Below are 111,218 nucleotides of genomic sequence, written 5' to 3' on the forward strand. Positions count from 1 at the left end.
GGAACAATCAGCAACTCAGGGATCAGGAACAATCAGCACTGAGAGCAGGGATGGATCAGGAAAATCAGCACTCAGGGCAGGGATGGATCAGGAACAATCAGCACTCAGGATCAGGAAACAATCAGCACTGAGGCAGGATGGATCAGGAACAATCAGCACTCAGGCAGGATGGATCAGAACAATCACACTCCATGGATCAGGATATCAATCAGCACTGGGCAGGATGGATCAGAACAATCAGCACTAGGGCAGATATCAGAACAATCACACTGAGAAGATCAGGAACAACAGCACTCAGGGATTCAGAACAATCAGCACTGAGGGCAAGCGGATGGATCAGGAAAATCACACTAGGGCAGGGATGATCAGGAACAATCAGCACTCAGGGATCAGGAACAATCAGCACTAGGGCAGGGCACTGGTCAGGAGGAAATCAGCACTCAGGATCAGGAACAACAGCACTGAGGGCAGGGATGGATCAGGAACAATCAGCACAGGCAGGATGGCACAGAATACCAGGGGATCAGGACATCATGCACTAGGGCAGCACTGGAGTGGATCAGGAACAATCAGCCCATGGCAGGGATGGTCAGGAACATCAGCACTCAGGATAAACAAGCACTGGCAGGAGATCAGGAACACTCATGTCAGGCACTCAGGTCAGGAACACACCTGAGCAGGGATGGATCAGAACAATCAGCACTGAGGGCAGGTGGATGGACATCCACTGGACGATCAGACAAATCAGCACTCAGGTGTCAGGAACATCACACTAGGGCAGGGATGGATCAGGAACAATCAGCACTGAGGGATCAGGAACAATCAGCACTGAGAGCAGGGATGGATCAGGAACAATCAGCACTCAGGATCAGGAACAATCAGCACTGGCTAGAGAGCAGGGATGGATCAGGAACAATCAGCACTCAGGATCAGAACAATCAGCACGAGAGCAGGGATGGATCAGGAAAATCAGCACTCAGGGCAGAGGATCAGAACATCACCTCAGGGATCAGGAACAACACACTGCATCTCGCACAGGGCAGGGATGGATTCAGGAACAATCAGCACTGACAGGGATCAGGAACAACAACTCAGCAACTGCAGGGCAGGGATGGATCAGGAACAATCAGCATCAGGGATCAGAACAATCAGCACTGAGAGCAGGATGGATCAGGAACAATCAGCACTCAGGATCAGGAACAATCAGCACTCAGGGATCAGGAACAACAGCACTGAGGGCAGGGATGGATCAGAACAATCAGCACTCAGCAGGATGATCGGAACAATCAGCACTAGGATCAGGACAATCAGCACTAGGCAGGATGATCAGGAACAATCAGCACTGAGGCAGGGATGATCAGGAACAATCAGCACTGGCAGGATACAGGAACAATCAGCACTCAGGGATCAGGAACAATCAGCACTGCAGGGATCAGGAACAACAGCACTGAGGCAGGGATGGATCAGGAACAATCAGCACTAGGATCAGGAACAACAGCACTGAGAGCAGGGATGGATCAGGAACAATCAGCACTAGGGCAGGGATGGATCAGAACAATCACACTCAGGGATCAGAACAATCAGCACTGAGAGCAGGTGGATCAGGAACAATCAGCACTAGGGAACAGGGATGGATCAGGAACAATCAGCACTCAGGGGGATGATCAGGAACAATCAGCACTGAGGCAGGATGGATCAGGAACAATCAGCACTGAGGGCAGGGATGGATCAGGAACAATCAGCACTCAGGGATCAGGAACAATCAGCACTGAGAGCAGGGATGGATCAGGAACAATCAGCAAGGGCAGGATGGATCAGGAACAATCAGCACTAGGATCAGGAACAATCAGCACTGAGCAGGGATGGATCAGGAACAATCTGCACTGAGGGATCAGGAACAATCAGCACTGAGGGCAGGGATGGATCAGGAACAATCAGCACTCAGGGATCAGGAACAATCAGCACTGAGGGATCAGGAACAATCAGCACTGAGGGATCAGGAACAATCAGCACTGAGGCAGGGATGGATCAGGAACAATCAGCACTGAGGGCAGGGATGGATCAGGAACAATCAGCACTCAGGCAGGAGGATCAGGAACAATCAGCACTGAGCGGATGGATCAGGAAGAATCAGCACTCAGGGCAGGGATGGATCAGGAACAATCAGCACTCAGGGATCAGGAACAACCAGCACTTAGGGCAGGGATGGATCAGGAACAATCAGCACTGAGGGCAGGGATGGATCAGGAACAATCAGCACTGAGGGATCAGGAACAATCAGCACTGAGAGCAGGGATGGATCAGGAACAATCAGCACTGAGGGCAGGGATGGATCAGGAACAATCAGCACTCAGGGATCAGGAACAATCAGCACTGAGGGATCAGGAACAATCAGCACTGAGAGCAGGGATGGATCAGGAACAATCAGCACTGAGGGATCAGGAACAATCAGCACTGAGAGCAGGGATGGATCAGGAACAATCAGCACTGAGGGCAGGGATGGATCAGGAACAATCAGCACTCAGGGATCAGGAACAATCAGCACTGAGGGCAGGGATGGATCAGGAACAATCAGCACTCAGGGCAGGGATGGATCAGGAACAATCAGCACTGAGGGTAGGGATGGATCAGGAACAACCAGCACTGAGGCAGGGATGGATCAGGAACAACCAGCACTGAGAGCAGGGAGGGATCAGGAACAATCAGCACTGAGGGATCAGGAACAATCAGCACTGAGAGCAGGGATGGATCAGGAACAATCAGCACTCAGGGATCAGGAACAACCAGCACTGAGGGCAGGGATGGATCAGGAAGAATCAGCACTCAGGGCAGGGATGGATCAGGAACAATCAGCACTCAGGGATCAGGAACAATCAGCACTGAGAGCAGGGATGGATCAGGAACAATCAGCACTCAGGGCAGGGATGGATCAGGAACAATCAGCACTCAGGGATCAGGAACAACCAGCACTGAGGGCAGGGATGGATCAGGAACAATCAGCACTCAGGGCAGGGATGGATCAGGAACAATCAGCACTGAGAGATCAGGAACAATCAGCACTGAGAGCAGGGATGGATCAGGAACAATCAGCACTGAGGGCAGGGATGGATCAGGAACAATCAGCACTCAGGGCAGGGATGGATCAGGAACAATCAGCACTGAGGGATCAGGAACAAACAGCACTGAGAGCAGGGATGGATCAGGAACAATCAGCACTCAGGGATCAGGAACAATCAGCACTGAGAGCAGGGATGGATCAGGAACAATCAGCACTGAGGGCAGGGATGGATGAAGAACAATCAGCACTCAGGGATCAGGAACAATCAGCACTGCAGGCAGGGATGGATCAAGAACAATCAGCACTCAGGGATCAGGAACAATCAGCACTGAGGGCAGGGATGGATCAGGAACAATCAGCACTGAGGGATCAGGAACAATCAGCACTGAGAGCAGGGATGGATCAGGAACAATCAGCACTCAGGGATCAGGAACAACCAGCACTGAGGGCAGGGATGGATCAGGAAGAATCAGCACTCAGGGCAGGGATGGATCAGGAACAATCAGCACTCAGGGATCAGGAACAATCAGCACTGAGAGCAGGGATGGATCAGGAACAATCAGCACTCAGGGCAGGGATGGATCAGGAACAATCAGCACTCAGGGATCAGGAACAACCAGCACTGAGGGCAGGGATGGATCAGGAACAATCAGCACTGAGGGCAGGGATGGATCAGGAACAATCAGCACTGAGAGATCAGGAACAATCAGCACTGAGAGCAGGGATGGATCAGGAACAATCAGCACTGAGGGCAGGGATGGATCAGGAACAATCAGCACTGAGAGATCAGGAACAATCAGCACTGAGAGCAGGATGGATCAGGAACAATCAGCACTGAGGGCAGGGATGGATCAGGAACAATCAGCACTCAGGGCAGGGATGGATCAGGAACAATCAGCACTGAGGGATCAGGAACAAACAGCACTGAGAGCAGGGATGGATCAGGAACAATCAGCACTCAGGGATCAGGAACAATCAGCACTGAGAGCAGGGATGGATCAGGAACAATCAGCACTGAGGGCAGGGATGGATCAGGAACAATCAGCACTCAGGGATCAGGAACAATCAGCACTGAGAGCAGGGATGGATCAGGAAGAATCAGCACTCAGGGCAGGGATGGATCAGGAACAATCAGCACTCAGGGATCAGGAACAACCAGCACTGAGGGCAGGGATGGATCAGGAACAATCAGCACTCAGGGCAGGGATGGATCAGGAACAATCAGCACTGAGGGATCAGGAACAATCAGCACTGAGAGCAGGGATGGATCAGGAACAATCAGCACTGAGGGCAGGGATGGATCAGGAACAATCAGCACTCAGGGCAGGGATGGATCAGGAACAATCAGCACTGAGGGATCAGGAACAATCAGCACTGAGAGCAGGGATGGATCAGGAACAATCAGCACTGAGGGATCAGGAACAATCAGCACTGAGAGCAGGGATGGATCAGGAACAATCAGCACTGAGGGCAGGGATGGATCAGGAACAATCAGCACTCAGGGATCAGGAACAATCAGCACTGAGAGCAGGGATGGATCAGGAAGAATCAGCACTCAGGGCAGGGATGGATCAGGAACAATCAGCACTGAGGGTAGGGATGGATCAGGAACAACCAGCACTGAGGGCAGGGATGGATCAGGAACAACCAGCACTGAGAGCAGGGATGGATCAGGAACAATCAGCACTGAGGGATCAGGAACAACCAGCACTGAGAGCAGCCATGGATCAGGAACAACCAGCACTGAGGGATGAGGAACAACCAGCACTGAGGGCAGGGATGGATCAGGAACAATCAGCATTCAGGGCAGCCATAGATCAGGAACAATCAGCACTGAGGGTAGGGATGGATCAGGAACAATCAGCACTGAGGGATCAGGAACAATCAGCACTGATGGATCAGGAACAATCAGCACTCAGGGCAGGCATGGATCCTGCAATGCTGGGCACTGCAGGAGTGGGCACTGCATTGCTCAGAGCAGGCTGAGCCCCAGTCTCACTGCTGGAAACTCTACCTCCACACAAACACAAAGGTTTGGGCTGAAAACACAAAGGTTTGGGTTCAAAGCCCTCTCTCTCCCCACTCAGCTCTGCTCAGGAAACACTGGCAGGCTCAGAAACTCCAGTCAGAGCAGGGAAGCTCCTCAGTTTTTAGGACAAGTTTGGTCAAACCTTCCAGGCAAATAGCTGGGAGCAGTTTTGTCAGAGCTGGTTTACACACAGATGTTATAAGCAGGAAAAAAACAGCCAAAATTTTCCTTGGCTTCATCATCTGTAGGGCAAATTAATTTCAGCTCATCCACACTATGTCCTAAACTAGCCAGGAAAATGAAATAAATTACCTTACACATCACAGCCAGCTCAATTTCCTATGATTTTATCATAAACTTCCACATTACCAGCCAGAAAAGTGACCTGATCTCCTTTACCTTCCAGGGATTTATGGAAGCAGCATTCCCCAGAACCAGGCTGGAGAGTGTGTAATTATAGCCAGGAACAGAAGTCATCTCTCTGTCTCATGAATTTCATTTCAAACACCCTCCCTCCAATATTTATATTTGTTTCACCACGGGTTTGCAGAGACAACAGAGTGAAGAGAGCTTCCAGAGCACATTCCCAAAGACCTGGTGATTATGGAGTCATCTTGTGAGAGGAGCAGCCTCTTACTCAGAGGATAATTACATGTTTGTCATTATCATAAATCTGCATCTCATTTGCTCCACCACTCCCAGCTATTAGTGCCCTGAAGGTGCTGCACAGGGCACAGCCACATCAGGAGAAACCTGGGCAGCCACACAGGAAAGAAAGGAGGGAAGGCATGAGAGGCTCTGGAGGTGAGGAAGACATCAGGAATTCAGAACTGAGGCCTCAGAAACTGGAGCAAGGTAAAAAAGCAGAGTGAGAAAATCACAGGAAAAAAGGAATTTCATTTCCAAGGAGCTGTGTTGGGTTTGCTGCCCCTGCAGAGCTGGGGAAGGTTCAGCTCTCCTCACTGAGCACGTGAGCCTGAACCTCATGTTTGGACATGAGGTTCTTTGAGAGAGCCACCAACCCTCCCTTCTCTCTCCTCCTGCTCCCCTGGTGTGGGATTAAGCCTCTTCTGCCCAAAGATGGGTAAATGAGAGGGGTTTTCAAAACTGTTATTCCATTTTCAGTCTCACCAGAAGGGTGGGACAATACAGATGTTAGAATTCACACCATCACAACCAGAATCCAACTATTTCCTAATTACAATACACTATCAGTGTTTCTTGGTCTATCAGCTTTAGCCACACCATGCTGTACATGTCTTAAAGACAATAATACAAAATTACCCCTCATGGGTCCTACTACAATACACCTTTCACAGTTCTATTTCTCCAAACTATCCAATCTTATTTGCAAAGCCATCCTTTAAAACTTGTTTCTGGCTCCATTTCTCTCTCAGCAATGTCTGCTTTATTCCATGGCATTTCTAAAACAGCATTTCTTGTCTCAAAGTTTGCACACTTTGAGAATTCCCTACAAATCCATTTCCCACACCCTGATACTCACCTACCCTGAGAAAGACAAGAGGCCTTTCCCATATCCAACCCTGTCTTTATCCATGTTAAATAGTACTAAAAGTTATTTCCCACCTCTATTTAAGATTAGCTGAACCTGTATCATGGATGAAATTCACTGTGGCACAACCCTGTGTAAAACCATTTGTTTTGGCTTGTACTGATTAGATCCTCTCCTAAAAGAGCAGTGGGGGGGAATGGAAAAGTGAAAAACAAATGGAGAACTCTGAAAAACAAATGGAAAAAAACATATAACTGAAAAAAAAATGGGTAACTCTGGGAAAATAAATGGTTAACCTGGGGGGAAAAAATGGATAACTCTGGAAGCAGAGTTTGAATTAGAGCCAAACTTACCGGGATTCTTTCTTCAATATTCAGCTCTTCCTTCTTGGGAGTCTCCAGGGCTGCTCCAGAGGGGATGGGGCTGCTCCCTCCTGCAGTGGGGCAGGGCCTGGGCACCACCAGGGCCCCCTGAGGCTCCTCAGGACCAACAGGAAAAGTCAGACTCTCCAAGGGAATGACTCCAAAGCTGTCCATGATGTGACCAGTGGGGATACTGAGGTTGGGGGACTGATTTCCCTTCTCCTCACAGTCCTGGTGCTCCTCAGCTGGGGAGCTCCCATCCTTTTGAGGGAGCTGAGCAGCACTGGGCACGAACAAATCTGGAGCTGAGCTTCGCCTGGTGGTGCTGTGCCCATCTTCAGCAGGGGATCCAGGCAGCCCCTTCTGTGGGGTGGGGCTGTCAGAGCACCCCAGAGCAGCACTCTGCTCCCCCTGTGCTGCAGGGCTCAGGGCAGGCAGGGCTGTGCTCCTGCTGGAGATGTTCATGGTGCTGTCAGACTGGGACCTGCTCAGAGGGAGGGCAGGCAGCAGCTCAGTCTGGGGGAAATGCACATTTCCCAGGGAACCTGTGCCCCTGTAGGCACGAGCAGCACTGCCCTTGGGGTTCCCCAGGCTTTCCTGCACTGCTGAAACACAGCCTGAATGCCTGGGAGGTGCACTGGAGGCTTTCCTTGCAGGAGGAGATGCACTTGGCACACAGGTGGCAGCAGGACCCTGCAGGTGCCAGGCTCCCACCTTCTCCAGGAAGCTCAGTGAGGGGAAGGACTGCATCCTGCCAGGGCAGGGAGATTCCAGCTTCAGGGACTCCAAACGCCCACAGGTCTCTGCCACAGCACTCTGGGGAGGGGGCTGCTCCTCCCCAGGGACAGGGAACATCCCTGGGGCTTCTTCACTGGGACACCAAGGAGAGGCCTGAAGGTCTGAGAGCATCACCAGGCCTTCACCAGGTCCTTCTGCCTTCCCAGCTCTCTTGAGGAACACCCCTGGCGTGGACTGGAAGTTGGGATGAGGCAGGAGCAGGGAGAAGGAGCCCTCAGCCCCCAGGCTGAAGGAAGGGGAGATCTCTGTGGCTTTGTGTCCCCTCTGTATGGAGCAGTCAGAGGCAGTCAGCTCATCCCTGCTCCCTGCAGGCTCTGGGGAGTGCCCAGGGCAGGGGGCAGCGTCCTGGGGCTGGGTCAGGCTGGGTGTCCCAGCAGGGAGCAGCCCCTCTGTCCCCAGCCTCCCTGCTGGCTGCTGCTGGCCCCAGAGAGCTGCCTGCAGCCCCTCAGGAGCAGCCATGGAGCCCAGCCCCAGCTCCTGGGAACCCCTGAGCCCCCCAGAGCCCCTGGGCTGCACCCCAGGCTCCTGCAGCCCTCCTCTGCCTGCCCCAGAGGCTGCTGCACAAAGAACATCTTCGGCAGCCGAGTTCTTGGCATGGCTTTTCCTCAGGCCATCAGAGAAGTTACGGGACAAACCAAGCCCAGGCATCTTCCTTCCCTTCTCCAGCTTCTCCAGGGCTCCTGCCCCACTGCCAGCCACCTTCACCTGCTGCACGCCCCTCTCGCTTTTCTCTGAGAATTTGGTCAGGGCAGTTCTGTAGGAAGAGTTTCCTGAGGAGGAGGAGGAGGAAGATTCCTCCTGCCCCGGGGACTCCTTGTTCCCCTCTGAGAGTTCAGGGGCAGCAGCTGGGCCATCACTGTCCTGGGAGGAGTGACCAGAGCAGTGTCTATCCCTCCCAGCTGTGCCCCGGGGCTGCCCCAGCCCCTTTCCCAGCCCCTGCTCTGGAGCTGGCTGTGCTGGATCCCCCCTGCCTCGGGGGATTGTTGCCTCCTGCTCATTGTCCCCACTGTCCCCATTGTCCCCCTGGCTGCCCAGGGGCTGCCCAGGCTGGGGAGCAGCTCCAGGATCCTCCTGTGCCACGGGCTGGGAGTGCTGGGGTGGGCTGGGAAGGGCTGGGCCCCTCAGGGATGCAGTGCCATGGACGTGGGCAGGCTCTGAACGCTCCAGGGATGCTCCAGAAACATCTGGGACTCCTCTGCAAGAAAAGGGAATTCCTGAGCATTTATTTTATTCCAACATCTCTGGTTTAAATCAGAGGCAAAAGAACTTCAGTGACAACTGGGGGTTAGCAGTATTCACACAAATACCCATAAATGCAAGCCCTAAAGGGGCAAAACCCAAAGGAATGCAAAGAAATATCAAAAATCTCCTATAAAACAAAGGTTCAAAAATAATATAATAATAACATCAATTTTTACTTAGTATGGCAATATTGCTCCACCTGTTTAGGACTGAAACATTTCTTACTGACAGGCTGTTATTAGTTACATAAATAAATAAAATTAGCTAAGTAAAATATGCAACATGTACTTACACATATCTCAGCTTGCCTGTGATTTTTTAATACAAATTAATAATGTTGCATATTTTACAAGTACAAGCTATTTCAGTTCATTATATTAATTATTTCTTTAAAGGATATTAAAGCAGCCCAGTCTCAGATAAGCAACAAATTCCTATAAATTTCTAATTCTCATATGGGGGATTGTTTAATTAATAGTTCCTTTATATTAAACATATCATCAAAGTCTAATAAATATTATTCCATGCAAGCAGAGCACCTCAGAATGAAGGTGGCAAAGCTTTTTACTGAAAAAGCTCTTTCTTTATGCATTTAACCCCAAATTTGTACTGTAAATTACACATTTGGCTCCAGCATTTACAAACCACTACCCAGTCCATGTATGTTTTACTCCTGTAAATACAGAAACCTGATCTTTGTCCCCAAAATTTCATGGAGTTTATTCTGGAGTCTAAGAAGGCTCCAGAGATGTTGAAGAGGGTAGAGTTCCTCATTTTCCCCAGGAACCTCAGCATGACAAGCTCAGAGGAGCCTGCTCCTGATTTTCCCTTGCTCAAGCTCTCCTGAAGGCAGAACCCAGAGGTGCCTCCTCTCCACACACCCCCAAATCCCATTTCTGAGCCCAGACCCTGCCATTGTCCATCACCCAAGTGCAGACCCAGCCCCAGGAGCCCCATCCCACCTGAGGGGAAGGAAATCCATCTGGGATCCCTGCAGGAACGTCTCACCCCGGGCTGGGCTCAGCAGCAGGGGCAGGCAGGGGGAGAATCTGCTCTCCTGGACATCTGGGGGAGAGAAAACACCAGCAGGGCACTGAGAGCTGGCAGCAAGCACCACAGTCCCAAAGATACCCAAAGATCCCAGCCCCACATCCCTAAGGACCCCAGCTGCACATCCCCCAAAGATCCCAGCCTCACAGTCCCAAAGAAACCCAAAGACCCCAGCTGCACATCCCCAAAGATCCCCAAGGACCCCAGCCCCACATCCCCAAAGAACCCCAAAGATCCCAGCTGCACATCCCCAAAGATACTCAAACATCCCAGCCCCCATCCCCAATGACCCCAGCCCCACACCCCCAAAGATCCCCAAAAATCCCAGCCCCACATTCCCAAAGATACCCAAAGATCTCAGCCTCACATCCCCAAATATTCCAGCCCCACATCCTCAAGGACCCAGCCCCACATCCCCAAAGATCCTCAAAGACCCCAGCTGCACATTCCCAAAGATACCCAAAGATCTCAGGCCCACATCCCCAACAGTACTCAAAAATCCCAGCCCCACATCCCCAAAGATACCCAAAAATCCCAGCCCCACATCCCCAAAGATCCCGGCCCCCACCCCCAGGCCCCCATCCCCAGTGACCCCAGCTCCCCATCCCTAAAGACCCCCAAATATCCCAGCCCCCCCCCCCAGAGACCCCAGGTGCAGGGAAGGGGAGGGGGTCCCCCCTGGAGCCCCCTCCCTCCAGGACTAAACTCACCTGTACCAACCCCAGGTGTGCAGCACTCACCCTGGCACTGCCACCCCAAACGTGTCCCAAACCTCCTCCTGTGCCACCCCACCCTGCCCAGCCCAGCCAGCACCCCGGGCTGATGGCCAGGGGGCTCACACAGGGATTGGATCCCATCACCTTCCACTTTCCAGCCCCAGGATCCCACAGCTCCTTCAGAAACTCTGATTCCAGCCCAGGCTGTGCCATTGTTTTCCTGAGGGATTCAAGTTCAGGTAATAAACCCAGCAGGCAGAGATGATTGCTGCAGCAATTTTAGTTTCTATCCTGCATCTCTTTGCTCTTTGGGGTACTTGGGGTTTTTTCCAGTTCATTGCTTACAAAAACAAATGGAAATTGCTCCTACCACAAGAATAAAACAACTCTAATACACATAGAATTATCTGTGGGATTTATATGTATGCTTGGGGGGGTTTCTCCTTTTCTTAACTCTGACTTGGTGTCTGAGAAGTGTAAATAACCACAGACAGGTCTGAGGAGTGCAAAACAATACTCCCAGTATTCTAAGCAAGCTTTGATTTTTAAAGGGAAAGAGCTATTTGTGGTCAAGGGAGTGACTTCCTAACCCAGAAATGCCATTTATTTAATTTAGGCTCATTAGTTTCCAACCTCTCAGACAAACCACAGTCTGCAGCACTCAGAGGAGCACAATCATACCAGAAAAATGATCATTACACACAAAAATCTCCAGTTTTCATTCCATCAGCTCCAGCTCAAGGCTTCTCCACCCACACTGCATCACCTGACCAGGGGCAGCCAACCACAAGGCAATCTTGCTCATTAATTTTTAATTTAACACTTCCAATTAACTTTTTTTTAATTACTTTAGAACTCTAGGTAGTGAGAGGATAATTAGCCAGATAGAATAACCGAATTTGCAACACCAAATATGATTCAAATGCTTTTTTGGAAGCTTGGAAAAAGGAAATGAGATGTAGCTTCAAAACCTAGGTGTAAACAGCTATTCCTGAGCAGTGTGACAGCAGGAGGAGCTCCAGAGGGCTCAGTCCAGAGCTGGATGGTAAAATGAATCCTGACACACATGCAGGGGTGACAAAGGAGAGGAGCAAAGGGCAGCACAGAGGGAGCAGAGCCAAGGGAGGAATGCAGGACCAAGGACTCACAGAATCACAGAATGATGAGGCTGGAAGAGACCTCTAAGATCATTGAATCCAACCTGTGCCCTAACACTTCAACTATAGCACCACATGCCATGTCCAATCTTTTTTTAAACACGTCCAGAGATGGTGATTCTACCCCCTCCCTGGGCAGAGCATTCCAGTACTTTGTTATTCTTTTGGTAAAATATTTCTTCCTAACATCCAACCTATCCCTTCCCTAGCTTGAGACTGTGTCCTCTGATTCTGTCAGAGACCAACCCCACCAACCCCACAAGCTCCCTTCAGGAAAGTGTAGAGAGCAATAAGGTCACCTCTGAGCCTCATCTTCTCCAGGCTGAGCACCCCCAGTTCCTTCAAACGTTCCTCAAAACTCGTTTGGAACACAGCAGCTCTCAGGGCTCTGTTCCACCAACAGCTCACCCCAAAGAGGGGGAGATGGGGCAGCCCCTGGGGAACAGTGGGACTGGGGCTGGGATGGGACTGGGGCAGGGATGAGATTGGGATGAGGCAGGGAGGGGATTGGGATTGGGGCAGGGAGGGGACTGGAGGATTGAGGTAGTGAAGGATTGGGGCAGGGATGGCACTGGGGCAGGGATGGGATTGGGACTGGGGCAGGGACTGGGATTGGGGCAGAGAGGGGATTGGGGCAGCGAGGGGACTGGGGGATTGAGGTGAAGGACTGAGGCAGGGATGGGACTGGGGCAGGGATGGGACTGGAATTGGGGCAGGGATGGGACTGGGATTGGGGCAGGGATGGGATTGGGGCAGTGAGGGGACTAGGATGGGATTTGGGCAGAGATGGGACTGGGGCAGGGATGGGACTGGGGCAGGGATGGGACTGGGATTGGAGCAGTGAGGGATTGGGGGATTGGGGCAGGGATGGGATTGGGATTGGGGCAGAGAGGGGACTAGGATGGGATTAGGATTAGGGCAGGGATGGCATTGGGGCAGTGTCAGGATGAAGAGATTGGAGCAGGGGTGGGATTGAGGCAGTGACAGGATTTAATCACTCAGAACCCTGATTTCAGATCAGGAACAGGGGACTGAGCTGATTCCCTGGGATGTCCCTCACGTTCCCCCAAACACCCAGAGATCAGAGGGGTGGCTCAGGGCTGGCACTGACACAGCCTGGTTTACACTCCCAACTCCCAGCAATGAACTGGGAGCACACACAGCATTTCCAGGGCACTTGGCCCACTCAGCACAGCTCACTCAGGAATATTTCACTGCTGCACTTGGGAATACTGAGCACATTAATCTGCATACAGAATTGCATTAAGCATGCAAACCAGTGTTTTTTAAGAACATTAAGCAAGCTGGAATCTGAACTCTCTCAGCTCTGTTAGATGGACTTTTCCCCCTCCCAAATCTTGTTTTCTATTTAACATGGCACTAGTGAACAAATAATATTAATTGCAGTTACCAAATCAGACTTGTCAGCTCCCATCATGACACACTTCATGTGGCAGAACTGGCACCTTATTTTTAGTCATGCAAGAGAGGAGGAAAACAAGCTCTTCTGATTTCAGCTGAACTTCTCCACTTTGAATGAAAATGTATTCTCAAGCTAAATTCAAAAGCAGGAGTGATTAAAGAAAAGGTTTTTCCACACAGAAAAATCTGGGTGTGCTTTGGAAATGAAGAAACAAAGAGGACTAAGGGAGGGAGCAGAAAATAATTGGGAAACAAAAGCTGTCAAAAGCAGATGTTGCTAATCTTTGTGTACACAGATTAATAAAGCAAATGTGCACATACAGACACATACACACTCCATAAATCACAACATTTGCTGATAAATGAGTGCTTTCAGGCTCTATTATACCAACAAACACCTAAGTGCCACTCCACATTTGTTTTGAGAAGCTCAAAGAGTGAAAAAGTGACTGAACATTCACAGGGAACTCCAGAAATCCCAAATCCCTCCAGAGAAGCTCAAGGATCAGGCAGGTGTTTGCCAGCAACAAAATCCTCAGTGCACAGACCTTCAACAGGGGGCAGGGGAGGGAGGGCACGGTTGGGATGCTCAGGGATCCTGGGGCACATTTGGGATGCTCAGGAGGGATCTGGGGCACATTTGGGATGCTCAGGGATCTGGGGCACATTTGGGATGCTCAGGGTAGATCTGGGGCACATTTGGGATGCTCAGGGGAGATCCAGCGGCACATTTGGGATGCTCAGGAGGGATCCTGGGACACATTTGGGATGCTCAGGGTAGATCTGGGGCACATTTGGGATGCTCAGGAGAGTTCCAGCGGCACATTTGGGATGCTCAGGAGGGATCCTGGGACACATTTGGGATGCTCAGGGTAGATCTGGGGCACATTTGGGATGCTCAGGGATCCTGGGGCACATTTGGGATGCTCAGGGTAGATCTGGGGCACATTTGGGATGCTCAGGAGAGTTCCAGCGGCACATTTGGGATGCTCAGGAGGGATCCTGGGACACATTTGGGATGCTCAGGAGGGATCCTGGGGCACATTTGGGATGCTCAGGGATCCTGGGGCACATTTGGGATGCTCAGAATGGACCCTGGGGAACATTTGGGATGCTCAGGGATTCTGGGGCACATTTGGGATGCCCAGGACAGCTCCAGGGGCACATTTGGGATACTCAGGGTAGACCCTGGGTCATGTTTGGGATGCTCAGGCATCTTGGGGCACATTTGGGATGCCCAGGAGGGACCCTGGGGAAGGCACATTTGGGATGCCCAGGACAGTTCCTGAGGCACATTTGGGATGCTCAGGAGGCTCAGGGGGCTGTGCTCAGCCAGGGCCAGGCCTGGAGCCGCAGCCTGGGCTGGAGCAGGCAGTGATGTCAGTGCTGCTCTCCTGCTGTCAAACTGGGATTTTTCCTGCTGCCACTCTGAAGGCCAAAAGGCTCCTGAGTGCAGCTCAGCGAGCAGGCAGAGCTGGGCCTGGACTCGCTCTCCCAGCCTGCTGACAAGCCTGAATGCCACACTCAAGCTGCCATTTGGGGGATAAAAAAGGAAGGCAAAACAAAAACAAAGCCTGGGCTCTGTCAAGCTGTTCCCCAGAGCAGCAGGAGCACTTCAGTACAACTGTCACTGTCACTCCTCCCCTCCTGACACGGAATCCAAGGCACTTTGTGAGGAGGAGAAGGAGGAATAAGTGAGGATTGCAGCTCCTTCCCTCTCAGCTCTCCCCTGTAGCTGGGAATGCAGAGCACACCCAAAGCCTGCAGCCCATCTCTAGGGAGCACAGATCAAACAGCACAGAGAGGTTCTCACAGCTCTCAGCACATTGCAGAGCCTTTGCCTGCTCCTTAATTCCAGCTGCACTGCAAACATAGAGCTGCACAAATATCAAGAAGTTTTCCTTGATTAAATGGCTTCCAGTTCTACACATAACCACATGGGGAAAAGGGCTGTGAAACACCTGAACCACAGGAATCCTGCCCAGAGCATGGGCATGGACAAGGCATGGCCAGCCCTCCACCTCCTCCCACTTTGAGCCCTGTCCTGAACCTCACTGTCCTACCAAAATGGGATTTATTCACTATTCACCAACTCCCAGTGATGCACACACAGCTTGTAAGCACCACACTGCCTGCAGATCCAGCTCTGAAGCAGCCTAGGATGGCTCTCATTCCATGAGGAGAAAAACCCTTCAGAAACATCCCCAGGTGGCTGCAAATGCTCAGCAGTTCCCTGGTGCTGTGAGTGAACCCGGCCTGTGCTGTCACACAGAACAGGAACTCATCCCTCTCCCTTCTCCCCTCACTACCTGCCCTGCTTTGTGCAAAACAAACCCGTCAGGAGGTGCAAACAGGAACTTTTGGAACCAGAAGTTACCAAAAGTCCATTTAATCTATGCAGTGAGTGTTACAGGAGACAGCAGGGACAGCCACCAGGGTGACACCCACAGTGACACCCAGGGTGACACCCACAGTGACAGGGATTCAGCCTCAGAGGGTTTGGGATGAACCAGGATCCACCCAAGGTGTTCCTTCTCCTGCAGGCTCCTTCACCAAGGATGAAGCAAAATCATCCCAAAAACTGATCAAAATCACAAAGAGTGTCCCATTAAAAAAATAAAAGTTAAATTCATCAACCTATCAGGAGCTGCTGTGAGGAAATTCCCAAGGTAATTTTAACTCCATGCCCTTCAAGTGGGGTTTAACTCCCAAACAAAGCCCAAATAGCAGCTGCACACAGGCAGGCTGGCACAGGGAATACCAAACTGCACAACTCAACAGCCCAAACTGCACAGCCCAAACTGCACAGCCCAACGTGCACTCAGCTGTAAGCACAGAAGGGTTATTTAAAATACCACAATTATGTTTTCTGCCTCTCAGTAATTGTGTTTGTTTGTGAAGAACACCACTGGTGTAGGAAAAGGCACCTTCATTCACCAACTCAGTCACACCCTGGCAAGGGGAGTCACAAAGGGAATGTCCTCATGGCCAGGGCAGCTCCTGCTCTGCAAAATGAACCCCTGGGCTGAGAAACTGCACTTGAGGCTGGGTTTGACCAGGGTACTCTGGAAATGAATGGAAGCAGGGAAGCACAAAGGTGAATTGTTAAATGTTGGAGATTCTCAAGCCTGACTGACCTGCAGGGATGAGAAGGAGCAGAGACCCTGGCTGGAGTGGAGTGCCAGCACTACAAATCTCAGCAGCAGCAACAGGAACTGCACCCAAAGGCAAGGGCAACAATGAGGACTGGAACCATGGACTGCCTTGGGTGGAGGGCATTTCACAGATAGTTCACAGATATTTCACAGATATTCCATTCCTGCCCCTACCAGGGACACCTTGCACTGGCCCTGGACACTGCCAGGGGTGGCAGCTGCACCAGGCTCACCCTGAATTCCACAGGAAAACAAAGCAAAGCTTCACCTGGCACAAAAGGAACCTGTTCATCTTAGGAGATCCAGGGGAGGCACACAAACCCTGCCCCTCATCCTGAGGGGAGCTTTGGCAACAAAATCACCCCAAACACACTTTGTAAACCTCACTTCCCGCTGAAGGAAGGACAAATGCAGGCTGGGACTGAGTGAGCAGTAAAACATCCATTGTGCAGCAATCCCTTTGGACATACCCAGGGGTGAGGCAGGAACTGCAGCTCCAGAAGCTTCTGCTGAGGGCAGCAGCCCTTCCTCCAGCGTGGGCAGCTCCGACAGGTCCCTCCTGGCACAGCTCTGGCCCAGCTTGGTGTCCCAGGAGCAGCTGCTGGCCAGTTCTGCTGTCAGCCAGAACCAAGGCTCCTGTGGGGAGAAACACTGCTTATCATCATCATCAAACACTGCTCATCATCATCATCATCAAACACTGCTCATCATCATCCCTGTGAGACTGAGAGAAGCCAGCACTGATTCTGAAGGATTCCTACACAACCCCTCAGCCTGGAGTGTGGCAGGACATGGGGAGTCCTGGGAGTCCCCCAGCACTGCCCTGAGGAGCTGCTCTGCCTTTGGGGACACCCCCAGGGCTTACAGCTCCTTCCCACAGCCCTGCTGTGTGAGTCACAGCTTCTGCACAGCTGGAAATCCAGGTTTTGATTCAGATAAGGCTCAGTCTTTGGACACGGAGAGCTGAGGGAATTCTCAGAGCAATCCCACACTTGGCAGCACATCCAGCACATCCCCTGTGAGTGCAGCACAGTGCAAGGGCTGCACTCCACACACAGCACCTCCTGTTAATTGCAATCACCTAATTAACCCTCAGCCCAGGCCAGAGCAACTCAGCACACACCCTGGCAGCAGCACCTTCCTGAGGGATGGCTGATCCAGGGATACCCCTGGGATGGCTGATCCAGAGACACCCCGGTGCTCCCAGGGATGGCTGATCCAGGGACACCCCAGAGATGGCTGATCCTATGAATATCCCAGGGATGGCTGATCCAGGGACACCCCAGTGCTCCTGCACTCCTGGGTCCTGCTGCTGCAGCTCCTCCCTCCAAGCAGGGCAGGGGAAGTGCTGGCAATGGGCTAAAAGGGATCATCTGCTGGTTAAAAACAGATTATTGCTTTGCTCTGCAGTGTGTGCTCAACTGCCTCAGGGACAACGGAATACATGAAATATATTAAATATATGAAATACATAAAATACATTAAACACATTAAATACATGAAGTACTCAGGCCATCCCCAGCAGCAGAGGTTGGGCCCCAGCCCCTTGTGCTTCAGGTGTTCCTACACCCCATGCAGAGTGTCAGAGTGCACTGGAGCAGGCAGGTCCCTTCCCCACCGCAGCCCCCCAAAACCTGAGCATCACTGTGAGCACAGCAGCCAGTCCCTCCTGGGGCACACAACCTCCCCTTTCCCAAATCCATGTAAATCCAGTGTGTGCTGTCAAGAGGATCAACACCCAGCCATACCTGAGCCACTGAATCAGAACATCATGGAACCCTGGGGTCCCTGAGGCTGGAGAAGCTCTCCTGTGCCCAATCCCCCCTGTCCCCAGCCCAGAGCTCTGGGTGCCACCTCCAGGCCTTCCCTGGACACCTCCAAGGTTGGGAATTCCACCAGAACCTCCAGCAAAGCTCATCCCCTCCTGACAACCTCCCACCCAGAGGTTCTCCAGGCTCAGCTGTGCTTCCCCAAGCCCCAGGGGCACTCCCTGGATAAACCCCCCAGTTATAACCCCTCCTGGGCAGGGGAGCAGCAGCACACTCTGCTGCACTATTCCAGTTTAATCCCTGTTCCAGAGAGCACCCCTGAGGAGATAACCCAGGTAAGACATTGCCCCACGTTGGCACTGGCTGTACCAGGGCACTGAACCAGGCAGCAGCAAGCAGGAGGAAGGATTTACTAAATGAGTGTAACATCTCTGAGGGCTCCCACACCATTTAAATCAAATGAAGGAAATTTAACAACGTTTTTCCTCCTGAAGTTCAATACATTGCTGCTAAATACATAAAGAGGGGTGAAGACAGAAATAAAGCTGAATTACAGCCACCCCCACAGCACACAGTGCCATGAATTGGGGAGTTGGAGAAGCAGCTCTGAACCCATGCTGCAGTTCATGGGCAGAAATATGAACATCACTGGGTTTTGAACTACCTTCAACAGCCAGGTTAGCTCTCCTTGTGTTATTCTGCCCCACAGACCCCTGAGAATACCAAAATACAGAACAGGGGAGAAGTTAAAACCCAGGGAGAGAAGGGAGAGAGATCTCCCAGATACCTGAGGAAGCAAAAACCCAGGGAGAGAAGGGAGAGAGATCTATCTCCCCAGACACCTGATGGCAGTCAGCTGATCTGCCAGGACATCACAAACACACTCTGGTTTGTGCCAGCACCTGAGAGCAGCCCCAGCCCAGCCCTGCCAGCCCCACAGGAGCCTGCAACACCCCAGGGACTGAGGCCAGCCCTGCCTGGGCAGCCTCACAGCCCTTTTTGGGCAGGGATCTTCCCCAATACCCAACCCACAGCTCCCTGAGGCTGCTCCCTCCTGTCTTGGTGACTGTCACACGGGAGGGACACAGGACACTCTGCTCTGCACTGGGGCATTGCTCATGCTCAGACTGAATGGCAGCAATTTAATCTGGCCAATCTGCCCAGCTGGGCTGGGGCTCTCCTGTGGGCCTTGGGAAGCACAGAAGCAGTTCAGAATTCACCCATCTCTGGTGGAGGTGCCTTGGTGACAGGAGGGAATGGATGGTTGGGTCTGGAGGGCACTGCTGGCCCAGTCCTGGCTGAGAACGAGCCACAGCTCCATTAGTTTGAGGAACTGAGTTAATAATGGCACAGGTCAGAGCTGAATGGAGCTTCCCTGCCTGGCCTGGCTCCTCCCTGGCCCCCGGTGCAGTGAGAGCTCAGGGCCACTGGGAGTCAGCAGCCACTGCTGCAGGGCAGGGACAGGGACAAACAGGAACTCACCTGGAACACCAGAGATTGATCCATCTGGGAACACCAGGGACCTGTCTGCACAACCAGGGATCCACCTGGGAACCAGGGATCTGCCTGGAGCACCAGAGATTGATCCATCTGGAAACCAGGGATTGATCCACCCGGAGCACCAGGGATGGATCTAGCTGAGAAAGCAGGGATCCAGCTGGGAACCAGAGATCTACCACGGAAGACCAGGAATCCACCTGGGAATCAGGGATCTGCTGGGAATCAGGGATTGATCCACCTGGGAACCAGGGATCTGCCTGGAACACCAGGGATCCACCTTGAGCACCAGGGATGGATCCACTGCTCTCCTGCTGCAGTCTGGAGGTCCCACCCCTGAGCACCTTCAGGAACCTTCCTCTGCCTCTTCCAAGCCCTGCTGTGGCAGGGAAGCACCACTGCCTCCTCCTCCTCTTCCTCCCAGCCCAGGTTCCTGCCCTCTGTGCCCAGCCCTGCCTACCCCAGGGCTCCCCAGGCTCAGGCCACCCTGGTGGCCTGTCCCTTGTGCTGGCAGCCCCAACAGGAGGGGATCCAGCTGGGGCCAAGGAGGGAATTATTCCCTCCAGAACCCCAAACATAAGAGGATCCAGGTGAGGCCAAGGAGGGAATGGTTCCCTCAGAACCCCAAACAGGAACAGGCCCAGGTGAGGCCAAGGAGGGAATGGTTCCCTCAGAATCCCAAACAGGAACAGGCCCAGGTGAGGCCAAGGAGGGAATGGTTCCCTCAGAGAGCCCCCCCAAAGAATAGGAAGCACCTCATTCTGTGGGTTGCAGAATTCCTCCCCCTGTTACACCTCGAAGCCCAGAACACCTTTAAATTACCACAAACTGGGACATCACTCCCAGCCTCTCCTCAGCAAGCAGAAACTTGAGGGAAGTGTTGAGCAGAAGCTTTTAAAGCCATTTTGAACCCCAGTCCACTGCAGACCTGTGCTGAATTCTGCCACAAGGTGTGACACAGGACAGGTGAGCAGGGCACAGCAGCACAGGTGACTCCTGCTTTGGACACCCCTAGAAACTGCAGCCTGAAGCCCCCAAATCCCAGAGTGACTCTCTGCAGTGAGCTGAAACCATCCCAGAAGGAACAGAGGGACACAGCAGAGGTGTGAGGGCAGCAGGGCTGCTCTGGCTGCACGGCAGCCCCTGGGCTCAGCTCCAGCTGGGACTGCCAGGGCTCGCTGGGGTTGTCAGAGCAGCACTCACACCACAGCCAGGGCAACACAAACACACAGGGAGCAACAGCCACCAGGGAACAACAGCACCCAAAATGCACCACACACACTGCCCTGGGCTCAGCAGAACCAGAACAGGAGGGGAATTCACTGCTCCCCAACAGCACAGCCTGGAGCCCAGCTGGCTGGGAACTGCCTGGAACTGCACTCCCAGGAAGGACATTGCTGTTTAAATGCACAGGAGAACAAAGGGCAGCATCCAGCCCTGCTGTCCCTCCTGAGAGCACCCAGGGGAGCTCCTGCTGCTGCTGCAGGGCTGATGGAAACTGCATTAACCTCCACTGACTGCCATGTCCATCACTGTCAGCCTGGCCTTCAGCATGTCCCAGTGATTCCCAGTCTTTGCTCCATCTTTGTTATTTCTCCTGGCCTTTAGGATATCCCAGTGATTCCCATGGCTGTTCCCATCCTTTGCTCCACCTTTGTTATTTCTCCTGGTGAGAATGAGCCTGCACCAGCCTGTCCTTCCTTCAGGGAATGTTTCTAGAAGTTGCCAAGGCATCTGCCTCAGGTTTCCACGTGGCTGCTGCACCTCTGAGCACTTCCCTGGCTCTGGAGCTGTCACACCTCGGGATTTTCCCTCTGAGAACAGGGGGCAGTCACCACCAAGTGCCAGAACCAAACAAGGACCTGCCCCACACTCTCACAGGGTGCCAGCTCAGGAGGGCACTGGTTCCTGCATGGCCCTGATGGGACAGCACTGCCAGGGATCCCTTCCCAACCTGCAGCAGGGATCTGAGCACAGCTGAGGGCACAGAGCTGTGTGAGCTCTGGTGGGACACCACATCCAGGGGTCTGAGCACAGCTGAGGGCACAGAGCTGTGTGAGCCCTCCACAGAGAAAAGAAGGCTCCAGGGAGATCTCCAGCACCTCCCTGTATTAAAAGATGGCATTTAACAAAGAGGAACAACTTTTTACACTGGTAGATACTGGAAAGTGCTTTAAATGAAAAGCTGGGAGATTCAGATGGGATTTTGGGACTAAATCCTTCCCCATCAGGTGGGGAGGCCCTGGCACAGCTGTGGCTGCCCCTGCACCCCTGGCAGTGCCCCAGGCCGGGTCAGAGGGGACCTGGAGCAGCCTGGGGCAGTGGGAGGTGTCCGTGCCATGGCAGGGTGGCACTGGGTGGCTCTGAAGGTCCCTTCCACCCAAACCACGCTGTGATTGCTGAGTGCAGCCCTGTCCCCGAGTGCCCTGCAGGTCACGGCTCAGCAGCTGCACTCGCCCGTCCCCGGGGCAGAACCAGCCCCAAGGGAACAATGCATCATTATCAGCCTGTAATTAACACAATGACAGAGCGCACAGCCTGCTGCCGGGAGAGCAGGGGCGGTCCGGAGCAGGGGGACCCTTATCCCGGGAGAGAGCGGGGCACCGAGGGACACCGGGGACACCGAGGGGCAGAGAGGGACCGGGGGCCACCGGAGGGACCAGGCCGGGCTCGGGCCCTGCTGGGAGCCGGGAAGGGGCTCGGGCCAGCCGGGTCCCCCTTTCTGGGGGAAGTGACCCCTTCAGAGCCATTTCACAGGGCAGGAGGCGACACCGGCCGGCTGCCCCAGCCCCAGCAAGATAAGGACCCAGCGTGGCGCACGGACACGGGGACACACGGACGCGGGGACACACGGACACACAGGGACGGACACCGGGACACACGGACACGCATATACATATACACACACAGAGGGACACACACGGACACACACAGGGACACCCATACACGCACGGACACACAGACACACACACAACCGCTCCGGTCGGTGAGCGGCTGCTCCCGCCCGCACGACCCCGTGCTCACCTGAGCCTGCTCTTCCTCTTTCTCCTGCTGCTGCTGCTGCTGACCGTGCTCCATGGCGGCGGGCCGTGTCCGTGAGTCCCTCCCCCGTGTCCGTGTGTCCGGCTGTCCCCGTGTCCCGCCCGGTCGTCAGGGTCTCGCGCCCGCCCCGCGCGCGCACGCGCCGGGACCGCCCCCTCCCCGCGCCGCCATTGGTCAGTGCCGGGAGAGGGGCCGGGGAGCGAGCTCCGCCTCCCGCGCGGTGATTGGTGGGCGGGGAGCGGCGGGGCGGGGCTGAGGGAGCGCGCGCGCGCGGGGGTTTTGGCGGGCAGCGGAAGTGCCCGGATGGAGGCGGAGATGGAGATGGGGCCGGCAGGGACCGTGAGGGACCGTGAGGGACAGCGGGGCCGGAACGGGCCGGACTGGACCGAGCTGCCAACGGCACGGACACCTTCCGCTGCCTGGAGAGCTCCGCCCAGCCCGGCCGGGTCACTGCCCGGGACCCGGAGGCAACTGCCGCCGGTAACGTGTGTCAGGAAAGCTCCCCGAAATGTCCGGTCCAACAGGATCGCAGCGTCGCTGGGGCTGGAAAGGCCCCTCCGCACCACCCAGTCCCAGCTGTGCCCGATGTCCCCGTGTCCTCAGCCCAGAGCACCTAGTGCCACCTCCAGCCACCTCCTGGTCACTTCCCGGGATGGGCATTCCAAGCCTCCCTGGGCAGCACTACCAGTATCCAGTCACGCCTCCTGTGAATAAAACCTTCCTGGTGTTTGTCCCCTTGTCCTGACTCTGCCCTCTGGCAGTGGAAGCCATTCCCTGTGTCCTGTCCCTTGTCCCAGTCCCTCTCCAGCTCTCCCGGAGCCCCTCGGTGGTGGATGGACACTGAAATCCCACCGAAATCAGGCATTCTAAGACAGTCCTGTGTGAGCAGGAAATGAGTGGGATTGTCCTACGTGGGAATTCCATTCAACTCCCAAGCTCTCCAGTGGCAGTGGGGGTCTCTGGTGGTCTGTCAGGTTTGAAAGGACAGGCTCAAAGTCTAGACAGGTGGAGAACATGAGATGGAGACCTCCTCATGGACACCTTTAGATGTGGGTGTCAGTCCTGCATGGCTTCCTGATCCATGAAATCCTCCATTCTTCCTGATCCTTGACATCCTCCATGGCTCCCTGATACATGAAATCCTCCATACTTCCTCATCCCCAAAATCCTTTATGGCTCCCTGATCCCTGACATCTTCCATACTTCTTGATTCCTGACATCCTCCATGGCTTCCTGATCCCTGAAATTCTCCATACTTCCTGATCCATTAAATCTTCCATGGCTCCCTGATCCATGAAATCCTCCATTCTTCCTGATCCCTGCCATCCTGCATTGCTCCCTCATCCATGAAATCCTCCATGGCTTCCCATTCCCTGCCATCATGCATGGCGTGCCCTGGAGGGAGGGAGGGAGGATCTCTGCCTTCCCCTGACACAACTGCCCCCTGATCCAGTGGGATGTGTCCCTGCCCATGACAAGGGGGTTGGGGCTGGCTGGATTTTAGGGTCCCTTCCATCCCTGCCCGTGACAAGGGGGTTGGGGCTGGCTGGTTTTCCATCCCTTCCATCCCAGCCCATGCCATGACTCCCTGACACTGTGATAAGCTCTCCCTGAGGCATACAGGCACTGGTTAACGCTCCGTGTTTCAGCTGGGGCCAGCAAAGGCACAAGAAGAATTTCCTGTTAAAAGCAGGATTCTGAGTTATTTTGGCTACCCTGGAGCTGCAGAGCAGGGACAGGAGCCCCGGGCCATGCAGGTTCCAGTCCCTCTGTCCCCATCCCAGCAGTTAAACTCTCCTGCTGAGTATCAGCAGTGGACCCAGCTGTGCACACTGCCAGCTCTGTGCCCAGCCAATAAATAACTGCGCCCTCCCCGAGCAGGGAAGCTGCAGGAACTGGAAAATAAAGGTGCTTCCAGAGCATTTCCTTCTCCTGAGTTCTTTATTCTGCTCAGAGCAGCTCTGCCTGGTATCCAGCAGAACATCTCCCAAAAGGCAGCGTCTGCACGGGCTCTGCAGTGACTGGGGGGTTGTTTTTCAGCACCAGATAAATGGGAATGTTCCAATACAGCAAGGCAAACATTCCTTAAAATAATTAAGATGCTGACAAGAAAATGCAGCTTGATATTCAGAGCCATCTCCTGTTGCAAATGCAATTAAATGTGTTGGGCTCAGCCCGTCCCAGCGCTAATTTGTGCACATCCCCAAACCCCTCGGAGCAGGGAGCAGCAGCCGTGGGGTGCCTGCCTGGGGGGAGCAGAGGCAGCAGGCACACAGCAAACCCCGCTGGAAGAGCAGCAATTCCTGGTTTATTCCCCTGGCAGCCCGAGGAGGAGCAGGCTCGGCTCCAGGGCCGGCTCTCCCTCGCTGAGCGCGGTGTGGTGCTGAGAACAGCTCCGAGAGGCACCTGGGAGGGACCTGCCAGCTCTGAAGGGCTCCTCTCGTCACAGCAGCCCCAAATTCTGTCACTGCCTTTATTTTTAGCAGAGCGATTCACAGGCAGGGAGGGAGGGGAGGAGGGAGGCTTGGCTGAGTGTTTATCGCTCTCACATCACACAGGAAGCTGTTCACATTTTTATTAATTGACTAACAATATCCAGAGACTTACTCAGGCTCAGATGGAAATCTGCTCCGATCCTTTCCAGTGAAATGTCACTTGACATGAAAATGGCAGAGGAATTTTTAGAAAGGCCATCGCTGGGGGAGATTCTTGGAGAGAGAAGAACCTGCCTTCCCCCGAAACTCTGTCAGCCTCAGGGGTTTAAAAGGTGACATGTAATATATTAAAATACAGGGATTGATTAATGTGCTAATTGCAGGGGAGAATATAAAATACAATCGTGACTTCAGATACCTTGGAGAAGAGGAATGTTTGAACATCAGGCCCTGGCTGGTGCCAGTGACACGTTAATTGCCAAGTTTTCAACGTGAGGGTTTCTGTGCTCCAAGGTAGTTGGAAGCTCATCGTTACTGGGATCTGATCAACAGGATTCCTCAGCTGCTCTGGAAAACAAATCTCAGCTGCTTTAGTGCCTGTGCATTTCAGTATCTGGTACCTTAGGAACACTGACACCTGAGTGAGCCTTTCCCCTGGTTTGTGATTGCAGAAATGGATGTGGTTCCATGGCAGAGATCCAGGGAATCTCTACATCCAGCTCCCGTTAAAAATGGAGAGGAGGAGGCAAGGAGGGAGGATCAGGTGTGTCAGAGGGAGGGCAGCAGGAGCCAGCTGGCACAGCAGAGTGATGGGCAGGTGATTCCGTCAGCGAGGGGCACGGGGGTTCCCAGCAGCAGGAGGAGCTGGGCTGGCTGTGATCTGAGCCAGGGAAGCAGCTCAGATGAGGCTGCAGGACATGAAACCAGGAATTAGGAGAGGAGGCTGTGACAGGCTGAGCTCCTGCGCACAGCGCAGGCTCGGGAGAAAAAAGGAGAAAACGGGAATGGAAGCATGAATGGGGAGCTGTGCTCTGTGCTGGGACACATGAATGGGGGGCTGCTGAGAATGGTGGGACACAGGAATGGAGGGACACAGGAATGGGGAGCTGTGCTCTGTGTTGGGAGCAGGGGGACACAGGAATGGGGGGACACAGGAATGGGGAGCTGTGCTCTGTGCTGGGAGCAGTGGGACACAGGAATGGGGGGACACATCAATGGGGAGCTGTGCTCTGTGCTGGAAGCAGTGGGACACAGGAATGGTGGGACACATCAATGGGGTAACTGTGCTCCATGCTAGGAGCACTGGGACACAGCAGCACAGGGCACCCGGGGCTGGGGGAGCATTCCAGCCAAGCTGGGAGCTGATCCTGCTCCTGGCTGCCTGCAGCAGCAGCAGCAAAGTGCCCTGATCACTGCAATCCAGAGGCTGCAGGGTTTATTGGCTGATTTCAGCTCAATCAGATTGAGGGATAAACGAGATCTGGGCTTAGCCAAGGTTTCTGAGCTGAAAAAAGCAAATCAGGATTAAACCAGGAAAACAGATGAATGGGATAGACTGATGTGAGGGACCTGGGCTCAGCAGCCCTCCAGCAGGGTTCATACTGGGGTATTGAAGGGGTAATGGCAGCTGTGCCCATAGCAGGGGATACGATCATGGAAAGGTTTGGGGTGGAAAACACCTTAAAAATCACCCAGTGCCACCCCTGACATGGCAGTGACACCTCCCACTGTCCCAGGTGGATCCCAGCCCTGTCCAGCCTGGCCTTGGGCACTGCCAGGGATCCAGGGGCAGCCCCAGCTGCTCTGGGCACCTGTGCCTGTGCCCCTGTGCTATGGGGAAGGTGACTCAGGAAGGTGCAGCCTGTGAGGGGACACAGCTCCTTCCAGTGAGCCCAGAAGTGCCCAGGAAAATCCCCCACGTGCTTTAGGTACTCTAGTAAGATGCCCAAAATGAGGGTAACTACACCCAGCTCTTGGGAACCTGGATCTACAGAAAGCTTGGGATTCCTCCCTGTGAATGGTGCTGAGTTGTTTAAAATTTTTTTTTTTGTGCAGTGATGAAAGCCCTGCATTGGCAAGGGCTGGACCTGGGGGCAAAACACCCTTCAGGTGGGGCTGGGGATGAGCAGAGCCTAAGAGAGGGAGCAGGAGGGCACATCCCCAGTGAAGCTTCACCCTGAGGGGACTGAGGATGATCAGGGACCCTAAGGGAGGGCACATCCCAAATGAAGCTTCACTCTGAGGGAGCTGGGGATAAACAGAGCCTCAGAGAGGGAGCAGGAGGGCACATCCCAAATGAAGCTTCACCCTGAGGGGACTGGGGATAAACAGAGCCTCAGAGAGGGAGCAGGAGGGCACATCCCAAATGAAGCTTCACTCTGAGGGAGCTGGGATAAGCAGGAGCAGCTTCACATCCCAAATGAAGCTTCACCCTGAGAGGCTGGGGATAAACAGGGACCCTAAGAGAGGGAGCAGGAGGGCAAATCCCAAATGAAGCTTCACCCTGAGGACCAGCAGGCTCCAGGTGCAGTCTGGGCTGTGGAAGTGTCAGCTGGGATGGGAGAAGGAGCTCCAGAGACCTCCTGGGTACTGCTGAGCCCCAGTTCCAGACTAAAGGGGAGCACTGGAGCTCCTCCAGTGACCCAGCATGGGCTGGGAGCTGCTCTGAAACGTCCTGGCCTGACACCCAGCCCTGCCAGTGCCACGGGCACAGCTTCAGGACGGGTGTCTTGACTCACATCTTATGCAACCCCTCTCCTCCCCAGGAAGTGAGAAGGAACCCATTAAATCTGCCCACACAGCGTCTCTAATGCCTGAGCTGGAAGTGGTGGGAATTATGATGGATATATGGAGCCCTTCCCCAGGTTTTCAGGCAAATCAGGGGAAAGTTCCTTCAAAAAATGTACAGCTAATTATGGATTTTCCAGCTGCGCTAATGTTTGAAGGGCTAAGTCTTTAATTAAATCAGAGGTTTACAAGTGAACGTTCCTGGTAGGAGTCTGTAGGGAGTAGCCTTTGAATTGGTAAATCAGCTCCTGAATAAACCACTTGTCAAGCTGAAACGCTGCGTTCCCTGAGTTCTGTGCTAAGTTTAAACAAGAAAATAACTGAATTTCATGGAGATGAAAAATGGCAGTGCTGGGAACTGGAGATTTGCACTCACCCTCAGGTGCAGTGCAGCTCCTGCAGAACATTTGCTGTCTGTGCCACCCCATCAGCTGCTGCTGCTGCTCCAGCAGGGGAAGTGTCCATGCTCCGTCAGCCCCTGCTCTCTGTGCTGCCCCAGCTGCCCCAGACACAGCCACAGCCCCTGGCAGGGTGTGAGGCCCTGGCACAGGTGCCCAGAGCAGCTGGGGCTGCCCCTGGATCCTGGCAGTGCCCAAGGCCAGGCTGGATGGAGCTTGGAGCACCTGGGAGGTGTCCCTGCCATGGCAGGGGTGGCCCTGGATGGTGTTTGAAGTCTCTTCCAACCCAAACAATTCCATTATTCTTTAACTGTACTGGAGCATGTTAGGCACTCCAGCCCAGATGTGCCAGGACTGCCCAGGTCCTCACTCTGACCTCCCTGATCCAGCCTACAGCAGCCTCAGGGCTCTGGGCCGGGCCTGGGCAAGCCATGGCACCTGTTTTCTATCTCTTTTATAGCTCTTCTATACCTATTTTATATCTCTTTTACATCTGCTTTATACCTGTTTTATAGCTCTTTTATATCTCTTTTCTATCTTATTTATTGTTTAATGCCTGAAACACTGCCAAGTGTTAGTTTTCCAGCATGTTCTTCACTCCCAGCCTGGCAGGCTGCCTGTCCCATGTGTGCCCTGCCCTGGTGGCACTCAGGGGACAGAGGTGCTGAGCACACTTTGGGCTGTGCTCCCTGAGCTCTGGGGCTGCTCCCTGTCCATAAGGGCCCCATGGCCAGCGTGGCTCTGTGCTCAGCCATGTCCCCTCATTGGTCCCTTCTCCAGGGTCCCAGCCCAGCCCAGCCCTGGAATTCTGCTCCATGTCCCATGGCAGGGACCATGGCTGGACTGGAGCATGGAGTTATGGAAAGTTCAGCTCCCCCAGCACAGACTAATCTGAACCCAGCTGTGTGAGCTCTCTCTGTAATCTGTGGGGGAAAATCAGAGTCTTTTAGGGCATGAGTCAGCTAATCTGTTTTAGTCTCTATTTTGGGAGGAGATGAAGCATGTCCTCAAATTTGCTGTTCTTCTCTGTTGACTTCAAAGGGAGCCCAACGTGACTTGCTGGAATGGAGGTGTCTGTGCAAGGCAAGTCTATCTTTGGGCAGATGGAGCTCAATGAAGGGGAAGGGTGACTTCATCCATCATCCATGCATTCTGTTGAGGGATCCACTCAGTTCCAAGCTCTTCTACCTGGCTGTGGCACTGCTTACTCCTCGGGTCCCTTTCTTTGCTCTGCTTCCTGCCAAGGACAGGATCTCACCTACAACTCCCAAGGATTTATGGACAATGTGTGTGGTGACCCTTCCCTGCCTCTGGAGCTCACCTGCCTCCCCTCTTCTCCTGATGCAGTTTGCTGATGCTCCACCCTTCCCTCAGGTACCTCACAGTGTCTCCTTGGCTCTCCCTTCACCCTGCCCTGCCCACAGCCCATCCACGACTGAGAATTTCTGCTCACAGTCACACTTGGGTACCCTCATGGCCAACCCATCTACCCTGACCCCCACCTGGCACCCCCATTCCTGCCCCATCCCCTGCAGGTCCCTGAGCACACAGAACCATTGCTGCCCACACTGAGGAGTGCCAGGCCCTGTCAGACCCACCTGCACCAGGCTGCTCAGGACTGTTTCCATGAAGGTCTGAACACCTCCAACGATGGACATGCCAAGCCTGCCCAGGATTCTTCCAGTGCCCTTCCCTTCCAAGAGACAAGGGATGCTCATTCCAGAGTCCTTAATGAAAGTTAAATGGATAAAAGGTTAAACAGAGCTTCATCCTCACCTTCCCTGGGTCAATTCCAGAGTTTACACTGACCTTGAAGTCTTATCCTTCTCTGGAATCTTCTTTTTTCTCAAGTGCCTCCTTAGGGCAGATGCCTTCAGTGTGGGCTTTGGAGGATTTCCTCTCCCCTCCATGAGCTGGAAGAGAACTGGACCTGCCCTGGCTGTGTGTGCTGGGACCCAGAGCCCCTGCTCAGCCCTGGGCTAGTGCCAATAGCAAGGTGGGAATTGTGTCCCTGTGCCCTCCCTCAGGTGAGAGCCCACCTGCAGAGCTGCCCCAGCCCTGGGGCCAACAGCAGGAGGACGTGGAGCTGCTGCAGAGAGCCCAGAGGAGGCCCCGGAGCTGCTGCAGGGCTGGAGCCCCTCTTCTCTGGAGCCAGGCTGGAGGGCTGGGAATGTTCCCCTGGAGAAGGGAAGGCTCCAGGCAGAGCTCAGAGCCCCTGGCAGGGCCTGGAAGGGCTCCAGGAGAGCTGCAGAGGGACTGGGGACAAGGGATGGAGGGACAGGAGCCAGGGAATGGCTCCCACTGGGAAAGGGGAGATTGGGCTGGGATCTTGGCAAGGAATTGCTGGCTGGGCTGGAATTCCCAGATTTGCTGTGGCTGCCCCTGGATCCCTGGCAGTGCCCAAGGCCAGGCTGGACATTGGGGCTGAAGCAGCCTGGCATGGTGGCAGCTTGGCAGAGGGCTGGAAGGGTCCGTGGGGTCCCTTCCTTCAGCCCTTCCCCGATTCCTCAGCAGCCCCAGCTCAGTTCTGCTCCCCCCATTCCCTCGGAGCTGCTCCAGCCCCTCCTGCCCTCCCCTGTCCCTGCAGTGCTGCCTTTCCTGCAGGAGCCCTGGAGAGCAGAGCTGCTGCCCTCGCTGGCCCCTCCTGCTCCATCTGTCCAGCCCCATCTGCTCTGCTCTCGGACCTGCCTCAGACACAAACTGTGCTTTTGGTTCGGCTCCTGGACCTGCCTCAGACACAAACTGTGCTTTTGGTTCTGCTCCTGGACCTGCCTCAGACACAAACTGTGCTTTTTGCTCTGCTCTCAGACCTCTCTGATACACAAACTGTGCTTTTGGTTCTGCTCCTGCACCTGCCTCAGACACAAACTGTGCTTTTGATTCTGCTCCTGGACCTGTCTCAGATACAAACTGCTTTTTGCTCTGCTCTCAGACCACTCTGAGACACAAATTCTGCTTTTGGTTCTGGCTCTGAGCAGCCAGAGATGCAGCCTGGCCTGGCCAGGAGCTAACCGGCACCTTCATGAGGAAATAAAGGAAATAAACCTTTATTTTATAGCATTGCTACAGAAATAAGAATTCCTTTCATTGAACCCTCACCACTGACAAAAGAGAAGCCCTGAATTTGTCCAGGACCTGAATTCCCCAAATCCTCCCCAGGGTAACAAGTGACTGCCTCAGCTTTAACCATCTGATCATGCTGAAATTGCTGAAGTTATAATTATAAACCTCCAAAGTAAGAGCAATAACGTGCAACTGGAGCTCATTTTCAGACTTGGCTGAGAAAAGACTGTAACCAGACTGAGCAATTTTAATTTAGGTAAATTAAGGGTTTAAATTTAGCCTGGTAACTAAAATCCACAAATCACCAACCATCATCCTGTGTTAATTGCATGAGCATCCTCTCATTATTCCTTGCTTTCTGACCAGTCAGAAAATCCTCATCCCAGTATTAGTCATGCCCTAGGTGTCTGGGAACTTGTAATATTTTACATTGTGTTTCTTTCTTTCTCTCTTCATGGAAAGGTTTTTTATTGCTTTACTATTAAAGTACAGTACAGGGCTATTTTGGGACAGGAACCTTTAAAATTAACTGAGTTTTTATACTTTGTAAAAATGAGACCTGCCTGAGGAACTATTCAATGCTCATTCTTCAATTTAATCCTGAGTACCTGAAGCAGTGAAAGATTTTGCTCCTAATCATATTAATGAAGTTGATTATTTTAGGAGCCCAGGCTGCCAAGCAGGTTATCTATTTCAGTCTGTGACTGCATCATGAATTAACAGAGCAATTAAAGCAAACATGGAGCCAATAACAAATGTGAGAAGGGTTTCACAGCTGGGGTGCCTGGGCAGGGGCAATGCTGTGAGAGCAGCAGAGTTCCAGAAGGGATTCAGAGGCTCCACGTGTCCCATTTGGTCATTGCCAGGGCAGGAAGGAAGGAAATGGCATCTCCTGGCACAGAAGTCAGAACTGGGAGATGTTTCCTACATGGATTATTTATTTTATTTCCTATTGAAGGGGTAATGACTTTAAAATGAAAGAGGGAAGGTTTGGATGGGATCTTGGAAAGAAATTCTTCCTGTGAGATCCTGGCACAGGGTGCCCAGATTTGCTGTGGCTGCCCCTGGATCCCTGGCAGTGCCCAAGGCCAGGCTGGACACTGGGGCTGGAGCACCTGGGACAGTGGGAGGTGTCCCTGCCATGGATGGGGTGGCACTGGGTGGGCTCTGAGGTCCCTTCCACCCAAACCATTCCAGGGTTCCATATTTATGAAACATGTATCCCAGAAATGTTTTACATTTTGGATACAGATTAACTCCAGAGAAATCCAATAATAAAATCAATATTTATGTCCTGCGGCTGTAAAATCCCAGCCAGCAGCAGAGTGCTGAGCACTCTGAGGGGAGGAGGAGGGTTTGTTATCCAGTTATCCAGCAAAGCCTGGGACAAGGAGCAGTTCTGGGATGGGGACAGTCACCTCTCCAGGGGCTGTGGCTGTTCCCAAGTCCTGGGGAGTTTGGCTTCAGCACCAAAGCAACCTTTGGGAGCAGCTTCCTCTGCAATTCCACTGTGGGAGCCACTGGGAGCTCTTCCTAATTATTGCATCAGGGAATGGCCTGGCCTGGGAGGGACCTTAAATCCCCTCCAGTGCCACCCCTGCCATGGCAGGGACACCTCCCACTGTCCCAGGGGGCTCTAACCCCAATGTCCAACCTGGCCTTGGGCACTGCCAGGGATCCAGGGGCAGCCACAGCTGCTCTGGACACCTGTGCCAGGGCCTCACACCCTGCCAGGGAACAATTCCTGCCCCATATCCCATATCCCTGTCCCTGGCAGTTCACCCTCACAAATCCCAGCCCAGCTCTCCTTGCAGAGCCCCTGGGCACTGCAGGGCTCTCCTGGAGCCCAGAGCCCCGAGCAGGGAGCCTGAGCTCTGCTGCTCCTGCCCCCAGGGCAGCACCCACCAGCAGCTCCAGTGACCCCTCCAACCTCTCCAGAAGATAGGAGAGGAAACCATCCTCATCCTCCTCCAGCACAGCAGCTGTAATGATGGAATTCCTGCTAAGGAATGGGGAATACTCCCATTCCTCAGCAGGAACTGAGCTCCTCTGGAGCTCTGCAGAGCCCAGAGCCAACAGGGCAGGGGGCAATGATCTCCAGGCCTCAGTCATTGTGTTCTGAACCCTTCCTGCCCATGCCATGCCAGACCATCATGTTCTGAACCCTTCCTGCCCTTGCCAGGCTCACCCATCATGTTCTGAGCCATTCCTGCCCTTGCCAGGCTCACCCATCATGTTCTGAACCCTTCCTGCCCATGCCAGGCTCACCCATCATGTTCTGAGCCATTCCTGCCCTTGCCAGGTTCACCCATTGTGTTCTGAGCCCTCCCTGCCCATGCCAGGCTCACCCATTGTTTTCTGAGCCCTTCCTGCCCATGCCAGGCTCACCCATCGTGTTCTGAGCCCTTCCTGCCCATCTCACACCTCAGATGATCCCAGAGTTTTCCACCCCAGGCTCTGTGGAGGAGCTCAGTTACTCTCCTGTGCCACTGAGGGGTGATGAACGCTCCTGGCACTCTGTGCTGGCCTGCCAGCCTCGAGCTGGAGGGTGAGAAAAGAAAGATGAGAGGAAAGGAAATGTGAGATGATTGATAAAAATATAATTCCGCTGATAATTCCATCTGTCAGACTAATAACTGGCTGGTAATTTTTTTTTAATAATAATAACTCCTGCTTACATAACAGCTCCTGTATGTGGTTTGGAGTGGTTTGTAAGTATGAATTAGAGCCCAAAGCAGCGTGTGAGGCAATGGGAGTTCACATCCCCTGTCCCTGCACCCCCTGCTGCACCCCACAGGCAGGGAGGCCTGTGGTGAGATGCAGATTGCTGTGGGCAGAGCAGCCCCTGGGCCCCTGGCAGGGACCTGGAGAGGGGTTTAGGATCCAGGAACCAGATCCAGCAGGAGGGAGGGTTTGGGATCCAGGAACCAGATCCAGCAGGAGGGAGGGTTTGGGATCCAGGAACCAGATCCAGCAGGAGGGAGGGTTTGGGATCCCCCCTGCCAGCACAGCTCCCTGCAGGGATCAGGTCCAGCAGTCCTGGGGTCTGGGCAGGGCAGGGGTGGCACTGGATGATCCCTGTGGGTCCATCCCATCTGAGGATTTTCTATCATTTTATAACCCAAATGTTGTGAATGTCCCAAGCATGGGAAGGTTTTTGTGGAGTCTCTTCATGAGAGCCCTGGGAGGTACCAGGGATCCAATTGAGATCTGCAGCTGTGCAGGACCTCAGAGCTCCCTGGTGTCCCCAGCACTGCCCCTGCCCATCCCCACCTGCCTGGGCTGACACCCTCCCCTCTCCCAGACAATGCTTGATGTGAGGAGCTGCCCTTTCCACCCCATTTGTCACAGACATCTTTTATGGAAAATCCTTTCCTTAGGATTTTTCCTCCTGAGAAGCTGTGAGGCCTCAGGAACAAAATGTAAGCAATGATTATCTGCTGCTGTGGAATGCAACAGGCGCATCTGTGATTGGCTCATGTGGTTGTTTCTAATTAATGGCCAATCACAGTCAGCTGGCTCAGACTCTCCATCTGAGACCAAACGTTTGTTATCATTCTTTCCTTTTCTATTCTTAGCTAGCCTTCTGATGAAATCCTTTCTTCTATTCTTCTAGTATAGTTTTAATGTAATATATTTCATAAAATAATAAATCAGCCTTCTGAAACATGGAGTCAAATCCTCATCTCTTCCCTCATCCTGGGACCCCTGTGAACACCGTCACCCCCATCCCTTCTGAGCCCCTCTTTGCCCCATTGCCCTTTCTCTGTGGGTTCCATTCCCAGGATGTGCCAGCCCCACTGAGATCCTGGCAGTGCCTGCAGGGCCAGCTCTGAGTCAGCTCTGGCTCAGTACAGAGCCAGCCCCACGTCACTGCTGGGCTCAGTTACAGCAGGAGCTGCAGGAGCTGGGTCCCCCCAGGTGCCTTTGCCATGTTTGGCCGTGGGATCCCCCAGGATTTGCCTGTGGCAATCATCTCTGGGAGCTGTGGGTGTGTGGGACCTTCCAGCAACTCTGTCAGCAGGTCTGTGTGCCTTCCCTTGGCTGAGCTGTTTGTCATCCATCCTGCTGGGGTTTGAGAAGCTCCTTGGAAAATCCCTGTGACCCGAATTTGGGGTTTTCTGTAGCAGAACAAAGCTCAGGGCTGGAAGGGCCTGGAATCCCTGAACTGCCTGGCAAGGAGAAGTCCCTGCCTTTCTGCATTTGGGTCCTTTCTGCTGCACTGGACTTGAGCCAAAGGGTCACAGTGTCCAAGGCACAGGGCAGGGCAGGGAGCAGGGCACACAGGGGGTGTGCCCTTCAGAGAGCCCCAGGATGGCTGGGTGGGAAAGGACCCAAAATCCCACCCAGTGCCACCCCTGCCATGGCAGGGACACCTCTCACTGCCCCAGGTGGATCCACCCTGGCCTTGGGCACTGCCAGGGATCCAGGGGCAGCCTCAGCAAATCTGGGAATTCCAGCCCAGCCCCTGCCCACCCTCCCAGCCAGGAATTCCTTGCCAAGATCCCAGCCCAATCTCCCCTTTCCCAGTGGGAGCCATTCCCTGGCTCCTGTCCCTGCAGGCCTTGTCCCCAGTCCCTCTCCAGCTCTCCTGGAGCCCCTTCAGGCCCTGAGAAGTCCCACTCCTGCTGGTACAGAAGGGAAATGTTTCCAGTGATGTTCCCTGGATGTGAGGCTGATTTGTTGTGCCTGCTGCCAGCTACTCCTGCTCCAGCTGCTCATTAAGGCATCCTGGCTTTTCCCTTTTCCAACACTTTTCCCTTCCACCTGTTCAGAACTTTTGCCAAACTGGAATTCCTTGGACAAGTATTTTCAGGGACAAATGTTCCTCTTCACCTGAGACTTTTTGTCAATTTTCTGGTAAAACAGTTCTGGGGTTTTTCAGGAATGAAAGGAGGAAATAAACGTTGTTTTGCCAAATTAGAAAATGTTTTGGAGTGCTCTCAAATGTGGAGACACCTATGCCAGGAAAATCCACCTGAACAGCTTTGGAAAATCTGTTTATTCTCCTGTTCACCTGGTCCAGTGGCAGGTGTCCCTGGCCATGCAGGGATTAGGATGGGTTGGGCTCTAAGGTCAATTCCAGCTCAAACCAGCCCATTACTCCCCAATATTGGAGTGTGAACATTCTGTGATAATGCACACACACACAGAGGTTCTGCACTGAGCACAAAGGCTCTGAACAGTTCTGGGCGCTCACAGCCCAGCCTGGCTCCCCAGGGCAGGGTAACTCAGCACATCCAGCTCCATGAATCAGCTCCTCACTCTCAGAGGGCCCCAGGGCCTGCCCAGGCCCCATTCCGTGGAAATGGGAATGCATTCCCTGTTTTCCATGGACTGAACCATGACAAAGGGGAAGTGAAACCTGGCAGGCAGGAGCCTGACACTTGGAAAGCAGCCCAGCCCATACACAGAGAAGCTGTGGCAGACATCTTTGCGTGGAAAATCCTTTCCTTAGGATTTTTCCTCCTGAGAAGCTGAGAGACCTCAGGAACAAAATGTAAACAATGGTTATCTGCTGCTGTGGGATGCAACAGGTGCATCTGTGATTGGCCTATGTTGGCTGTTTCTAATTAATGGCCAATCACAGTCAGCTGGCTCAGACTCTATGTCCGAGCCACAAACCTTTGTTATCATTCTTTCTGATTCTATTAGCTAGCCTTCTGATGAAATCCTTTCTTCTATTCTTTTAGTATAGTTTTAATGTAATATATATGATAAAATAATAAATCAAGCCTTCTGAAACATGGAGTCAACATTCTCACCTCTTCCCTCATCCAAGAACCCCTGTGAACACCATCACAAGAAGCAGCAGACATCACCCATCGGCTCATTCCAGAGTGCAGGGAGAGCTGCAGTCACCAGCAGAAATGGTGACTGCCCTCTGATGTCACTGCTGCAAAGCCTTGCACCACGGGAAGGTCACAGCAGTGCCAGAAAATGTGACCTCATTTCATCTCCTGCACACCAGGCACGTGTCTTCCCTGGAAATCCTCGAGCTCACAGTGCTGCCTGGGCTTTACAGCTTCTACACTATCAGTGTTTGAATATGAAGTCTAAAAACAGGGGGGGGGGAAAGAAGAAAATGCCATGTGGAGGTTAAAATAGAAAATATTTAAATGTTCTGTACCAGAAGGGGTTGTTTCAGAGCTAAGAGTAAATAGTCATGAGCACATTCAGACCCTGAGGACAGAGGGATTATGCCTTGACAAAGCAGGAAATTCAGGAAATGGGTATTTCCTCAGAAATCAGCTTTATTTCTTCCAGTGGGAAAAGAGGAAAGGAGCATCCCCACCAGTCACTGAGGAGACAAAGCTGTGCACAGCACCAAATGTCTGTGTGAGTAAAGTCAGAAGCAGGACAGCATCATCCCAGGTGGTTAGGGCTGGATGGATGTTGGACTTCATCCAGCCCAGCTCCAGCCAAGTCCTTTTCACCCCCACAGTCCCTGTAAAACACTTCTCCAAGCCACTGAATTAAATCTCATTGCTCCTCTGCACCAGGGCATCATCCAGTCCACTTCCAGCCAAATCCCCATCCCCTGTGGGTGGGACATTCTCGCCCCACAGTCCCTGTAAAGCATTTCTCCACAGCATTGAATTAAATCTCACTGTTCCTCTGCACCAGGGCATCAGAAAACTCTCCTGGGTTCAGCCCAGAGCAGCTGTGGCTGCCCCTGGTTCCCTGGAGTCCCAAGGCCAGGCTGGACACTGGGGCTGGAGCACCTGGGACAGTGGGAGGTGTCCCTGCCATGGCAGGGGTGGCACTGGGTGGGATTTAGGGTCCCTCCAACCCAAACCACTCCAGGATTCCATCCCAAAGGTCTCATGGGACGTGTCTGGAGCCTCAACCAGCGGGGCTGGATAACCCAGGGCTCTGGAGCACTCACCTGATTGCATCTCCAGAGGTGGCCAGGCAGAGTGAGGATGTCCAGCCAGGTCCTTTCCCTTCTCCTGGAGTGAGGATGTTCAACCAGACGACCCCATGATATTTTCTGAAAAATCCCTTTGCCAGGATTTGTCTCCTGAGGAGCTGACAAGCCTCAGAGGAAAAGAAAAACAATGATTATCTGCTGCTGTGGGATGCAACAGGTGCATCTGTGATTGGTCTTATGGGGTTGTTGCTAATTAATGGCCAGTCACAGTCAGCTGACTCAGACTGTCTGGTCAGCCACAAGATTTTAGTATCATTCCATTCTCTTTCTATTCTTAGCTAGCCTTCTGATAAAATCCTTTCTTCTATTCTTATAGTATAGTTTTAATGTAATATATATGATAAAATAATAAATCAAGCCTTCTGAAACATGGAGTCAAGATCCTGGTCTCTTCCCTCATCCTGGGACCTCTGCAAACACCACCACAACCAGGTCCTTTCCCTTCTCCTGGAGTGAGGATGTTCCACCAGGTCCTTTCCCCCTGGAGGCCAAGGCAGGATCCCGGTGTGAGACAATCCTGATTTCAGCAGCAGAGCCCTGGGCTGGCTCCTGCCCTGCTGGGGAGGGGGACCCCAGGACCCTGGGCAGTCAGGCATGGCACTGGAGCTGCAATTCCTGCAGGAAAAGCTGCAACCCCTGCAGGAGAAGCTGCCATCCCTGCAGGAGAAGCTGCCATTGCAGGGGCCATTCCCAGTGGAATGGGACATCCAACGTGGCCCTGAGCTGGCTGGACATGCCCCAGGACCCTGGCACCCACAGCTCCCAGCCCATCCTGGTGCTCAGGGATGCAGAGCAGCACAGGGAAGGGCAGGGCCTGGCCAGGATTCCCTGGATCAGGAGCTGGGATGGAGCCAGAGCATGGGAGGGACACGAGGCAGCACTTGCAGAGGGTTTCCCAGGTAAAATGAAGCCTCTCTCTGGCACAGAGGGACTGCCTAACCCAGATTGTGGGAATCACAGCAGCCAGGGCTGAGGGTGAGCGCTGCTCCCAGACCTGAGAGCAGAAAGCATCTCAAAAACGGGAAAAAAAATTCTGTTATTTGTACGCAGACCCAGCAATATGGAAGTCACCTTTGTGTTACCTGAGCACTTTGGGTCCCCAGCTCTGGGGGGGGGGGAACCTCATTTCTGGGTATTTTCCCTGTGTATAAGGGAAGGAAATATTTGTTTTTCACAGAGAATCATTGTTTTTCACAGAGAATCATTGATTTGGTGATTTTTCCCTGGGCAGAGTTTAAAGGGCCATCACTAAAAAAGGTGAAGAAGCTTCAGAAGTGTCTCCCCTCAGGAACACCACCTTTTATTTTTATTTCTCTATTGCCCCAGAATTCCCTGAAGCAGACTCAGCTCCTTCTCCTGTTTATTTTTAGTTGTGAACTGGAGCAGGGCAGGAGAAACCAGCATGAGCTGAGCTGCATCTGCCATCCCTGGCTGTCACATCAGCCCTGTCTGTGCCCTGTGCCCTGCCTGCATCCAGCAGCACCCCCAGGGACACATCCCGCCTTCCCTGGGACAGCAGGGGCACAAGGGAGCTCAGAGAAGGAACTTTGCGCAACAACAGGCTCCAGCACTGCCCTGAAACCAGCCCCAGCTCCTCCTGACAGGGCTTTCTGCAGATACTCCCTGCTAATTCTGTTTGTTTGTGTTTGGCACAGGGCAGCGAGGCCAGGCCCTATTCTGTCCCAATGGGGTGTCCCAGGAGCCCCTGAAATCCTTTTAACCCCAAAGTCCCCCTGGAGACACCCAGAGCTCTGGGCAGAGGGACAGAAGCATTTCCTTCTCCCTCCTGGAGATTGGAGCAGGGCTTGGAGCTCCAGGTGTGCCCAGGGAGGAGAGACCTGGAGGGCACCTGGGGGCAAACCAGGTGCTGTGCCACGGTCTGGAGACCCAGCAGGGGCTGAGGGAGCTGGGAAGGGTCTGCAGAATCCCTGAGGGAGCTGGGAAGAATCACACAATTGTGGGATTCTGTGTTTGAGCACTCAGTGAAGTGGCCTGGGGTGTTGCAGAGGCTGCAGCTGATTAATCCCATGCAGTTAATGCCATGCAGTTAATTAATACCATGCAGTTAATGCCATGCAGCTGATGCCATGCAGTTAATTAATTAACTCCATGCAGTTAATTCCAGCTGCCTGCATCCCTGGGTGCTTCTCCGAGCCCTGTTCCCCTGGTGCCCATGGCCCCCTCTGATCACCAGGAGGATCACACACCCAGCCCAGCCCTGCTCTGAAATGGATTTATCCAAAGCTTTTCATTAGTGACAGTGATTTGCTTCCCTGACCAGCTCATTGCTCCTTTTCAGGAAAGCTTCCAGGAATGAGGAGAGCTCTCCAGAATCGTTAATCAGAGCAGCAGGGAGATTGATTAACTCTGCTCTCAGTGCAATAAACCCATCAGGCTCCGAGGGCAGCCCTGTGCCATCCATCCCTGCTGCTGAGCCAGGAGCTCCATCCAGGCAGCCCCGAGTGATGCTGCTGGCTGCAGGGCTGTGCTCCTGACTCAGCTCCAGGAGCCAGGAGGGAAATGAGAGCACTCCTGGTTTTCAGCGTTAATTACATTAACAAACTCCACGATATTCATGCCAAAGGTTGGGAGTGCAGGGACACTCGTGGAACTCCTCAAATGAGCTGCCTTGGAGTGTAATTAGGGAATCTCTGAGCTGGAGTGTGGGATGTGAATGAACACAAATTAAATCTGTTCTGCAGTTCAGCCACGGGAGGAGCAGAATTTCCCCTCTCACTCCTCTGGGCTGCCCAAGCATGGGAATTCTGCAGCCCCTTCCCAGCTCCATCAGGGATTCTGCAGCCCCTTCCCAGCTCCCTCAGGGATTGTGCAGCCCCTTCCCAGCTCTGTTCCTGCCCTGGCCATGCTCCAGCCCTCCAGGGCTCTCCCCAGCACTGGAGGTGCCCCAGCAGTGCCAGCCCAGGGGACAAGGGCACTGCCCTGGCACTGCCACCACCCCAGACTTGGCACAGCCCAGGGGTCTCTTGCCCACCTGGACACACCTGAGCTGGTGTCACAGCATCCCCAGGGCTCTGCCCAGCCCCAGGAGCTGCAGGGATGCTGTGCCAGCCTGCAGGGATGCTGTGCCAGCTGCAGGATTGGGCACACCCCGCTCGAGTCTCTGCAGAGCTCCGTTCCCAGGCCAGCCCAAGTTCCCAGTAATGCCCCCGGGCACTGGAACCGGGTGTGGCTGCCCGGGCAGGGAGGGGACGAAGCCACCCGGGGGAGCAAAGGGCTCCTCCCTGCCCGGCCAGCTCAGCCTCTGTGCCCTGGCCCTGCCGGGGGCTGGTCCTGATGGCTCCTGGAGGAACCGTGATCTGATTGTGGGGCTGGATTTGCACCTCATTGGGTGGGGTCCTGGCACACCTCAGTGTCCCCAACACACCTCATCGTCCCCAAACGCCTCTGCTATCCCTACACATGTCATTGTCCCCAACACACCTGGGCCATTCCAACACACCTGTGCTATCCTGACACACCTCATTGTCCCCAACACACCTGCACCATCCCCTCACACCTCATTTTCCCCAAAATGCCTGGGCCATCTCCACACACTTCATTGTTCCTAAAACACCTCTTTGTCCCCAGCACACCTCTGCCACGCCAACATCCTTCATTGTCCTCAACACACCTGGGCCATTCCGACACACCTGTGCCATCCTCACACACCTCGCTGTCCCCACACAATTCATTGTTCATAAAGCACCTCGTAGTCCCCAAAACACCTCTGTTATCCCCATGCACCTCACTGTCCTCACATACCTTTGCCATCCTGACACACCTGTGCCATCCCAGCACACCTGTGCCACCCCAACATACCTCGTTGTCCCCAAAATGCCTATGCCATCCCTGCACACCTCATTGTCCCACACACTTCATTGTCCCCAAAACACCTCTGCTATCCCCACACACCTCATTGTCCCCAGCACATCTGTGCCATCCTGACACACCTGTGCCACCCCAGCACACCTCACTGTCCCCAAAATTCCTGTGCCATCCCTGCACATCTCATTGTCCCCAGCACACCTGAGCCATCCCAGCACTTCCCACCTTCTCTCCTGGCAGCCCCAAGGGCCCCTAAGCCCCTGCCAGCCCTAAAAGCCCAGTCCCTAAAGCTCTGCCTCTAAAACCCTGCCCAGCCCTCGTGGTTTGCAACCCCCATGGGCTTTGGGGTGCCTGCAGCTAATTAAGAGCCTAACGATGCCCAGGGCTCGTTGGGGAGCTTCAGCTGAAAATTAAAAAAATCAGAGTTCAGTGTTTTGCTCCAGGCTTTTTCTAAATAAAGCAGTCCAGTGATCTGGTTTGAAACATGGTTTATTTAAAAATACGCACAATTTGTTTAGAGGTGATTAAAGCCAGTGTGATATAAATGAAGGAAAACCTATTTGGGGCTCAATGAATCATTTCATTCAACCTGAAAGACATGGGAATGTTTGCAGCTTCCCAGCCATTCTACCAAGGCACACAAGCTCTTGGGATAAAAGGTGGTTTAGGAAAGAAGTTGAGAAAATGGTCTCCTCCGATTTCTGGCTTTGCTGGAGCCAAATCCTGTTCCTGGGAGCCCTGGCCTGGCCCTGTGCTCACCCTGGGCCTGGTTAGTGCTCCTGCTGTATGCAAAACCCACTGGGGTTGGGGCAGGAGGGAACAGGAACCCTGATCCTGTCCCTCTGCTGCTGCCACAGCCGCCAGCACCAGCTGTGCCCCCAGTCTGGGGGATTGGGTTATTGGGGCAGCAGGGATCATTCCTGATAGGGGATTGGGTTATTTGGGTCAGCACAGACCATTCCTGATGGGGGATTGGGTTATTGGGGTCAGCACAGACCATTCCTGATGGGGATTGGGTTATTGGGGCAGCAGGGACCATTCCTGATGGGGATTGGGTTATTGGGGTCAGCACAGACCATTCCTGATGGGGATTGGGTTATTGGGGGGCAGCAGGGACCATTCCTGATGGGGATTGGGTTATTGGGCAGCAGACCATCTATGGGATGGTATTGGGCAGCAGGACATTCCTGATGGGGATTGGGTTATTGGGGGCAGCACAGGCCATTCCTGACTGCTGCCTGTTTTTAGGAGCTGTGCCAAGCTGCTCTGCCATGCCTGTACTCAGTGTACTCACCCCAGAGCTGCAGGCAGCTGCCACATTTCAGGGGTTTTACCCCAAAATCAGCAGCTTGGAGTGAAAAGAGGGATGCAGGAGAATGAATCAGTGACTTGGAGGGGCAGGGAGGGCTATGGTGGCCAGCAGAGCACCCAGAGGATGTGGGGATGTGCAGAACCCAAAACCAGCAGGGAGATAACCATCCACCCTGGCCTGGGCTCTGAAATTCCAGCCTCTGGCCACGAATTAAAAACAAAGAGCCCCTTTGGCAGGGTTTTACAGAGCCTCACGTGCTGCTGGATCTGCTGAGGCTGCCCTGACACAGACACAGGCCTGAGGAAGACCCTGCCTGGAGAAGGATCCCTCAAAAACCCTCCCTGGAGAAAGATGCTCTGAAAACCCTCTCTTGAGAAGGATCCCCTGGAAATCCCCCCTGGAGAAGGATTCCCCCCCTTGGAAAATCCTCCCTGGAGAAGGATCCCCCCTTAAAACCCTCCCTGGAGAAGGATCCTCCGCTTAAAATCCTCCCTGGAAAAGAATCCCTCTGAAAATCCCCTCTGGAGAAGGATCCCCTGAAAATCCTCCCAGGAGAAGGATCCCTGTGGAAAACCCTCCCTGGAGAAGGATCCCTCTGAAAATCCCCTCTGGAGAAGGATCCCCCTTGGAAAATCCTCCCTGGAGAAGGATCCCTGTGAAATCCTCTCTGGAGAAGGATCCTTTGGAAAACCCTCCCTTGAGAAGGATCCCCTGAAAACCCACCCTGGAGAAGGATCCCCAGTGAAAATTGTCTCTGGAGAAGGATCCCCCTCTAAAAACCCTCCCTGGAGAAGGATCCCCTGAAAATTATCCCTGGAAAAGGATCCCCCTTGGAAAATCCTCCCTGGAGAAGGATCCCCTGAAATCCCCCCTTCCCTTGGAGCATCCCCTGCCCTGCCCAGGGCTGGGGGCAGCAGGAGGGGGCCATGGGTCCCTGGGCAGCTCCCAGGGCGATTCCTGAGCTCTGGAGCCTCCATCCTCTGCAGCAGCAGGAGCAGAGCTGGGCCCGGGCCCGTTTCCATGGCAATGCTGAGCTCTGCCTTCTTCTGGAAGTTTTCCTGGCAGGGGAGATGGATGGAGCAGGAGAGGGAGGGCAGGGGGATGAGATCCACGCTCCAGAGGGGCAGATGGGACCTGGGGAATAAGGAATTGTTCCCTGGCAGGGGCTGGGCTGGAATTCCGGAGCATTCCCAGCTGTGGCTGCCCCTGGATCCCTGGCCAAGTTGGGCACTGGGGCTTGGATCCACCTGAGATCATGGGAGGTGTCCCTGCCCCTCTGGATGGGGTTTAATGTCCCTTCCCACCCAAACCATCCTGGATTCCCTGCCCCAGTGTCCCTGAGCTCGCTGTGCCCATCCCAGCAGGAATCACTGCTGTCCCCCTGTGCCACCCAGCCCCTGGGGATCCATGGCTGCTCCCAGAGCTTGGCACGCTGCTCCTTCCCCTCTGCACCTGAGCCCTGGCACGGGGAGCTCTGGGCTGGCCCCTCAGGGCTCTGGGGCTGCCCTTGCTGTGGCTTTGGTGGGCGTGGCACAAAGGGGACGTGGGAAGGGAATGCCAGCCTTGGGTGGCACCCACACAGCAGCTGCTGAGCCCTGGGTGCTGCAGGGCCCTCTGGGTGCCCTCCCCTGCCCCTCATGTCACAGGGGCAATCATCAGCATTTCCCTCTAAAACACCTTTAAAATCAAATTAAATTCCTTTAAAATAAAATAAAATTTCTTTAAAATAAAATAAAATAAAATTCCTTTAAAATCCTATTGGCTGCTCCACAGAGGACAAATTCCAAGGGATGGACATGCTGGCGAGGTGGGAGGTGCTGGGGCTTGAGTCTTTCCCTCAGCTTCCAGGGCCAAAATCCACTCTGGAGTTCCAGAAGCACCTTCTGGAATATTGAGGAGCAGCAGCTCAGAGCCCACAGGGCTTGTCCTGTCCATGAGAGACGGGCTCAGTGTCCAACAGGGAATTCCCAGCCCTGCCCAGCAGCACAGGGGGCTCTGGTGCCCACAGAGGGCACTGAGGACACTGAGGAAACTGAGGGCACTGAGGGCATTGAGCATCCAGCACTGGGAATTCCCAGCCCTGCCCAGAGGCACTGAGGGTTCTGGTGCCCACAGAGGGCACTGAGCACCCAGCACACACCCAGGCTCTGAACCTGCAGGGGTGGAAACACTGGGAAGGCTCCAAAGGCACAGAAACAGGGATTGATGTCTTCACAGCCAAGACTTGCATCATCCCCCAGCACAGGAAATGGAGAGGGCTCCAAGAGGAATGAGCAGGAAAATCCCCTGGGGAGGGCTGGATGTAGGGCATGGGGTGCTGCAGAGGTGCACACTCACAGCCTGGGGGACACACCTGGCGTTTGCACCTTTCCCCAGCTGCCTGAGGGCTCTGGGCACACAGCCCTGCTTTGGTGGCCATGAGCCAGCCCTCAGCCCATCCCTTTGGAAAAATGAATTCCAGCCTCACATCAGCACTGCCCATCTCTGCCCTTGCCCCTCCCTGGGGCTCCTGTTCCACAGGGAAGCTCAGTCCCATTCCCAGAGCTCCCCCAGCTCCTCTCTGACTGTGGCAGGACAGGAGGAAGAGGATGGTTGTCCTCCCTTTGGCAAGGCAAGGCAGGAGGAAGAGGATGGTTCTCCCCCTTTCCATGGCAGCTTCTGCCTCAAACAGGGCTGGGAGTCCCAGAGCACCAACCCCTGCCAACCCCTGCCAGTGATGGGGCAGGGCACACCAGGGATGAGAACCAGGGGGGAAAGCAGCCAGAGCCAGGAGCTGAGCCTGGTTTCTGTGCTCTAACCCTGGCTGGGAGCAGGGATGGGAGCAGGGAGGGAAGGAGCTGCTGGGGAGGAGCTGCCCAGACTGGGGAACTGGGACTGGGAGGGAAGGAGGCTGCTGGGCCATTGCACTGGGCTGGTGGCAGCACAAAGGTGACGCATCAGGGCCAGCAGGAGCAGCGAGGAGCTGGCCAGGAAGGAACTGGGGGTGGCAGGAGCCCAGGGTGAGGAGCTGGGGGTGAGCAGGAGCCCAGGATGAGGAGCTTGAGATGGGCAGGAGCCCAGGGCAGGAGCTGGAGGTGGCAGAAGCCCTGGGCAGGAGCCCAGGCAGGAGCCCAGGGTGAGGAACTGGGGGTGGCAGGAGCCCAGGGTGAGGAGCTGGGGGTGAGCAGGAGCCCAGGGTGGCCGGGCAGGAGCCCAAGGAGGAGCCCAGGGCAGGGAGATCCAGCCGGGTCAGATCAGGTGTCCGGACCGGAGGAGCCCTCGGAGCATTCGGGGGAGCTGGAGCCGCCCGAGCCCCCCGAGCCCCCCAGGTGCATGTGGGGCACAGCCAGCCCTGTTTTGGGGCGTTCTGCTGCTCCGAGGATGCTCCCGGCTCATGGAGGGAGCCCACATCCCCCTGCCCGGCTGGGCCTGGGCTGGGCACTGCTCTATGGGCACCGGGGAGCCTCCAGACACAAACAGCCCTTGGAAAGGCTCCTGCAGCATCTCCAGGGCCGGGGAATGACTCCAAAGAGAGCCCCGAAAGCGGGGCAGCACCGAGCAGCGGGGGCAGCAGGACACGGCTCGGATCACGGATTTCCTTCTGCTCCTGGTGACGACAGAATTCCCCCCAGGACGGCAATCCCGCCTCCTCGGCAGCCAGGAGCCCCTTCTGGCCCGCGAGATGCGGTGCCAGCACCTGAGCCAGCCTTGGCACAGCCACGGTCACGCTGCCATTACCTCATGTGTGCTGTCACCTGCACATGGCTCCATCGGGGTCACTCCACACTGCTCCGGTTTGTCACATAAAAACAGAACAGAAATAGCTTTAAAATAGCAATCTCTATTTCTATCGGGGTTAAAGGATGAAGGCATTCATCCAGGGGAGGTAGGACATGAGGCAGGACCCTGCTGCCACTCCTGCACATGTTTATAACCTATCAAACTATGAAGTTTGATTTTCTCCCCTGAACCATTGCCACTATTCCAGGAGCAGCCCTGAGGGCCAGGGCAGGTTTGTGAGACCATGGCTGTGGCAGGGAGGCTCCCGAGGCGCTGTCCCAAAGGAGGGACAGTGTTTGCCATGGGAGGGAAGGGAAGCTGCTGTGCTGGCAGCAGAGCTGTCCCGGGGTGTGCATGGCAGAGGCCCAGCCTGGAGATCCTGCACATCCTCTGGTGACACCCCTGACAGCAAAACAGGCACAGCCAAATAGCCCAGAGTGACCAAGGCCTGGTGGCCCCAGTGGTTCAGCCAGGGAGAGGTGGAGAGGAGATCCAGGGGCCCCAGGCCTGCCCCTGGTTGGATCCCGCACATCACTCACAGCAGGCTGGGCTTGTCTTCAGTGCCACAGGGGAATATTTCCAACCTGGTCACCATCCTGGTCCCTATAATGTCCTGAAGCTCCGGATTCCAGGGTCACTGAGCACTGCAGGGTGAAGTTTTGCCTTTGATTTACTGAAATCCATTGCCCTGGGCTCCCCTCATCTCCTGTGAGGGGACAAATGGGGAATATTGGGAGACAAACGGGGAATAATGGGATGCCACTGAACATTTCCACACTCTGGGCACTGCCTGCCCCTCTCCATCCCATCTTTTATTTGCAGCCCAACCTCAGGGCTCATTCCCTGAGTGCCCAGAGGGTTGTTGCCTCCTTGCCCCCGGGCTCTGGGCGTGCAGAGGCAGCAGCTGCCCCCAGTGAGGGGAGGTGCTGCCAGACACCAATGCCGGGGATCTGCCCAAGGTGAGGCTGTGACTCATCCTGGAGCCAGGAATAGCTCGGGATCGGGGCTATCACCTGCTGCTGCCAGCTGGGCACAGCCTGGCACGGCCCTGGGCATGGGCACGGCACATCTGGGACACAGCCCACAGCACATCTGGGGCACATCTGGCCTGCTGGCAGGGCTGTAAGCTCTTGAGGCAGGGAAACAGGAATTTAGGGAGTGGCCCCTCCTCTATTCCAGCCCCTTGCATGCCCAGCCTCCCTCCTGCACACCCAGCTCACCTGGGCTGCCGTGTGCTCTGTGAACAGGGGTTTGTGTGCTCTGTGAACAGGGGTTACAGCTCTATGAATATGAGTTTACACCCCTCTGTGTGCTCTACGAACAGGGGTTACAGCTCTATGAGTAGGGGTTTACACCCCTCTGTGTGCTCTATGAACAAACATGAACCCCAAATATTTGCCTGAACATCCTTTGTAGCAGATTTGGGCCCAGCAGCCAAAATACCTTGAGCAAATCTTCCCTCCCCTGCCCAGAGCATCCCTGCCTGTCCAGGATCAGCTGGAGATGATCCCTGACGATCCAGGATGAGCTGGAGATCCCTGCCTGTTCAGGATCAGCTGGAGATCCCTGACGATCCAGGATCAGCTGGAGATCCCTGCCTGGCCAGGATCAGCTGGAGATCCCTGCCTGTTCAGGATCAGCTGGAGATGATCCCTGCCTGTTCAGGGTCAGCTCCAGATCAGTGCTGGAGCTCTGGGAGCAGCCGAGCAGGGCGGGCAGCATGGCCCGGGCTGGCAGAGCCTTCGCCCTGCACGGCTGAGGATGCTCGGCGTGGAGGCGCTGCCAGGATCCCTCCGATCCCGCTGAGCCCGATCTGAAAGCTTCCCCTGGACACGGTGGGGTTTGCAGGAGGATGGCTCTGCCTTCTCCAGCGCAGCTCTGAGCCAGGGGCTGCCATGGCTGAGCTCCAGCAGGCTGTGCCTGCTCCTCCAGTCCCTGCTCCTCTGTCCCTGCTCCTCCTGTCCCTGCTCCTCCTGTCCCTGCCCCTTCTGTTCCTGTTCCTCTGTCCCTGCTCCTCGGGGCCGCTCGGATGCCGCAGGAGCAGCCGGCATCACCTCCCGTTCCCATCCAAGAGCCGCCACATCCAAAATCCGGCTGAGAATAAGAGGAGGGCAGGGGGGAGGAAGAGCAAACCCAGCACCTTTGGCGCTTCTAGAAGGAGCAAGAGCAACAAAAGGCATTCACGGGGAAAAAATAGCGCGGGGAGAAGGAGAGCCTGGGGAGATGCAAATCCGGGAGCGCAGCAGCCTGCCCACGGTGGGACGGGAGCCAAGGCTGCGGAGCAGGGGCCGGAGCCGCGGGGATGCCCCAAAGGCCGGGGCAGCGAAGGCTGCGAGCCCGGGCTCGCTCTGCACACCCGGGGCTTGCACACGCGTGTGCACACCCGCGGCCGCGGGAGGGGATGCTGGGCACACGCGCGCACCGAGCGGCAGAGATCTGTTAAAAATATCGCGATTATTAGTTAAAAAGAGAGAAGGAAGGGGGGAAAAAAATGAAAAACAGAGCGAGAGAAAAGGGGGAGGGGAGCAGGGAGGGGGGAGGGAAGGGCATCGCGTCACGGGAGAGATTTCCTTATTGGGACTCCCTAGCCTACATCCTGAGTCCATATATGGGCATTTACGTCACGGCAGCCTCACTGGGGACTCCAGAAATGGCTGCGGCGGAAGGTCGGAGCAGCCCCGCTCCCGCTATAAAGGGGGCGGCGGGGAGGGAGCTCCGGGTGTCCGCTCGGGCTGCGCCGCCGCCGCCGCCGGGCCCTGCCTGCGCCCCCCGCCCGGGCCCTGCCCCCGCAGCGCCTCCGCAGCGCCCGGGCCCCCCGCCCCAGCACCCCCCGCACCCCCCAGCATCACCCGCACGGTCCCCGGCACCTGCCCCGGGCATCTCCCGCACCGGCCCGGGCTCCCCGAGCGTGGCCCGGCTCATCCCCGAGCATCCCTGGCATCGGTGCGGGCACCCCGAGCGTTCCCAGCTCAACCCGGGCTCGCCCCGAGCATCCCCTGGCTCGCCCGCCGCACCTCCCGCCTCGCCCCCGAGCATCCAGCGGCTCTCCCCGGGCATTCCTCGGCTCATCCCGGGCTCCTCCCGGCCCTGCCCGAGCATCCCCGGCTCGTCCCAGCCCGGCCCCCCCGCTCCGGCCGCGTCTCCAGGGAAGATGCTCAACGTTATGGATTTCTCCTGCCCGGATCCGCTCTACTCCAAGTACGAGGAGAGCTGCGAGATGAAAACCGGAGACCTGCAGGGCTTGGGGCAGCCTGAGCAGCAACTTCTGGCAGAGGCCGATTTCCTTGGAGGTAAGGGCGGGCAGGGATGAGGGACCCCGCGGGGAACGCTCGCTGGATGCTCCAGGAGCCGGGAACTTGCCCCTCCTCCGCCCTCAGCCCTGCCCGGGGGTGCAGCGAGCTCGGGGCGGGGGTCCTGGGGGTCCCGCTGGGGGAGGGGGCGAGCCCAGGGCTGCCTGTGGGTTCGGGGACGGAGACCTCGCAGTGACGCAACAGCTCCCGCTGCTCCCGCATCCCGCCCCCGGCCCCGCATCCCCGCAGCCCTCTCACCGCCGTCCCCTCTGTTCCCAGGTGAGCTGCTGGGCGTCCCCGGCAGCGGCGGGGCCGTGGATTACTCGCTGCTGGGCAGCCAGCCCTCGCCTTCCCTCAGCTACACCGGCAGCTTCTTCATCAAGGCGGTCCCGGAGCACCCTCAGGACCAGGAATCCCTCTTCAACCTGATGTCGGGCATCCTGGGCATCTCCCCCTTCGCCTCCTCCGAGGGCCACCAGCGGCACCTGGACGCTCTTTACCCCTGTCCCGAGGTGGCTCCGAGCCAGCTGGACCTGTACCCGTCGTGCCAGCCCGAGATGAGCGGGTCCAGCCCGGCCCCTTTCACCGAGCCGGGCTACGGCGCCTTCCCCGCGGCCGAGGGCGCGCAGCCCCTGCCGGGAAACACCTCGCAGTGCTTCTTCCAGCCCAAGCTCCTGGACAGCAAGCAGGACATCAAGCTGTCCTCCGGCTCCCCGCCCCTGGACAAGTTCAAAGGCGCCTGTGCCCAGTGGGAGCCGCTCTCGCAGCAGCACCAGGCCTACCTGCCCGCCGCCTTCCCCTCTGCCGAGGGCTTCCCGGCCCCCGAGAGCAGCCAGGGGCTGTTCCCCGCGCTGGGCTCCAAGATGGAGAGCGTCTTGTCCGTCAGCTGCCAGCCGGAGCTCGGCAGCCTGGCCGAGGACGCCGCCTGCTTCGGAGCCCATCTGGGCTTCGGCTGCGAGCCAGAGAACTTCCCGGCCCGCGGGGACTTCGCCGACAGCAAGATCCACACCCTGCCCACGCCGTTAATGCCGGACTTCGAGGCCTCCTTGGCCCAGCCCGAGGTGCTGCCGGGCCTACTGGGCTCCGCCGAGCTGCTCCATCCCCACCCATCTCCCTCCGTGCCTCCCCCGGAGTTCCTGGGCCCAGCCCCGCCGCTGCCCTCGCTGCTGCCCGCCGGCCCCGCCGCGCTGGCCGAGCCCAAGAAGAAGGCTCGGCGCAGCAAGTGCTCCTCCAAGTGCTTCTGCCCCAAGCCCCACGAGAAGGCGTTCGCCTGCCCGGTGGAGAACTGCGTCCGCAGCTTCGCCCGCTCCGACGAGCTCAACCGGCACCTGCGCATCCACACGGGCCACAAGCCCTTCCAGTGCCGCATCTGCCTGCGCAACTTCAGCCGCAGCGACCACCTCACCACGCACATCCGCACCCACACCGGCGAGAAGCCCTTCTCGTGCGACACCTGCGGCCGCCGCTTCGCCCGCTCGGACGAGAAGAAGCGGCACAGCAAGGTGCACCTCAAGCAGAAGGCGCGGAGCGAGGAGAAGCTCAAGGGCTTGGGTTTCTTCTCGGTGGGGCTGTCCTTCGGCCCGCTCTGAGCCCCAGCGCGGCCAGCGGCGTTCCCGAGGTGCCCGAGCTCTCACCGAGAGCCGGAATGGGCTGGGCTGGGCTGGGGGTCCCTCCCGGGCGGCCCCGAGAGGCGGCAGAGCCGGGCCGGGCCCAGGGCGGATGCGGGAGGCGAGCGGAGCTCCCGGCGGGGATGGCAGCGGAGCCATCCCACAGCTCCCGCTCCGAGCAGGGGAGCGGAGAGCCCTGTACAGACAGACAGACGGACACACATCACCACCGACGGGTGGACACTCAGAGCTGGGAGCGCCCCGCTGTGATTGCCCAAGGCAGCGCTTCCCAAGATGCTCCTGCCTGGAGATTTTCCGGCCGACAGACAGACAGACGGACAGATATCACCACCGACGGGTGGACACTCGGCGCTGGGAGCGCCCCGCTGTGATTGCCCAAGGCAGCGCTTCCCAGGATCCTGGAATGGATTCCAACCCTTCCCAGGATGGTCCTGCCTGGAGATTTCCCGTCCGCCAGACAGACAGACGGACAGAGATCACCACCGACAGGTGGACACTCGGCGCTGGGAGCGCCCCGCTGTGATTGCCCAAGGCAGCGCTTCCCAGGATCCTGGCAGGGATTCCAGCGCTTCCCAGGATGGTCCTGCCTGGAGATTTTCCGGCCGGCACTGTCGGGGCTGAGGCTGCTCCCGTCCTTTCTCCCCAGGGAGAGAGACCCCGCCGGGCTCTGGCAAGCGGTGCTAACAAGCCCTTGGGAAAGGTGATTTCAGTACTATTATTATTATTATTATTATTATTATTATTATTATTATTATTATTATTATTATGTTTGTAAAAAGAAAAGGCCTCTATCAGGAATATTTCAAATTTGTGTCTATTTTTCTAATTAAAGATCTGAGCTGATCCAAGCCCTCGCTGAGGTTGCTCTCTGCCTTTCCATCTTGAATTTCCGTTGGGTTTTTGACCTCTGCTGCTGCATTTTGGGGAAAAAAAAAAAAAAAAAAAAGTGCTTCCATGATTAGCAGGGAGAAAAAGATCCATCAGTGCAGAGAGCTACTGAGCGTCCCCAGAGCCCAGGTGGGGGTCATCCCGGGAGGAGCAGGAATCCTTGCTCCCTGTTCTGGGTCTCTCTCCAGACACAGGACGTGGCTCTGGGATGCTCTGTTGGGGCTGGTCCTGCAGGACTCTGCCCCTCTCCCCTGGGGCCCCCAAAGCCCAGCCCAGAGCCCCCATTCCGGGATCCTGGCTCCCAGTGGGATGTGGATGTCCCACACTTCACCCTCAGGAAATAGGATGAGGTTCCCATTCCCATTTCCAGCCTGGCTCAGACCCAGGGCTGGAGAGATCCAGGCAGGCAGGATGGGGAGCCCTGCACAAGGAGAGGCTGTTTGTGCCTCCCTTTTGGGGTTTTAGATGGTAGAGGGATGCTGGTTCCCCAACTCCGGGAATGGCTCAGGAGACGCCGCAGCAGCCAAGAATGTCCCTCCCATGAAGCACCTCCCTCCTGTGGTGGTTAAAAATCAGTGACAATCCCGAAATCCCACAGTCCCGCCCCTCAGGGGAGGTGCTCCATGGGGCACGCCGAATTTTGGTTAATCTCGTTAACCGGGAGAAGGTGCCGGTGAGAAGGAGGCAGCAGGGCCAGGCCATTGTCATGGATGCTCAGGTGATTTAAGGGTGATGCTCCTTTGCTGGCAGAGGGAGGGGCACAGCTGCGATCTGCTCTTTCCTTTCCTGAGGGATTTTGTCCCCTCCTGCAGCCCTGGAGAGCAGGATCTGCCCCCCACCATATCATGAAGGAGACAGGGGTAACCCTGTTTTATTCCCTCATGCCCTTTGTCAACTGGGCTGCAGCATTCCGGGGCTAAACACCTGTAATCCCAGAAAATGCAAGGTCCCAGTTATCCCAGAAAATCCAGGATCCCAGGCATTCCAGAAAATGCAGTGTCCCAGGCATCCCAGAAAATGCAGTGTCCCATTAATCCCAGAAAATCCAGTGTCCCAGGTGTCCCAGAAGAACCCCGTGTCCCAGGCATCCCAGAAAATCCAGTGTCCCAGTAATCCCAGCAGAACCCAGTGTCCCAGGTGTCCCAGGTAAAATCCAGTGTCCCAGTAATCCCAGCAGAACGCAGTGTCCCAGGTGTCCCAGCAGAATCCGAGCTCCCATGGGCTGTGGAGGCCCTGTGGAGCTGGGGTAGGAAGCTGGGCAGGCCATGGGGGTTGGTAGCAGAGATGGGATGTGGGAAGGGGCCAGGAGGAAACCTGGCTGAGGGGGAAATCCCGAATTTCCCCTCAGATGTGTCCCTGAATTCTCACACCCCCTATAGCACCCAAGGGTGCTGGTGACCCTCGGGTGAGCCCTCCCAAGGTGTGGGAGCCCAGTCCTGAGCCAGGACCACTCCAAGGGGTGCAGGTGTCCCCAGGCACCTGGGACAAGCTTTTCTGGGGGTACAGCCCAGCTTTGAAGGTCAATAAGGAGCCCAGGTTTCCTTTGGGAAGGGCTGGGCTGGCCCCTCCCTGGGGATGCAGAATCCTGCTGGGCAGCAGAGCCGAGCTCTCCCTGCACCTCTGGCCATCAATGATGCACGAGGCCTTGATTAATACCCCTCAGGAGACCATCCATAATTGATGGGAGCCTGGAGCTCTGCAGAGGCACCGCTCCAGCCTTGGCCCTCTGCTCCTCTGGCAGCGCTGCCAGGGAGGTGGGAGGGATGGGGCACACCCCAGAGCCATCCCAGAGCCATTCCACAGCCATCTCACACACCCCACACACCCCAGAGCCACCCCAGAGCCCCTCCACACACCCCAGAGCCATCCCAGAACCACCTCAGAGCCACCCCACACACCCCACAGCCATCCCACAGCAACCCCAGAGCCACCCCACACACCCCAGATCCACCCCAGAGTCTCCCCACAACCAACCCACAGCCCCTATAGCCTCCCCACAGCTACCCCACAGCCACCCCACACACCCCACAGCCTCCCCACAGCCACCCCAGAGCCTCTGGGGCAGGGGCTCCAGGCTGGGCTGGCACTGGGCAGACATGCAGGAGGGACAGGAGTGGCACCCCATGTCCCAGGGGATGGGGACACCCTCCTGCCCCCGTGACAGCACCACCCTGGGTCTGGCACTGCCATCCCCTGCACCCACACCCCGTGCCCACCCCAGAGAGAGAACTCAGCAGTGCCAGATGCCTTTGGCATGGGCACCAGGCTGAGGGGCTCAGGAGCTGGATCAGGATCAAGCCAGGCTTAAACCAGAGCGCTCAGGGACCAGCTGGGGATGGAGCCAAAAGGGGATGCTCAGGACTGAGCCAGGACCAGGGCAGGGATTAACCAGGGCAGCCTTGGAGCAGGACAGGACCAAGGTAGGGGTTAACCAGGGCAGCCTTGGACCCAAGCAGGACCAAGCTGGGAACCAGCCCAGGGTACTCGGGGACTGGACCAGGACCAAGGCAGGGACAAAAGCAGGGTGCTCAGGGACACAATCAGGACCAAGGCAGGGATTAATCCAGGATGATCAGGAACCAGCGCAGGACCCAGCCAGGGACCAAGCCAGGGTGTCAAGGACTGGACCAGGACCGAGGCAGGGACCAAGCCAGGGAGCTCAGGGACACAATCAGGGCCAAGGCAGAATACTCGGGGACTCAATGGGGATCAAGCCAGGAATGAAGACAGGATGATCAGGGACTGTCCTGGGACCCAGCCATGTCCTGGCACCTGTGCTCAGCCCGGGATGGGGCAGGAGCAGTGCGGGTGCCCAGGCTGGGCCCCACACCCAGCACTGCATCCGCAGGAGATGCTCCGGGGGATCCCAGCTGGGGGCTGCCAGGGGCGGGGGCCACTGAGGGTCCGGGCCGGGGGCTGCCAGGGGCGGTGGGCACAGGGGGTCCGGGCCGGGGGCTGCCATGGCAGCCGGGCCACCCGTGTTCGTGGGGAGACAGGCAGAGGGAGCTGTGCGGGAGGAACCGGCAGCCAGCAGCCCCGGCTCCGGCTGCAGGGGAGGAGGCGCTGCCGGCGCTCGCCCTCCGCCTCCCTCCATCCCTGCATCCTCCCCTGCTCGCCGTGCTGAGCCCCCAGCGCCCCGGGGAGCCGCCATCCCCAGGGTGCCCAGAACCCTCCCAGCACCCCGCCGGGGCCTTCAGCCTCGGCTTCCTGCCTTCCTCCTCCTCCTCCGCCTCCTCCTCCTCCTCCCCCCACCCCGCAGCCACCACCCTCCCTCCCTCCCTCGCTCGCTCCCTCCCTCCTTCCCCGGGGCCTGCCTGGCATGGAGCTGCTGGCCGCGGGGAGCATCCCCGGTGCCCCGCACCCCCGAGCCCGCACCCCCCGTGCCCCGCATCCCCCGGCGCAGCCCTGAGCCGCCTCCTTTGTGCGGCGGAGCGGCTGTGCGGGCTCCGGCCCCCACCCCGCACCCCCGGCTCGGGGGCGGCCCGCGGGCGAGCGGGAGGGATGCTGCCCTGGCCGGAGGAGCCCAGCGCCGGAGCTCGGCGGCCAGAAGCAGGTACGGGGTGATAAGGGATGGGATGGAGCGGCGATGGTGCCCTGGGAGGCGGCGGCTCGTCCCCAGGATGCTCCTCACCCAGGGCCCCCGGGAGCAGCGGGACGCGGCGGGGACAAAGCCGCTGCCAGGCTGTGAGGACAGACCCGCCGCTCCCTGCTCCGGGGGCTGGGGGGGGCAAAAAAACCATCCGGATTTTCATGCCCACCTCCCCCGGCCCCTCTGTGTGCCGTCCTCGCCCACCACGGTGCTCCCACCCCGCTGGAGCGCGGGGAAGGACGGGGACCGGCGGGGCAGGCAGCATCCTCCATCTAGCCCGGCATCTCCATCCATCCATCCCGGTATCCCCCTCCAGCTCGGCATCACCCTCCATCCACCCCGGCATCCCCCCCATCCATCCCGGCATCGCTCTCCATCCATCCCGGCGTCACCCAGCCTCCATCCATCCCGGGCATCGCCCCCACCCGCAGCATCCCCACACCTCTCCTGTCCATCCCTCCCTCTCCAGCCGGGCTGGGAGCTGCCTGCGGTGATATTTCGGGGCTGGGTGGGCAGAGGAGCGTTGAACAATGCCCAGGAAGGCAGGCAGGCTCCATGATGGAGGGCAGGTAGCGGGGATGCTGCAATCCCGGCGGCGTTTCCCGGCTCCGGATGCCCGTGGGGTTTCTTAGCGTGGTAACGACTGCACGAACATCCCCTCAAATCCCGGCTGTTGCCGTGGAGATGGGAGCCAGGCGAGGTTTGCGGCCGGGGTAGGACCTGCCCAGCACCAGGAGCGCTCCCCGATCCACCTGGGCCGGGTCTGCCGTGGATTTCGGCCGGGAAATCCGGGCTGGGGCTGCTCGGGTGGCCCGGGAGAGGCGGGCAGGAACCCAGGCCCGAGGCAGCACGGCCCGATTCCCCGTCCCTGCGCTGGAAAAGCGCTTTCTCATCCCCCGGCAGCGGCTGGAGTTGCCGGCCGTGCTTTGTGCTCGCTGAGGTTCGGGCTCCGGCCGGGCCGGGCCGGTGCTGCCCGGCTGGGGCTGGTGTGGGAGGGTGTGTTTGGTAACGGCCCCAAAGCGCAGCCAAGCGGGTCACACACCCTCCCGGCTCAGCCCGGGTTTATTTCTGGCATGGATTTCTCGCCTTAGCTGATTTTTCCCTTAAAAAATGGTTTCCCAGCCTTGTGGCCTGGTTGTCCCTCCGAGGGGATGCTGAGCCACCAGGGATGCTGCCCTGGGACCAGCAGGGATGGGTGGAGGCTCCGTGCCAGCTCAGGGCTCACCAACTGGTGGCTGTGGGATGCAGGAGGGCTCTGAGGGCTTTTAGGGTGCTGGGATATATCCCCCTTTGTGAGATATTGCAGAGGGATGAGCAGGTGATACTCCCACCCACAGGTGCCCTGGGTTTTCAGGGGTAAAAGCATCACAACTTTCATGTTTCAATGATAAATGAATGAAAATTGTTGTGCCCTGAGGTGTGTTTGTGCCCTCCAGCCTGGAGGGGACCTCAGCAGCCTCCTGGGGTGGATTTTCACTGGTTTATCCCATTTCTCAGGGGTGGGGTTCTCCCCACTGATGTCGTGGAGGATTTTGTGAGTGGGGGGTGAACCAGGTCCCACAGGGACCCCCACCCACCAGGCAGGAGAGGCCACCATGTCCCCCGGGCAGCCCAGGGGTGGATGAGAGCTCTTGGGATGGATCCCATTCCAGCCTTCATAGGCTGATCCAGCAGGAGAGCGTGGATTGGCCTTCTCTTGGAGAAGGGGGATCCCAGCAGCTGCTCCTGGTGTTGGACACAGGGATGGTCCTGGCCCTTGGGGACCCCTGATGCTGCAGGGGCTCATTGAGCAGTGGTTGGGCAAGAGAGCGAAAGGGTCACCCTTGCCACCTGGATGGAGTGAGATTCCCATGGGTTGTGCCCCTTCCTGGTGGCTGTGTTCCCCCAGATGGTTGTGAACCTTCCCAAAGGCTGGGAGGCCTTCCCAGCCATTATAGATCTTTCCAAGGGTTTGTAGAACCACAGGATCATTCAGGTTGGAAAAGCCCTCTAAGATCGTTCAGTCCAGGAGCTGTGGAACTTCCCAAGGGCTGCGGAGTTCCTCCTTGGAGTTCCACAAGGGTTGTGGAACTTCTCAAAGGCTCCAGAGCTTCCCAGGGCTCTGCACATTCCCAGGGTTCTCCACATTCCCAGGGCTCTGCATCCTCTTTAGCACCATGTGCCCTCCCAGGGGATGCACGCGGGTGGGTGGAACATGGGAGGCTGCGATGGAGGCACAGAGGGCACCCAGAAGAAGGGCCAAAGTGGGATTTTCAGGGACCCCCACCCCGGTATGACTGACCCCCATCTCTTCCAGCGCCCGGCACCGCTCGATGCTGACTTCCCCTTCGGACTGCCACATCCCCCTGTCCCCAGGCCATGTCCCAGAGGAGCCCCTGTCCCTGTCCCTCTGGCAGCCCCGGGTGTCCCCGCAGCCCCAGGCCATGAGTGGGCCCCGGCGGCGGGGAGCAGAGCTGCGGGATGGCCTCGCTGGACCTGCCCTACCGCTGCCCGCGCTGCGGCGAGCACAAGCGCTTCCGCAGCCTGTCCTCGCTGCGTGCCCACCTGGAGTACAACCACACCTACGAGACCCTCTACGTGCTTTCCAAGACCAACAGCATCTGCGACGCCGCCGTCTTCCCGCTGGCCGCCGACGCGGCCCTGCTGGCCCCGGCCGCCCGCAGGGACTACTTTGAGAGCACCTCGTTCCAGGGCAAGGACCAGCGCTTCTCCTGCGACCTGGTCCCCGCCGACGAGCTGGAGCCAGCGCCGCCGTCGTCGCCGCGCTATGTGCACGAGATCGAGATCCCTCTGAGCGAGATCTTCAGCCGCGGCAAGGCCGTGGCGCCCGCGCCCGGCCCGCCCGCCGCCGCCGACGCGGCCTATGAGGAGGGCCTGGCCCGCCTCAAGATCCGCGCCTTCGAGAAGCTGGAGGTGGACAAGAGGCTGGAGAAGCTGACGGAGGAGGTGGAGCAGAAGATCGCCTCGCAGGTGGGCCGGCTGCAGGTGGAGCTGGACCGCAAGAGCTCGGAGCTGGAGAAGGCCAAGCAGGAGAGCCTGCGGCTGAGCCGGGAGAAGCAGGAGCTGGAGGACCGCGCCTCGGAGCTGTCCCGCCAGGTGGACGTCAGCGTGGAGATGCTGGCCTCCCTCAAGCAGGACCTGGTGCAGAAGGAGCAGGAGCTCACCCGGAAGCAGCAGTGAGTGCTTTGTCCCTGTCCCAGGTGTGGGGTGGGAGGAAAGGGGTGCCTGGCAGTGAGTCCTGGAGAATCTGGGCCTGCCCCATCCCTGCAGGGGTTCAAGGCCAGGTTGGACAGGGTTTGGAGCAGTGGGGAATAGTGGAAGTTGTCCTTGCCCATGGTAGGGTTGGAATGAGATGAGCTTTGAGGTCTCTTCCAATCCAAACAATTCTGTAAGTCCAGAGGAGCCCAATATCACCACCCCAGGTCCAGGGCTCAGGGACAGCCCTTTGGTGATGCCCATCAGCACCCTCCCTTATCAGGTTCTGCATCTTCTTCCACCACTCAGTGCCCACACAGACCTGGGCCCCTCCATGGCTGGGTCATGGAGAGCCACGCCCTGTCCCAGTGCCACCAGTGCTCCCAGGACATGGCCAGGCTGGGATCAGCGAGCCACAGACTGGTTTGGGTTGAGGGAACCTTAAATCCCCACCCCCTGCCATGGCCATGCCAAATTCCAGGTTTTTCTCCCAGAGGGAGCGTGGGGCAGCCCGAGCAGTGCCATGTCCATTTACTGTTCAGCCTGTGGCACTGCCATCCTCATTTCCACCCTGTATTCCCCTCCCAACACCCCCCTGCCCACCCCAAGGCCGCTCCTGAGCTTCCCTCCAGTCTAGCACTGGGTCATTCTGCCCCTTGGTGCCGTCCAAGCCAACGAGACCTCGCAAATCAGGAGCTGGAGCAAGTCTGGAGGGGCCCAAATCAGTGAGGAATTTGTGGGGGACAGGCACGGCTGTGCTGGGCTGGGAGCACTGCTGGGATTCCTGAAGGAATTGCTTTGATTCCCATCATCCTCTGCACACTTGTGAATGACTTTGACTCCAAAATAATGACCTGGCTCAGGAACAGGGCTCTCAGGATGGGGGGGATGGCCTGGGTGAGGAGCGGGGTGACCTGGGGCTGGATAAAGACACCTCCAGGTTTGGGGGCATGGTTTGTGGGACAGGCACTGAGAGGTTTGGGGGCACGGCTGTGGGACAGGCTCTGAGGGGTTTGGGGGCACGGCTGTGGGACAGGCACTGAGGGGTTTGGGGGTACGGCTGTGGGACAGGCACCGAGGGGTTTGGGGGCTGCCTCGTGGGTGCTATCCGGGGGCACCCTGGGGATGTGTGGTGAGGGAATTAAGGACACCAGTGTGGATGAGTCTGGGGCAGGGCCTGGAGACAGCAAGACAGGGTAAATAGAGGGTCAAATGTCTCTTGGTGGAACCTGGACAATGTTACCACCTAAAACTCTGGGTTTATGCCCCAAAACCACCTCCTGGACCTCCCATTCCTCAGAGAAACCCTCCTGCCCCTCACCTGTCCCCAAACTCCTCCACCCCAAGGGACAAGATTCCTTGTGAGGCTGCAGAAGAGCATGGGAAGCGCTGGTGGTGGGAGGAGGTTTTCTCCTGGACGCGAGGAAGTCATCAGAAATCATTTTAATCAGCAAAACCTTCCCTGGAAACACTGTGGGGACATTTCCCAGCTCCCAGACACCATGAAGCCAATGTCCTCCTGGGAGACCTTTGGCTCTGGGCTCCGTTTCCTCTGCCAGGAGTGTTTTTCCACCCAGTCCATGGGAATGAGAGAGACGCAGGTGATAACCATCAGCATCACCTTACAGCTGCTGCCCAGCTCCACATTTGCCTTCCAAATCCCCTGGGGCCCCTTCCAGGATCCTTCCCAGAGCACCCCTAGAGCTCCCAGGCTCTGCCTGCAAGCTGCAGGTTGGGGAGAAATTATTCGATAATTAACTGGTGATTAATTGGTAATTGATAGCCAGCAGTGGGAATTGTGTCACTAAAGAGCTGCCCCCTCCTTTCCCTTCGTGCTTCTGGGCAGATCATTGTGTCCAGGTGTCTGAGGTCAGCTGTGTGTGATCAGGTTTGGTGTCCAGGTGTGCACAGGCAGGGCTCTGGGGTCACCTCTGTGTGATCAGGTGTCCGAGGCCAGCTGTGTTGCTTGGGTTTCTGTGCTCAGGTGTGTCTAGGTGTGCCTGGTCAGGTGTATGTGCTTGGGTTTCTGTGCTCAGGTGTGTCTAGGTGTGCATGGTCAGGTGTCCGAGGCCAGCTGTGTGCTTGGGTTTCTGTGCCCAGGTGTGTCTAGGTGTGCCTGTCTGAGGTCAGGTGTGTGTGCTTGGGTTTCTGTGCTCAGGTTGTCAAACCTAGTTGTGCCTGGTCTGGTATCCGAAGTCAGGTGTGCCCCAGACAGGCGTGCAAAGCTGTGTTTGTGCCTCTTCAGGGCTTCCTGGATGCTGAGGGGGAGGTGTGAGCAGCTCTGTGGGTGTGTGTGCACAACCAGCAGTGCAGGTGTGAGCAGCTGTGCCTGGGGTGTGTTCACGAGGGTGCTCGTGGGATGGTTGGGTGGGAAGAGACCATAAACCCCACCCAGTGCCACCGCTGCCATGGCAGGGACACCTCCCACTGTCCCAGGCTGCTCCAGCCCCAGTGTCCAGCCTGGCCTTGGGCACTGCCAGGGATCCAGGGGCAGCCACAGCTGCTCTGGGCACCTGGGCTTTGCACCCTCCCCATGCTGCCTGGCTCTGTGTGTGTGTGCCATGCTGAGTGCTGGATTTGTGCTCTCCTGGGGCTGTGTGGGGCACCCAGGTGTGCAGGACAGGGCTCTGTGTGTGTGTGTGCCTATCCATGTGTCCCTGTGTCTGTGTGTGTGTGCCTGTCCCTGTGTGTGTGTGTGTTGTGTGTACCTGGTGCACACCTGGCTGTTCCTGGAGCACATCCATGTGCAGGCCACGTGTGTTTGAGCTGTGTGGCCTCACTGGTGTGCCCGTGCCCTCGTGTTCTTCCCTGGTTTTTGGGGAGCAGATGAGGACACAGGGTGTTTGTGCCTCACTGGTGTGTCTGTGCCCTCAAGTGCCCCCCTGGTGTTTGGGGAGCAGATGAGGACAGTGGGTGTTTGTGCTGGGTGGGGTCAGCTGGGGTCACAGAGCTGCTGTCACACATTTTGGGCGAAACAGCCTTGCTGCAGGCTCAGAACTCCCGAGCACCTGCTAATTAATGTGTTAATGAGGGAGCCGGGGCCCTGCAACCACCGGGCTGAGCAGGGTTTAAGGGTGTCACTGCCATCCTCCTCCCTCACCCTGTCACACCGTCATCATCCTCTTCCCTCTGCTCCATCGTGCTGAGGAGCCTGATTCCAGTCCTGGGAGTGATGGATGAGGATGGGGATGTCCTCTCACCCCTAAAACAACAACACCGCCTGCATGATGGGAGCATCCCTCCATCCCTGTCCTGCCCCAGCCCATCCCAGGGCCGGCACAGACCCGGACCAGGCTGGGGATGGAACAGCCCAGGTGTGCTCGGGTGTGTCCCAGCTGGGCACAGGGCTGAGCAGGGTTGGGATGGAACAGCCCAGGTGTGCTCAGGTGTGTTCCAGCTGCACACAGGGCTGGAGGCACTGAGAAGGGTTGGGATGGAACAGCCCAGGTGTGCCCAGGCGTGCTTAGGTGTGTCCCAGCTGGGCACAGGGCTGGAGGAGCTGAGTGGGGTGGGGATGGAACAGCCCAGGTGTGCTCAGGTGTGTCCCAGCTGCACACAGGGCTGGAGGGACTGAGCAGGGTGGGGATAGAAGAGCCCAGGTGTGCTCAGGTGTGCTCAGGTGTGTCCCAGCTGCACACAGGGCAGGAGGGACTGAGCAGGGTGGGGATGGAACAGCCCAGGTGTGCTCAGGTGTGTCTCAGCTGCACGCACGGCTGGAGGCACAGAGCGGGATGGGGATAGAACAGCCCAGGTGTGCTCAGGTGTGTTCCAGCTGCACACAGGGCTGGGGGCGCAGAGCAGGGTTGGGATAGAGCTGCCGGGACCCGTGGGCAGCCCCAGTGTCACCGATGGTCCCCGTGCCAGGGAGGTGCTGCAGATCGATCAGTTCCTGAAGGAGACGGCGGCGCGGGAGGCCAACGCCAAGGTGCGGCTGCAGCACTTCATCGAGGAGCTGCTGGACCGCGCCGACCGCGCCGAGAAGCAGCTGCAGATCATCAGCAGCAGCTGCGGCACCACCCCCAACGGCAGCCTGGGCCGCTGCGGCACCCCGGCCAGCAAGGCCATCGCCCGAGCGGGACCTCTGCGGGCACAGGCACGGCACGGCCGCGGGAGCGCGCCCGGGGCATTCGGGAATGTGTCCGAGGGGCTTCGGGAATGAGCCAAAGGGATTCGGGAATGTGTCCAGGGGGTTCAGGAATGATCATGCCCAGAGGATTCGGGAAGGAGCCCGGGGGCTTCGTGAGCGCACCCAGGGCATCGGGAAAGCACCCGGGGCATCGGGAATGCGCCCGGGATCCGGGAATGGGCCCGGGGGATTCGGGAATTCACCGTCTGCATTGGAAATTCACCCTCTGCTTCGGGAATGCACCCGGGGACTTGGGGAATTCACATGAGGTCTTCGGAAATGCACGCGGGACCTTCGGGAATTCGCCCTCTGCTTCGGGAATGTGCCCTGGGCTTCCACAAGCAACCCCGGCCTCAGGAACGTGCCGCTGGGTCTCCTGTGCCAGGGGCCAAGCAGGGCTCTGCAGGGACCCCATCCCCTTCCCGTGGGGAACGGATAATCCTGGGTGCCCCAAAGAGAAGCTGTTTCCCCGGGGGTCGGTGTTCCCGTGGAGCTGGGCGGTGCTGGAGGTGCCGCTGGGTGAGCGAAGTGCCCTCCCTCGCTGGGATGTGCCACGTTGTCCCCTCTTGTCCCCTGTCCCCGCAGAGAGAGCGGCACCCGGGCCCAGCGGTAGCCATGCACGGTCCCTACGGCGGCGTGGCCAACCAGCGCTCCTCCTCCAGCACCGGGTGAGTGCCCGGCCCTGCCCTCCGGGATTTTAATGGGATTTTAACTGGATATTAACAGGATTTTAGCGGGATTTTAACAGGATTGTGGGAAGGGGGTGCACGCCTGAAGAGCACTGTGCTGGGACATCCTCTACTGGAATAATTGCCAATATAGCCGGATGGGATGTGCCTGAGCTTGTCTGGCCATTGCTGCTTGACCAAATAGCAGCACTGTGGTGTTTTCACCCCACAGACACTTTTGGCTGGCTGGGTGTGTGGTGTTTCACCCCAGAGACACCTTTGGCTAGCTGGATGCTGCAGCTGAGTGCATGGAGAAAAGTCCAGGCCTGCAGGAGCTCAGGTTTACCTTTGGTGGAGAAGCTTTAAGGCGATGGTGAAGGAAAGGAATCGTTTCTGATGGAGGGTTTGGATCCAGAGCTCTGTTCTGGCACACAGGACTCTGAATGCAGCACCAGCTCCAACAGAACTCCCTGAGCCCGTGGTTGCTGTTCCTTTGAACCCCCGGGAGAGGGGCAGGGAAGGGGTAGGGAGCCGCCAGCCAGGTACAGGAGGGGAGGGACAAAGGACACCTCGATTGCCCAATGCCCCCCAGGGGTAGGGGATATCTTTTGAATTCTGCCAATCACTCTGGGATGCCAGGACTGACAGACAGTGCTGGGCAGGGTTCAGGGAAAGGAGAGGTGATTGACACACCTGGAGAAGGAATGTTCAGGGGGAAACCCGGGGTATCTGGGGCAAACCCCGACATCACACCACAACAATCCCATCCCCAGGGCCTCGAGCCGGGCCAAGGCGGTGTCGCAGAGCTCGGGCTGCTACGACAGCGACAGTGCAGAGCCGTGTCCCACGGACGACACGGCCGAGGGCCCCCCGTACCCGGCCCGGGAGGCGCGGGGCTCGGGGCTGCGGCGCCAGGCCATCCAGAACTGGCACCGCCGGCCCTACCGCAACAGCACCGAGGGCGAGGAGGGCGACGTGTCCGACGTGGGTTCCCGCACCACCGAGTCCGAGGCTGAGGCCTGGGAGCCCGAGGGACCGGGATCCGCCGCGGCCCGACCGCCCGGAGGCTGCCGCCTGACCGGTGAGAGAGCAGCGGGTCCTGGGGCCGGGAGGTGAAGGGGGTGAGGGCACTGAGGGTCCTGGGGCCGGGAGGTGAAGGGTGAAAGCACAGGGGGTCCTGGGGCCTGGAGGTGAAGGGGATGAGAGCACTGAGGGTTCTTGGGGCCGGGAGGTGAAGGGGGTGAGGGCACTGAGGGTCCTGGGGCCGGGAGGTGAAGGGGGTGAGAGCACTGAGGGTCTTTGGGGCTGGAAGGTGAAGGGTGAAAGCACAGGGGGTCCTGGGGCCAAGAGGTGAAGGGGATGAGAGCACTGCGAGTTCTTGGGGCCGGGAGGTGAAGGCCGGGATAGCTGGAAGCCGTGGGACGGGGATGGAGCTTCCCTCACCCAGGGATGGAGTTTCCCTCACTTAGGGATGGAGCTTCCCTCACCCAGGGATGGAGTTTTCCTCACTTGGGGATGGAGCTTCCCTCACCCGAGGATGAAGCTTCCCTCACCTGCTGTTCTCCCCAGTGGCCACGGATGCCGTGTGTCCCACGGGCAGGCCCGAGGGCGCCGGGGGCAAGGTGTGCCGGCTGGAGCGGGGCAGCCCAGGCCACTGCAGCGAGGTGATCAGCCCCGAGATCCTCAAGATGAGGGCGGCTCTCTTCTGCATCTTCACCTACCTGGACACCAAGACGCTGCTGCGCGCCGCCGAGGTGTGCAAGGACTGGAAGTTCGTGGCCCGGCACCCAGCTGTGTGGACACGGGTGCTGCTGGAGAACGCCAGGGTCTCCTCCAAGGTACTGGGGAGGGGGTGGCACCGCCTGGGGCACAGCCTTTCTTCCAGAAGGGTAGAGCTGGGTGAGCATCTCCCTGGTGGCCGGGATGGTTGTGCCATTATGGTCATGGGGGACACAGGTGGGTGCTTGCTCTGGTGCTGGAGGTGTTGCAGGTAAAAGCTGGAGGACAGGAGTTCACACCAGCACAGGTTTGCATGTGCTTTTGTGGTCACGCCCATGAGTTTGTGGTCACACTCAAGAGTTTGTGGTCACACCCATGAATTCGCGGCACATGTTCTGCCACGGCCTCGTGCGTGCACCTCCACCTGTTTCTGCCACATGTGTGCACAGCCAGGGTGGGTGGTGTGGGATGTGCTGGGGTGTCCCTGGCAGTGACTGCCACCCTGTGCCCCAGTTCCTGGCCATGCTGTCCCAGTGGTGCACCCAGATGCATTCCCTCACCCTCCAAAACCTGAAGCCACGACAGCGGGGCAAGAAGGAGAGCAAGGAGGATTATATGAAGAGCACACGGTGAGTCCCTGTGTCCCCCTGTCCCCATGTTCCCTGTCCCCGTGTCCCACTCCCACAGCCAGAGCTGCTGCTCCTTAAGGCTGCTCCCTGAGCCCCAACATTTCCACAACAAATCCGCTGTGGGATTGGGGTGTCCTGGAGCCAGGGGTGCCCGTGGGCCGTGTCCCCCTCCTGGTGTGGTCACAGGAGGGTGGGCAGGGCTCCTGATGCTGGCTCTGTGCTGGCAGGGGCTGCCTGGAAGCGGGGCTGGAGTCGCTGCTCAAGGCCACGGGCAGCAACCTGCTGATCCTGCGCATCTCGCACTGCCCCAACGTGCTGACCGACCGCTCGCTCTGGCTGGCCAGCTGCTACTGCCGCGCCCTGCAGGCCGTCACCTACCGGTGAGCATGGCCTCAGTGCCACCACAGCAAGGGACAGGGCTGGGGATACCGTAGGACAGGGCTGGGGGCACCAGGGGACAGCATTGCTACTGCCGCGCCCTGCAGGCCGTCACCTACCGGTGAGCATGGCCTCAGTGCCACCACAGCAAGGGACAGGGCTGGGGGCACCCATGGGGACAGGGCTGGGGACACCATGGGGACAGGTCTGGAGACACCCCAGGACAGGGCTGGGGATACCATGGGGATAGGGCTGGGGAACACCATGGAGACAGGGCTGGGGATACTGCGGGACAGGTCTGGGGACACCACAGGGACAGGGCTAGGGACACCATGGGGACAGAGCTGAGAGCACCCACGGGGTATGCTGGGATCACCCTGTTCCCTGGCAGAGCACAGGGACAGGGCTGGGGACACCCCAGGGTGGGATCAGCCCCCTTCCCTGGCAGAGCACAGCCCACCTGCCCAGCTGCAAAAGACCTGCCTGTCCATGGCAGCCCCAGTGTCCCCAGTGGCAGCTGTCCCTGCAGCTCCCATCCCTTTCAGGCTGCTCTCATGCAGGTGTTTTGCTTCCAGCTCCATTCCCATCACTCCATTACTGATCTCATCCTGGCTGGAGGCTTGGCAAGGAGGCACCACTTTGTGGCAGAGAAGGGTGAGGAGGAGGTGCCCAGTGAGGTCCCACCTGGTTGTCACCCCTGATGGAGGATCCCAGTGGAGAGAAGAGCTCAGGGTCCCTCTCTCCAGGGAGGGAGGAACAGCTCTGCCAAGGGAGAGCTGAGATTCAGCTTGGACACCCTGCCTGAGGTCAAGGACACAAGACATGGTGACCCCAGAGGAGGTCACAGGTCCTGGAGGGCATCACTGGCCACTCTTTGGTTTTGGCCACCTGTGGAGACAGGATTGGCCTTCCCTCCACCCTCCAGAGGCTGATCCTGGCTCTGCTGCACCTGCAGACAACCACCTCAGCCTTGGTGTCTGTTCCTCATGCAGGCAGGACAGAGAATCCTCCAGGTGGGAAAGCACATCCAGCCACTCCCCTGGCATGACCCCAGGAGCCCAGAGCCGGCTCTGACCCACACCATGAGACAGGAGAGAGCCCAGAGCTGCCAGGTTGGGCTCCAGGGCTGCTTCTTTGGCTGTTCCCAGGGCAGCAGAGCGAGCCTGAGCTCTCCTGGCACATCCTGAGCTGTGCCTGTGACTCACGCTCTGATTAACCTGCTGCTCTTGGCACCTGCTCCAGCACAGAGGTGTGAGGCACCCAAGATAACACCCAGCCTTATTTTTAGTTCTGAAGTGGGACATTGAGACTTGGGAAGCACAGCCTCGGTCCCTGGGAGGCTCCTGGTGTGGTGGCACAGCCTGGGAACTGTTTGGGCTGGTGGCATCAGGGTGGTGCTCTCTGGCACCTCTCCCCAGATCTGGGCTCCCCCCCAGCTCATGACAAACCCACACGTCCCCTGTCCTACCCAGCACCCAGGGGGCTTCTCCTGGTACCTCCAAGGACACCAAGGAGGAGCCACAGCAAACCCCTGCAGGGACATTTGGCCAAGAGCCACCCACAGCCACAGAGCAGGGACAGAGGCCGTGGAACAGCCCCTGGCTGGGGTGTCCTTCCACCCTGGCACTGTCCCCATCCTGGCCAGAAGGTGGAAAGGGACACCAAAGCAGTGTGACTGCAGGGACAGGGACAGGCTCTGTCCCCTGCACGGACACACGGCCTGGCAGCCTCAGCCAGTCACTTGTCACCTTGGCATATGGAAGGTGCACCTCCAGAACCTTCCATGTTCAACCTCCTCTTCCTCCCTGCTGCCCCTCTTCACTTCCAGAACCCTCTGCATTCAACCTCCTCTTCATCCCTCCTGCCCCCCTTCATCTCCAGAACCTTCCATGTTCAGCATCCCTTTCCTCCTCTCCCCCCCAGCCCTCTCCTGCTCTGCACCATTCCAGGTGGGAATGCTCCAGCCCTCCTGCACAGGGTCCTGCTGGGCTGGCTGCTCCAGGGGCAGCTTCTGGGCTGTAAATACTGACCAGCATGGTACCTGTGTACAGTGCTGTAAATAATGCCCAGACTGGCACCCCTGGGTGCTCCAAGGCTGTAAATAATGCCCAGACTGGTACCCCTGGCTGCTCCTGGGGGATGCAGCCCCAGCCCAGGGTGGCACTGTTGCTCCTGAGGCCATCATGTGTCCCCTGTGTTGTTTCAGGAGCTCCACGGACCCTGTGGGCCATGAGGTGATCTGGGCCTTGGGAGCAGGCTGCAGGGACATCATCTCCCTGCAGGTCGCACCTCTGCATCCCTGGTAAGGCCTGGGAACACACAATGGGCTGGGTGGGGAGGGACACACCCAGGGCCACCCCTGCCATGGCAGGGACACCTCCCACTGTCCCAGGCTGCTCCCAGCCCTGTCCAGCCTGGCCTTGGGCACTGCCAGGGGTGGAATTGGGTTTGGGGAGGCCATGCTGAGTGTGAGGGGCACCACTGAGCTGAAAGGAATTGAAAGGTTCTGCCAAGGAGGGATCTCCATGGGATAAGCAGCAGTCCTGGAGCCCAGCCCGTGGTTCAGGAGCTCAGCCCACTCCTCTCTGTGCAAACTGGGAGTGCTGGGTGTCTGCACCTCCCTGCTGAACTGGAGTATTCCAGGGAGGCTGCTGACACCCAGATGAAAGGGATCTGGGCTGGGTTTGGGAGGTGGCACTGAGCATCAAAGGCTGCTGAGCAGCAGCAAGGTGGAATCACAGAACCCTGGAATGGTTTAGGTTGGACGAAACCTTAAACATCACCCAGTGCCACCCCTGCCATGGCAGGGACACCTCCCCCTGTCCCAGGGTGCCCCAAGCCACTCCAGCCTGGCCTGGGCACTGCCAGGGCTCCAGGGGCAGCTCCAGGTGCTCTGGGCAAGGTTTGGGTGCTGGGCACACGGAGCTGCCCTGTCCCCGTGGCAGTGCCCATGCGGGGACACCCAGGGTAACCCCTGGGTGCTGGGGTGGGTGAGCTCTGGGTGCAGCCCCTCCTGGGCAGTGCCTGGGGGTGTGGGTGGCCGTGCCACCGCAGCTGTTGTCCCTGTGTCCCCAGCCAGCAGCCCACCCGCTTCAGCAACCGCTGCCTGCAGATGATCGGGCGCTGCTGGCCCCACCTGCGCGCGCTCGGCGTCGGCGGCGCCGGCTGCGGCCTGCAGGGACTGGCATCCCTAGGTAGGAATGGTGGGATTGTGGGTCACTGGGGTGGAGAGGGGCACTGGGGTCATGGGTCAGTAGGCACTGCTGCCATCATTGGTCACTGGTCTGGGGCCCTGGGGTCATCAACACACCCTGTGCCCTGTGCCCAGCCTGTCATCAGCCCAGAACTTGAGATCATGGGTCACTGGAGTGGGAAGGGGCTCTGGGGGCATCAACACACCCTGTGCCCCATGCCCAGCCTGTCCCCACACCAGCACTTGGGATCATGGGTCACACAGTGGGTCACTGGGCTTGGGGAGGATCCAATGGTCACCAACCCACCCTGTGCCCAATGTCCACCTTGCCCCAGCCCAGCACTTAGGATCATGGGTCACACAATGGGTCACTGGGCTTGGGAAAGGTCTTTGGGATTGCCAAATCCACCCTGTGCCCAATGCCCACCCTGTCACCAGCCTAGGGCACCTCCAGGCATTCCCTGGGCACCTCCAGGGGTGGGGACTCCAACCCTCCCCGGGCACCACCCCCTCCTGCTCTGAACGGACAAAGACAGGGCAGGGAGGTGCTCCTGGGGTCCCTGTGCAGAAGGTCACCCACCCTCATCTCCATGGGTTCTCCTGGTGCCCCCAGTCCCTGTCTCCGGGCTGTCCTTGTCCCCTCCCCGTGGTGCTGATGATGGCTGTGTGTGTCCCCCAGCCCGGAACTGCATGAGGCTGCAGGTGCTGGAGCTGGACCACGTGGCCGAGATCAACCAGGAGGTGGCAGCTGAGGTGTGCCGGGAGGGGCTCAAGGGGCTGGAGATGCTGGTACTCACCTCCACGCCGGTGACCCCCAAGGCCCTGCTGCACTTCAACAGTGAGTAGCACTGCCAGGGCATGGCCTGGCACCAGATCCACCCACGGCAGCTGTTGGCACTGGGACCTGCTGGGAGCTCTCTGGGTATCCGGCATCCCCCACCAGGGATGGGCCAGGGAGAGCTGATCTTGCCTTGGGCCACAGGGAGGATGGAGATGCTCCCTCCATGGCCCCAGGGCAACCAATCCTCGATGTTTGTGACACACCTGAGGCTTGTGACACACCTGAAGGCATTGGCCAGGCCAGGAGGTGCAGAGCCCCAGGAGGGCCTGTCCTGGTGGTCAGGCTTGGGTGGCCATGGCTGGGATCCCTGTGGGTGGCAGAGGCAGGGATGCCCAGGGGAGTGGGAGGACACCAGTTTGGCATGGTGTGGTGGTGTGAGGTCCTCAGGATGAGGTGAGAGATGAGAATTTGACTCCATGTTCTCAGAAGGCTGATTTATTATGATATGATATGCTATGGTATATATAATGTTATATCTTCATATATATGATTATATTATATTAATTATATTATATTATATTATATTATATTATATTATATTATATTACATTATATTATATTTACAAAAACTATACTAAAGAAATAGGATGCATCAGAAGGCTAGAAATAATAATGAATAGAATGAATGATAATAACCCATGACTGATCAGAGTCCCACACAGCTGGACTGCGATTGGTCATTAATTAAAAACAATTTGCATGGAACCAATCAAAGATGCACCTGTTGGTGAGCAACCTCTAGAGCACATTCCAAGCAATCACATAATTTTTGTTTGCATTTATTTTCTGAGGCCTCTCAGCTTCTCGGGAGAAAAATCCTGCGCAAAGAAGATTTTTCAAAAAATATCACAGTGACAGGGCAGGGCAGCCAGGGCCATCTCACAGCCCATGGTCCCCCTGCCCCGACCCTGGCCAGGCCTCCTCCATCCTCAGGGAGAGTAGTCCCCACACACAGGGGGGGATCTGGTGTCCCTGCTGGCCCAGGTGAGGAGATCCAGATGCTGTCTGTGTCCCCAGGTGTGTGCAGGAACCTGAAATCCATCGTGGTGCAGGTGGGCATTGTGGACTACTTCAAGGAGCCCCACAGCCCTGAGGCCAGGAAGATGTTTGAGGAGATGGTGAACAAACTGCAGGTAAAGGAGCCCAGTCCCAGCTCTCAGGGTGGCACCAGCCCTGTGTCCTGCCCAAGGCAGGGGCAGAAATGTCTCTCCTCTCCCTCCCTCCCCTCTTTCCTTCCCAAGGCAGGGATTCCCTTCTCCCTCCCTCACCCCATACCCTTCCCAAGGCAGGGATTTGAGGTGTTCCTCTCTCTCCTTCCCTTGTTCTGTGTCCTTCCCATGGCAGGGATTCTTCTGTTCTTCCCTTGCCCCTTTCTTCCCCATGGAAATATTGGAGAATTGGCAAATTCATGGAGAATTTGGGGCATTCTCCCTTTTCCCTCCTCACCTCGTGGCAGGATTTGGGGCATTCCCCTGTCCCTCCCTCACCCCATGGCAGGATTTGAGGTGCTCCTTTCCCCTCCCTCATCCCATGGCAGGATTTGGGCAGGATTTGGGGTGTTCCTTTCCCCTCCCCATGGATCAGTGGCTCTGTTGGCTCCCCCAACCCCTCTGTGTGCTCCTCCCGTTTCAGGCCCTGAGGAAAAGGCCTGGCTTCTCCAAGATCTTACACATCAAGGTGGAAGGAGGCTGTTAGCCCTTCAGGGAGCCCAAAGCACATTCCCTGCTCTGCCCAGAGCCCCGAGGGGCCCGACGGGGACCCCCGATTGGGCACCAGGAACCCCAAACTCCCGCAGCCTTTGGGGCCACCCCGGGTGACAAGGTGCTACTCAAGGACAAGTTTTGGCTGTCACCAGAGCCAGGGCCTGCTCTTTGCCAGGAGGAGGATGGTTTTGCAGCCCTGCAGCTGCTCCTCACCCAGGATCCGTGTTTGGGGACAGCTTTTCTGCTGAACTCTGCTTTGGGGATCCCTGACCCCATTCTGGGGCTGGGCTGGCCACTGCAGCCCCGGGTGCTGGACCTGGGCTGGGAAGGGGCTGCTCCTCCCCCAGCATTGCCCAGGGTTTCTGCTCCTTTTCCTTTGGGATTTGGCACAGGGGCACCTGAACCCAGGAAATGCTCCCAGGAACCAGCAGAGCACAAGGCCAGGAGCAGAGCTGCACCTCGGGCAGCCACAGGGCACAGGAGAGATGGGTGCTCCTCCAGAGGGCTCCAGCCTCACCTCCTCTCCTCCAAACCCTCCTGCCAAGGCAATAAACCATCTCCAGATCCTCATCCACCAGGAAACAAGGGTCACACTCCTGTCCCCACCATCCCCAGACTCCATCTGGGGTCAGGGTCCCATGTGGAGAGAGAGACTGTCACAGGACACCCACGTTTGCCTTCCCAAGCAGCCTGAAGGAGAAACCCTGGCCAGAATATCCTGAAATGACCCTGGGAAAAGCACCAACCAACAGCCCTGGCTGACCCTTATCTACAGCCGCCATTTTCTAAATCTGATTTTTCTTCTGAGTGCCCTCAGCCTGCAAGGACATCATCGTCATCCCCAGAACATCCTTTTTCCATGGGAAAAGGCTTTGGAAAGGCATCCAGCAGGGTCAGGTATCTCCATCCTCCACCCTGGGGAGAAGGTTCCAGGAGGTGGCCCTGGGGCTGGGGACACCACCAGAGCACTGCCAGCAGTGGGGACAGCCCAGCCTTACCCACAGCCCCAGCCCCTGTCCTTGGGCTGAGCAGAGGAAGAGACTGGGACAGTGGATCTGGGCTTTTCCCTCTTCTCTGGACCAGCCCTGGAGGTTTTGGTGCCTGCTGGCCAGCGTGGCTGGGAGGGGACACTCCCAGAGCCTGTCCCCTGCCCAGCCCTCACGCGGAGCATCCCCCAGGAGGGACTGGCTGCTGATCCAGCACCACATCCCTCAGCCATGGCACAAGAGCTGCTGACCTCAGCTGGGGCTGCCACACAGCCTGTGGGGATCCCCAGAGCAAGGAGAATCACCCCAAATCACCGAGGCTGGTGGGGCTGGAGGCAGCTTGAGAGCTTTCAGCTTCCCCCCATCCCACCTGTGCTCTCTGCTCTGAAGCAGGGTGGGGTTTTGTGGCCACAGCCCCGTGGGAATCAGCCCTGCTCCCCCTCCCATGCAGCTTTCCAGGAGAAGGCTGTTCCTGAATGCACAAAATGTGGGAGCCCAAAAACACCTGTGAGAAGCTCCTGCACCCCCAGGTCCCACAGATGAGCTCCTGACTCCCTGCCATGCCCACCATGGGTTTACCTCCACCCTGGGGAGCCTGGCACACTCCTAACCCCGGGGCAAGGGGTGCTCCAACCAGCAAAAACCACCCAGCAGAGCTACAACCCCCAGGGGCAGGAGCATGGCCCAGTGGAGATGGCAGCACCACAGCACAGGGACTCGTGGAATTCCCTTAAAAACAAAAACAAAACAAAGTACCTATTTATTTCTATAAAGAGAAGAAGCAAAAAAAAAAAAAAAAAAGATTTTAAAGGAAAATTATATACTCAGCATGTTTATACACTCTATGCTTAAAGACTCTTGTGGCCCAGATATGTGCCCAAGCCTGGAGGTGGCTGCTCTGGTGTGCCTGGAGCCTCTCCTGGCTCCTGGGCCATGGGGAAGGTGAGGATGAGGAGATGGAGAGAGGGGAGGTGTGAAGACTCTCAGAGAAACCTTCTGTGCCAGAAGAAGGGGTCAGTGGCTGCATGTGTGGTGACATTGGTGACCCTGTGACATCCCCATCCCTGCGCTGCCCACGGGGCTTTGGAGGCACAGCAGAACTCTCTCCTGGATTCCTGGTGCATCCATCCCCAGGAGCTCTCCTGGATTCCTGGTGCATCCATCCCGAGGAGCCTCTCCTGGATTCCTGGTGCATCCATCCCCAGGAGCCTCTCCTGGATCCTTTGTGCATCCCCAGGAGCCTCTCCTGCATTCCTGATGCATCTCCAGGAGCCTCTCCTGGATCTTTTGTGCATCCCCAGGAGCCTCTCCTGGATTCCTGGTGCATCCATCCCCAGGAGCAGATCAAACCCTCACCTCTGCTCGGGGCATTCCTGAAAAACCCAGCTCAGCAAAGCCACGTTTTTACACAAATCCTCTGATGACACAAGACCTTGAGCGGGTTCAAGGATGAGAAGATGGAAAGTGGGGGTTTCTCCCTGTTTTACTTGGGCTCGAGTGGATCCCTGCCTCCTCCTCCTCCTCGGCTGGGGATGAAGGCGGCTGGCACAGTGACAGGAGCGGTGGGAAGGAGGGCCCTCCTGATGGCCCCTAATTGCCCATCTTGTTAACGAGCTCATTAACAGCTCTGAAATGTCAGACGGATCCTGCCCCTGCTGCTTCCCCTGCCCTGTCCCGCAGGGTTCCCTGCGGGAGGCTCCGGCCACGCTGGCCCTGGTCCTGGATTCACCCTGGATTCACCCTGAATTCAGCCCTGGATTTACCCTGGATTCACCCTGGATTCACCGGAGCTTCAGCCCCATTTCCTCTGGAAGTGATTGGAAACACCCAGAAATGCCGAATTTCCTGGGAAAGCCTTCAAGGCACACAGCACGTTCAGCTCAGCCCCTGAGAAGTACCAGGGGGGCTCTGCGATGACAATCCCAGTGAAATCCAGGGATCTGGGGACAGGATTGGGGGCACAGCCATGGTCAGAGCTGGCAGGGGCTGGATGGACTGTGGTTCTGAGCCTGGCTCCTTCTGGACCAGTTCTGGGGAGATTTATTCCTTTTCTAATGGTTTTCCCAAAGTTTCCCCATGGCTGACATTGCCAGCATTCCCCTTCCCCTGAGTTTGAGTGCTGGTCAGGGATTTCAGGAGGAACAACATCACCAAAGGCAGCTCGGGGACCAAAGCCACCCCAGATCCCTGGGTTTGTGTCCCCCTGGGTTGGGTTTCACTCGTTCCCATCACTCCCAGCCCCAGGGATGCTCTGGGGACCAGGGCCCTCCCCTGCCTTGTCCCTGTGCCTTGGGGCTCCAGGTTGTCAGGGACAGGGGAAAAGGGACCCCCAGGCTGGCTCTGCCCCACCAGGGTTTTAAACCTCTCTGTCCCTGTTCCTGCCGTGTGTCCTGCTGCCACCAAGGGCATGGCCACAGCAGGGGCTGGTCTGGATCCCCCAGAAGAGCCTGGATTTAGGGAAAACAGAACAAAAACAAAACAGGAGAAGTGTTGGTAATGGCTCCTGAAGTGGTTAATAGATGTTTTCTTTCAGCTTTTAAGGGAGGCCCCAGCCCAGGAGCTGGAGCACTGCTTCAGCCTCATTTTGGGGTGAGAAACAGCAGGTTGGGGTGGAGCAAAAGCATTTGGGAATTGGTGCCAAATGAGAAAGTGCTTTAAAAGGGAAAAAATCCCAGGGAGCAGGGAGATGCTGGGAAGCAGAGATGGTTTGTTGTGAAGCATTACAGGGTATTGTGAGGCGGTGATGGACCTTCCCCAGTCAGTGGGAGGCAAAATAATCCCTGGGGAGGGTGGGAGAGCACTGAGGGAAAGCTGCTGCAGCAGCAAGGAGGGAAAACTGCCCAAAAGCAAGGAAAAAAAAGGGATTTTCTAATGCAGCCTCGGGATTGAGCCTGTGGAGGCCAAAGAGGCAGGTTGGGGCCGGGGACAAGTGGGTGCAATGGTGTGGGGCAGTTTGTGGGAAGCGAGGGGGTGATGCACAGTTGCTTCGAGATAATCAGAGGAGATAATCAGTGCAGAGAACAGAGCTATAGAAATCAGGAACTGGAATCATTCCCTACAGCCCTGGACGGCAGCGGTGTACAGCGACCTCCCCTCCCCAGAGCTTCCCCTGCCCTCCCTCCCAAGTTATTTTTTTAACTCTCTATAAATTTAGGTCTATTTTAGTCTTTCTGCAGCGATGTGCCAGTGTCTGGAGAACCAAACATCCCTTGCTGCCCCCACCCCGTGGTCCCTGGATGCTAACCCGGGCGTGGTGGGAGCTGTGCCAGGGCAGGGCAGGGCTGGGCAGCAGGGCCAGCTCCGGCCGGCAGCCCGCGGGTTTAGCACTTTGGTTGGAACTCTCACCTGTAGACGCACTTTGATGTTGTTGCTTTGAAACTTTGGCAAGTGTAAACAATGTGTATTTAAAGAATTACAGAGAAACGACCCCCAGCCAAGCGTGTAAAGAGCTATTTTATGACTCGGTGTTGAATAAAGACTCTGGAGATCGAGCTGGGTTTTCACTCTCCCGGGGCTCACGCTGGACCCACACCAGTGACACCAGTTGCAGTTTGGAGCCTACTAGAAATGTCCTCCTGACTCTCTGCAGGTCCATGGGCTGCACTGGTCTGGCATCACAGGGCACGGGGACAAAGTGGGGTAGCACAGGGGGAGCACCAAGGGGGAAAGCCCTGGCACAGGGTGCCCAGAGCAGCTGTGGCTGCCCCTCGGTTCCTCAAGTGTCCAAGGCCAGGCTGGACATCGGGGATTGGAGCACCCTGGGACAGTGGGAGGTGTCCCTGGATGATCTTCATGGTCCCTTCTAGCCCAAACCAGCCCATGATTTTGTATTTCTTTCACTGTCCTCCTTTAACACCTGTAACCCACCAGACCCAAATCTCCCAATGTTCTCCCAGCATTTTCTCTCTGAATCCCCCCCAAATGCCTGGATCCATCCTTGGAGCCCCTTGGAGCTGTCACACAGCTGAACCTCCTTCCATGAAGCAAAGTGGAAAATGGAAATGCCTCATTGAGCAGAAGCCAACTAAAATGTCACTGAGCACTATCTGAGAGCTCCAAGCACACACCGAGGTGCTCCATCCTAAAAACACTCCTGGGCTGTGCCTGGAGTGTGCCCTCTCTGCAGCACAGCACCTGCTTTGAAATGGGCCAAAACCAGCCTGAAAGGTTCATTTCTAACCCCAGCCCTGAGGCATCCCCGTGTGGAATGAAGCAGAGAAGAGGCCAAGACCAAGTGCCACTGAGACCAACTCGTTTTATTGTGGTGGAGCCTGGCTTCAAACTGCCCAGCAGAACAAAACACAAACCAGTATAAATAGGCCCCAGAGCCTGCCTGTGCTGGCTCCAGCCCGGGGGAGGGAATGCTCCTGAGGAGGGAAGGGTCCCCAGGAGTGAAGGGTCCTCAGGAGAGAAGGAGCCTGGGGAAGGAAAGGTCCTGAGGAGGGAAGGCTCCCGAGGGAATGCCCAGGCCAGTGAGGCAGCGCCAGGCAGGGCAGCTCCAGGGCTGCAGCTGCCTGTGACCGCCCCCAGCCCAGGGCTGGCAGCTCTCTGCAGGGGCAGGAGCAGCCACCGATCCCTGCACGTTTCCAGGAGCTCTCAGTGGCTGTGGGGCTGGCAGCTCTCTGCAGGGGCAGAGCAGCTGCTGATCCCCGTGGGTTTCCAGCTCTCAGTGGCTGTGGGGCTGTCACCCTTGGCCAGGGAAGGAGCAGCTGCTCAGTGCCCATGGGGCTGCCAGCCCTGGACAGGGAAGTAGCAGCTGCTCATCCCAGTGGGTTTCTAGGGGCCCTCAGTGGCTGTGGGGCCGGGCTCTCTGCAGGGGCAGAGCAGCAGCTGGTTCCCCCAGGTTTCCAGGAGCTCTCAGTGGGTGTGGGGCTGTCACCCTTGGCCAGGGAAGGAGCAGCTGCCAATCCCCGTGGGTTTCCAGGAGCTTTCAGTGGCTGTGGGGCTGCCAGCCCTGGGAAGGGGAAGGAGCAGCTGCTCAGTGCCTGTGGGTTTCCAAGAGCTCTCAGTGGCTGTGGGGCTGGCAGCTCTCTGCAGGGGCAGGAGCAGCTGCTCATCCCAGGGGGTTTCCAGGAGCTCTCACTGGCTGTGGGGCTGTCACCCTTGGCCAGGGGAAGGAGCAGCTGCTCAGTGCCCATGGGGCTGCCAGCCCTGGCCAGGGAAGGAGCAGCTGCCAATCCCTGTGGGTTTCCAGGAGCCCTCAGTGGCTGTGGGGCTGCCAGCCCTTGGCCAGGGAAGGAGCAGCTGTCGATCCCCACAGGTTTCCAGGAGCTCTCAGTGGTTGTGGGGCCGGGCGCGGGCACGGCCGCGGGCCCCGGCAGGCCCAGCAGGCTCCACGCTGGAGCGCGGGTTGCGGATGGTCTCGTCCACGGACACGATGAGGCACGCGGCCTCCGAGGCGGCCGTCAGAGCGTTGATGCGCACCACGGCCGGCTCCCACACGCACGCCTGGAAATTGTCAGCGATGTCCTCGTTGGTCACGTCCACGCCGTACCACATCCCGCCCTGGGGACAGAGGGACAGGTCAGTGCCACAGCCTGCTCTGGGGGACAGGATCAGTGCCACATCCCGCCCTGGGGACAGACAGACAGAGGGACAGGTCAGTGACAAAGGCTGCTCTGAGGGACACAAGGACGGGGATCAGTGCCACATCCCTCTCTGAGGGACAGGGATCAGTGCCACATCCTGGCCTGAGGGAAGAGGGACAGATCAGTAGCACAGCCTGCTCTGGGGACAGAGGGACAGAGATCAGTGCCACATCCTGCTCTGAGAGACAGAGGGACAGGGATCGGTGCCAGATTCCACTCTGAGGGACAGCGATCAGTGCCATATCCTGCTGAGGGACAGAGGGAACAAGGATCAGTGCCATATCCTGCCCTGAGGGACAGAGACCCATCCCACTCTGAGAGGGCAGCGGGGACAGAGGGGACAGAGGGGACAGGGACTGGTCATGGGGCTGGGTGGGACTTGGGCCAGGCAAAGGTGAAGGGAGAGGCTGGAGCCTCCCTCATGTTTCCACTGTGAGGAAAACACAAGAAATCCAAGCTGATCAGCCTTTGCTTTCAGCCACCAGTGCCAGCAGTGCCTCATGAAGAGGAGGCTCCTTCCAGTTTGGGATCACAGAGTCACCAAGGCTGGAAAAGCCCCCCCAAACCATCCAGTCCCAGCTGTGCCCCATCCTCACCCTGTCCCCAGCCCAGAGCCCTGAGTGCCACCTCCAGCCCCTCCCTGGACACCTCCAGGGATGGGGACTCCAAACCTCCCTGGGCAGCCCTGCCATGAAGCTGCAGGCCCGACTCCCCTCTGCTGCTGCCTCACTGCCTGGTTCTGCACCCTCATTTTGGGGCACCCTCCAAGCCCCACCCCAGCAGCAGGGTGAAACTGCTGGGAGTGACAGAACCCAAGGGACAACCTCCAAGCCCTGGAGCTGGGATCTCCACAAGACCTTCAGGCTGCAGCTCCTGTGTAAAATGCTCAGCTCAGCCAGCTCCTGCACTCTGCTTCCTTAAATGTTTAACACAGCAGCTCCTTCCTGACAAGTGATGAGTTTTTAAGGAGCAAATCAGAACTCCCAGCTCAGGAAGCCACCTGACAGCTGGGATCAAAGGGAAATCAGCTCCTTTCCATTTATAGCCACCTGTGCCAGGCCCACACCTGATGTGAAACAAACACGATGCTTAATCAAAGGGGACACGGCTCCAACACAGGCTCAGCTGAGCTACACCAGCTCTGACAGGCTCCAGGAGGGAACTGGGGACAAAGGAACCACACACACACACTGTCTCTGAGATGCCAGGGTGTCTGAGGCTGAAAGATGCAGCTGGTGTGTATTCTATTGCCACCTGTCAGAGGTGGGGCAGCTATCTGCTGCTCATTGGGCAATTTCCTTTATCTATTCCACAACCAACCCTCCCTCCAGGAAATAACGTCTGTTAATGGGCCATTAATTATTAATTATCTTCTGTTCATGGCCAGTGAGCGTCCCTGCAGGGCTGATCAAATTCCACCATCCCATGGGGAGATGCTCCGCCCAGGGGAGGAGCCAAGCATTCCTACCTGGATCCAATCTGAGCTTTGGGACACCCCAGCAGCCTTTGCCCACTGCATTGTCAGAGGAGCAGCTTTCTGCTGCCCTGCATTGCCAGAGGGAGCCCAGGCCCATCTGCAGCAGCCCTGGAGCTGCAGAGGAAAACTCCCCCCTTGTGCAGGATCCCTGCTGCAGCAGAGCCACAGCTGGCACTGCAGGAGGGCTGAGCCCCCATGGGATGGGGCTGGGACACCGCCCTGACACACAGGGGGCAGGTCCATTCCTGACTCTGTCAGGGTTGTTTGGTACTACTGCATTTGCATCTTTAATTTTCCTAGCAAAGAACTGTTATTCCTATTGCCATATCTTCGCCTGAGAACCACATAATTTTAAAATTATAATAATTTAGAGGGAGAGGGTTTCCATCTTGCATTCAGGGGCGGCCCCTGCCGTCCCCAGCAGCCACCTGTCTGTTCAGGCAGGCCCCAGCCGTACCTGGGCGTGCTTGGCGCGCAGCTTGTTGAGGATGTTGGTGGCGTCGAAGCCGGCGTTGTCGCACAGCTGCCGGGGGATGATCTCCAGGGCCTTGGCGTAGGCGCCGATCAGCAGCTGCTGCTTGCCCGGGATGGTGCGCGAGTAATCCCGCAGGAACTTGGAGAGCTCCATCTCGATGGCGCCGCCGCCCGCCACCACAGAGTCGTTCTGCAGGGAGGGACAGGCACAGCACAGGGCTCTGTTAGGGCTCTGCACAGCCCTGCAGGCTCCTGGCAATGCACAGCTCATGGCAGTGCACAGCCCTTCCAGCTCAGAGCAATCCACAGCCCTGCAGGCTCCCAGCAATGCACAGCCCTGCATGCTCCTGGCAATGCACAGCCCTGCTAGCCCACAGCAACGCACAGTCCTGCCAGCCCATAGCAATGCACAGCCCTGGCAGCTCCTAGCAAGGCACAGCCCTGCAGGCTCAGAGCAATGCACAGCCCATGGCAATGCACAGCCCTGCAGGCGTGGCAATCCACAGTTCCGCCAGCCCATGGCAACCCACAGCCCTGCCAGCCCACAGCAATCCATAGCTCTGACTGCCCATGGCAATGCACAGCCCTGCCAGCCCACAGCCCTGGTGCTGCTGTCCCTGAGACTGTCTGCCAGCAGCAGCAGGGACACACCAAGAACCTCCAGTGGCAGCTCCAGCAGCTCAGCCCAGCTGTGCACAGGACAAAGGGAGGTTTGGGGACACTACCCCCAAAGGGAGGGATGGCAGCTCACTCCCAACTCCCAACGTCACTTGCATTAAGTGTCCAAAACTAAAGCTATTGGCAGCAGCACCTTGCAGTTCAGTTCTGCTGTTTTTACAAGAGAAAGATCAGGACGTTCTTTCTAAAAGCAACAGCTCCAAAACTCCTGACATGCTTCTCCCCAGCCCCTCAGGACATGCAGCCTCAGAACTGCTTTTAATCAGAAACCCTTCCTACAGCAACACATTTTTTGTGTAACCCAGAAACATCCACAGCTTGGCAGTGTCACCCTCACACATCCAGAGAGGCCTTGGACTTCTCTTGGTGCCCCCAGCCTGCCCTCAGAGCCATGGGACTGTCATGCTCTCAGACTGGGCACCAAGAGAGAGGCAAGTGGGTCTATGGGCATGGACACGCATGTTCCATCAATCTGCTGTTCCATCTCCTGAAGATCCACCTAGTGCAGCCAGAAGCCTGCTCCCTTTAAGGTGGAGAATGGAGCAAGCAGGAAGCACAGCTGCCCAGAAGTGCAGGCAGAACCCAGGCGTGCCTGGAGAGCAGCTGCAAACACTGCCAGAGCCATGCTGAGCCAGCCAAGGAACTGCACTCCAGTGACTCCACGGGATGTGCTCCCTGTGCAGAGCCCTGAGCAAGCCCTGCTCTGTGTGTGTGAGGTGTGCAGGGAGGGCAGGGCAGGGACCAGGCTCACCTTGATGGCCCTCCTGACGATCATGATGGCGTCGTGCAGGGAGCGCTCGGTCTCCTCCATGAACTGCTCGGCGCCCCCGCGCAGGATGATGGTGCACGTCTTGGCCTTGGGGCAGCCCGTGAAAAAGTTGTACCTGCCACAGGGAGGGTGGGCATGGAGAAGCTGCTGCATTGTGGGACAGAGCCAGCCCCGCAGCCCTGTCCCTGTCACAGCCCCAAGGGACCAAGGAGGAGCAGGGCCAGGGAACACAGAGGTGACGTTCCAGATAATCCAGGAAAATCCGTTCTCTTCCTGCTGCCAGGAGCTCACACTGAACTGGTGCTCCCAGTTTGCTCTTGGCAGGAGCACAGAGGGCAGCAGCCAGCCCCAGACAGGACTGGAAGGACCCCAGGGTACCATCCCCAGCTTCTCCTGCACTGACAGGGAAGGGTCAAGCTGGAACATCACAGAAGTGCCACAATCAACCCCAAAATGTGGTGGTTTTCCATTACAAATGTGACAGTTACCACTGTGCTTTTTACAAGGCACTGCAGAATAAACATATGTTTTTAAAAGCTTTTACAAGAGGTAGGATCTCAATGAAATCTTGCTCCTGCCCCCTTCCCCCAGCTTTATAAAGCAGCTTCTGGCTACAATAAAATACACATTTTTTAACAACCTTGTTTTCATCTCAACAGCTTGAGAGATGTTGACACTGCTAGTGCTTTGTCCCCAACTTTCCACCTGCTATGAGAGGGCTTGCACAGCATCACAGGTTTGCAGCTGGTGTTTTTACCTCTCTCCCCCAATCTGGGTCTCCTCAAAGAGCTCACAGCGGCCCAGCACATCATCCGACAGGGCATTGACACTGGTCTGGATGGATCCCCCACAGGCCTGCAGGGAATGGGGACAAACGTGGAATTAGCACTGCTGACAGCCCACACCAACCTCCCAGCAGGCTCCACTCTTCAGGGACAGCCCAGATGCTGAGCTGGTGCAAACCCATCCTACAGATTCAGGAAAACCCTGCTCCCTCCTTCCCCTCTCATGGATCCAGGCCAACCCTCAGGAGCAAAATAAGTTTATGCAGCTTCAAGGTGCTGACTCACAGGCTCCAGAGTCCAGGAGATACACAAAGAAAGCCCAGGAAAAAAACCCACTCATGATGGAACAGGGAAAAAAACATGAAAATAAATCTCTACTGATGCACTGATCAGATGTTTATATGTAACACCAGGCTGCCAGGGTGTGAGTGTTCACCCCACAAGAACAGCCTTGTCCTTTCAAACCCCTGTGAGGAGCAGTGAGAGGAGTTTGGGAATGCCCATCCTGGGGTGCCAGAACTTTACAAAGGCTTTCCTCAGCCAGGGGAGCTCACCATCATGGTCCTCTTGAGGTCCTCCTCGGGGACACGGCCGGCACAGAACATGTCCCTGTCTGCGAAGTACTGCGTGGCCACGTCCCCAATGGCCAGCTTGGACAGCACCACCTTGGCTCCTGACTTGTGGATTTTGTCCAGTTTGTCATACAGGATGTTCCACTCTGCATCCACGATGGCCTGGTAGTCCTGGAGGAGGACAGGGGGCGGGTGTTCCAGTGCCAGGAATGCCCCACGTGCAGCCCTGGCACAGAGTCACGAGGGAGGGCCCTGTCCCATGGCACTGCCCAATGGCTGCTGCAGCCCCAGGAGCTCCTGCAGCTCTGCAGGCAAGCTGGGTCAGCTGGCCCTGCAAGGCCCAAGGCAATCACCCAGAGCTGGGGCACAGGGACAGCTCAGCAACGTGTCCTGACCCTGCTGGGCTTCCCAGCCTGCTGGACCCCGGGCAGCACAGCCCACCAGGTGTTTGCAAAGGTGAAGGATGGGCAAAGACAAACTCATTTATCATGGAATGGTTTGGGTGGGAAGGGACCTTTGAAAAGCCATCCAGTGCCACCACCTGCCATGGGCATGGACACCTTCCACTATCCCAGGTGGCTCCAAGCCCCATCTAAACTCACCCTGGACACTCCCAGTGATGGGGCAGCCACAGCTGCTCTGGGAATTCCAGCCCAGCCCCTGCCCACCCTCCCAGCCAGCAATTCCTTGCCCAGCCCAATCTCCCCTTTCCCAGTGGCAGCCATTCCCTGGCTCCTGTCCCTGCAGGCCTTGTCTCCAGTCCCTCTGCAGCTCTCCTGGAGCCCCTCCAGGGACTCTGAGGATTCCCTGGAGTTTTCCCTTCTCCAGGGGAGCATTCCCAGCTCTCCAGCCTGGCTCCAGCCCTCCCATCTCACCCCTCCCAGGGGATAAGCAGCCCCAGGTGTGACAGGAGGAGGAAGCAGGCCAGGGGAGCTCTTACCTCCACAGTGTTGACTCTGACCTCGGCGTTGTCCTTCTCAGCCTTGAGCTCCAGCTCCACGTTGAGCAGGGCGATTTTGGGGGACTGGTACTTCTTGGGCTGCATCTCAAAGCCAGCATAGGAGAAGGTTTTCTTAAAGGCAACTCCAGCCACCAGCTGTGAGTCCTGGAACACAGGGATTTGCCTCAGGCTCAGCCCCCAAGGCTTCCTGCACAGGGTTAATAACAACTCCCACAGGACACTCCCTGCTTCCAGAGGCCTCATTTACAAAGCCTTCCCTGCACTGTCTCCTTTGATTAACCCACTTTTAGAGGAAATAAGCAACAAGCATTTCTTTCAGCTCACAAAAGCAGCTTCCTCTCTAGCCCTCAAAACTCCACAGCCAAAAACTCCCCACACAACCTGAAGATCAATGAATGCAGCCATCAGTTCTCTCCCTGATCTCTTTCACATTCCTCCCCTTTGAACTTTTGGATATCTCTCATCCACAGCCCCACTGGGGGCTGGTTTTTGCTCTGGTTTGTCTTTCCAAGCTCCACCATCACCTCCTGGATTTTCTGCAGCAGGACAGCCCTGGCCAACACCATTCCCAGGCATAAGCTCTTTGATTTCCTGGGTGAAGAAATCAGGATCTGAATCTCCCTCCAAACAGGGGTTATGTACAATTCCCTACCACATATCCAAGTGCAGTCCCAGACACAACAGTTTCTCCAGCACTGAAGCATAAACCACACATCCCACCTGCCCTGCCCACCATTAAATCAGCTTCATGAGGTTTGCCTTGCATTCTTCCCATCTCAGTAATCCTACATGCAACCAGGACTTTTGGATCCAGAAGTAACAAAGACTTCCCACAAAAAAAAAAAATTATTTGTGGAGAGATAGATGGAATTTCATCAGTTACAACTTTTGCTGCAGTGAGGTGAGGAGTGTATTTAGCTCAAAAACCAGAAACGCTACCTATGGAAAAGAAACCCTGCTGAGTTTCCTTCTCACACCCGCAGCTTTGCTCCACTTTGGGAATTCCCCAGCAGCACTGTCAAGCTAGGCTGCACTTCTGCTAGAGGCAAGGCACCACCAGAGCTGGGATCTCTGTCTCCCACCCTTTCAGGAAGGCTCCAGCACTTACTTCCAGAGCTCCTCCTTGCACCTTCTTTATCCCAATCATCTTGAGCTGCAACAAGTCATCCAACATCATCACAGCATCTACAACCATCTTGGAGAAAAACTCCTTGCTCTGGGAGATGAGCTTGGAGCTCAGGGCTGTGGCTGCACACTTCTCCAGGAGACTCCTCTGCTCACTGCAGGAATGGAAGGAAAGGAAAAACAAAGGTTTAGTCACCTGCCAGACCTCTTCACAAGCCCCAAACACCGTATGTGGCTTTGTTAATCACAGCTTTAGTTGGAAAATAACTCTAAGATCATTCAGTCCAGGACAGCCAAGGCCATCACTGCTCCATGTCCCTAAGTGCCACATCCACAGGGCTTTGAAATCCCCCAGAGATGGGGACTCCAGCCCTGCCCTTTCCATGAGGAATGTCCCCAATGCCCACCCTGAGCTCCCCTGAGGCCGTTCCCTCTGCTCCTGTCCCTGTTCCCCTCCTGGCAGGAGCTGTGCAGAGCCACAAGGGCCCCCTGAGCCTCCTTTGCTCCAGGCTGAGCCCCTGCCCAGCTCCCTCAGGGATTGTGCAGCCCCTTCCCAGCTCCCTCAGGGATTCTGCAGCCCCTTCCCAGCTCTGTTCCCTGCCCTGGCCACGCTCCAGCTCATGAGGGGCTGAAAACCCTCTCTGCCAGAGGCAAAGATCAGCTCCCTCCTGTCCATGGGGAGAACGAGGCACAAATCCCAGACTGACAAATCCCAGTCTCCTAGAGCTCAAGCATCAGCCCAGCACTGACAAAGCTGACTGACTTTTATGCACCTAAAATCAGACAATAGCAGGTGCTTTCCTTCATCACAAGGCAGGAAGATGTTCCTGAAACTCTCCAAAGGCAGGGTCCACATTCCCTGAAGTACTAACTCAGGTAATACACGTGCAGCAGTAGGTGACACAGAGACACCAGGGAGATGTGGATCCAGCTGCCAGGCTCTGTTTGCCCCCCATGGGAACCACTGTATTTCCCATCACAGGACCAGATTTGGGGTTTTTTTTCCAGCATTTTTTTAGAATTTGGTTTGGATAACCCATTTTGGTTTATTCGAGATGCTTATGAAGTTGAAATACTTCCAATTGACTGCAGGTATCAGCAAGGTCAAGTGGACAAGAGCTTAAAATCCAGGGAGAAAAGGAACTCCAGTATTCTCACCTCAGCTGAAGGGATCACTGCTATGAGCTATCTGCCTTGCTGTGTGACAGCTAAAAGGGGATCTGATCCTCAGGGAATGCTGAGATTTAACACTGCCACTGACTGCAGCAAGAGCTCCAAGACTCCACAGCAGCAAAAAAGAAATCAGGCCACTTATTTTGGTGCCCAGCTTCCTCCATGAGCACTGGGAGACACTGCCCTACATCATCCCTGCAGCCAGGTGGGAGCACAGCACTGCCCCTGCAGGAGCAGGGAAATCCAGGGAAACTGGGAATAAACCCTGGTGAGGCTGCAGGTGCCAGGAGATGTCAGCCAGAGCCACAGAATGCAGGAGCACCCTCAGAGCAGTCAGAGCCCAGAGCACAACCAGGTCACCTCTAAGGAAAACTTACTCTTTATCCTCTTTCTTCACAGAGACAGCAATGTCTTTGATCTTGTTCACAGCCTGGCAAAAAGGCAACAGCTGGATTAATGATTTATGCTCCAACCTCTCTCTTTTTGTGTTTTATCTTTTGTTCTCTGCACCAACGTCACTGAAGCTCCAAGTGTTTAATTATTCCACCCCTGCCAGTACAATAATTCCAAGGAATACACCAATATCTGAGGAGGGGGAGGAGGCTCAGAGCTGCTCTGCTGCTTCTGTCTTCAGCAGAGACCCTGGGAATCAAAGGGCTATTGAGAAGTGAACCTCCAAAAATCAGCTTAATGGGACCAACAGGCTCCAGGAAACACACAGGTTACTAAGAAGCAGCAGAGAACAGGAGGAGCAGGGGAATGGGAAATGAGTTTTGACATTTATTCCTTGGGAAAAAACCCAAAGGAAGAGAGAGCACTCCAGAGGTAGGGACTGCTAACAGCAGGCCTGGCACAGCAGGGGCAGTGCTGCTGGCAGGGGGCAGCAGGACATGGCTGCTGGCACTCCCCACGCTGTCACAGACACACTTTCTGAAAAATCCTTTCCTTAGGATTTTTCCTCCTGAGAAGCTGAGAAGCCTCAAGAACAAAATGTAAACATTGATTATCTGTTGCTGTGGAATGCAACAGGTGCATCTGTGATTGGTCTCATGTGCTTGTTTCTAATTAATGGCCAATCACAGTCAGCTGGCTTGGACTCTCTGTCTGAGACACAAACCTTCGTTGTCATTCTTTCTTTTTCTTAGCTAACCTTCTGATGAAATCCTTTCTTCTATTCTTTCAGTATAGTTTTAGTATAATATATATAATAATAAATCAAGCCTTCTGAAACATGGAGTCAGATCCTCATCTCTTCCCTCATCCTGGGACCCATGGGATCGCCATCACACCCACACCCATTCCCCAGTGGGCTGTCCCTGGCAGGGTGTCCCTGTCCCTGGCAGGGTGTCCCTGGCCCTGGGGCAGGCCCTGCTGTCCCCAGGGCACCGTGTCCCTGTGCCTCACCAGCTGCGTGGCCGTGCGGAAGGCACGGATGATGATCTGGGGATGGAGCCCCTCCTCCACGTAGGGCTTCACCTGCTTCAGGAACTCAGCTGCCAGCAGGGTCACAGACGTGGTGCCATCACCCACCTGCAGGGACAGGGGACACTGTGTCACCCCCACACTGTGACATCCTCATGCTGTGCCACTTCCATGCTGTGTCACTCTCACACCGTGCCACCCCCACGCTGTGTCACCCCCTGAGAGCAGCTGCAAAACCACTCCAGAGCTTCCAGGGAAACCAGAGCTCAGGATTTTCCCTGCTCACAGATTTGTGGCTGAATTCCTCAGTGATTCAGAGTGGTCTGGGTGGTAAGGGACCTCAAAGCCCATCCAGTGCCACCACCTGCCATGGGCAGGGACACCTTCTGCCATCCCAGGTGGCTCCAAGCCCCGTTCAACCTGCCCTGGGGCACTGCCAGGGATCCAGGGGCAGCCACAGCAAATCTGGGAATTCCAGCCCAGCCCCTGCCCACCCTCCCAGCCAGCAATTCCTTGCCAAGATCCCAGCCCAATCTCCCCTTTCCCAGTGGCAGCCATTCCCTGGCTCCTGTCCCTGCAGGCCTTGTCCCCAGTCCCTCTGCAGTTCTCCTGGAGCCCCTTCAGGGACTCTGAGGATTCCCTGAATTTTTCCCTTCTCCAGGGGAGCATTCCCAGCTCTGCCAGCCTGGCTCCAGAGCAGGCAGAACAAGCCCCAGCACTCCCAGAGCAATTCCCAGAGCTGACACTGAGCCAGGGCAGCAGTGGCACTGGGGCTGCTCCCTGTTCACCCCCAGGCACAGGCAGGCTCCCCTCCCACCTCGGCATCCTGGGATTTGGCAATGTCCACCAAGGTCTTGGCGGCCGGGTGCACGACGTCCAGCAGCTTCAGGATGGTGGCCCCGTCGTTGGAGATGGTGGCTTTGCCTGGGGGTCATGGAGAAATGGAAGTTAAAGGCAGCTTTATACCAACAGGGGCAAGCCCTGTCTCTGGGGGCTCTCAGGAGATCCCAGCAGGTTCCTCTGCTCCACCAGAACTGAGTCCTGTCAGCCCATTTCTGGAGCAGGTTCAGTGAAGTCAGTCTGAGCACAGAACAACTTTCCACACCAACAAAGGTTTGGAATTCACTTCCCTTTTCTCAAAGGCCTCCCCAGACAGATAAAACCATGTTCTAGTCTGAGACTCTCATGAAAAAAGAGCCTAGAAATCATATTGGTTATCATAGGAGAAATTTAAATCAAATTATCTTTTTGAACAAGGATTTATTACAGTTCCTATCTGTAAAAACTATTTAAAGACAATACTAAGCCTTTTCACTCCACCCTTCAGCAAAAAAATAATTAATGAGTTTGGTGACTTCATACAAGTCTTTTCAGAGTGATGGCAAAGCTCATCTCTTAAATCATTCTCAAAAAAAAAAGATTAAAAATCAACCCAGGAACATCCACTGACCTCACACTCAGCCACAACTGCTGAGTAACTCCACAGGTATCATGAGCCTCATTTAAAAATAGAGATGACCAAAAATGCCTGAAGCAAGTTTCAAGCCTCTCTGCTTCTCCTGTCTGGCACAGACTTACACTGGATGCATCCAACTGATGCCTCAGGTTTAGCTTTTCTATTTTTCAGATTCTGTGCTGCTTTAGTATGTGGGTCTGAGCTCCATATTATGGGATAGTGACAAAACAATTCCTGCTCCAGCTGGGCACCAAGGACAAATGATCCAAATCTCAGGCCCAAGAGCACAAATACTGTGGGCTGGAGAGAGAAAAACAAGCAGGGTGGGACTACCTGGGCTAAAGCTGGAATGGGACAATGTAAAGATGTAAATGGAGCAGAACTGATCAAAGGGAGTAATCCTAGGAGCACTCGTGCATTTTGGGGCCATTTTGGTTCATCCTGGGTTCATTTGGGATATTTTGGTTCATCTTGGGTTCATTTTGGTTCATCTTGGGTGCAGGCCTGGCTGGGCTCTTGTGCTGCCCAGGGTGCATCCACTGAGGAGATCCTTTTAATAAATCCCTACTTTATTCTTTAACTCTGTCTGGTCTCTGTCCTAGGGCAGCCTTCACAAGGCACTAACCTCCTGACTCTGCATCTCCTCAGGGGAGCAATCAGGGAATCCTCAGGCTGGACTGGCAATCCTCCTGCCTCCTACAGGGGACACCAAGGTGTTCTAGTGACACCAAGAGTGACAGTCTCACTTGGCTGTGAGAGCCAAGCCTGGCAGGGGCTGGGGCTCCTGGGGCTGCCCCAGATGGGTTTGGGTGCCCCAGATGGTCCAGCTGGGCTCAGTGGTGCCCAGCACACACACCGTACCCACCCCTGTCATCCACGATGAGCTTGTCCATGCCGCGCGGGCCCAGCGTGGTGCGCACGGCCTCGGCGATCACCTGGCAGGCATTGATGTTGCTGACCAGCTGTGGGATGCCCTGCGAGGTGTCCGTGCCCTCCTTCAGCAGGATAACCGGTGTTGGCTGCAGGGGGAGCACAGCAAAGCTGTTAGCCTGAGCCCAGGGACCCACAGAGGACTCCTGACAGCCCACAAGACAGGAGAGTGCAGGAACAAGGCCAAAAATACAGCCTCAGTGTAATTCCTCTGCCCCACACCACCCTGCTGCTTTCCACTGCTCCCACAGCACTGGGAATTCACACAACTGCTCCATCACAGCACTGGGAATCCACAACTGCTCCACCACAGGCTCAGGGACTGTCCCAAAAACAACGGGGGTTCTTTGGGGCAGAACCACTGAGGCTGTGGCCTGGAGGAGACAGAGCGTGCAGGAACTACAGAGACACTGAGAAACCAAACAAATCTGGGCGGTGGAAGCAACAGAGCAGCTGTGGCTGCCCCTGCATCCCTGGCAGTGCCCAAGGCCAGATTGGACATTGGGGCTGGAGCAGCCTGGACAGTGGGAGGTGTCCTTGCCACGGCAGGGGTGGCACTTGATGGGATTTAAGGTCCCTTCCAACCCAAACGATCCCATGAGTGCTGCACCCATCTCACAGGCAGAGCTCAGGCAAAGCCCAAACACTGCCCAAATTTGGGATTCACTGGCACAGAACAGCTGCCGGGAGGCACAGAGCAGAAATGAACTGTGCTTGGTGCACTGAGGGGCACAGGCACAAGAAAAGGAGCTACTGCAGAGGGTTCAGTGATGGGCACAAAGAACATCCTTGGGATCTGCAGCATCCCTCCTAGGAGGAGCTGGGCCTGCTTAGGCTGCAGAAGGGAAGGCTGAGAGGGATCCCATCAACCCATAGACATCTCTCCGAGGCAGTGCCAAGAGGTTGGTGCCAGACTCTTTTTGGTGATGCCCAATATCAGGACATAAATTAAAACACAGGAAGCTCCACCTCAACACGAGGAAGAACTTCTTGCCATGGGGACAGAGCCCTAGGACAGCTGCACAGGGAGGGCCTGGAGTGTCGCCCTCAGAGACATCCCAAACCCACCTAGAGACATTCCTGTGCCACCTGCTCCAGGTGACCCTGCCTGGGCAGGGGGTAGAGCTGAGTGATATCCAGCCCTGACTATCCTGCGATCCCTGAAACCCAGAAAGATTCTGTGGAAGCAAACGCACAGCTTTCCTCCACACCCAGCAGAGCAGGAACCCCAGGGAAAAGGACCCGTTTGTCCCCGGGGAAACCAGGCTGGACACACCTCCCGCATCACCGCGGGGCTGGAGCCGGAGGGGGCTGCGGGGGCAGGACCGGGCCGGGGGGAGGCTCCGGAGCGGGATGGAGCTCGGGGCTGCCCGCTCCCGTCCCTGCAGCCAGCGCAGCCCGGCTCCGGCTCCAGCGGGCGCGGCACTGCCCGGGTACCGCCAGGCCTGCGCGCCGGGGCGGCTCCATCCGCGCGGCCCGGCCCGCCGCGGCCCCGCCACAGGCGCTCCCTGGGGCCCGGCGGGAGCGCCCCGGCCCGGGCAGAGCGGCGGGACGCAGGGACAGCGGCGGATGGCGGCGGATGGCGCGGATCACTCACCATCATCGCGGCGGCTGCTCGCTCCCGGCCCCCCACAATGCACCGCGCACGCCCAGAACCTTCCCGGGGGCGGGCCGGGGGAGGGATCACAATGTGGCAGGGAAGGAAGAGGGTGCGCAGCGTGCGGATATGGAAAGGATCACTATTTGGCAGCGAGCGCCGCGGTGACAGCGAGCTGCCCGCGCCGGCTCGCGCGTGATTGATGGCGGCGCAGACCAATAGGAAGGAGCGCGGTAAGCTCCTCCGCCAATGGGGAGCTCGAGGCGGGCCGGTGGGCGGGGCGTGGCGCAGCCATGCTGCTCTGGCTCTGGCTCTGGCTCTGCGTCTGCTGCTGGCCGGCCCGCGGTGAGTGAGGGACGGAGGGAGGCACGGAGCGGGGACAGCGCCCGGGTCGGGCTGCCACCACCCGCACCCGGACCGCGCACACACTCCGGGCATCCCGGCCCGGCCGCCTCCCCGCTCGGCGCACCGCGATCCCGGTGGATTTCCCTTCCCGGCAGCCCGGCCCCGCTGCGGTTCATCTCCCGTGTCTGTATCCCGGTGTATTTCCCCTCCCCTGTCCGTATCCCGATGTATTTCCCCTCTCGTGTCTGTATCCCGGTCTATTTCCCCTCCCGTGCCTGTATCCCGGTGTATTTTCCCTCCCGGCAGCCCAGCCCCATTGCGGTTCCTCTCCTGTACCCGTTTCGTAGTACGGGGACATGTCCCCTCGCTATGCCCCCACACCATCGCATTTCTCCTCCCACATCCCAATCTGGGTGCATTTCACCTCCTACATCCCAATCCAGATGCATTTCCCCCCCTGCATCCCCTGCAGCCTGCTGCAGTTCCCTCGGTGCAGCTCGACCTGGTTGCATTTCCCCTCCTGCACCCCAATCCGGATGCATTTCCTCTCGCTGGGGTCTGAGCCCCTTGCATTTCCCCTCTGATCCAGGTACATTTCCCATCACTGCACCCCAGCTCCGTTGCATTTCCTGCTGCATCCTAATCCAAGTGCATTTTCTCTCCCATTTGTCATCCTGGTGGGTTTCCCCTGTGTTCCCCTCGGTCTGGGTGCCTATCACCCCTGTCCCCTCCATGGTCCAGCAGCATTTTCCCCTTGAGCACCCCAGTCCCTGTGCTTTTCTCACCCCCATCCCCTCTTACCCCCTGGGAACTGCCCCATCTGCCCTTGGAACACCCCAAAACCTTTGGGCCATTTTGGGTCCTGGCCCAGCCGGGATTTGGCATTGCTGGAGGGCCTGTTCTCTCCCCCATGGTTCAGGAGTGACAACTGACAAAAGTCAGAGACTTTTCCCCTTTTTTCAGGGGTTTTGCCTCTAGTTTCCCTTGCCTCAGCTCTGTCCTTCCCCCCCCCCAGGATTACGCGTCCATGAGTATTTGTACTTCCAAGTGCTGAGCCCCGGGGACATCCGCTACATCTTCACTGCCACCCCAGCCAAGGATTTCGGTGGTGTGTTTGTAAGTATTAAAAACTGAATTTGCCATTTTGGGTCCCTCCATCCCAATACTGCTCCTGGGTGGGACTCAGTGATTTGGGGTTTTGATTAAAATGGAGCTCATTGCTCTTCTACAAGCATCCCTCAGCAGGGTTCCAGAAGCAGGGATTGGCCCCAGGGATGGCTCTGAGTGTCTCTGAATGTGGGAGCCCAGAATCCCCCCAGAGCAGCCCCCAGAGGGATGAGCAGGGTGTGGGACAGCCCAGGTGGGCAGGGTGGGGAGGGGGAGCAGCTCCATGCCCCAGCTCACCCCTCCTGTCTCCTCGGAGAACACAAGGTACGACCAGATCCACCTGGTGCCCGCGGATCCTCCGGAGGCCTGTGGAGAGCTCAACAATGGCGTCTTCATCCAGGACCAGATCGCCTTGGTGGAGAGGGGGTAGGTCTGGCATCAGGACACCGGCTGGGGGACCCTGCTGGGCAGGAGGGGAGCCCTGGCCACATCTCCCCATCACCTGCAGATTCATCCTGTGGCTTCCCCCACTTAGAGAAACCAGGAAAATGCGAGGGTGTACCTGCCCTGGAGAATTGCATCTTGTGGTTTTTAGCCTGTGACAAGGTAGAAAAAAATGCTGTCTGGGTTCAGATTGAAAAAGAGTGGGTTTAGATTAGACAGTGGCAAAGAACTCTTCTCTGTGATAGGTTGCCCAAAGACATTTTGGATGCCTCATATCCCTGGAGGTGTCCAAGGCCAGGTTGGACACTGGGGCTTGGAGTAGCCTGGGACAGTGGAAGGTGTTCCTGCCATGGCAGGGGTGGAACTGGATGAGCTTTAAGATCTCTTCCAACACAAACCATTCCATGATTTTATTTCATGTTTTTTTTAGGAATGTGGGTGGCTTGTGCTTAAAATACAGACTCAAAGGAGCAGGGTTTTGTCGCAGACATCATTTTGTGAAAATCCTTTCTTAGGATTTTTCCTGCTGAAGCTGAGAAGAATCAGCAACAAAATGTAAACAATGATTATCTGCTGCTGTGGAATGCAACAGGTCCATCTGTGATTGGCCCATCTTGGATGTTTATAATTAATGGCCAATCAAGGACCAAGCTATCTCAGACAGAGTCCGAGAGAGCTGCCTTTTGTTATCATTCTTTTCTTTTCTATTCTTAGCTAGCTTCTGAGAGGAAACCTTTCCTTCTATTTCTTTTTAGTATAGTTATAATGTAATATATATCATGAAATAATAAATCAAGCCTTCTGAACATGGAGTCAACATTCTCGTCTCTTGCCTCATCCAGAAACCCTGTGAACACTGTCACAGGGTTTGGAGGAGGTGTGGAATCAGGGAGACAATCCCTAGTTTGGCTGTCTCCAGGCCAGCTCTGGCATGTGCAGGCTCTGGAGCCACCCGTGGCCACCCCAGGTTGGTGACACCGTGGTCCCTCTGTGCCACAGGGGCTGCTCGTTCCTGTCCAAGACACGAGTGATCCAGGAGCACGGTGGGCGGGCCGTCATCATCGCCGACAACGCCTACGACAATGACAGCTTCTACATCGAGATGATCCAGGACAGCTCCCGGCGCACGGCCGACATCCCCGCGCTCTTCCTGCTGGGCAGGGACGGGTACGTGACAGGGTGGGACAGCTCTCTCTGCTGGGCAGGGACAGGTACATGCCGGGTTGGGACAGGTTCCGGGTGTGTGACAGGGTGGGACAGCTCTCCCTGCTGGGCAGGGACGGGTACATGCTGGGCTGCCTTCCCGGGATGGGAAAGCTCACCAACAGCCGAGTGACAGCCTTGTCCCTCACAGCAAGGAGCTTCAGTTCTGTTAATTTAGGGTGCTCAAGGGGAAGGGGAAAACGCAGCTGGACCATGGAGGGGAGAAGGGGTGATAGGCACCCAGACCAAGGGGAACACAGGGGAAACCCACCAGGATCACAAATAGAAGGGAAAATGCAGTTGGATTAGGATGCAGCAGGAAATGCAGTGGAGCTGGGGTGCAGTGATGGGAAATGTACCTGGATCAGAGGGGAAATGCAAGGGGCTCAGACCCCAGTGAGAGGAACTGCTGAAATTTAATGATTAATTGAGTTGGGTTCAGTCCTGGTTCCTGGGCAGAGTTGGAGCTGGGCTGTGGTTTGTGCTGGGGTCTGGCTGCACCCTCCCAGCCCTGGCAGCTTGGGAACAGCTGTCACCCCTCCATCCCCAGGTACATGATCAGGCGCTCCCTGGAGCAGCACGGGCTCCCCTGGGCCGTCATCTCCATTCCTGTCAACGTCACCAGCATTCCCACCTACGAGATGATGCAGCCCCCCTGGACCTTCTGGTAGCAGCAGAAGGCTGTGATGGATCAAGGACTTCCTGGTGCATCCCAGGGTTTTGCTCTAAGGACCAGGTTTGAGGGAAGGATCCCAACATGCTCCAGAGATCCTGCTGGACTCGGCCACAGGGAGATCTTTCTGCTGGCACCGGTGTGTGGCAAGGGCAAACACCAATGCCAGGGGGAACCTTGAGCCTGGCACCGAGCTGGGACTGTGTGGGAGGGAGGTGAGGGCCCAGAGCACTTCCCTGGAAATATTTGACCTTGTGCTGCTGATCTGGAGGGATGCAGGACTGGCAGGGATGGGGGGAGAGCGATACAGGCTTGGTCTGTACCAGCAGGGCTCACCTGATGTCTGTATATTTTTGTCTGAGCTAATGAAGTCTGAGTAAGTTTTAGAGAAAGGGACGTTTCTGTTTTATTTCCAGGATTCAGCAGATGAAGGGATAAATTTAATCTTTAGATTTTTTTCCTAGTAAAATTCTCCAAGTACCTCCTGCAGCTGGGGCAGGGCTCAGTCAGAGCCTCATGGGACAGCACAGCCTCCAGCAGGGGTGGGCTGGTCACAAATCCAGAGCCCACACTTGTACAGGTGTCTGTTCCTTCAGCCCCATGTCCCCACAGCACCAGCCCCTGGCTCACAGCCCTCTCTGCACCCAGCAATACAAAGCACAGGTCCCAGCTGTCACCAGTCTTGGTTTATTAGGAACACCGAAGGGGATGTGGCCCAGGATGGCTGGGGACAAGCAGCAGGAGGCAGGGCTGGCGGTAATGGCAGTGCCACAGGTGTGCCACCCTCAGTCCCACAGTCCAGCTGCCACGGACACGGCAGCAGGAACACAGCTCCCCAAAATCCATGGAGGGAGGAAATAACCCCGGGTGCATCCCTGACCTGCTGCCTGTCTGTCACTTGGAGCCACTGTCCCTCCAGCCACATGATCAGCACACAGGGACAACACGGTGTGGCCTTGAGGGTGGCACGTGGGATGGATGACAAGGGGACATCCAGGGGGGCCACTCTGCACTGACACATCCCCATGTGGGAGCATTGGGTGCAGGGAAGCACCCAGCACATGCTGCATCCCCGGGCACATCCTTATCCCACGGCCAAAATGTCCTCTGGGTTTGGGATGACACCCAGCCCATGTCACCTCCCGGCCGTTCTCCATCCCCACACGCTCCTGCAGTCGCTGCCCGGGGCTCTGTGTCACTCACGGGAAGGATGGGTCGAGCTGGGAAGGAAGCGTCTGCAGGGTCAGCTCTGCTCCCCCTGCTGGACTGGAGCTCTCGGCCACCCTCCGAGGCATCCCCTGTGAGATCCTGCTGCCCCTCACTGCTGGCCAAGGCATGGGATGGAGGATGTAGAAGGGCCCCAGCTCCATAGTGTGTAGATAGTGCTAATATAGACATTAAATAGTACCCTCGTGCACAGACACACGGACACACACACACACATTGCCCACATCCCTGCAGGGTGGGAAGGACAAGCTCCTGAACATCACAGCCTGCACAGACACAGCAGAGCCACCTCACAGGTGACCAGCTGGTGTCCCAGGGGCTAGCTGGACCCCACTCTCCTCCAGCCTCCCCTGCAAGCACCAGCCAACCCCACCGGGCACTGGGATGTGCTGGAGGGCCACTGGCTCACAGCTTGTCCTGGCAGGGAGGACAGGGACAGCCTGACACACACACACAGGCACAGGGACAACACGGACAGGCGGGAGCAGGGCCTGCCTCCGGCTCCCGGCCGCCCCACTCCAGCACCTGGGCACGCGGCCCCGCCCGACCCCACAACACAACCCTGTTCTAAATTAAAGCTGCTGCCTCTTGGAGGAACCTCCAGGCCCTTCCCTCCCATCCCTTCCCTCTCCTCTGGCCCGGGGCCAGGATCACACATCAGTCATCTCATCCTCCAGCTCGGCATCGTCCGTCTCTCCTTCGCCCTCCTCCTCTTCATCAGACGTCACGTCGGCATCGTCGGCTTGTGCGAGGCACTTGGGACACGAGCAGGTGAACAGGTAGTTCTCCCTGCAGGGGGCAGGCAGGAGACAGAGGCATGGTGTGCACACAGCCACACTCCCACACTGCTGCTGGCCAGGGGTGGGGGACAGAACAGCCAGGGAGGGGCTCAATGTGTCACACCCAGAGCAGTCTGGGGGTCCCATCCTGCTGGCTCGGGCAGGGTAAAGGTACCCCAGGTGGAGAGGGGGATTTCTCAGCCCCACAGGGGTGATGGGACAGTGACTCCCAGCAGGAGCCCCTACCCTTGAGGGACAGAGAAGGAAAAGGAAGGGTCTGCAGGTGTAAGCCTGCACAGAGAGGGGGGAACCCAAATCCTACAACACATTACAAGGAGCTCGAAGCACCAGAAGCACCACATGCTGCACACACCCCATGCCATGAGCTCACTGAAGTTCACAGCAGCCCAAGGCACACATAGCTCTGGGGTGGGGATGCTGCCCTGATGGATGTTTGGGGTGTCAAGGGGTGTGAGGTCCCTCCAGGTAGCCCCAGGCAGCCCCTACCTGAGTATCTTGTTGCGGCTGTGTCTGCTCCGCTCCCTCTGACAGCAGTCTAAGTAACTGATGCAGATTTCCTGGCAGCAAACAGAAATGGGCTGGGCTCAGAATTGCTCCCCATGACTCCAAAGCAGCAGGATTTGCCCCAGTCCCTCTCAGAATCAGGTAGAAACAGGGGGTCTGGCCGCCCCTACATGGGATGGGGATTGAATTCCTCTGCCAAGATTATGCAGGACACAGGAGGTTTCGGGGCTGGGTCCATGAAGGATGTAGGGGACACAGGGATGATGCCAAGGTGTGATGTCACCTCAGGGCCACCCAGGCCCTGCTGTCTCACCTCTCCTGCTTCGATGTCCTCCAGAGCAGTGAGATGCAGGAGGAAGTTGTTTTCTGGGAAGGATGTCTCAGCATTGGGGATGCAGCTGTGGTTACCTACGGGCAATACAACCTCTGCTAAATGCCTCAGTGGCTCCTGGACCCACATCACATCTGAGTGCATCCAAGGCAGGACTGGCCATTCCACAGCTGGGCAAAGTGCCAGGGAACACTGAGAGCAGTACCCATCCCACCCACCCCATCCCATCCCACAGACGGCAAGCACAAACCCCTTTCTCCCAGCCTAGCATGGGCCATTTCCCTCGCAGTCCTTGTGTTACTTACAGCAGCTCTGCAGCACGTAGAGCCCTGATCCCTCACAGTTGAGGAACTCTCCCGACTCTGCAGCACAGAGAGAGGGGTTAGAGCTCTGCATGGGCCCTTCCAGCTCTTACACACACAAGCCCAAGGAATGTCCATCAACAGGGAACACCCAGAGATCCCTGGGTGGCCTGGGCACTGCAGGGGGATCTCCCAAGAGCCTTTCCCTCCCCCAGGGAGGGGATGGAGGACAAAGATTCCTATCCTGGTGCCTGCACTGTCTCTCCCCCCCCAGAGGCTCACCCTTCTCAATGTCCTTGTAGAGCTGGTCGATGAAGGCGTCCAGCTCCTCCCGCTCCAGCATGGGCAGGTCCAGAGCATCGCATGCGTGCACCCACTGGCTCAGGGAGCTGGGGGAACAGGGGACATGGCACAGTGCCACAGGGCCTGGGGAACAGGGGACATGGCACGGTGCCACAGGGCCTGGGGAGCAGTGGGACAGTGACACAGTACCTGGGGAGCAGTGGGACAGTGCCACAGTGTCACAGTGCCTGGGGAGCAGTAGGACAGTGCCACAGTGCCACAGTGCTTAGGGAGCAATGGGGCAGTGACACAGTGCCACAGTGCCTAGGGAGCAGTGGGACACTGTCACAATCCCAGGGGAGCAGTGGGACAGTGCCACAGTGTTTGGGGAGCAGTGGGACACTGTCACAGTGCCACAGGGCTTGGGGAGCAGTGGGACACTGACACGGTGCCACAGTGCTTGGGGGAGCAGTGGGACAGTGCCACAGTGTCACAGTGCTGTCAGAGACAGCAGGACATTTCTACAGTCCCACAATGCTCTCAGCACCTGGTGGGACTTCGCAGAGGGGATCCAAGGTGGCTCAGAGCAACCAAGGTCTGGCAGAGGGATGTGAAAGGATTTGACACAGCCAAGATGAAGTTTTTTTAAGTCTGCCCCTCTCTCAAACCCAGCCACTGACATTGCACACCTGCACTGCCAGGCAAGGAGCACCCACAAAGCCCCATTACCTGGTTCCTATGCCTTGGCCATTGGTCCCAACGAGGGCAAAGAGGGATCGAAAGCCTTCTGGAGTGAACCACTGCAGGAGGGACAGACAGAGGAACTGAGGAGCCTGCAGGAGCACCTCGCTCTGCAATGCTTCAGGGAGCTTTGGGGGAAGCAAGGGAGCAGCAGAGTCCCAGGGAAGCCCTGGCCAACGCTCCTGGGCTGTCTGGGAGGCAGATCCACTCACCCTGCTGAGATATTCATCATAAAGAGCCTCAGTGAAGAGCAGGCGCAGCAGCTCCAGCTGGCCCTGGCAGGACACAGAGCACGGTCAGGGTGGGGGTGCGGTGGGTGCCAGCCCCGGGGTGAGGCTGAGCCCAGCCCAGGCCAGAGGCTCTGGAAGGATTCAGGCTCCCCAGCCTGCCCTGCATGGCTGGAGGCTGCTGGACTCACAGCCATGAAATCCACCCATCTTAGCAGCAAAAGCCACCCACTCAGCAGCTAAATATCACACTGTCCCAGCCCACAGCAGGAACATCTCCCCCACAGGAAGGAGCAGCATATCCCATGAAAGCATCACAAGGCCAAAACCCTCTAAGCAACCACTTCCTCACCGTCAGGGCCCTCCCTTTTAGCCTGGAGTTTTCAGTGTTTCCTATCCCTGCTCTAATGGGGCTTTTGCATCTGTGGCCTCACAGACACAGGCAGGAGAGGGAAGGCTCGAGGACTGAAGAGCTGCTGGGTCTTACCTTAAATTTGTCCCCCAGCAGCTTGTGCACAATCTCCTCTTCTTCATTTGCTGTCTTGTTGCAGAACTGGGAGAAGGTCTTGATCCACCACTCCTTGTCTTTAGCCTGACAAAAGAATCAAGCAGAGGCATTGCACCAACACCACTTTCCTCCCCAGCCCAGAGAGAGGGAGGATTGTCACAATAAATGCTGAGAAAGTCAGGCCAAGGAAACCTTGGGAATGACATTGACAGTGGGATAACAAAACCACCCAGTGTACCTGTTTGATGGTGGCGACCATCCTGGCCATTAGCATTATGCTGGAGGTCTCAGGGGGGTAATGCATGTTTCTGTGGGATTAAAATGGAGAACAAATGAGCAGATCAGGGCTGGCATGGGAATGAAAAGCTGGACAGAGGCAGAAACAGCTGCCATAGGTGTGGCCAGGCCTGCACTGATCCAGCACACCAAAGTGCTCAGTGCAGCATTGCTGTGTGGGGGTCCAGTGGAGAGAAACCTGCACCCACCTTCCTGTCCCACCCATACAAACAATCCTCCTCCATCCTGTTCACTCTGCTGGACATGGGACAAGATTTCAGTCAGGGATGTTGCTCATCCCCTCTGGAACCATTTCTTTTGAAAGCAGGGACAGAAACGGGCCCATGGGATGCTACAAGGAGGATCTCCCAGAGGCTGGAGATCTGCAGGAGCACCATAAACCTGCAGGAGTGAGGGATGTGCATAGCTCAGTGCTTTGTAGCTCTTTAGTGGGAGAAAGATAAGGAGTGCTCAGCTGTGTGTCCAAACCCTTGGGCTGCCAACATCACAACACCCAACCAGGAGAAAGAGCTGGGCAGCGTCCCACAGCCACCCCCACCCTCCAGCACAGCAAGGAGCCAGCCCAGGAGAGCCACCTCCCTTGCCCATGGAGCCACAGGCAGGTCAGGCCCTACCTCCATGCCTCCTGCAGCTTGTTGAGGGGGTGTGTGGGGTCGTCCCGGGACGGGCCGAGGCACAGGACCTGGTGGTACTGCTCCAGAGCTGCCTGCCTGCACTCTGCACTGCAGTACGTCACCTAGAGCGAGGGGACAGCGCTGGCATTGTGGCAGCAGGAAAGGGGCTCCTAGATCTGTGCCCCCTCCCTGACCAGCAGAGCCCTGGCTCTGGAAAGGCAGACAGCACAAGAGCCCAGCTGGATGGGAAGGACTCAAGGATCCCAAGGAGAGCACGGTCCCTCCCAGCAGAGCCGTACCTGGCAGCGGGGACACTGCTGGTGCAGGTCCTTCCTGATGCTGCACTGCTCCGGGTGAGGCAGCACCAGGGAGCTCTTCCCCAGCAGGCGCTGGGCGTTCTCCTCTGCCGTCTCCAGAGCCCGCAGGCAGTGATCACAGGCTGTGGGGACAGGAGGGATGGGTGGAGGGATGGAGGGATGGATGGATGGATGGATGGATGGATGGATGGATGGATGGATGGATGGATGGATGGATGGATGGATGGATGGATGCCACAGGAAAGCCTTTGGAAAGCAAAGGGATCAGAACCCAGGGCAAGGCAATACAACTTGTACCAGCACCAGAGAGGAACAAGGGGATGGGGCTTGGAGCAATCTGGGTTAGGGCAAGATGTCCCTGCCCATGCTAGTAGTGGAATATCATCTTTAAGGTCCTTTCCAACCCAACCATTCCAAAATTCTATGGGAGCACCTAGCACATTCCTTCAGAGTGATGGAAGTCACCATCCCTCAGACGACACCCGAACTTGTCTATAGTTTAGTTTCTGCAAAGGCAGAAAAGGCAGCAGGACCACCTTTAAAGAGGCACTACGACAAACCCAAACCCTTCCCTTGGTACCCCTGCGGTCCCGCGGTCACCCCACCGGACAGGTGCCAGGGATGGGGACACGCCACCAGCGCCTGCCGCTCACCTCGGTAGTTGTACAGGGCATTCCAGAGGAACTGCGATGACACCACCGGCTTCTCCACGAACACTGTTTCCCCTTTCCGGATGTTTCTGGTGGCGAACAAGCCCTTTCCCTGGCGAGGGACAACCGCGGGTCAGGGACGCGCCCGAAGCCGAGTCATACCCGGGAGCTGAGCTGAGGGAATCCCTCCATTCCCTCCATCCCCGCGGGATTTTACTCGCTGTGCCCCCAGGCTGGGCGGGAAGGGAAGGGAGGGACCCTCACGGAGGGCACACCGCGGGCTGCTCACCTTGGCGCTGCTGATGAACCGCGCCTCCGCCGCAGCCCCGGCGTGTGGCCCCGCCGCGGCCGCCATATTCGGGCGGCGACTTCCCCGCCCTGACCCGCCGGGCAGCGCCTCTTCCTCTTCCTCTTCCTCCTCCTCCTCCTCCTCTTCCTCCTCCTCCGCCCCCTGCGCCTCTCAGGGGTCTGCACTCGCCATCTCCCCCCTCAGCCGCGGGGCGCGGGTCCGGCGGCCATATTGGCCCCCCTTCCACAGCCCCCGGCCAGCGTCTGAAAACAGCGCCAAAACCCCTCAAAACAGCGCCAAAACACCCCAAAACGGGACCGGGGCGCTGCCGCTGCCACCCCAAATCGTGCAGGAGTTTGCTGTCTCTCCCCAGTTATTATTATTTAATGGTAGAGGAGTAGCTGTCACAGCCCTGTCAGGCACAAGTTCCCCCCTCACCTTGAGGTCTCCCCTCGGGGAGTGAGGAGGCATCGCCCACTGTCCTGCGCACCCAAAACTGGCCTGACTTTTCCCAAAAAAGCCTTCAAAATACACTACTGTGGCCATTCTGCCCTCGCTACCTCCTGCTTGGGGGTCCGCAAAGCCTTGAAGTCCGCGGAAACGCGTGTTTGGTTGTATTTACTAATTCACAGCGCCGCGGCTCAGCCCCGCTCGTCGCTGGCCAGGCGGCGGGAGCAGGGCTGGGAATTCGGGACAATTCCATGTGCGGGGCTTGGGCAGTGATTTGGTGTCACTAGATGTCACTGTCGGCTCGTGCCGGGGACACGACACCGGGTGACAAGGCGGGAGCTGCCACCTCCATCCCTGGCCAGCAGCTGCAGCATGGCCTCAGGACTGGCCACTGACCCACGGCGTGGCCGCAGGGTTGGCCACTGACCCACGGCGTGGCTACAGGGCTGGCCACTGCTCTGGCCACCCGGCCGGGGGACAAGGGACAAACAGGCTGCCAGGGCCACATCCCCTGGCCGTGCTGTGGGATGCAGAGCCCGTGGAGCCAGCACAGGAGGCTGTGCTCCATCACACTGTGCCCATGGCAGGGACCACGAGGACAAGGCACAGTGTGGGAATGCTGCTGTCACTCACCATTACATCCTCAGCGATTCATGGAATATTTATGTGGGAAAAATCCTCTAAGACTAACGAGTCCAATGTTCCCTGGCACTGCCAAGGCCACAACTGAGCCATGTCCCCAAGTGCCACATCCACATGGCTTTTAAATCCCTCCAGGGATGAGGTTTCCACCACTGCAGCTGTGCCAGGGCTGGACATCCCTTCCTGTGAATGAATTTTTCCCCACATCCAATACAAACCTCCCCTGTCGCAACCTGAGGCCATTTCCTCAGCGATTTCTTCATGGAAAGAGGCAGAATGGGCATTGGCAGGGGCTGCCCAGGGAGGTTTGGAGACCCCATCTCCTGAGATATCCAAGGAAGGTCTGGACGTGGCACAGAGCTCTGGGCTGGGGACAAGGTGGGGATCAAGCACAGCTTGGACTCAGTGCCCTTGGAGGGATTTTCCAGCCTCAGTGATCCTGGGATTCCTCCGCTCCTGTCCCTGTTCCCTGGAGCAGAGCCCGACATCCCCGGCTGTGCCCTCCTGGCAGGAGCTGTGCAGAGCCACAAGGGCCCCCTGAGCCTCCTTTGCTCGCTGCCCTCCAGCTCCTCAGGATCTGCACCCCTTCCCAGCTCCCTCAGGGATTCTGCAGCCCCTTCCCAGCTCTGTTCTCTTCCCTGGCCATGCTGCTCAGACTGGCAGAGCAGGAGCTGCAGAAAAGGCTTGGTCACATCCACCTGCAGACACAAATTCTTGTTCTCCAGGAGCCTGACTGCTCTTCCTGAAAATGTAGTTTCTGGCTCCGAGACAGTAACTCCCTTCATCTGCTTTGAAATGGGGTCATTAATCAATTGAAAAAAAGATCTTTCATATATATTTTGTCCAAAATAGTTTATTAAGGATAAAAACCTCAAACTCTTTTGAGAAAGATGAAAATATATTTGAAAATATATTTGGGTTGGTTTTTTGTGTTTTTTTTTTTTTTTTTTTTTTGTGTGTGTGTTTTTATTTTTTTTTTTTTTTGGTAAGAATTTCAATTGCAAATTTAAGTGAGTATTAGGAATTTTTTTGGGTTTTTTTGTTTTTACACTCATTCCATCACTTTTTAAAATTAACTCGATTTTTATCAAGAGACAAAGCAAATAAATAAGTGACACATATTAAGGCATAAAAAGGGTATTTCTATAAATAACAATGTAAGAGTAAAGTGATATACAGTGTTCTAGGTCAGAAAGAGACAGAATAAATTATCCTGAGCTGTTGGACCATGGTCACTGCCATAGGAAGGCAAGGTGACAGCCTGAGTCCTTAGTCCTGGCGCCCAAAGCCCTCCCTACCCCCAAAAATCCAGCTGTTAACCACATCAGGCTGCTCCAGATGTGCTTAGAGAGCTCTCCAGGTGCTGTGTCCCAGGGCAGCTGCAGGGATAATGAGGAGAGAACAGAGCAGCTGCCTGTGTCTGGGCCACAGTGGCACATCTGGCTGCGGGGCAGGGGGTGTCTGCTGCAGCTGCTGAGTGTTGGGGCTGGATTTTACTGCAGCCTCCAGCCCTGCACCTCGGCCAGCCCTGGGGCCAGCTCCCTACAACAGCAGCACACACACACACACCCCCCCGGGCAAGGACAGCAGCGCCAGGGGACACACACTGCTAGGGCTGGATCCATGGGGAGCCATGGAAAAGGCACAGGTACAGCAAGGCGCTGAGAGAGGAGGCACTTCTGCTCCAGGGCAGGGGCAGACACTGCTCCTCGCATCCAGGAGTCTGAGCAAGGCAGCAAAGGGCTTCCCTGTTTGGGGTATTGTGGTTGTGAGTGATTTGAACATCAAACATGGGAGTCAAGCTGAGAGAAGGAAGTGATTAGGGAGATTCTCCTCCTTCCTCCTTGGAGCAGACAGCCACATGTAACATGAGTGACCCTGGTTTGAAATGCCCTTGTGCTCAGGGGCATCAGAGACAGCATCCAATTGCCTGCCCAGCATCACAGACTTTGATTGTCACTCCAACATCAAAGTCACCCTCTGATTGTCACCCCAGAGACACCCAGAGATTGTCAACCAGAGACACCCTCTGACTGTCACTCCAGTACCAGAGACACTCTGATTGTCACCCCCACACCAGAGAAACCAGCAGATTGTCATCCCAACATCAAAGTCACCCTCTGATTGTCACCCCAGAGACACCCAGAGATTGTGTCGACTACCCCACGAGACACCTTTCCCCAGCTCTGCTGGAAACTGTTTGTGTGTCCTGGTGCTCCATGAGCTAACAGGAGGTCACCTGCCATCGAGTGATGATGAAGCCCCAGGAATTACAGCACCTGGCTACCAAACAGCAGCCAAAGAAATTCGGGGGGTTCCTTCCAGCCAGCTGCAGTTTAGTCCTGTGGCTCCAGATGTCAGATCAGTCTCACTTGGACCAAAGCAGCCCAGACACATCCCCAGGCACCAAAAAGCAGCCCAGTCTTGTGGGCTGTTCAAAGCTCCACGTCCACGGGGTCCTCCTCGTGCTCCTTGCTGTCGGTGGAGTCGGCGCTCACAGGCTGGATCACCCCGAACTGAGACAGCTTTGCTGCCTTCTGCTCCATGCTCTGCTTCCTCCACTTGATCCTCCGGTTCTGGAACCACACTTTGACCTGGATGGGAATGGCACAGCAGCTTAACCCAAGGGCTCCAGGAGCCCTTTTCAATCCATGTGCTTCTGAGGTGGGTATCCCCCAAAAAGTGGAATTCCTTAAATGGGGACGTGCATCATTCCCTCAGGAAATAGTGAGTGAGAACAGGAGGAGGTGAAACTACAGAGGGCAGAGCAGTGATGGGAAAGGATCAGGGGACTGCAGCTGCACTGAGAAGGCTTTGGCCAGGGAAGTGAAGGAGGCAGCTCCCTAAGGAGCCCCTGAACCCATCCCCAGGACTGCAGTTGCCACAGGGCGTGATGAGACCCCCAATAATTATCCCTTGTCCCCCAGAAATGGCCTTGGTTTGTTCTCCCTTTTCCCCAGCTGAATTTAGAGCCCACTGTGGAAGATCCTTCTTTCCACACTAAACAAGCAGCTTACTGTGGGAGGAGCAGGAACTCACAGGGCAGAGCAGGGAAATAATTATATCCAGTGTCATACAAGGACACTTGAAACAGTCTCCAGAGGATCATGACAATGCAGACACAGCAGCCAACCCAGCTTAAACTCTAAAGCACAGCAGAGTTGTGCTCCTGAATGCTTTTTATTCTACTTCATGGATTCAGAAATCTTATCCAGGAACCATCCAAACTCCAGGCACATCTCTCTAATGTCACCTGGCAGCAGGGTGTCCCACAGGTCACTTTGCACTGTGTCCTCCTTCCACACTTCCCAGTGGGAAGGTCAGCACAGAGCAGCAGGACCATCAGCACAGAGCACCCCAGGATCAGTCCCAGAGCTCAGCTCCCCCATCCCTTACCTGGGTCTCTGTGAGATGCAGAGTTGCAGCCAGGTCCACCCTCTCCGTGCCCACCATGTACTGCTGCTTGAGGAACTCCTGCTCCAGCCGCTCCAGCTGCTCTGGTTTGAACACCGTGCGCACTCTCTTCATCTTGCAGGGCCCTCCTGACCTCCAAGGCCCTGCAGGACCCAGTGGAGTGGTCCCCACACAGTGAGACAATTCCAGACCTGTGAGAAAACAGCAAAAATTGAAGGGGTCTGCACTAAAGGAGCCGGAGAAAGTGGCACCAACCAAGCAGAGATGTCCCCGCCCTGTCCCTACCCAGATAATCTCATCCAGGCTCCTTTTCCCATGAAAAGCTGGAGTAGAAGAACTTTTGAGGGCCTGTTCTATGGTTTTACCCTCAGGGTACACCAAGGACAGTCCTGGACATGCAGCCAGACCCGGAGAAATCAGCACTCAGTGAGGTGGGCAGGACTTGACCTTTGCCTGCACAGCACCTTTGTAACAGGACAATAAATTGCATACAGAGCTGCAGAACACAAAAATCCCACCTCTGTCTCAAAAACCCCCAAAACACAAATGTTCAAAGTTTGGGGGTGTTGACCCCAGACTGGCCCCTGCTTTTCCCCTTCCCGTGGCACACGGGCTCAGTGTCCAGGATCCAGCTTTCATGCAGGACCACCACATCCTGCACCTCTGCTCCCCACAAAGTTCCCAGGAGTGCTGATGATTCAGCAGGACTAACAAGTGTATCTGACCTGTCTGGTCTCCAGCTGTGACCTGAGGATAGCCGTAATTAGCATAAATTAACATACAATCCAACACCAGCACTGCCACTAGCACCTGACTGAGAGCAGGTCTCGCCTTCCCCAGCCCCTCATTCTCCCTGCTCCAGCTGATGTCTCTGCTCACTGCAGGGCAGGTCCTTGAAAATCCCTTCCCAGCTCAACCATCGTGATTCCAAGCCCAAGTGATCGCACTGCAGAGCTCCCTGCACAGCCTGGAGGGTTTAGGAGCCATAGGAGCCACGGAAAGCCAGCACTGATGGCACCACGGCTTCTCCAGCACCAGATTCCCTTTAACACACCCCACGAATTACAGCCAGTGGGATTTTCCCTGTGGAAAGCACCGAACAGCACTGGCAGGATCAGACCAATAATGGTCCCCATCTCTGCTGTTCCTAAATATTGTGGCAAGCCAGGTTTCTCTAGCTTTTATGGAAATACTGCACATAATGATCCCCATTCACACCTGCTACTTATCTCTTCTTTAATGACTGATCTTGTCACGTTCTCCAGGCACAAATCTGCACCTTGACCTACTTATTTTCATTAATTGGGCGCAAGTTCTGCGTGTGTTTAAGGATTTGTGGGACGGAGACCTGACAGCTTAACAGCCGTAATTGCACTTTAAACTATTTTCATCATTAAAATCTTTTCACCCATCACTTTTTGTTTCTATTTTAACACTGGAATAATAGCAAGTGAATTTTCCAACATGAAACGCTGAGTGGAAATCTCTTTGCAAATTGTTTAACTGTGTTTTTATAACTGGAAGATTGATACAATACAAAGATTAACACAATTCTGCAGATGCTGTCTTGTGAAGGAAATAATATATTAAATAGTTGTGCTAAGTACTTAATAAAAGATCAGCAAATGCTTTTGGTGCCTAAATATTGTAGCATCAGGATCAAATCTGGATTTCTTTATATACAGGGAAACCTGGCTGCAGGTTTTGCATGGACAACAGCAAGATCATGCTCTGACTGCTAAAAGGAATACTTCAAGAAAAATACTCTGAATAGAGATACTTTGTTAAAATCACTTGGTCGTTGTCCTTAAAAAGTTCCAGTGAAAATAGATCCTGTCAGATCAAGGCAATATCATCCATCACCACGGCAAAATTTTACCCACAGATCAACAAAAAACATTTCCTTAGATAATTCTGCGCTAAAAACATGCAATTTTGAGGGCCAAGTGCTGCAAAACACTTGGCAATTTCACTTCTGTGAGTGAAAAATTGCAGGGAAAGCAAAATTAGAGAGAGATGATGGCAAATTTGGGAGAAGAGGGACCCACACAGCAGCAGAGGTGAAGAAATTAATTTTGGGAGCGAGGCTTTGGGAAATTACAGCAGGTTTTTGATTAAAACTCTGGCAGCGAAGTGCCTTCCTGCTATATGAAAGGATAAATAAGTGCCAGCGTGTGTAAAGTCACCCGTAAAATCTCATGGAATCACAGACTGCTTTGGTTTGGAAAGCTCCTTAAAGATCATCCAGTTCCCCCTCCACACCTTCCACTAGCCCAGGCACTGCAATCCTGGTTTTAGCTCTGCCCTTTACTATTAAACCTATTCCAAGTTTCTGGCTCCATCTCAAATGCAAACAGTGGGTTTGGATATTCTGTACCCGGTTCTGGACTGGGGACTGAATCAGGGGTTAGTAAAATCCTGCAGCATCTTCAGGAATCAACCACAGGCTCTTTCTTTGCCAAACTGTTCAGAGACATCAGGTGTGTTAGAAACTGCCTCGCAAAATAAATAAACAAAAAACCCTACATAAACCAGTAATTTTTGGTCTCACTATATCGATCACCTGCAGACGGAAAAAAAGTCCAAGGAAAGTTTTCCCTCTACCTCATCCCTTTCCCGCAGCCGCAGCCCAGCGCTTCAGCTCGGGGCCGCTCCAGAGGCTGCAGGAATGAAACCACAGCGGCAGCG

General features: G+C 56.6%; 7 protein-coding genes across 7 annotated transcripts; 3 read left to right on the plus strand and 4 right to left on the minus strand.

Annotated features, from left to right (window-relative positions):
- Nucleotides 1–6,763: 6,763 nt before the first annotated feature.
- On the minus strand, nt 6,764–22,907 carry LOC135447379 (nascent polypeptide-associated complex subunit alpha, muscle-specific form-like). Its single transcript, XM_064712316.1, has 5 exons — nt 22,793–22,907; nt 16,973–17,138; nt 9,965–10,067; nt 6,897–8,955; nt 6,764–6,775 (listed from the first exon to the last, which is right to left on the minus strand). Exons 1-5 carry the CDS (start codon nt 22,844–22,846, stop codon nt 6,764–6,766), a joined length of 2,394 nt encoding a protein of 797 aa, XP_064568386.1. The 5' UTR covers nt 22,847–22,907.
- A 27,193-nt stretch (nt 22,908–50,100) lies between these two features.
- On the plus strand, nt 50,101–53,083 carry EGR4 (early growth response 4). Its single transcript, XM_064712426.1, has 2 exons — nt 50,101–50,613; nt 50,893–53,083. Exons 1-2 carry the CDS (start codon nt 50,475–50,477, stop codon nt 52,200–52,202), a joined length of 1,449 nt encoding a protein of 482 aa, XP_064568496.1. The 5' UTR covers nt 50,101–50,474; the 3' UTR covers nt 52,203–53,083.
- Nucleotides 53,084–56,181: 3,098 nt separating this feature from the next.
- Nucleotides 56,182–77,647, plus strand: FBXO41 (F-box protein 41). The gene is made up of 13 exons (XM_064711929.1): nt 56,182–56,682; nt 59,015–59,894; nt 63,778–64,006; nt 64,625–64,707; nt 65,481–65,788; nt 66,277–66,545; nt 66,940–67,055; nt 67,283–67,435; nt 69,640–69,735; nt 70,509–70,627; nt 71,306–71,464; nt 72,485–72,600; nt 73,100–77,647. The coding sequence occupies exons 2-13, from the start codon at nt 59,179–59,181 to the stop codon at nt 73,160–73,162; spliced, it is 2,427 nt and encodes an 808-aa protein (XP_064567999.1). The 5' UTR covers nt 56,182–56,682; nt 59,015–59,178; the 3' UTR covers nt 73,163–77,647.
- Nucleotides 77,648–78,394: 747 nt separating this feature from the next.
- CCT7 (chaperonin containing TCP1 subunit 7) lies at nt 78,395–93,304 on the minus strand. Its single transcript, XM_064711930.1, has 12 exons — nt 93,164–93,304; nt 91,502–91,655; nt 89,998–90,104; nt 89,163–89,288; nt 88,136–88,188; nt 86,569–86,740; nt 85,440–85,604; nt 84,482–84,670; nt 83,900–83,997; nt 83,125–83,257; nt 81,679–81,885; nt 78,395–79,661 (listed from the first exon to the last, which is right to left on the minus strand). Exons 1-12 carry the CDS (start codon nt 93,167–93,169, stop codon nt 79,431–79,433), a joined length of 1,641 nt encoding a protein of 546 aa, XP_064568000.1. The 5' UTR covers nt 93,170–93,304; the 3' UTR covers nt 78,395–79,430.
- On the plus strand, nt 93,297–97,396 carry PRADC1 (protease associated domain containing 1). The gene is made up of 5 exons (XM_064711932.1): nt 93,297–93,508; nt 94,524–94,624; nt 94,932–95,041; nt 96,059–96,226; nt 96,813–97,396. Exons 1-5 carry the CDS (start codon nt 93,457–93,459, stop codon nt 96,931–96,933), a joined length of 552 nt encoding a protein of 183 aa, XP_064568002.1. The 5' UTR covers nt 93,297–93,456; the 3' UTR covers nt 96,934–97,396.
- Nucleotides 97,397–97,606: 210 nt separating this feature from the next.
- On the minus strand, nt 97,607–104,176 carry SMYD5 (SMYD family member 5). Its single transcript, XM_064711931.1, has 13 exons — nt 104,025–104,176; nt 103,739–103,847; nt 103,068–103,207; nt 102,769–102,890; nt 102,096–102,165; nt 101,837–101,941; nt 101,335–101,397; nt 101,111–101,181; nt 100,382–100,488; nt 100,103–100,159; nt 99,780–99,874; nt 99,449–99,519; nt 97,607–98,951 (listed from the first exon to the last, which is right to left on the minus strand). The coding sequence occupies exons 1-13, from the start codon at nt 104,088–104,090 to the stop codon at nt 98,813–98,815; spliced, it is 1,215 nt and encodes a 404-aa protein (XP_064568001.1). The 5' UTR covers nt 104,091–104,176; the 3' UTR covers nt 97,607–98,812.
- Nucleotides 104,177–107,440: 3,264 nt separating this feature from the next.
- LOC135447498 (homeobox protein not2-like) lies at nt 107,441–109,431 on the minus strand. Its single transcript, XM_064712427.1, has 3 exons — nt 109,341–109,431; nt 108,513–108,721; nt 107,441–107,710 (listed from the first exon to the last, which is right to left on the minus strand). The coding sequence occupies exons 2-3, from the start codon at nt 108,642–108,644 to the stop codon at nt 107,552–107,554; spliced, it is 291 nt and encodes a 96-aa protein (XP_064568497.1). The 5' UTR covers nt 108,645–108,721; nt 109,341–109,431; the 3' UTR covers nt 107,441–107,551.
- Between the last annotated feature and the right edge of the window lie 1,787 nt (nt 109,432–111,218).

Source organism: Zonotrichia leucophrys, chromosome 4 (assembly GCF_028769735.1).
Source record: "Zonotrichia leucophrys gambelii isolate GWCS_2022_RI chromosome 4, RI_Zleu_2.0, whole genome shotgun sequence".
Lineage (NCBI taxonomy): Eukaryota > Metazoa > Chordata > Aves > Passeriformes > Passerellidae > Zonotrichia > Zonotrichia leucophrys.

Bases quoted from the DNA above. Each gene is read 5' to 3' on its own strand.
- PRADC1 (XM_064711932.1), top strand. From the start codon at position 93,457: ATGCTGCTCTGGCTCTGGCTCTGGCTCTGCGTCTGCTGCTGGCCGGCC. The intron at 94,625-94,931 runs GTAAGTATTAAA...GTCTCCTCGGAG, and splicing joins AGGATTTCGGTGGTGTGTTT to AACACAAGGTACGACCAGAT. The intron at 96,227-96,812 runs GTACGTGACAGG...CTCCATCCCCAG, and splicing joins TTCCTGCTGGGCAGGGACGG to GTACATGATCAGGCGCTCCC.
- FBXO41 (XM_064711929.1), top strand. From the start codon at position 59,179: ATGGCCTCGCTGGACCTGCCCTACCGCTGCCCGCGCTGCGGCGAGCAC. The intron at 66,546-66,939 runs GTACTGGGGAGG...CCTGTGCCCCAG, and splicing joins ACGCCAGGGTCTCCTCCAAG to TTCCTGGCCATGCTGTCCCA. The intron at 67,056-67,282 runs GTGAGTCCCTGT...CTGTGCTGGCAG, and splicing joins GATTATATGAAGAGCACACG to GGGCTGCCTGGAAGCGGGGC.
- LOC135447379 (XM_064712316.1), bottom strand. From the start codon at position 22,846: ATGGAGCACGGTCAGCAGCAGCAGCAGCAGGAGAAAGAGGAAGAGCAG. The intron at 17,139-22,792 runs GTGAGCACGGGG...TTCTCCCCACAG, and splicing joins AAGAGGAAGAGCAGGCTCAG to GAGCCTTGGTTCTGGCTGAC. The intron at 10,068-16,972 runs GTATGTCCAAAG...TCTCTCCCCCAG, and splicing joins AGTTCCTGCCTCACCCCTGG to ATGTCCAGGAGAGCAGATTC.
- EGR4 (XM_064712426.1), top strand. From the start codon at position 50,475: ATGCTCAACGTTATGGATTTCTCCTGCCCGGATCCGCTCTACTCCAAG. The intron at 50,614-50,892 runs GTAAGGGCGGGC...CTCTGTTCCCAG, and splicing joins AGAGGCCGATTTCCTTGGAG to GTGAGCTGCTGGGCGTCCCC.
- CCT7 (XM_064711930.1), bottom strand. The intron at 84,671-85,439 runs GTAAGAGCTCCC...GTCCTCCTCCAG, and splicing joins TCAGAGTCAACACTGTGGAG to GACTACCAGGCCATCGTGGA. The intron at 83,998-84,481 runs GTGAGCTCCCCT...CATTCCCTGCAG, and splicing joins ACCTCAAGAGGACCATGATG to GCCTGTGGGGGATCCATCCA.
- SMYD5 (XM_064711931.1), bottom strand. From the start codon at position 104,090: ATGGCGGCCGCGGCGGGGCCACACGCCGGGGCTGCGGCGGAGGCGCGG. The intron at 99,875-100,102 runs GTAAGTAACACA...TATTGCCCGTAG, and splicing joins CTACGTGCTGCAGAGCTGCT to GTAACCACAGCTGCATCCCC. The intron at 99,520-99,779 runs GTGAGACAGCAG...GTTTGCTGCCAG, and splicing joins AGGACATCGAAGCAGGAGAG to GAAATCTGCATCAGTTACTT.
- LOC135447498 (XM_064712427.1), bottom strand. From the start codon at position 108,644: ATGAAGAGAGTGCGCACGGTGTTCAAACCAGAGCAGCTGGAGCGGCTG. The intron at 107,711-108,512 runs GTAAGGGATGGG...ATTCCCATCCAG, and splicing joins TGCATCTCACAGAGACCCAG to GTCAAAGTGTGGTTCCAGAA.